Source organism: Hibiscus syriacus, unplaced genomic scaffold (assembly GCF_006381635.1).
Source record: "Hibiscus syriacus cultivar Baekdansim isolate YM2019G1 unplaced genomic scaffold, ASM638163v2 tig00001478_pilon, whole genome shotgun sequence".
Lineage (NCBI taxonomy): Eukaryota > Viridiplantae > Streptophyta > Magnoliopsida > Malvales > Malvaceae > Hibiscus > Hibiscus syriacus.
Window position 1 is genome coordinate 1,403,140 of NW_024061874.1, and position 144,179 is coordinate 1,547,318.

Genomic DNA, 144,179 nt, shown 5'->3' on the forward strand with positions numbered 1-144,179 from the left:
GGATGAGGAGTTTTCTTAGTTTTAGAGGTATTGAATGGTTAATAATTAGTTTAAGTAAGTGTATGAGAACTAAGAGTGTTAAAGGGATTGAAATAAGTATGTTTGAGCTGAAATTAGATGATTTCCGGGCTCAAAATAGGATTTCTGGGTTAGGGGAATCGGTACCCATTCAAGGGGAACCGATACCCCTTCAACGAATATGATTTCCAGAATGCTAGAGGGGAATCGGTACCCCAGGGGGGGAACCGATACCCCCTCATCGTATAGGAAATTCCAGATTGCTTGAGGGGAATCGATACCCCCAGGGGAGGAACCGATTCCCCCATGAGAAAAAGAAGAAGAAAGAAAAGAAAGCAAGACTAAGCTATAAATTCTTTAAATTAGTAAGCTATTAAAGCTTAATTGCAAGATATAGACGTCTGATGATCATCTTAAAAATTATGTTTATGTAGATACCGAGCCTACTCGAGTTCGGGAACAATCTACAAGTAGAATCGATCGAGGAAAAGGCAAAGAAGTATAGGTGAGTGCATATGCATAGCATGAATATAGTAGTATATTCAGTTCTAGACTTGTGATAAGTCTAGATTCCATATTTTGACATATGATTACATTCCATATTATGATACATGACATGAATTTGTATTAAATGTATTACATGACATGAATTCATATTATATGTATTACATGACATGAATATGCAGAAAAAGTTATATGCACTATGTGATAAAGGTATGTAAATGATATGCCTATGTGTGAAAGGTATGGAAATACTATGTCTACGCGATATGAACTACGGGAAATGTATAAGCCCATGTTATGTAGATGAGAACTATAGGTATAGTTGGCATGCCAAGGGTAGAGGGTATACTCGGTTCTTTAGGACATATGTATATCCTTTGGAACCTGTGTGAAGTCTTGAAAGACACATACTTGATCCATAGTATATGTATATGATTCTTAAGGAATTCTACGTGGTCCTTATGGACATAATTCTACGGGCACTTCGGTGCAATTCTACGGGCACTTCGGTGCAATTCTACGGGCACTTCGGTGCATTTATACGAGCTGTGGTGACAGCATAGTGCACAACCTCACATTACTCAAATACCTTAGGTTCTCAATATGCTATCATGGGCCAATAAACTTATTAATACAGAATAATGAATGTTACAGTCATCCGCTTACAGGTATGGATATTGATGAAGTATACTACATTGATTAGTTACATGTTTGCATCTCATCTCATATGATCCTGACATTTTCATTACATTACATTGCCTTATTATTGTTGCCTCACTAAGTCGATGACTTAGCGTGTGAGTGTTTCACACGTAGGATCCGAGGAAATAGAAGACAGGTGAAGCAGCTTGACAGTATTACTCCTGCAACCATCAGATCAGAAGCAACTTAATCAGTAGGTCATTTTGTTATGTAAATGACAGTTGGCATGTAATTAAAGGGTTAAGTTGTGTATGCTCTGAATATTTTTGTAAACTCATATTACAGTATGTATATTATTGTATTTTCTTAATATAAGTTCAAATATTTTACTATTATTTATTAAGAGTTGTGTTTTAAAGTCAATGTAGTCTCTGACTCATATCCGGGTCGGGTATGGGTTGGGGGTGTTACATTTAATGGTATCAGAGCTATGGTTTAGCCGATTCTAGGCATAAACCAGAGTCTATGGAGTCTGTAAATGGAATACATGCCAACAAATAGCGAGAACTTCTGATCTGGTATAGTATGAGTATGCTGTTTTGCTAATAGAACAATGTGTTTATTCTTATTAGATGTCCGGACATAATAGCTCCCGAAGTGAAGCGGGAGAAGATAGGCATGCTGAAAGCAGTAATTCACCTGCCCTGGCCAGGCACGGTGAAGAACAGGCATCTCAAGGAGTGCCTGTGCAAGATCAAGATACGTTCTTCAGAACGTTAGACGCTATTCTGACGCGTCTTCAACCTCCTGCTCCACTAACTCCAAGAATTAATGTAGCAAAGGAATTGAGAAGTTTAGGAGCTCCCGAATTTAAGGGAGAAGCTGAGGAAGGTCCGGTGTCAGCGGATCTTTGGTTGAATGATTTGAAAATCATGTTAGATGGTCTCCACTGTTCCGAAGTGGAGAAATTAGATGGAGCTGTGTCTTTATTAAGGGGTCAGGCAAGGATATGGTGGACGAATGTCACCATGAGATGTCAACCGACCAGTTGACTTGGTCTTTGTTTTTAGATGAATTTAAAAGCAAGTATATTGGAGATCAGTTTATCCGCCAAATGAAGCAGGAATTTATGAGTTTGAAGCAGATGAGCCGCTCTGTGTATGAGTACGAATGTGAGTTTAATAAGCTGAGCAGGTTTGCAGCTGAGCTTGTGCCTACTGAAAAAGATGCTTGCGAGTGGTTCGTGGAGGGCTTGCGCCCTAGACTTAAAGAAATGTTGATAGTATTAAACCTGTCCTCGTTCCAGGAGGTGATCAATCGTGCAAAAGCTCTTGAAAGGGCTCAGAATGAAAGATTTGGGGACTCGAGAGTTCAGACATCAAAGAGGACGACTACTTATTCTGGTTCAACACCAACAAAAAGGGGAAGAGACTCGGGATTTCGATCACAAGCTAGATCAGAATCAGTTGCATCGTCTGCTAGGGGAGCAAGTCAGACAAGACCTAGACAGACGCAGTCAGTGGAATCTGGTGTTGGGAGATCTACTCCGGGTCAAGGGAGACAGTGTCAGCAGTGTGGGAAAAACCATTACGGAACTTGTCGTATGGCAGCTGGGACTTGTTTTCGATGTGGAGAGGCCGGACATTTTGTCCGTGATTGTCCATTGATTATGGGTGAGCCGGCACCATCTGGAAGAGCTGGTTCTTTCTCACAAAGAGGACGAGGAAGAGGCAGAGGAAGGAACCCGTCTGAATTCTCTGCTCAACCTGAAGTTCGATCCACTGCTCGAGTATACAATCTAAAAACAAGTGAAGACCGTGATGACCCTGATATTATAGCAGGTACTTTTCAGTTGTATGATAAATTAGTATTGGTACTGATTGATCCGGGTTCTAATTATTCTTATATTACAAGTAAGTTAGTAAAGGAGTTGGGGATTCCCTTAGAAGCTACGAGTAATGAGATTATAGTAACGACTCCGTTAAGCCAGAGTGCCCGGGTGAATAAAGTTTGTAAGGGGTGTCCCATAAAGATTCAGGGAATTGAATTCCCTGCTAATCTGATGGAATTACCCTTTGACGAGTTTGAAGTGATTCTGGGAATGGATTGGTTGTTCCGGTATTATGGAGATGTTAGTTGCAGATTGAAAAAGGTAACTCTGAAAAGTCCAGACGGAATAGAGATAAGTGTGAACAGTGAAAAGTTTAATCCGTTAGCGAATGTAATATCAGTGATGTCTGCCAAGAAATTATTGCTACAAGGATGTCAGGGTTTTCTGGCAAATGTGATTGATTCAAGAGCTCAAGAGAAAAGGTTAGAGGAAATTTCAATAGTTCGAGAGTTCCCTGATGTTTTTCCTGCTGAATTGCCAGGATTACCTCTGGATAGAGAGGTAGAATTCCAAATAGAAATAATGCCGGGAACAGCTCCGATAGCAATGGCACCTTATCGAATGGCTCCTAAAGAATTGCAAGAGTTAAAGAATCAATTACAAGAATTGCTAGAGAAGGGATTTATCCGACCAAGTGTATCGCCTTGGGGAGCTCCTGTGTTATTTGTTAAAAGAAGGATGGATCAATGCGTCTTTGCATTGACTATCGACAGCTCAATAAGGTGACCATCAAGAACAAGTATCCCCTTCCGCGCATTGATGATTTGTTTGATCAACTAAAAGGAGCTTCGGTATTTTCGAAGATTGATCTACGTTCGGGTTATCACAATTAAAGATCCAGGAGAAAGATATTCCGAAGACAGCTTTAAGAACGAGATATGGTCATTATGAATTCATCGTAATGCCATTCGGAGTAACGAATGCACCTGCTGCTTTCATGGATCTTATGAACAGGATTTTTCAGCCCTACTTGGACCAGTTGTTGTTGTCTTTATTGATGACATACTGGTGTACTCGAAATCCCAGGAAGAGCATAGCACACATCTGAGGATCGTCTTGCAAATTTTGAGAGATAAAAAGTTGTATGCCAAATTGTCCAAATGTGAGTTCTGGTTAAAGGAAGTAATTTTCCTGGGGCATGTGATCTCGGCAGTTGGGATTAGAGTAGACCCCAGAAAGTTAAAGCTATAATGGATTGGGAAGTTCCTAAGAATGTGTCTGAAGTTCGGAGTTTTCTGGGACTTGCCGGTTACTATCGAAGATTCGTTAAGAATTTTTCGATGATTGTGCTGCCTCTAACAAAGCTAATGAGAAAGAACGTACCATTTGTTTGGACTTCTGAATGTCAAGAAAGCTTCGAAACTTTAAAGAGAATTCTGACGGAAACTCCGATATTGGTTCAACCGGAATCTGGCAAGAATTTTGTAGTATACAGTGACGCATCCCATAACGGGTTGGGGTGTGTACTAATGCAAGAAGGAAAAGTGGTAGCGTACGCATCGAGACAGTTGAAACCACATGAAAGGAATTACCCCACACATGATCTAGAAATGGCTGCTGTAGTATTCGCTCTCAGGATTTGGCGTCATTATCTTTATGGGGAGCGTTGTTACTTATATACGGATCATAAGAGCCTGAAGTACCTGATGACTCAAAAAGAATTGAATTTGAGGCAACGTAGATGGGTAGAGTTCTTAAAGGATTACGATGTGATAATTGACTATCATCCCGGAAAGGCTAATGTGGTAGCAGATGCTCTGAGTAGAAAGACGTTTGCAGCTTTACGAGCTATGGATGCAAGATTATCTTTAAAGGGAGATGGTGGTCTTTGTGCAGAATTAACCCTTAAACCAGCATGGTTGGAACGAATAGGAGAATTGCAAGGTAAAGATGAAATGTGTTTGAAAAGAATTGAACAAGTCAAGAACAAAGAGATTAAAGACTTTGAGATTAAGTCAGATGGAAATCTATATTGTAAAGGAAGAATTGTAATACCCGACAATGACGACTTGAAGAAAGAGATATTAACAGAGGCTCATTGCAGTCCGTTAACGATACACCCGGGAGGAACCAAGATGTATATGGATTTGAAGAATCGATTTTGGTGGTCAGGGATGAAGCGAAGCATCACCGAATTTGTGTCTAAGTGTTTGATATGTCAACAAGTCAAAGCCGAGCATCAAGTTCCATCAGGATTATTGCAACCACTTTTCATTCCTCAATGGAAGTGGGAAAATGTTACGATGGATTTTGTTTCGGGGTTACCCTTGACTCCGAACAAAAGAGAATCAATCTGGGTAATTGTTGACCGATTAACTAAGTCAGCGCATTTTCTCCCTGTTAGAACGGATTTCTCTATGGAAAAGTATGCGGAGCTGTATATTAGAGAAGTTATTAGATTGCATGGAGTACCTGTTTCCATAGTCTCTGATCGAGACCCTCGATTCACTTCTAGATTCTGGAAATCTTTGCATGGAGCGTTGGGGACTCGTTTAAAATTTAGTACGGCTTTTCATCCTCAGACTGATGGGCAATCAGAGAGAACTATTCAGATATTGGAAGATATGTTGAGAGCATGCGTAATGGAATTTAAAGGATCATGGGAAAAGTATTTACCGCTGGCAGAGTTCGCTTACAACAATAGTTATCAGTCTAGTATAAAGATGGCCCCATATGAAGCATTATATGGAAGAAAATGTCGTACTCCATTAAATTGGTATGAACTCAAAGACAGAAGTGTTCTTGGTCCGGATTTAATTCAAGATGTAGAACAGAGTTCGAGAAATTCAGCATAACCTCAAAGTGGCCTCTGATCGGCAAAAGTCCTATTCTGATCTTAAGAGGAAAGAAATTGAATTTCAAGTTGGAGATAAGGTGTTTTTAAAAGTGTCTCCATGGAAGAGGGTGTTGAGATTTGGTCGGAAAGGAAAATTGAGTCCTCGGTTTATTGGACCATATGAGATTGTAAAGAGAGTAGGACCTGTAGCATATCAGCTAACTTTACCACCTGGGATGGAAAAGATACACGATGTTTTTCACGTTTCAATGCTTCGAAGATATAGATCTGACCCTTCTCATATCGTGACACCAGAAGAGATTGAGGTTCGTCCTGACTTGACTTATGAGGAAGAACCGATTCAAATTTTAGCACATGAAGTTAAGCAATTGAGGAACAAGACCATTCCTTTGGTCAAAGTGTTGTGGAGAAATCACAGAGTAGAAGAAGCAACGTGGGAGCGTGAAGAGGATATGCGACATCAATACCCTCATTTGTTCGTGCAATGAAAATTCGAGGACGAATTTTCTTAAGGGGGAGAGATTTGTAACATCCTCCATGTCGGGTAAGTGATTAATTTGCAAAGTTTCAACATTTGGTGATTAAAGTAGAACAATTATATAGTTTAAAAATAAAGGTTGGTAAATATGAGATTAAGGTGAGGACCAAATGGTCATTGGTAAGGAATTTTAATTAAAATAAAATATTATGAGGTATATGAGAACCCACGTGTGACTTTGGTTCCAGAACTCTCCCATTTCTTCTTCCTTCTTCCTCATTTTCTTCTCTTCCTTCTCTCAACGTGTGGCTTGCAATTATAGTAAGAAACTGAACTTGGTAGTTTCTTTGATTGTTAAGATTGGAATTGAAATCTTGAATGTTATATAAGCTAAGGAAAGCTTAGATGACATTAAAACAACAAGATAAGTGATTTAGAGAATGATTTGGAAAATGAGTTTTTAGATGAAATTTTGATATGGATGAGTTTTGATGTTTGAATCAGATTTTTGACTTGTCAACAAGCTAATTAAGAAGTATGAAGTAATAGAATTGAAATTAGAACAAGTTGAAATTGGAGTAAGATTCTTCAATTCTATATGGATGAGGAGTTTTCTTAGTTTTAGAGGTATTGAATGGTTAATATTAGTTTAAGTAAGTGTATGAGAACTAAGAGTGTTAAAGGGATTGAAATAAGTATGTTGAGCTGAAATTAGATGATTTCCGGGCTCAAAATAGGATTTCTGGGTTAGGGAATCGGTACCCATTCAAGGGGAACCGATACCCCTTCAACGAATATGATTTCCAGAATGCTAGAGGGAATCGGTACCCCAGGGGGGAACCGATACCCCCTCATCGTATAGGAAATTCCAGATTGCTTGAGGGGAATCGATACCCCCAGGGGAGGAACCGATTCCCCCATGAGAAAAGAAGAAAAAAAAGAAAGCAAGACTAAGCTATAAATTCTTTAAATTAGTAAGCTATTAAAGCTTAATTGCAAGATATAGACGTCTGATGATCATCTTAAAAATTATGTTTATGTAGATACCGAGCCTACTCGAGTTCGGGAACAATCTACAAGTAGAATCGATCGAGGAAAAGGCAAAGAAGTATAGGTGAGTGCATATGCATAGCATGAATATAGTAGTATATTCAGTTCTAGACTTGTGATAAGTCTAGATTCCATATTTTGACATATGATTACATTCCATATTATGATACATGACATGAATTTGTATTAAATGTATTACATGACATGAATTCATATTATATGTTACATGACATGAATAATGCAGAAAAAGTTATATGCACTATGTGATAAGGTATGTAAATGATATGCCTATGTGTGAAAGGTATGGAATACTATGTCTACCGATATGAACTACGGGAAATGTATAAGCCCATGTTATGTAGATGAGAAACTATAGGTATAGTTGGCATGCCAAGGGTAGAGGGTATACTCGGTTCTTTAGGACATATGTATATCCTTTGGAACCTGTGTGAAGTCTTGAAAGACACATACTTGATCCATAGTATATGTATATGATTCTTAAGGAATTCTACGTGGTCCTTATGGACATAATTCTACGGGCACTTCGGTGCAATTCTACGGGCACTTCGGTGCAATTCTACGGGCACTTCGGTGCATTTATACGAGCTGTGGTGACAGCATAGTGCACAACCTCACATTACTCAAATACCTTAGGTTCTCAATATGCTATCATGGGCCAATAAACTTATTATACAGAATAATGAATGTTTACAGTCATCCGCTTACAGTATGGATATTGATGAAGTATACTTTGATTAGTTACATTTTGCATCTCATCTCATATGATCCTGACATTTCATTACATTACATTGCCTTATTGTTGCCTCACTAAGTCGATGACTTAGCGTGTGAGTGTTTCACACGTAGGATCCGAGGAAAATAGAAGAGACAGGTGAAGCAGCTTGACAGTATTACTCCTGCAACCATCAGATCAGAAGCAACTTAATCAGTAGGTCATTTTGTTATGTAAATGACAGTTGGCATGTAATTAAAGGGTTAAGTTGTGTATGCTCTGAATATTTTTGTAAACTCATATTACAGTATGTATATTATTGTATTTTCTTAATATAAGTTCAAATATTTTACTATTATTTATTAAGAGTTGTGTTTTAAAGTCAATGTAGTATCTCTGACTCATATCCGGGTCGGGTATGGGTTGGGGGTGTTACAGTTCAAGTGCGTGCTGTTCGGAGTCAGCCATTAAGCTCACACTATGGGCTGGCTGAACAAGTTGATCAAGTTGACAGCCCGACTACAGTAATGTGTAATGATTTTAATGCCATAATAAGAAATCCACATCATGGTGCCGATACATAAACTTCAATGGGGAGACATTCATCTGCAACTCCTTATGATATGTACCGAGGTAGGTCCACGAACAATCCGTATGGCAACATCACGTCCAGTTCGAGGTAAAGGCATTCATCTGCAAATTTCTTTGACCTTAATATAGAGATGCCATCGACGCAACAATCTATGTAGTTTCCATTTGACACGATGGCTTCAAGTTCTAGGGGGAGGCATTCGACTACGAGTTTTTTCGATCTCAATCCAGATATGCTTTCTAGTTCAAGGGGGAAGGCGTGTCAGTAGTAGGTTCTTCGACCTAAATGTGGAGAGCATGGAGGAACCATCATCTCCACCAGAAGAACTACTTCGTGAGCCTGGTGCGGATGGTGCTGAGACTGGACTATTCATTCACCCAGAATCACCACAATTCAACTCCGATGGTGATGATGATGTAGATGAAGTTCCAACAAATGTGGCACAAACTGACCCTCTAACACACATGTATGAAGCTGATTATGATGCAATTTATGGGCCATAAGTTGCGGAAATGCCTCATCTCGGTGACTATGGATATTACTCATCAATAAATAATGGTGAGTTATCTTTAGTCATGGGGTTTTCAAGCAAGGAAGAAGTGATGATGGCTATCAAAAATTACAATATCCGTAATTCTGTTCAGTCTAGAGTCGACCACTCCACAACCAAAAAATATGTATGCTACTGTGTCCGACGCGAAAACGGATGCAGTTGGATGGTTCGTGTATCGAAGAGGAAGAGGAAAAACAACAGATGGGAACTAACAATATGCAATGGTCCTCACACATGTTATGCTGGAGGGGTCAATCAAGATCATCCCAACTTGGACTCTGAAGTGATATGTTAAGCCATCATGCCCATGGTATAAGCAAGCTCTCATATAGCTGTTGCTGTGTTGATTTCAGCTATACAATAGCAGTATGGGTACACTGTCTCCTATAAAAAAGCTTGGTTGGCAAAACAAAATACCATTGTCAAACTTCATTGCGAATGAGATGCTTCTTACAACGAACTTCCAGGCTGGTTTAGGCTGGTACGGAGGTTGAATCCTGGGACAATTGTAGACTTCGAAACCTCATATGCATACCATAATGATCGAGTTCTCCGCGATCGATGCCAATTCTACCGGGTTTTTTGGACTTAGCCACAGTGCGTTAATACTGTCAAATACTACAAGCCTGTAGTCCAGATTTACGAGACTTTCTTGTATGGAAAATACTAGCAAGTTTTATTATTAGCAGTTGTCCAAGATGGCAATCGCAACATTCTTCCAGTTGCTTTTGCTCTTGTCGAAGGAGAAGATATAGATTCTTCAGCTTTTTCCTTCTAAATTTACGTGCATTTGTTATCACGAGGAAAAACATCTGTGTCATTTCAGATCGCGGAGCTAGGATCAAAGCAGCAATGGTGTCTTTGGGTCCAATGTGGCAACCACCCTTTGTCCAACATAGGTATTATCTCCGACACATTGCTACGAACTACCATGGAAGGTACAAGAAGAATGATGAGCGTCAATTAATTGTGCGCATGGGTAAGTGAAACTGACGTAGTTTGTTTTCTTTCAATCGTTTTAATTTTGAAAAGAAAGCAAGTTAGTAAGTTATACATTTTTTGATCAGGTTACGAACTACTTCCTTGAACGTTTGAATCAATGCTTCAAGATTTGTGGGCGAAGAACGAGGAAGGATACGATTACATCAGCCGCCTCATCGATAAAGAAATGTGGACGAACGCATATGATGGTGGATATCGATATGGGCACATGACGACCAACTTGGCAAAGGCAATCAATTCAACTTTAAAGGGTGCACGTCACTTACCAGTAGCTGCTTTGGTAAAGACTCCATATTTTCGTTTGGGGGCACTTTTTGCAAAGCTCGGGGTACAAGCTCAAATCTGGATGCAAGGCGGTCATGTCTATCACCCTAGATTAGTTGCATATCTACAGAAAAAAATTTCTTCATCAAATGGAATATCTGTAACAAGCTTCTCTAGAAGGCATGAAATGTTTCGTGTCACAGAGTTGCCGCGACCTCTTCAAGGGATTGAAGCTGTGTCGTTAAGAGTAAATCTAAGGGACAGAACGTGCGACTGCGGATTTTTTCAAGCTCTTAAGTATCCATGCTCTCATGTGATAGCAGCTTGCTCGTATACACGTCAAGACTATAATCATTTTGTGGATCCCGTATACCTACTATCTGAAGTTTTTAAGGTATACGAATTTGAGTTTCCCCCCATAGGTAATGACAAAGACCCTGATGAGGTTCAAGATTGGCTTCCAATTGTACAAAATCTGAGTTTATTGAGGGAGCGTGGTCGTCCAAAATCTAATCAAATTCATTACGATATGGATATTCTAGAAAGATCTAGACAAGACAGAAGATGTGGGCATTGTAGAAACCCAGGACACACTAGAAAAACATGTCCACTTCTGTTGCCATCAAGTAACAATTGATGAGGAAATGATGTATTTGTTTATCAAATGATAATTCTTGTACTTTGATTTGCATTTACTTCAAGTTAATGTCATTCGATAATAGCTGATGAAGATTAAAAAACAATACAATAATACGAGATTGGACGTTTGCGTTATATGTGATTATAATAAAAGAGATAATAAGTGACAAACTTAAGAAAATTATCAAACAATTTGGTATTTCAAAATAATTTTAAATACAACAAACTTACAATAAATATTAAATGGTAAATGATAACCAAATTAAAATAACTGATATTAAATGGTAATAAACAAAATTAACTGAAATACATTAAAAAAATAAAACAAATTTAACAAAATAAAGTAAGAATTAAATGAGAAATAATAAAAAAATTATAATTAAAAAGTCCAATAAACTAAATACAAATATAATAAAAAACAAAATCTATCGATGGTTGCGACGCGAATGTGTTCTGCAGGGCGGTGGCTGTCGGTCTCAAGGAGGATTTCTTCGTATCACTGGTTGTGACTTCTGTGAAGGTCCTGCTGGTGCAACTGAGGATGAACCGGATGCACCTGCTCTCCGTCCACGAGTCGGGGGACGATGGTGCTGTGTCGGTGAACGTCTCTGTCGACGTCGCGGAAAGTTCTACCCTCGTGCATCCTCGGGAAGCAGAAACGGATTGCCGTTACTGTTGAACCACTCGTAATAACCGTCAGCAAGAAGCCAATATCGATCCTCCCACAACACGACCCACGCATGATGCCTCACCAACCAATCTGTATCTATCTTGCCGCGTCTATCTGTGCTATGTAACTCGTCCATATTGCGAGGTGCTTCCGGAATTGGTTGAAAACAACCAAATTGTCGGAGCACGAGATCAGTGGAGTGCCACTCGACGGTCGTATAATAGATCAAGGGGACCTTCGCCATCCAAACATCTGATGGGCCCCTTAACTCAGGTGGGATCACCGCCCTCACATCATTAGTAGAATATGGCACCCATTCAAACTGAAACAAATATATATAATTTTTATCAAAATATTAATCTAATTATATAACTATAATCTAAAATCGATTTTTAAACAATAAAATTCATACCTGTGTGCCAGCCTTCTGATCGATTAACACCCTAATTTTTTCTAAATCATCAGATAGCTCCTGATGATTTTTCCTATCAGTAGACCACCTATTCAAGAAAAATAATTTCTTATTCACTGTATAAATATATTAATATAAAAAATCAGTTTTATAATTACCTCAGAAGTAGCGAAAATACGAATGGGTTCTTGACAACGGGACATAAAAAGGGCAATCGATACCATGCCCAAGACTGCAGTAGCAGGAGACATCCGTCGATAACATTACGCCTGTAGTCAATGGCTCGACACATCTCCCTGTACAAGCAAGCCAAAACTGCCGAGCCCTAACTGAGTGATCCGGCCAAATGAAAGTCGCCAAGATGTTGCAACCACATATAGTGAACTTGGTTGCACGATTTTTCCGGCATCAGCAACCCTCCTATCAACTGTAGTATGCATGCCCGTGCATACTGTTTAACTTCATCGTCAGACGCATCCTCGCTCAACTCCCAAAAATTATCATCTAACCAATTTAACGGTATCCGTCCACCGTTAAATTTTTTCGGGACACGTCCTAAACTAACCCGACACAAAGTATTCCAAGAACCAGAAGCTATCCCTGATATCACACCTCCATCCACCGGAAGCCCCAGGTGCATAGAAACATCCTCAAGCGTGATCGTGCACTCTCCGCACGGAAGATGGAATGTGTGGATCTCCGGCCTCCACCGCTCTACTAAGGCAGAAATAAGGTCTGGTTCTATCTTACAGTGACCATGATATCTACCTAGGTGACCGAATCCAGTCTCTACTAAATACGACATTACTCGAGTAGGTATAACTAACTTAAGGTTCCTAATAAAAGGATCTAATATACGGTCTCTCTCCTAAAAAATAAATAATTACACAAATTAATTTTTAAACTAATAATCATGCATTAAATAAATTAATTAATTAAATTAAAACGTTAAAATGTTACCGTATCAGCAAAGTGTCGAGATATATGATTTCCATCCAACCAAAGTAGATCGCCTTCCATTTTATATCTGTAAAAAAGTTAATTAAATAAAATATTAAGCAATTAAAATAATTAAATAAATTACTAAAAAATACTACATATAATAAAATATACCTTAATAATAGAATATAAGAGTATTTGAGAGAAGTTGAGAGGATTTGGTGTGATGAAAGTGATTGAGAATTGGGGTGTTTATAGGGAGGGATGGGTGTGAACGGGCGGGGGTAATTTTGTATTTAAGGGTATAGCATGGGGCAGGGCCTGCGCCTTTCTGACGCTTGTAAGAATCACAGGTAAGGCGCGGCTCCTGCGCCGCGCCATACCCTTAATTACCAACCTACCCTTGCCCGTTCACACGTGCATCCATGTCAGCATAAGGCGCGTCGTAGGGGGCACGCCTTACCCCACGTGGCGCCAAATCAGTGTGGTGTAGGGGGTGCGCCTGACTGCAAAGGGTGTTAGATCAGGAAATATAGTCTGATCGGTGCCTGATCAGGAATATTAAATTAAAAAGATGATTTTTTGGGAAAAATGCCATTTTTCCAATACTAATTTCTTTAACGAAAGCAATCTAGTTTAGTGAGATCATGTCAAGAAAAAAAGGTATCTAGCCTATCAACAAGGACCTTAGTAATGGCTCTATACACCATAGAACAACATAAAATTGGTCTAAAATCCTTTACTATACAAGGAATAGGACACTTAGGAACTAGGACCAGTATGGTAGCATTAAAATTAGGAAAAAGAGAAGAGGTATTAAAAAAGAACCTCACAGCGAAGGTGAAATTTGCACCCACAATGAACCATAGAGCTTTGAAAAATAGGGATGTGTATCCTTCTAGACCAAGTGCCTTTTCATTCCCTACTTAAAGATGAAAGCTCTAATCTCATCATTAGATATCTCTCAAACCAACTCTTCATTCTCAACATAGATTAAATACAACATGATATCCCTGAGTATCTCAATGTAACAACCCCTCACATTAGAGTTAGTAGAACCCATCAAATTTTTGAAGAACTAACTACTTTAGAAGACATGTCTTTAAAACTGTCTAACTTTTCCCCTTGCAATTTTGAAGATCTCTAATAGTATTCATCTTTCTTTTTACAACAATTGTAGAATGAAAGAATTTAGTACCCATATTCTTTTCCTTTAACCATTCTATTTTAGCCTTCTACTTATAAAATAGTTATAAAATTTTCTCCATATCAACAATCTTGCTACAAAGCTGAGCCTCACAATTAATACTTTTAAAATTCATATTAGCTGTAAGGTTAAGGACTTGCAGATCCTCCTCACACCTTCTCATAAAACTAACCTTATCTGAAATGACCTCATAATGTTGTTGATTAAGCTTTTTTCAAAATCAACTTTAACCTCTTTATTTTCTGAAAAAGCCTTTAAATAGGATTCCCCTAACATTCTCATGCCAAGACTCTTTCATGATACTAAGAAATTTAGGATGGAGATTCCAGAATTTAAAGAACTAAAATGGTTTCGGTTTTGTAGAAGAAGCATCATTCACTAACCAAACCATAACAAGAAAATGGTCAAATATTCTTAGGGCTGGGAATTCCACATGAGACTCAAGGAAGGTAGCAAACCAAGATGTATTAGCCAAGTACCTATCCAACTTCGTAGCAAGGTACCCTTCATCTTAATGATTTGATCAAGTAAAGAAAGGGTCATAGAATAGATGGTCCACCAGCGCCAAGTCCTTTAAACAATCCCTTAAATAATTTACATATGAGGAAGAGAAGCCCACACCAAAAAAATCTAAACTCTTCAAGGGATACAAGAATACACTGAAGTCCCCAAATAATCAAAGAAGAAAAAGTAGATAAACCAACATCCCTCAGTTGTTGCCATAAATTTCTTCCTATAATCCCATCACTAACCCCATACACAACAATGATAAAGATTCAATCTCTCCTAAAACAATCTTGAATTGAAATTGATTGGTCCTTAAACCCTTCACTCTAGTCTCCAAAAGATATAAAACATCAATATTTAACCCCTTCAACTTTCTCTTATCACTAATATATTTTTGGGGAGTATTAAACCCCCCCAATATTCCAAAAGCAAATATTCATGGGATAGATGATGATGAAGTAGACCCTCCTACACCCTTACCAAATCTTTTAGCTTTATTAACTTGATCAATCTTCTATGCTTTCATCTCATTCAACAAGTTAGTAACCCCAAGAGTAGTCACATTAAACTTTCTAACCTCATGGACATTATTTTCTTGATAAACATATACTAGCACTTCAAATTTACACCCAGAAAAAATAATTACCTCCCCCCTACCTTTAAATTTCTTCCTTTATGCTTTGCTTGTGACCTAGCCTAAGGGATTTGAAAAGGAGGACCAGTACTCTTATTCCCACTAGCATCATCCAAAGTCTCAACACTAGTAGGAAGGATCACATCCTTACATAAACTAGGATTAAGGAAATCAACTATATTCCCATCAAGAACCCCAATAAGACCAACCTTCCCTACTTCTCTAATGTTACCATCCTCATTACTTTTCCACCATAAATAGGACTTGCATCCTGTAGAGCAACACTCCTAGAATCTACCACTTGTACAAGCTTCCAAACTTTCCAATGATTCTCATTTTTATTAATATAAGTTTTCACAAACATAAGCAATTGACCCATTCCTAATCTTAACATAAATAGAGTGGGGAAATTAAAATTTATAGTGACTTTGATGCATACATTTGAATGTCTCGACGTAGTAGCAGTTTCTATGTAGAGCGTCTCACCAATAACACTAGCAATATAACTCCATCCCTTTTGTGCAATTAATGCAAGAGGTACTTCACATAGATGGACCTATATAGGGATACAATCCAAGCTAAACTCTATTTGTTTTCAATCCAAGATGCACTTGATTGACTGAAACAAACGAAAAGATTGTTACTAACTATAGTTTTTGTTATAGTTTTACTTGATTGTAGCAAAATTTGATTTTTTCTAATCTTATTAATCATTTGTTAAAGATTGTTCTTAAATATTAAACATTTTTAACTAGTGTTGTTATTTATATGTTTTCTCACTTGTTAGATATAGCTTTGATGCCTATATTTTTGAGGTTTTCATAAGCAATTATATGATATAACTCAGCCATTCCTTCTTAATATTTTATTTAATCGAATTGTTCTCTTAATTATGGTTAATATCATTTTCACTTTCTGATCTAAGGTTGAGGCACGCTTTAATAAACCCTAAAATAGGCTAAGGTAATGGCTATGAAAGAATGGATACATTTATGAATTGTATCTTGAATATACCAAGGAATAACCAATGCTATAAAGAGCATAGACTCAGTCTAACAAATTTATTCAAGGGGTGGTAGAAAAGGACTTGGACCCACTATCTATACAAGAGATTGGAACCAAAATCATCTAGGAAAAATAGAAAGGTTTGACGCCACAAGTGTTATCACTTGATAAGTCGATAAAGTCTTTAGAAAGAGTAAGTAAAACGAGATTAATTATCACAAGCATATTTGTTGAACAATAGTTAATTTTAAAATGAAATAGGCAAGCCTATTTATAATGAATGAAAGTAAAATATACCAAAATATACAAATGTATTCGACCATGTTTAGTTCATTTCCATAAAGTCATAAATAAATTACAGTATGCATGAATGAATGGAAGTGATGGTTTAGCCAATGATAAAGGGTGATGTATTGGCTGAATAGTGCTTATAACCTTTCATGTTGGGGCCAATCCTTGGGTGGTTACATTTCTTAGCCGAATTGGTAGAGATTCTTTCATTTTAGCGCCTAAATGGATGAACATGCAAAGCACATGTCTGGTTTGGCATATGGCGTGCATATAGGGTCTCTATAGAGCATAATATGTAGCCTCGACCATGTGATGATGTGTTGAAGTACTTGGGTAGCCTATAGGTGAGCTAGCTTCAAGGTAAGCTAGGTGAGTATCTTGTTAGCTAACTAGGTGAGCTATAGCTTGATGAACTCAAGCTAGCTAGTTATGGTCTTTTAAGCCCCTCATCTACCCTCCCAGTTACATCCAACTACCTTTAGTATACTTTTAGCAACTTTATTCCATATGGCTTCCTCAGTTGAGTTTAGCTCCATGGTAGCTTCCATTTGATCTCAATGAGCTACCATAGATGTTGTGAGCTTCCATTCTTTTCCAAATACTCTACCAAGATGCCATAGGATGTGTCTTCCCTTGATGTACCTATATAAATAAACAAACTAAGTTAAAATGAAGGAAATGAGCTAGAATGAATTAAAAAGCATGTTGACGTGAATGCATAGGCACTTGTGAGCTATGAATGCATGCCATGAGTTAAGTATATGTTGATGTAATATTAATGAGATAATATATAAGCCTTAGGAGCTGAATTAACATGTAATGAGCTAAGGAAATTAAGATTAATATGCTGCCATATTATAAATGCAATGGATTTCAACTAAATGAATGCAAAAGTAATGCAAAACAATAATAAACTAAGTAAACATGTGATATATCATTATGCAACATATAATATGACTAAGTAATATAATTTTCATATGAATGGATATGAACGATTAAGGAATAGATTAAGATAACATGCATAAATATATGACATATATATCAAGTATTCATGTAAATAAATAATGAAACAAAAGGAAAGAAGAATAAGAAGGAGTCCCTTTGATACAAGGCTTGGACGTTTGGAGTAGTTATCTTTTAGCCTAGCCATGTGTGTGTCGTCCCCCATTCTTGAAAGCGATTTGTCCTCAAATTAAAGGTAATCCAAAGGGTGTAAGATGTATAACTAACAAATTCATCATTCTTGCTTCGTTCTTCAAGATTGTTCAATGAACCGTTCTTCTCTTATTGTGTGCGAATACGTTTTGAAAGTATTCTTTCGGAAGAGATTTCTAGTAAAGGCCTCTCTTTGGAGCATTGTTTTACAAAATATACCTTTTTATAGAAATCTTCTTCTAGAATTTCCTTCCTCAAAGGCAATGCCTCATCTTTTGAATCCTTAAAAGTGAAAAGAGATGATGGTTGAATTGAAAAATGATATACCTCTTTTAACACTCCTTGATGTTGTTTTGAAACATCATCTTCTTTTGATAATGGTTGTGTCGTTTTCTCTAAAGGTTGTATAGTATCCTCCAAGTGTGATGTTTCTTTGAAACAATACATCTCTTTACTGGGAAATAATTTACGATTGGTGAATAGATTAATCTTGATCGATTCATCGCCAATAGCCATCGGTTTCTTCCTTAATAATTCATTACTTTTTTTCATGTGAAGCTAGTCGTTCTGGACTTGCTTTGGTGTCAACGGTTTTAATATGATCTTCCTACACTTATGTTTGAATGAATATTGATTGGTGTAGCAGTCATGGACAATCCTCCAATCATATTGCTAAGGTTTCCTAAGTAATATGTGACTTGCATGCATAGGAACAACATCTTAAAGTACTTCATCTTTATAATTTCCTATTAAGAAAGGAACAAGTACCTGCTTGGTGGCATTTAATTCCCCTTCTTCATTAAGCCATTGTAACTTGTAGGACTTAGATATTTTAATGCCTTCAGTTCCAATTTATCCACCATGATCGTACTTGCAACATTTGTACAGTTTCCACCATCAATAATCATAAAACAAAACTTATCATTTTCCTTACACTGAGTATGGAAGATTTTTCTCATTGTTTCTCTTCTATAGCTATTTGAATATTTAGTGTCCTCTTGATTATTAGAAGTTCTCCATGGCCAGCTTATATTTCTTCATCGTTGTCTTCACTGTCTTCTACAACTTCATCATAAACATTGTTATCTTCTTGATCTGAAGTTACCTCACCATTGTCCAAGAGTAGCATGGCCTTCGTGTTAGGGCATTGGTTGGCAACATGTCCCCTGCCTAAACATTTAAAGTATTTGATGTCTCTGGAATGTTCAGAACATGAAACTTGTTTTTTCTTATCATCCATGTTGGTTGGGTTGGTGTTGACCTTCATAGAATCAATTTACTTTGTTGGTAATGGTGTTGCTTCCTAGAAGGGTTGCATTTATTCCACCTTGATGTTGAAGGGTTTCCAAGTCTATTTGCTATTCTTCTCCTTAATTGCCTCTCGATTTTGTTTGTAACTTGTACCATTTCATTAATTTAAAAATAATATTACAATTCAACTAAGTTCGAAATGTCTGGATTCAAACCTGAAAGTAATCTTGCCATAATAGCCTCCCGTTCTTCATCAATATTAGCACGGATCATTGCAATCTCCATTTCCTTATAGTAATCTTCAACACTCCGATTGCCATGTTTAAGATTTTACAACTTGTGAAATAAATCATGATGGTAATGAATAGATACAAACCTTTTGCGAAGTATTGCTTTCATCTCAACCCAAGTGTTGATTGGGCATTCTCCGTTCCTTATTCTTGAATTCACCAATTGATCCCCCAAATTAGTGCATAATCAAAAAATTTCATGGAAACCATACTTACTTTTTTGTGCTCCATGTAGTTGTGGCATCCAAAAATATGTTCTATTTTGGTCTCCCAATCTAAATATGCTTCTAGATTCATTTTACCTTGAAATAGAGGGATAATAACATGGATTTTGTTGAGATTATCATCTTATAAGGGACGAACTCTTTGGTTCCTTTGAGAAATTTGTGACACTTGGTCTTCTTCATTATCTTGTTTTGGCTCTTCATCACGTCTAGCCTGATTGTGCCTCCTTGGAATAGTATTTCCTCATGACTCTTCAATTCTGTCTATTCTTTCATAAATAGGCTCAAGTTCAAGCCTTAAGAGTCTGAGAATTTCTCTCATTATCGCTTGAGCATGAAGATTTGGAACATCCCCTTGACGTTCATCATTAGAGTATCAAGACATGGTTAGTGAAAATAAATATTGAAATGAGATTATAGGACCTTACCAAATGATTCAGTCACAAAGCCTCACAAATCCACTCCAAAGAAACTAGAATGTCACACATTACTCGTGTTTGCACTCTAGGACTTGAAATGGCTTTTGCATATCCTCTATTGTTCTCACTGCTCTCTTTGCCTTTTTTCACTCAATCCTCTTTAAGAAAAGTCTTTAAATGACTTACTCAAGACTTTCAAGTAGATTAACTTAATGTACATCACTACAAAGTATGGTTAGGTATGGAAAGCAAAATATAATGTAAAGGATAGTTTAGAAATAGAAAGGGAAAAAAAGAAAGAGTTACCCACTGTTCAAGTGCTCATAACTCCACCAATTTACCACAATCAAGTCTTCAAAAAACCTTGACTCTAATGATAGAGATGAAGAAAAAAACTTTGTAATCTTTCAATTTAATGTACCTCTTTTTGATTTATTCTTCGAACTTCCTTTTTGTTTTTCTTTTGATTTTTAAGCCAACGCTTCTTTTTGATTATTTTTGTCTAAGACTTCACTTGTTGATGTTGTTGCTTCTTCAACCTTTTGCTATGATTACCATATGATGTAAGGTTGAGGCACGCTTTAATGGATTCTGAAATAGAGACAACTTAATTTTAGGATCTAGAAAGTAAAGAAGCACATGCATCAAGTGAATGGCTTCAAATAGAATGGTTAAGGTAAGTAATTTGTAAGGTTTTAAGGTAGGTTTGGGGAAGATGGTTAATTATTTGAGAGAATAACCTCAGTGGCTGAAAATGCCTTATAATATACGATTTTAACCAACTTTTTTTGGATTTGCCAAAATGACCAACAAATTCGCAATGCGAACTCCAATTTCGCAACCCAGTTTCCAATTTCGCAACACGAATCTGTAAATCGCAACATAGAAGTCAAATTCGCAACGCGATAGTCAAATTCACAATGCGGTAGTTAAATTCGCAACGCGAATTTGTAAATCGCAACACAAAAGTCAAATTCCCAACACGATAGTCAAATTTGCAACACAAAAGTCAATTTCGCAACGTGAAATTTCAAATTCGCAACTAGATTTTCGCTAAATCGTAACTTATTCTATCTCCATCTATCACTCTCTCCGGTGACATCCGTTCCTATATCCAACGCCATCCTTCCCCATCTCTAATTATTTTTACATAATTTTATTTCTATATAGTTTTTCAAAGATTTCTCTCCCAAATTATCAACTATCAACTTAATAAAGGTATGTTTTTCTCTAAGTTAGTGATGATATCTAGTTTATAGCTCGTTTGTTTAGTAAATTAATTTACAATTTGTAGAATGAAATCCTCTAATGTTGATCATGTTTTGGATAGATTTGTGTTTTGGGGTTTGGGGAATTCATGGTGTTTTACAATATGTGCCTTTACCATGAAAGGTAAGTTTATTTGTTAACCGACAATGAGATGTTGAACGATTCATTGCTTACATTAGTGTTTCGCAAGAAGATGATGTTACATTATATGTTGTTGAACCTAGAAGTAGTGAAGTTGGGTCAGTAGCGGGTAGAAATCAACTAAGTTCTTCAACCCCAGTTTATGGTGCTCACAATGTACAACGTTGTTATCAACCTCAAAATTTAATGGTTCCACCACAATTCATCACCAAGAAAATTTTGTTTCACCACATTTCCAATACCAAACACAATATCAAACACAATCTCAAAACCCACAACCTTTTCCTAATCCAAATCCCAATCAACTTTCAGCACCAAATTTCGGTTTTCGTATTTACCAGTTAGACGATTATGAGCCAACAGAAAAAATTGTGAGTACTAGTCAGTATTCAAAATTTGATCTTGGTCAATACCCGGACTTTGATCTTGGTAAATACTCGGATTTTGATGATGTGATGGAAGAAGAAACAGAACTTGCATGTAATGATTTTGATATTGGTCAATACCTGAATTTTAATGATGAAACAGCCACTGCCGAGGAAGATGTTGTTGATGATAATGAGGAGAAAGTTACAACCGTGAATGAACATGTTGAACATCTATTCTGTAATTCATATAACCCTGAAAAAGAAAAAGAAGAACAAGAAGTCCCCGAAGAAAAGAAAAAGAAGAAAATGCCACGAGAGTATAACTGGAATATGCCAGAAATACTTCATATACCGGAAGAAGAGTTGGTAAAGATAGTAGTTGATTGTTACACAAAAGTTATTCGTATCAAGAAAGATGATTGTTTTGATACAAAGGAAGACTTGAAGATAGCTTTGTATACGAAATGTGTGGAAGATGGCTATCAACTAAAAGTTAACAAATCAAGCAAAGATCGTTTCGAAACAAGGTGTATGATTGACAAAAACTATACGTGGCGTATGATTGTAAAGAGGATAAAAGATTGCGAAATGTTTCAAGTTAGGACTTTTATTGATAAACATACATGTTCAAGAACCCAAGTTTTTCCTCACCATAGACAGGCAAACAAAAAGGTGTTGGGTGGTTTTCTGGCTGAGTTAATGTTTTTGAATGGAAGGGTACATCGGGGAAATAAAATTATGACTGACATGAATGCTCGGTTCAAGATTAGTATCTCATATTCTCAATCTTGGAGAGCCAAATGTTATGCCTTGGAATTGTTGAGGGGGTCGCCAGAAGCATCGTTTGCCCAACTGCAGACTTATTGTCACAATTTAAAGCTGAAAAATCATGGGTCGATAACTCATATCAAAGCAGATAGAGATGGACACTTTGAGTTGCTGTTTATCGTCATTGGTGCTGCGGTTAGTAAATAATTATAATTTTGTTGACTCATTTTTGTTAGTTGCATGCATTTCACATTTAAATGATTATATTTCTTGTTTATATGATTTTGTAGATTCGTTCGTTTATTACTTGCATGCGCCCAGTTATTATAGTTGACGGAGCACATTTGAAAGGTCGATACCTTGGAGTAAACTTATTAGCAGTAGCCATGGATGCTAATAATGGGATTCTGCCAATAGCTTACGCGGTTGGCAAATCTGAAACCTCTGATTCATGGATATGGTTTATGGGGCATCTTAGGGATTGTATAGGTCCTATTAGCAATATGACAATCATATCCAATAGAGAAAACTCAATTGACAACGCTGTTAGAAGGTGTTTTCCAGATGCTTTTCATGGACTTTGTGGTGTTCATTTGTACAGAAATCTAAAATCAAGGTCTGCTGGTATAAAAAAATCATAAATGGACATACTGGAAGGCTGTAAAAGCTTATCGGGAAGTGGATTTTAATAAGCATATAAATTGTTTAAGACGTGTTTTGCCTCAATGTGTTCAAACACTAGAAGATGTCGGGTTTGAAAGATGGTCAAGAGTACATCAACTTGGAGCAAGATATGGTTTCATGACGTCTAAAAGTGCAAAATCAATCAACGCTCTAAGTTGTCATTCCCGAAAATTACCCATTACTATGTTAATGGAGTTTTTTCGAGCCTCTATTCAACAGTGGTACTACAAGAAAAGAATCCATGCAAGTATTATTTCTTTAAATTCTTAACTTCTCATATATTTTACTAAGTATTATTTATTTAAATTTACAGTAACATTGGAACGTCGTATTACACCATGGACTGAAAAAAAGATAACGAAACGTGTTGTGAAGTCAACGTCATGGAGAGTTGAACCATGTTCAAACACTTTGTTTGAAGTATTAGATAATAACTTAAATGGGCTTGTCGATCTAAATGCAAAGACGTGTAGTTATAAGAAATGGCAAACATCTGGTTATCCATGTGGCCATGTTATAAAAGTTGCTCTTCATCTAAACCAAGATGATTCAAGCGCATACGCTATGGATTGCTACACTACATAAGTATATCGACAGACTTATGCCGAGATTGTCTACCCATGTCCACATCCTTCAAAGTGGGACATACCAGATGACTTACAAACAGTTTTGCCACCAGTCATAGACAGCAGGCTACCTGGCCGACCAAAGAATCATGATCATATACCGTCTAAGGGTGAAGAGAAGAGGATATCGACATGTAGTCGGTGCAAGGAAAGTGGTCATACAAGATTGACCTGTGGATCACCAGTGCCATCACAATCATCTTTTCCTCTACCAAAAAATGGATCCTCATAAAAATCTAAAGCTCATATGGTGCCAAGCAAAAGGAAATCAAAATTGCAATCAAAATGAAAATCCCAATCACAACCGGCTTCACCTTTTGGGACTTATTACCTTAGGTGATTTATAAATGCAAACGTTGTATTATGTGTATTTTATGTGTGAATGCATACATTTTCAGTTAGACATTCATTAGTAACTAGTGTACCGGGTTACTTCATCGTGTCTGAAGCGTAGACCAGTGATTAAGCAAAACTCCTCCCGCCCAAAACAAGTATACGCCGTTGCCGGAGGAAAATGAAACCATATCTCTTCATCACCAGATTGTATCCTCTCGGGTAGATCGTTAGTCATGGTCTGAAGAAACAAATGTGTCAACATAGAATCTCTACACGTATGTTGTACTTTCAGCCATAGCCCGAAGCAAATATCCTCAAACAATTTTCTTTGTAGAGGTGTAAGCGTCGACACAATTTTAGTGGCTAGGCTTAATTTATTCCTTAAGGTCAATGCAGCTGAAAAAAATTTCTACAAAAACAATAAACATACCAAGTTAGATATACCAAAAACTACAAATTATACACTATAAACAGACATGATATTAAACAGTGAAAATAAAGCCAAATATGTTTCAAACTAGCACGGTATTCACATGCTGTCATTATTCCATCATAGTTCACAAAATGCATCAAATAACATTCTAGAAGTAAGAACTTATATAAACATTTAAAAGGACAACATATAGGTTTAGTGCAAGTTCAAGGATAGCATAAAGAGTAGTAGTTTATTCTTGAAACTTAAATTAGCAACACTGTGAAGTTAGTATTTGTCTTTGTTTTGTCTTTTTGTTGAAGTAATGCAATTCATTCAAGTTTCAATTTACAGAATAAGAGTAGTTTCTGAAACTTAAATTCGCAACGCGAAAATGAAAATCACAACGAGAAAATTGCAACGCAAAAATGAAAATTGCAACGCGAAAATGAAAATCGCAACGCGAAACTAAAATCGCGTTGCGATTTTGGTGTTGCGATTTTCATTTTCGTGTTGCGAATTTAAGTTTCAAAAACTATTCTTCTGCAAATTGAAACTTGAATGAATTTCATTTCTTCAACAAAAAGACAAAACAAAGACAAATACTAACTTTACAGGGTTAAAGACTAAACAGTTTAGCAGTATTAGCAGCAACCGAATGAACTTACTAAGCAATCTCACTGAAATGGTTAATCTTTATATATATTGAAATTACTAGTAAATTCATCATCAATATAAGAAAAATCTAATAATCATAAAAAAATTTAAAATAAAAATAAGAGATTAAAAAACTAACCTTCGGTGGTTGATTTTCCATTTCTGACCGTGAATGGTTGTGAGGGTTGCTCTGAGAGATGGAGATAGATGAATTTCGCTATAGATGGGGACAGATTTTGTCGGAGATGGGGACGGATGTCGCCATAGAGAGTGAGAGATGGAGATGTGACTGAGTTATGATTTAGGGTTTTAGGTTATGATTTGCGATAATACTGTTTACATTTGTGTTGCGAAATTAATATTGTGTTTCGTGTTGTGACTTTGACTTTCGTATTGTGAATTTAATTTTCGCGTTGCGAATTTGACTTTTGTATTGCAAATTTGACTTTTATGTTGCGAATTTGGCTATTGCGTTGTGAATTTGACTTCTGTGTTACGATTTACAAATTCATGTTGTGAATTTGACTTTTGTGTTGCGAATTTGACTATCGCGTTGCAAATTTGACTTGTGTGTTGCGATTTACAGATTCGCGTTGCGAATTTGGAAAATCGCAATGCGATTTACAGATTCGCGTTGCGAATTTGGAAAATCGCAATGCAATTTACATATTCGCGTTGCGAAATTGGAAATTGGGTTACGAAATTGGAGTTCGTGTTGAGAATTTGAGACCGCGTTGCGAATTTGTTGGTCGTTTTGGCAAATCCAATAAAAGTTGGTTCAAATCGTATATTATAAGGCATTTTCGGTCACTGAGGTTATTTTCTCTAATTATTTAGGCTAAGGTAATGGACATGAAAGTATGGATAAGTTTATGAATTGCATCTTGAATAGACCAAGGAAGAAGCAATACTACAAAGAGTAAAGACCCAACCTTCCAAATCTATTCCAGGGGTGGCAGAAAAGGACATGGACACACTATCAATAGAAAAGTTAGGAACCAAAAGTATCTAGGAAAAATAGAAGGGTTTGACGCCACAAGTGTTACCACTTGATAAGTCGATAAAGTCTTTAGAAAGACTAAGTAAAAAGAGAATAATTCTCACAAGTATATTTGATGAACAAGAGTTGTTTTTACAATGAAATAGGCAAGCCAATTTACAATGGATGAAAGGAAACTAGACCAAAAGATACAAATGTATTCGACCATGTTTAGTTCCTTTCCATAAAGTCAGAATTTAATTACAATAGGAATGAATGAATGGAAGTGATGGTTCGACCAAGGATAAAGGGAGATGTCTTGGCCGAATAGTGCTTGCAACCTTTCATCTTGGCGTTAATCCTTGGGTGGTTACATTTCTTGGCCAAATAGGTTGAGATCCTTTCACTTTAGTGCCTAAATGGATGCACATGCAAAGCACATGGCTAGTATGTCATATGGCATGTATATGGGGTCTCCATAGAGCATAAATTGTATATCGTCTATGTGATGATGCGTGGAAGTCCTTGGGCAGCCTAGAGGTGAGTATTTTGTTAGCTAACTAGGTGAGCTATAGCTTGATGAACTCAAGCTAGCTAGCTATGGTCTTTTAAGCTCCTCAGTTACTCTCCCAGCGACATCCAACTACCTTTAGTCCACTTTTATCAACTTTATTCCATATGGCTTCCTCAACTGAGTTTAGCTCCATGGTAGCTTCTCCAGCTAAAGTGAGCTTCCATTTGATCTCCACAAGCTGACATAGATGTTGTGAGCTTGTTGTGAGCTGCCATACTTTGCCAAATACTCCAACAAGTTTCCATAGAATGTGCCTTCCCATGATGTACCTATATAAATAAACAAACTACGTTAAAATGAAGGAAATGAGCTGGAATGAATCAAAAAGCATGCTGCCATGAATGCATAGGCACTTGTGAGCTATTAATGCACGCCTTGAGCTAAGTATATGATGATGTAATTTTATTGAGCTAATATATAAGCCTTTGGAGCTGAATTATCATGCGATGAGCTAAGGAAATTCAGATTAACATGCTTCCATATTATAAATGCAATGTATTTAAATTAAATGAGAGCAAAACAATAATAAACTTAGTAGACATGTGATATATCATTATGCATCATATAATATGACTAAGTAATATAGTTTTCATATGATTGGATATGAATGGTTAAGGAATATATTAAGTATAGCATGCATACATATATGACATATATATCAAAGTATTCATGTAAATAAATAATGAAACAAACGGAAAGAGGAATAAGAAGGACTCTCTTTGATGCAAGGCTTGGACGTGTGGAGTAGTGATCTTTGATCCTAGCCATGATTGTATCACTTTCAGCAAAACTGTAAAAACAACTCTTTGTATAGGAGGTTTCAACTTCTGACACATTTTTGCATTCTTGTAATTGAAGCTGTGTAATTTATTGGTTTCTCATGTGGCTTTACGATTTCTCAAGGAGAAATATTAGGTAACGATTGTTGTATGCGTTTAGTCTATGATACATGTAACAATATCTTTTATAATATGCTTCTCCAACTACTTAAAAATGTTTATAAAGTTGTAATTGAGTCTTAATTCAATTGGTATTTTATGGAGGTTTAGATTCGAATATGTTACTTTCGATATTTTAATAAAAAATACCATGGTGATGGAGAGAATTTTATCTACACTAAACCAAGTATCCATTTGTGGTCGGGATGATCGACTTGAGGAGTTTACATTTTTAGTCATTCATGGTTTCCAGGAATATTAGAAATAAATTTATGACATGTTGAACATGATAAAATTTTGTCTCAACTTCAATGATCAATAAAAGACCCTCCCTAACGAGCATAGTAGTTGTCTAAAACAAAAAGTAAAAAACTACAATTTCCAGGAATATTACATAGTTGTTTCGATTAACTTGTAAGCTCTTGAAATATACGACCTTAAACTAACAGGGAAAGTTAAACGGTCAGCCAATCAAATTCTTGTATATTACATAGTTATCTGAATTCACATTAGTGTTCGAGCAAAAATAAATGGATTGCAATTTATAATATAATTTTTGGTCGCTAATTAAAATTCCATAACCAATTTGTTGATAAAAAAATCAGGTTGTTTAGTGTTATTTTGCTAAAAAGAACTCATATTGCCACACCCCAAATCATGGCTATTTTTTTTAATTTTAACTTTTGGGACTAAATTGAATTTTAATTAAATTTAGGGACCAATGTGAATTTATATTAAATTCAGGACAATTTTATAAATTAGGAAGAACTTGATGACTTATGGCATAATTTTGCCATTTCCTAAACGTGTTGGATTTAGAACCCAAAACCAGAAAGCTTCCCCATTCGAAAACCTCACTTTCTCTCTCTCCAAACTTTCATTTTTATTAACTTTTAGCCAAGAAACTTCAAATATCGTTTTGCAGCCATTCGTTGCTCCATTTGCTACACCACTAGTATCATTGGATTCCTCGTATCGTACCGAGTTCATCAGTATTTTTCTTGTCATCATAGTTGTCGACGTATGACGGGTAAGGTGAAATAAATTCTTGAAGTTTCCGAATTGAGCTCTTTACCGTTCACCGTTGTAAGCCGAGCTAGGTAAGTGTCTCAAAACCTGATGCAAGCACATTTTCACCACATGCAAGGGAGTATTCTTAAACCTCTTAATGTTTTACTTACTTTATATTATTATCATCTATGCCATAATCATACATATCATGATAAGGTTATTAGTTATGTGAATTAATAGCTAAAGAGTAACTTAGTATATCCACTTCTTTATGATTGATGTACATTGTTATTTCAAGTATGTTAGATTAGCCTTGCATCCATTTAAGCATGATTCATTACATTCATGAAATGGCATCATGCTTAATCATTCATTTGTTAGCTCATGTGCATTCATTTTAGCTCCTAGGTCTTATACATTAGCTTACATATGTTATATCATTATATACTTATCTCATGACATGCATACATAACTCACCAGATCATATTCATGCACGACAACAAGATAATTGGATCCTACAAGCTCAATGCCTTTGATTTACTTTGTTTTCTTTGCACATGTAGGTACATGAAAGCATGACACACATTGGGGCAGCTTGTTAGAGTATTTGGAATCCATATGCAGCTCACAATTAGCTCACAAACATCATGGCAGCTTGTGGAACATAATGGGAAGCTCAACTCAGCTGGAGGAGCTCAAGGCTAGCTAATCTCAGCTAGTTGGACTATTTGAAGACAAGTTGATGAAGTGACATTAAATGTAGCTGAACATAGCTGAGTGTGATGCTAGGAAGCTTGGGAAATCATGGCTAAGAAGATCTTTCACCACCAGCCCATGCATTCCTAGCTAGATAGCTCAACTAATGCCCAAGGCTGTTGCACATGTTTAGTCTTCATCATATGCATAAGGTTACACCATAAGCCTCCTAGAGAACCATGTGAATGCTTTGTGACCAGCCAAGCCATGTGCTATGCGTGTGCCTCTTTTTGGCGCCAAGATGAATGGTTGCATAAACATTCGGCCAAGCAGCCCTTACCCTCCAAATTGGTGCCAACTTGAAAGACTCAAGCACTATTCGACCATGAGACATACCCCTCTATTCATCCGAACCAACACCTATGTATTCATGTTAATAATGCAATTAATTATGTCATTTTAGAGGGACACAAGGGCTGGCTGAACCACCATGTATCCATTTGGCCATGTCCCATCAAAAACTAGAAATAAGCTATTACATTTCATTTGTAAGCACGCCTTTCATTTAATATAATTGAGATTATTCTCTTTTCTCAAGTCCTTGAGACTTTATCGACTTATCAAGTAAGTTAATTACTTGTGGCGTCAACCTCTATTCATTGATACTTATGGTTCTTATCTCCTTATAGATAGTGGGTCCAAGTCCTTTGTTACCACCCCTTAGAGAGATTTGTAAGGTTGGGTATTTTCTCATTGTAGCACTGGTTCTTCCTTGGTCTTTCTAAGATACTATCCTCACCAACCATCCTTTGTTTCATTGCCCATACCTTATCCATATCAACATACTTCCGCTACCAACTTCATAACATAAATAGCCCTTCAATTCATCTTTACATCTACCACCAAGCCATCTCTTTGAGCCATTCACTTATGCAGGTTGTTTTGCTTCCTTCCTAGATTCACAATCAATTTAAGGTAGGAGTTCCTTACATCAAGCGATAATCAGAGCTTTTGTGGAAGAAGCAACGTGCAACAACAACAACAAAAATACAAAATGAAGTGCAAGTGAAGTGCAAATGAAAGAATAAAAAATCAACAAGAAATTGCAAGCACTCAAAAAAAAAAAACAAAGAAAAAAGAAAAGAAAATTGCAAAGAGAAGTTGAAAGCACAAACAACAAGTTCATCACCAAGTCTTTCAAGTAAGCATCTAAAATTGATTGTGGTGATAGAAGGGTTGTGAAGTGAATTTGTGTAAGTAACCCCTTTATTCTATTCTTTCTTATTTCTAAGCCACCATTTTCATTATATTTTGCTTTTCGTTCCTACTAACCCTTTTGCAACCGACGCATAACAAGTAAACTTTACTTTTGTATAGTTTTGAGTAAAGTTACTTAGAACTCGAGATAAAGAGATTGAGAGGAAAAATGCTTGAGAGTGGGAGACTAGAAGAGGATTAGTAAAAGCCTTGAAGTCCTAGAGTGCAAACACGAGCGGATTGAGTGACATTAAAGTTTCTTTGGAGTAAAGGCTTTGTGAGGGCATTATTTGGTAAGTTCTTTTTACACATTTTCTTTTCTTCATTTCAATAATCATGTCTCGGAGTCCATGATGAACCCCTGAAAGAGAAACCCTAACTTGTAAACTCAATCAATTATACATGAGATGGCAATATTGTTGAAACTAGAGTTGGAGTCCTTACATAAAAGGATGAATTAAGTTGAAGCATCTTTAGGCAACCGAAGGATAATTCACCCTAGATTAGAAGAAGAATTTGAGAAGGAGGCTGAGGTAGAGCAAATAACCCAAGGAACAAGAAAAGATGTCCATAGAAATCCAGGGGAAAGGTACCAAAATGATAATTTCAACAACATCAAGGTAACAATTCCTCCATTTCAAGGACGAACTGATCCTAAAGCTTATCTTGACTAGGTAATCAAAATTGAGCATATTTTTGAATGCCAAAACTACTCGGAGAAAAACAAAGTAAGGTTTTTCGCTATAGAGTTTGTGGACTACACCCTCATTTCGTAGGATCAATTAGTAAGTTCAAGAAGAAGAAATGGTGAACGCCCAATCAATACTTGGGAAGAAACTAAGGCCATTAAGAGAAAAGGTTCATGCCTACTCATTATCGCCGAGATCTTTATCATAAGCTTCGAAATCTTAAACAAGGGAACTTACGTTGAAGATTATTTCAAGGAAATGGAGATAGCCAATATTGATGAAGATCGAGAAGCAACAATGACAAGGTTTTTATCTGGCTTAAATCCTAAAATTGCTAACCTTGTTGAACTATAACATTATGTAGACATTGAGGAGATGGTACATGTGGCAATGAAAATCGAATAACAAATTAAAAGGATGGTCTTCAACCGAAATAGCTCAAGTTCGACCACCAAATGGAAACAAGAGCCTAATACTTTCCGAAAGTCAACCCAGCCCAAGTGAAGAAAAATGTTGAGGTATCCAAAACAATGCAAGTGGGTGAATCCAGCAAGGGAAAGAAAGATAAAAAAACACTTTCATGAGGTCCAGAGACATCAAGTGTTTTGGAAAAGGACATGTTGCAAGACAATGTCCCAACCGAAATACTATGATATTGCTAGACAATGTTGATGTTGTCTTAGATTCTGAAGAACATGCCCATGATGAGGAACCAAAAGAAATCCATGAAGACGAAACAAGAGAGAATATTGATTATGGAGAAATGCTTGTGTCAAAAAGGTGCTTCCAATCACAAACAATTAATGAGGATCTACAAAGGAACAATATTTTTCATACAAGGTTCCATATCAAGGACAAGGTTTGTACAATGATTATTGATGGAGGGAGTTGCACAAATGTAGCCAGCACTATTATGGTGGATAAACTCGACTTGGCAACCTTAAATCATCCAACTCCATATAAACTCCAATGGCTCAATGAAGGAGGTGAGTTAAACATTACTAAACAGGTCCTAATTCCTTTTCCAGTTGATAGGTACAAGGATGAGGTACTTTGTGACATTGTCCCTATACATGCTAGCCACATTCTACTTGAGAGGCCTTGGCAGTATGACAAAAGAGCCATTCATGATTGTTATCACAACCAATACTCCTTTAAACATGAAGGACATAAAGTAAATTTGGTGCCTATAACTCCTAAAGAAGTCCAACAAGATCAAATGCATATGAGGAGGAGTGTCCAAGCCTTGCAAAAAGATAAACTACCATTGAAGATTGAAGGTGGACAAAACATGAAACTGAACTTCTTCATGAAGAAGTCTGATGGTTCGATGCTGAAATTTGAAAGGATTCCAATGAATCATGGCGATGATTGGGATTCAAAGTCACAACTCTTCATCAAGGGTTGTGATCCATATCTTTAAAAGGTAAGTACCCGTTCATTTGAAAAATCATATCTTTTCACTTTACAGGACAAACCAAATGAAAGATCACTTCCAAAAAGGATATCCTTAGAAGAAGATCTTTCCAAAAGGGTACCTGTTGGAAATTCATATTCCAAAGAAAAGCCTAAAAGGAAATCTTGTGAAAGGGTACCTATTGGAAGAACACATTCATCCAAATGATACTTTCTTTTGCCAAAAGAACATAAATCTATGCAAGAACAAAATGATAAACACTTTAAAGGCTTCGATTTTAGGACAAATTTCCTTAAAGAAGGGGGATGATGCAAGCACTTTTTGACCACATGCAAATGGAGTATTCTTAAACCTCTTAATATTTTACTTACTTTATATTATTATCATCTATGCCATAATCATACATATCATGCTAAGGTTATCAGTTATATGAATTAATAACTAAATAGTAACTTAGCATATCCACATCTTTATGATTGATGCACATTGTTATTTCAAGTATGTTAAGTATGTTAGATTAGCCTTGCATCCATTTAAGCATGATTCATTACATTCATGAAATGGAAACTTGCTTAATTACTCATTTGTTAGCTCATGTGCATTCATTTTAGCTCCTAGGTCTTATTAATTAGCTTACATATGTTATATCCTTATGTACTTAGCTCATGACATGCATACATAGCTCACCAGATCATATTCATGCACGACAACAAGGTAATTGGATCGTACAAGCTCAATGCCTTTGATTTACTTTGTTTTCTTTGCACATGTAAGTATATGAAAGCATGGCACACATTAGAGCAGCTTGTAGGAGTATTTGGGATCCATATACAACTAACAATTAGCTCACAAACATCATGGCAGCTCAACTCAGTTGGAGGAGCTCAAGGCTAACTAATCTCAGCTAGTTGGACTATTTGAAGACAAGTTGCTGAAAGTGACATTAAATGTAGCTGAAAATATATCAGTGTGATGCTAGGAAGCTTAGGAAATCACGGCTAAGAAGATCCTTCACCACCAGCCCATGCATTTCTAGCTAGCTAGACACATACAAGCTTGAAGATAGCTTAACTCACGTCCAAGGCTGCTGCACATGTTTGGTCTTCATCCTATGCATAAGGCTACACCATAAGCCTTCTAGAGAACCATGTGCATGCCTTGTGACCAGCCAAGCCATGTGCTATGCATTTTCCTCTTTTAAGCGCCAAGATAAATGGTTGCATAACCATTCGGCCAAGTAGCCCTTACCCTCCAAATTGGCGCCAACTTGAAAGACTCAAACACTATTCAGCAATGATATATTCCCCCTCCTTTCAGCCATGAGACATGCCCCCTCCATTCAGCCGAACCAACACCTATGTATTCATGTTAATTATGCAATTAATTATGTCATTTTAGATGGACATAAGGGCTGGCTGAACCACTATGTATCCATTCGGCCATGTCCCTTCAAAAACTATAAATAGGATATTACATTTCATTTGCAAGCACACCTTTCATTTAATATAAGTGAGATTATTCTCTTTTCTAAAGTCCTTGTGACTTTTATCAACTTATCAAGTAAGTTAATTACTTGTAGCGTTAACCCCTATTCATTGATACTTGTGGTTCCTATCTCCTTATAGATAGTGGGTCAAAGTCCTTTGTTATCACCCCTTAGAGAGATTTGTAAGGCTGGGTCTTTGCTAATTATAGCACTGGTTCTTCTTTGGTCTTTCTAAGATACTATCCTCACCAACCATCCTTTGTTTCATCGCCCATACCTTAGTCATAACAACATACTTCCGCTACCAACTTCATAATTTAAATAGCCCTCCAATTCACCTTTACATCTACCACCAAGCCATCTCTTTGAGCCATTCACTTTTGCAGATTGTTTTGCTTCCTTCCTAGATCCACAATCAATTTAAGGTATGAGTACCTTATATAAAAACCCCTTAAAATGAATTATAGTATTTTTTGAATCAATCCAAAAAGCCTCACGTGCCCCCATGAGCCACTCTTGTGCGTGGGACTTACCCACATCCCTGATGGGCTTCTAGAAGCATATCAACCCTATCCATTGACTCGTCCCAACTCGATCACCCAATCTGATATATCTGAACCATTCGAACAAAATCCAAACTGACCCAACCAGACCGACCTATTTTTGAATCATGCTGAATCGGCCCAACCAAACCAGTCGAGTCAAATCGGACTGATCTGAGCCGAGTCGCGTCGCGTTGCGCTAGCTGAGCTATTGATCGCTGAGCGTTGATCATTGACTGGCATTGATTTTTTTTGAAAACATCTCTATTGATGTTTTTCAATGTATTGAGTCTCATTTTTTGGTCCATTTCACTAAATTCTGATTCAAAAGCCTCGAATTGAAGCTGTTAAATAGAAATGCTTAGTATTTTTAGCATTTCTGCATAGTTATTTGGGATTTGATTATCGAATTAAAATGAGATTATATTTTCATGAAAGTACGCGTGATTCAATCGATCGAGGGTCAACTTGTTAGAGTATGCCCAAAGACTAATCATATGATGATTGTCATAATACATTTATTTACCGATTTTATTGAATAAAGGCATTGCCGCTATTATTTTTAGTTATATATATGTATTTAACATAAACTGGAAGATAATAAAGTCCATATAATAACATTATTGTTATTATTAAAAGATCCATAATCAAGTATTATTATGGGCATGGACAATAATAATATGCTTAAGACTAACATGTTATTGATTGATGACAACGAGTTGTCATTGACATAAAGATGTCAGAATTGATATATGATTATATTGTTAGAGAACAATGTATTGGATTGACCCACCATGAGCATATGTCTTGGATTATTATGTGGTAGTCATAACATTGCTCATAGTGATGACTATATGTATGATCCTCAGACTTAAGGTTAATACTATCCAAATATATATTGTTGTATGTTTTGATGCAGTTAAACAAACTCTGTAACTGGTTGCTCTATAAATACTGTTATTGAATATATCTCAATATATGTAGTGGGTGTGTATGATTAAGATAGGATTTGTCCTTACTACATAATAGGAAATATATCATAAACCACTTGATTGAGTGCGACTAGAAACACATGGCCATGCTCGAATAAGTTGATATGAGATATCACAAACTATTCGTTAATTAAAGTCTACTATAGATATCAAGAAATAATAGATGGGATATACAAGTGTGACTATTCCAAGTCTTGTGCCTATTCTAGATATAAAGGACATAAGGATGTAATACATAAAAGAGTTAATCACAAAGATGATATGTTGAGTCATATTTTCTTATAACTTATGTGACAATGATATATTACTAGATATCACTCATTGTATGTAATATTAGAATTGTTCTAATAATTACTGGTAACATTACAAGAACCTACAGGGTCACACCCTGGGATTGAAATGAGCAAAGATGTACAATTTGTTGAACATTACTAAAATATATCTAGAGTTAATATATGTATGTTTGATATACATATGTTTTAATAATCCTGAATATTTAATTTAAATTAATTAAATAAAGATTTAATTAATTTGAAATAATAAAATCCCTAATATGATTAGGGTAACTTGAATATAAAAGGAGGTGTAAGGTCTAGTAGCCGTTTTTAACACACATTATCTTTAGCCGTTTTTCTAAAAACAGTTTTGGGAAAAACAAATATAGCTCTCAATCGGGTGAACTGAGTAGAGACCGAGACGTGATTTCGTGGAGGCTTATTTTTTTCAAGGACTGTACATATTCGCATCCCTTATTCATGATTTTGGTTTATCGTACTTGTATCGCTGGTGAAACCGTTAAATTTTTGTTTTCGCTGCACCACAGGGTGATCCGACGGTCCCAACACAACTAGATCTAGTGCTTCCGATCTAGCATATCCGTATGGTCCACGTTCTTTGAGAGCTACTCATAGGTTTCGATAAATAATTGAATTAAATCTTATTAATGATTATGTTAGGATTTTGATACAGTTTTTTGTTTCGTAGGATCTAGATCTATCGCTGATTGTGATAGGCAGAACGGAGAGAATGTTACCGTACCCGACTCCTCAAACCGATTCAGGTGTGTTCTTGCTAAAAAAGTAATTCGGGTGGTCACAGGTTCACATTCTGACTTTAATTAACATGATGGAGTCACCACCGATCATTTTCGAATTAGGTCGACCGGACACCTTGAACTTACATTTTACCAGATCTGCGTCTTACCAGAAATTTGTTGGATTCGGGAGTCGTTTACGATCGATGAAGGATAAGCACCCTTGAATCACTCTTTCGGTATCATTCGATTACATGATTGTCTTAATTGCAAAACTTGAATATTCGAATAAAAATTTAAAAACTATCCATAAGGGTTAATTACTCCATTCATACATGAACTATACCGATTCTCAGTTTCATACATAATGTTTAAAAATTCTCGATTTTATATATGATGTTTTTTTCCATTAACGGATTCACCAACTTCCGTCACGGAATATGACGTGGAACCCTACGACCACTATACCGATTCTCAGTTTCATACATAATGTTTAAAAATTCTCGATTTTATACATGACGTTTTTTGCCATTGACGGATTCACCCACTTCTGTCACGGAATATGACGTGGAACCCTACGACCACTATACCGATTCTCAGTTTCATACATAATGTTTAAAAATTCTCGATTTTATACATGATGTTTTTTTCCATTGACGGATTCACCCACTTCTGTCACGGAATATGACGTGGAACCCTATGACCACTAATAAAATGACATGTGGCACTTAAAAATGTTTTTATTTTTAGGTAAATTACATTATTCATCATTCAACTATCTTCTCACTCTTATTTTAGTCACTAAAGTTTAATTTTTTAATTTAATTATTAAAGTATAGAATTACTCTTATTTTAATAACTATACTTTATTTTATTAATATTTTTATAACATGGCATCAGTTAGTATTATTTTATTAATTTTTATGATGTGACATCTATTAGTATTATTTTATTAATATTTTTATTACATAAAATTAAAATAAAAAATAAATTAATTAAAATTCCCCAAATGGGTTTAGCAAGTTAAGCTTCTTCACATCATTTTCCTCCAGCCCTAAATCTAATAATCGTAAGGAATTGGTACATTTCAAAGTTAATATTCCTACAAAATTGAAGATCTATTTCACAATACACCAGCTTAGGTACAAATATTCTCAAATAAAATTTTCATACAAGATTTGTTTCATTCCTGATCTGCCTAATTTGCACTGGCCTTTCCCTCATTGCCAAGTAGATGGCAGCAAGCTCGACTTCAGAATCAGCAATTGTCCGTCGTAATTGAGCTCTGCAATGATTTGCCTGATCTACCTTTCTTCTATATACTTCCGGACACTCTCTTTCGAGCTCGAGCAACATTTTATCACGGTCAGCATCTCTCTCCCCGACTTCATCCCAGATAATCTAATTTTTTCAGGGAATCATGAAAGGGCAAATACTATATTACTGTCCACGCTTTCAGAATCAATACAGGGTTGTTTGTATACTCTTGCAAAGGAAAAAAGAGAATACTTGAAGGTTTCTATTTTGTGGAATTCATCAATACCTGAAGTTCATACAGAAGGTTCTACTTGAATAAATGGATCATTTTTTGGAGTAGACATGTTGAAGAATTCCTGCCAAAGTCAATATTTTCAGAAATCAGAAGATACCAAAGTTCAACCCACAATAACCATCATTTTTGATCGCTTCATTGTCTACTTCAAAATGCCTAAAAACAGAAACGGAAAGTGTTGGCTTCCCAGGCTTGACCTAGGCTAACGAACTGGAAAATGGATTACGAGAAAAACCCTAACCCTAAATTCGATTAACGAGAAAAGGGTTTGGGTTTCTCGGGAAAAAGGAAAGCAAGCATTGTAACGTGTCAATATAAAAGAATAATGCAATAAATTAACACTAAAAGGAACAAGGGAACAAATATACATGATCAAAACGACGCATATAATATGAGGTGAACATAAATATATGAATTAAAATTAAAAGTAAATAAATTAAAAACTAAAATGAAAACAAAAAAATGTATTAAAAGGAAACAAACATGTTGATTATGATAGGAACTAATTTAAAGTAGAAAGGAAAATGGACTAAACTAAACCAAGATTTTAAACCAAAAATAAAAATAAGCAAATTAGGAAAAACAAAACAAATAAATTCAAGGAACATGGCATAATTCACGCAACAATAAGAAAAATTGATAAAAAAATAGAAATGAAATGAAACTATGATTATAAATAAAAAATATGACATAAGTTACGAAAAATAAAACAAAATTTGAAAAAAAAACTAGAACTAATAAAAACGACAACCGGCCACAATTCAAGGTAAAATAAAATAAAATGAAAGATAAATAATTATTATATGAAAAATTAAATATATGTAAGTTTAATTTAAAATGAATCAAAACAAAATTAATAAAAAGATGATTAAAATAAATTTTTAAAAGAATGAGAGTGGCCATAGAAATAATTATCTCCTACCCGTATTAAACATGTGGATCTTATAATGATCTGAATCGAGTTACTGGATCATTTAATTGAATACAAAATCCACCCATAATTTTCCTTAGAGTCTCAGAGTGTGCTAAATCTGAATATCTTTTTGAAATAATACCCCTCCTTTTTATCGATTCTCCTCTTCCCATGGTTATTGAATAAACAAAATAATAAAAAAAAAGCCTAGTAAGCGTCAAAGTGCTAGCATACAAGTAAGAAAAAGATGATAATTTTTTAAAAAAAAAAACCTTTTATTGCTTGTCTTGGAATTATAATTCTTTGAGCGACTCCCTCTCACTCTTTTTCCTTCTTTTCTCTTTTCTCTCCCTTTTTCTTTTCTTTTTTTTGTCTCTTTTTCCAGTCCTCTAAAGTGATTGAAAATGCCTCTATTTATAGTATAGCTTCCTTACATCCAATGGTCCATATTATTTACATCAATGACTAAGTTGTTCCCAAATAATACAAGATTTTCTAATATAAGGAAATAACATCTAATATTATTTAATCACATCAATTAGCATATTCTTTTCCATTGATAGGAAATCACACTAAATATGGGAATATTCCTCAGGGATATTCTCTAATAAGATAGTGTTATTCTTTTCACCATTTACACCCTATAGGTTTGACCCCTTCAGGTGGTTCAACCAAAGTCCATACTTAGTTTATTGACATGGAATCCATCTCAAATCTCATGGTCTTAAGCCATTTCTCAGAGTCTGGGCTCGACACTGCCTCTTGATAAGTTTTAGGCTCATCTTGATTGTAACCCCCTCAGACCGATGCAAATAGCCCGATCCGATTACGGTGTCACATTTGAGCCACTGGAGCGACCCATCGTAAAAATAGTGGAAAATTTAAAACTTTTATTAAAACAAGTAAAATCATAAAATGATTTATGAATACAAAATAAAATTTATCAGTATTTGAAATTAAAACAGATTTTTAGACTCGTATATAAAACAAAATACAATTACATGTCCCCTAATCACATGTACATACTCTGCAAGCAACGCCAGAAGAACTCCCTTATTGATGTTGATAGTTGTAGTGGTACAATTCTTATAACCTGCAATGGTGATTAATAGAGTGAGTTTCGAAAAGATCAGTAACACATAACTACCAAATGATGCTACATGACATGCAGATAAATGGGAAGCCATATAATTTCCTTATTGATTCAGACGTATACCAGTTTCCGGAATAATCTGGGGTTCCATTAGTAGTTCATCGAATAGAAGCCATGAAGATTATAGTTCATATGAAGCATTCATAGTAACACGCTTTCAGGAGGTCAAATAAGATGTCTAGTGTGTTCCAATCAAAACCAGTGAAAAGATATAAATCTTTTAAAACTATAGTGAAACCCTCCAACTGAACTCCATTATGCAGTTCCCCAGAACTGCATCCGTAGGGCTTACCCTCTGTACACAGCAAAAAGGGGAGCCAACCTAAGGATATACCTTGGGGCCTATAGGCCTACCTAAGGATATCCTTAGATCCGTACGGTTACCTTCAGCACACAGCGAAGGGAACCAACCTAAGGATATGCCTTGGGTCCTATAGGCCTACCCAAGGGTATCCTTAGATCCGTAGGGTTACCTTAAGCACACAACGAAGGAAACCAACCTAAGGATATGCCTTGGGGACTATGGGCCTACCCAAGGGTATCCTTAGATCCGTAGGGTTACCTTAAGCACACAGCAAAAGGGAACCAACCTAAGGATATGCCTTGGGGCCAATATGCCTACCCAATGATATCTTTAAGTCCGTAAGGTTTTACCAGTTGGATCAGAGCTGTGTGACCCTTACTTCAGAATCCTATCCATATAAAAATCCAGTAGAAATCAGTTTAGCCGTAAATCATAATACCTGGATCGTGATCCAGTAATATGTCATATCCGTGATCATGAAATAAATTATATATCAAATTTCTACCTGTACACCATAAGTAGTCAAATTATTCACCCAAGGGAGTTCCTTAGGCCTGAAAGCCTACCCTAGGATCCCCTTAGGTATGTAAGAAATTTCCAGCTTGATCAGAGCTGTATCTCCAATCTACCCATATAATATCCCAGTAAAACAGTTCGTGTCTAATCAATGAAACATAAAACCATGGTTCAAAATCAATAGTTTTCGTGATTCCATAAATCAGAAACAATTCATATTTTTTGATAAAAATCATAATCATAGATCACATACCATGTTACGATGGTTCATAAACCAGTAAATCAATACTTGCATTAAAACTCATTTCAAAACATATAAAACTGTCATGTAGTACATATGGAACACACTAGCGGATCCAAGTATTTTTCAGAGGCGTTTTGTAGTTATCAGTATGGATAACATGAATTTTTGCAATTTGCTCAGATTATAGGAACGAGGTCCTATTAAAGAGAAACGATTACTAACCGATCTAGTTAGACATTTAACGTTGATACTTCAGAATCCCTCTATGATTCATATGCATCAGGAAAGTGTTCAGGTATGACCAGAGTGATTTGAGCTGATAAATGAGAAATCAAGATCCAGGGCACTTACCATCCATGTCAATCGATCGGATTATGATTAACCCCCCAGAACTGATGTATATCAATTGGTTTATTCATTGCCCTTCCAGGGTATTCACTCTTTAATACCAAAATTCTTGTCTATAGATCATCTTTATAATCATCACTGAATACATTTTAAGGAAGCGATAAGGGATCCAAATAATCTTTACTTCTTTCCACATAACAACAATATCAGGAATTGTCAACGTATTTAATTCTTGGTTCATAACCCATAATAATGGTACACTATAAAAACTCATCAGAGTTTCCATACTTATCCAAATCACTTACCTAATCCTCAGTCGTTGAGGTTACTTGGTTCATTTAGTAGTCAAATCTATCTCATTTGCTTTAGAGTCTTCCCGAGTAATTCAGACGCTTCTGAGTTTCAGATACATGTTGTACTTCCGTTCAGTTCACTTTGGTCATATACTAAAATCATTTTCGTATTTGTGGTTGAATTATCTCACGAATATTCACTTCTTAATATCGAATGCGCTCTAGCGTTGAGCTGAGCTGATTACTTTCATAATTATCATCAATCCAAACTTGAGGAGATGAACAAGCATTCAAGTGATACCTATGCCGTTCAAGTACTGATATAGCACTAGCATTGGTTGACCGGCTTAAGTTGCGTTCCTTAACTTTTAAGAACAATACAACAACCGTATTTATATGAATTCCTTAATTAACCCAAGACATTTATTTAGTCTAGACCATAAGGCATTTTGGTAATTTTGGTGCACAACGTTTTTCCATTCATTTCAAAGCTTGAGGATATCCATTAATTCCTGGGCTTGGTGATATTCTTGAGTCATTTCCATTATAGGGGTATTTTGGTCATTTTATAAATCTAGTGTATTTCAATCCTTTCCTTCCACATGATCATATTATTTACTTCAGTCATTTCAAACAATTCTGACAAAAGAGCACCATCTATAAAATATTCTTCATGTACTTACTCAACTCGGAGATTTCCAGGTTTAATGCCCTCTGAGATGTTACTAACAAATTATCAGGAATATTCCATACAAATATAGGATCTCAATAATTAAATTAGTAATTTATCGAGTTAGAAATGAATCCTGAAAGTACTTTTTTATTCAAGGTCAATTCAGACTATTTTTACCTCTCAAGGGCATTTTTTTAATTTATTAACTAGATAATTTCGGTATTAACTCTTAACAAAAATAACTATAATTTAGAGATCCTATGGTTAATCACTTTTCCGAACATTCTTTGATCTTGAAATGATTCCTTAACAGACTACTAGTATCTTCCACAAACCCTCTTGGGGTTATAACCGGTTATCCAAATTTTCTAAGTAACACTAGCATTTCTTATGCTCATCGGTAGTTTCATCAGATCGATATATCTTTTTAGAGTTATCAATCAACTTCTAGGGACAATTCTTGTCATTTTTCAACATAAGGGTATTTTCATAGTTTTACCAAACCAGAGTTTTCTCAATTTTCCATCCAAGTACCTTTAGCATTTAACCTTTGATGATATAAATTATAAGTTACAAAACCAGACCGATTCATTTATCACATAATCACAAAACTTAGTTTATTACCAACTATCCTCCAATTTATTATATTAGTCATCTGAACCATATTTCGTTACCGCATTTTTACCATATTTGGATCGAGCGTAGAAATTAATTAACTACATAAATAAAACCAAACCTTATCTTATTCATGCATTTACCAATATCAACATCTTCCATAAAGCATAAAGTGGTAGTAAAGTATTATCTCGATTTCTGTGCCATACTGATCGACCTTTAATTTATATTCGAAAGTCCTCGATCCTTAATTCAACTTCCAATAATTCCCCAAATACATAACAATGTAATTTTTTATAAAAACGATACTTAATTCTGAAAAACGGATCTAATCGGGTGATAAATCAATGAAAAACATCTTATCGGGTTCGAATTTGGTGAAATAGACCCCCAAAAACAAATTCAGGACGTAAAAAAATGTCAGGATAGGTCTACCCGATAAAAGTCAACGACCGTTCAATGGCCGGTCAAAGTTCTGGTCAACGTCGGTCAACGATCAACGGTTTTACACAAATATCACCCTAACGGAAATTAATTACATATTAACACCAGTTTAAAAATATTTACAAAGCTAGCACCCATTTTTTTTTACCTGCGGCCAGGACTTCCCCACATGCAGGGGGCGGCGCGTGCGACGTCTTGGAGGGTCCAAAATTCCTAAAAATTATTTTACGGCATTTTGAGACACTTACCAAGATCGGTTCAAAATTTTGAAAAGTAGAGAGCTTGATTCCAAAATGTTGGAAACTTTGACTTTCTCACCCCCTCCACGCGTCGGCTAGGACGGAGACACGAAGATCACTGGTGGACTTGGAACACTGCAAGGAACACGATGGTGTGGGAGGTGTCAAAAATGAATGGCGGGATTGACGTGAATCGACGGAAAACCAACCGAAATTGAGTTAAAATCGATGATACTTCCGACTTAAATTAACAACGAATGACGATGATTCACGTGAAAGGTTTGAGGGGTTTTGTTCTTCGGTCAATAACGAACACGATGGTGGTTTCAATTCGTCAAACGGAGGTCGGACGGTGAGTAGATCGGAGTGGGAAGGAGGGTCAATGGGGGAGGAAAACTGGAAAATACTCTGGAAACTAAAGGGGAGAGAACTTATAATTCTTTTCAAAATAAAAATGGGTAAACTAATAGTTTTGCCATTGAATTTTATGCACCTTATAAAATAGTATTCTAACTTTACGATTTTACAAAACAATCCTCAATTTTCATCCTAAAATACCAATTAAATCCAATACTTTATAATTCTAAAAATTTGCCCCTAAATTAGGGTATTCATTGATCCATAAGAAAAATGTCTCCATGTGTGGTAACGAGAAATCCATATCTCTCAGGTACATGGATTTTTCATGTGGATCTTTGCAGTGGTTGTGTTTCTAAATCTGTTGATTGATCATCAACTACTAGTGGAACTTGTTCATCCTCCAGTTCACTGATATTTTATTCTTGAACTTCTATAAGTTTAATATTTCTTCCCTTCCCTTTCTTTGAGAGAAATTATATCTCAAGAAAGACTCCCGTTCGAGCAACAAACACTTTGTTCTCATCAGGGTTGAAAAATAATATCCGTTAGTTTCTTTAGGATATCTAACAAATATACACTTATGAGATTTAGGTTCAAGCTTTATAGACATATGATGTTTGATATAAGCTTGACAACCCCAAATCTTTATAAGACATACTAGGATGCTTCCCAATCCATATCTCATATGGTGTCTTTCGAACCAATTTTGATGGAACACAATTTAGTGTGAAAGTGGTTGTTTCAAGTACGTGTCCCCCGAAAAAAGTAAGAAGATCACTATGACTCATCATTGATTAAACCATGTCTAACAATGTTTGATTCCTCTTTTCAGAAACCCTATTCCATTATGGTGTACCAGGTGGTGTAAGCTGCGAGACAATCCCACACTTTTTCAGGAGTTCATCAAATTTAATGCTAAAGTATTCTCCACCTCGATATGATTGAAATACCTTAATACTCTTGCGTAGTTGATTTTGTACTTCATTTTTGAATTCCTTAAAATTTTTAAGTGCTTCAGATTTATGGCGCATATGGTAAATATACCCCTACCAAATGAAGTGATCAATGAATGTAATAAATTACTAGAATCCACCTCTGGCTTGCGTATTTATTAGCCCACATATATAATTGTGTATTAATCCTAATAAATCGTTTGCTCATTCACCTCTACTATTAATGCGAGCCTTATTCATTTTTCCCAACAAGCATGATTTACATACATCATATTGTTCCAAATTAAATGAATATAAGAATCCATCTTTATAGAGCTTTAATATGCGTTTCTCGCTTATACGCCCTAAATGAAAGTGCCAAAGATAAGTTTGATTTGAGTCATTTGTCTTTGATCTTTTTGTATTTATTTTTATAAATAGTGTTACCTTGATCCAAAATATAGAGGCCATTAACTAATTGTGTCAAACCAAAGAAAACACTATCGAGATAAAATGAACAACAAATATTCTTTATAATTATCTCAAAATCAATCTTGTCCAAACAAGATATAGAAATAATGTTTTTAGTCAAACTAGGAACAAAATAAAAATCCTCTAAATTTAAATCAGGTCCACTAGGAAAAGATAAAACATATGTCCATATAGCTAATATAACAACTCTTGCTCCATTTCCCACTCGTAGGTCTATGCCTCCTTTAGTCAAATTTCTTCTCTTTTGCAGTCCCTATACAAAAGTAAAAATACGAGAACCACAACTGGTATCTAATACCTAAGAAGTTGATGTTGGCAAATTAACATCAACAACATAAATACCTGAAACAAACGTTCTGTTTGCTTTTTCCTTCTTGTCCTCTTTAAGGTAAACATGGCAATTTCTCTTGTAGTGTCTGGTGTTGTTGCAATGAAAACATTTTCCTTCCTTGTTAACTCCCTCTTTGGGTTTCAATGCATATTTTCCTTTGGACTTGGCCTTACTATTGCCCTTAGACTTTGCCACTATATTTTTCTTTCCTTTTTCTTTATCCTTGTTGACCATCAGAATTGGATTAGGTCCAACATTTTTCATGTTACTTTCAGCAGTTTGTAAAATGCCAAGTAAATGTGGCAAAGTATTGTTAATTTCATTTATGTTGAAATTAAGGACAAATTGGTTGAAACTATCTGACAATGATTGTAGGATAACATCGGTAGATAATTCATCATTGAGAGGAAATCCCATATTTTCCAACGTTTTGATGTAGCCCATCATCTTTATGACATAAGCTCCTACAGGAGATTTCTCTACCATTTTGCATTGAAATAGAGATTTTGAATCATCTCATATGCAACCATGTTCTCATGTTGCTTATGAAGCTCAAGAGTTATGGTGAAGAGCATTAGACATCCAACATCTAACAAATCATCCATATGTTTCTTAAACTTGTCTTTGTCAGCTCTAGAAGCATTAGCTATCGGTTCATCAGGAACATGTTCTTCAATGACATATTCTTTCATTTCCTGTTTGAGAATAATTCTCAAATTACGGAACCAGTCAATGAAGTTTATGCCATTAAGTTTCTCATTCTTAAGGAGCGATCGCAATGATAGTGTGTTATTTTCTATTTAATCTACAACAATGGAAATATTTAAAGTAAGTAAATTTACCAAATTTAAAATTTATAAATAGGTCTTTATTACAAATTGCTCCCACTATTTCATTCAAAATTAAAAAACCTATTTTTTTAATTTTGGAAAAATAGCTCGAACATTTTTCTAGTGAGTAAGGATCCATATTTCACCCTCTTCCTAAATCAGTTTTGGCTTTACTTTTAGGAGAATGGTTATTTAGGTAAGTAACACTTTATTGATTACATCCCATGTAACTCCTCCATTTGGTAAACAACTCTTGTTTAAATCATCTCATGATTCATCCAAATAATTAATCTCTAGGTTTCTAATCCTATTAGAATAACCTAGCTAAGTTATTACTAATATTTCAACAGGTGAATATCACTTGCTTATTCTTCGCGTTTAACTAAGATATACTTGTGCCAATGCTTTGGCAAAACCCACATAATATCGATCGAAGTCTTAATGAGGGTAAATATTGAACAATTAAAAATAACTTAGATTATTTAGAGGGATTTATAATTATCTCATCGATGTTCATTTTAATATTATGCCTTATCAATCTTATTAATATTCATTATAACATTATCATGCTAACATATCGTTCATCACAACACATACATGATAGATATAACAGTAAATAAGATGCAATTGTTATAGCCTGAAATATCAAAACTTAGGTAGCCTGTCCCAAGCCAATGGGAGAACCAAGAATCCTAAAACTAAGACTAGTTCTCAAGCATCTTCTATCCTTTAAGTTAATTCATTCTTCTGCTCCATTGAGTTCTCATAGGATTACAATTTTAGAAACTCATTTTACATACAAGGGAGTAAGATGAGAAGAGAAATACAATATAAGTGTAGAGAGGTATGACACACAAGACGTATTTTAAAATTTTTACAACCATTAATAAAAGGGGCTATAACCATGCATGTCAAATACCATGCAAGTCAAACATATCATACATATGCCATTACAAGTATATCATTAAAAATAGCCCCCACTATTACTGTGAAAACCACATGATTTGATAACTATTATCAACTAATCATGTTTTTGGGATTTTCAATCCCTAACATTTTTCAAACTGGAAAAACCATTATTTTTCTACCAAAATCGATCTTCCATCACAACCGTGAGTTCACAATATTAACAATTAATATATGAACACCAAATCGAACAACAAGTGATTAACATTTTAATCAACGATAATAATAATTTTTTACTAGATTAACAAATTAAACACGATGCTCATTGATTCAAACACAATTGAAGCACATACTCATCGAAAATAGTAAAACGAACATGCATCTCATACCTATCGCATCAATCAAGAATTTTAACCTAAATACAGATCGTAAAGTGGCTCTGATACTAGTATTGGGACCATCAGTGCACCCTATAGTGCAACGGAAATAAAACACGACAATCTCACCAGTGATCCAAGTATGTTAAATCCAAAATTAGGAGGAAGGGATACAATAACATACATTGGGTTCCTTGAAAATCATCAAAGACAACTGCGAGTAATGGTGTTCACGAATGGTTTAAATCCTAGCCTCCATGAAAAATCGTCTCGACCTCTGCTTAGTTCACCTGGTTTAAAAGCAGTTGAGAGCAAAACCTTTCTCTAAAACTGTCCTAGGAGTTATGGAATTTTTTAAAGCGATTAACGGCTGCTAGACCAAGATATCCCTTATATATATGTGTCGTCCTAGCTATTAGGGTTTTGAAATCTAAATTTAATTAAGATTGTAATTACATTATTTAATTAAATTCAGTATTCACGTGTAATTAAAATTACACACACACACATATATATTAATATTAAATACTGTACAAATCTATAATCAATATGAGCCTACAACATTTTTTGCCTACGCAGGGGATAAGGGGTGAAGCCCTTTACAGGGAAAAGGGTCAGAAATTTTTGAAAAATAGCCCCCACTATTACTGTGAAAAACCTCACGATTTGATAACTTTTATCAACTAATCGTGTTTTTGGGATTTTCAATCCCTAACATTTTTCACACTAGAACAACCATTATTCCTATGCCAAAATCGATCCTCCATCACAGCCGAGAGTTCACAATATTAACAACTAATATATGAACACCAAATCAAACAACAACAATTATGTGATTAATATTTTAATCAATGACAGTAATAATTTTTTTCTGGATTAACAAATTAATCACGAAGTTCATTGATTCGAACACAATTGAAACATATACTCACCGAAAATAGTAAAATGAATATGCATCTCATACCTATCGCATCAACCAAGAATTTTAACCTGAATATGGATCGTAAAGTGACTCTGATACCACTTTTAGGATAGTCAGTGCACCCTATGATGCAACGGAAACAAAACGTGAAGATCTCACCAATGCTCCAAGTATGTTAAATCCAAAATCAGGAGGAAGGGGTACGATTACATACATTGGGTTCCTTGAAAATCAACAAATACAACAGTGAGTAACGGTGATCACGAACGGTTTGAATCCTACCCTCCATGAAAAATCGTCTCGATCTCTACTTAGTTCACCCGGTTTAAAAGCAGTTGAGAGGAAAACCTTTCTCTAAAACTTTCCTAGGAGTTCCAAAATTTTCAAAAGGTATTAACGGCTGCTAGACCAAGATATCCCTTATATATATGTGTCGTTTTAGCTATTAGGGTTTTTAAATCTAAATTTAATTAAGAGTGTAATTACATTATTTTTATTAAATTTGGTATTCATGTGTAATTAAAATTACTCACACACACACATATATTAATATTAAATACACATTTTAGTCATGTACAATCAAATTGTACATATGTGACACATTTATAAGTTGTTCTTCTTCTTTTTTTTAACCATTGGGTGTGACCCTGTCGGTTCCTGTAACGTTTGTAGTAATAATTAGAATTATTATAATATTTCAAAAAATGAGGGACATCTAGAAACATGTCATTATTACTTAAGTTACGGGAAGTCATGATTTGACATAGCATGTCTGTGACATCTATAATAATAACACTTGTGTAGCCCGTCTATTATTTCTTGATATCTAGAGTAGACTATAGTAAACGAATAATTTGTGATATCTCATATCAACTTATTTGAGCATAGGGATGCATTTATAGTCTCACTCAATCAAGTGGTCTGTGATATATTTTCTATTATATAGGAAGGACAAGTCCTATCTCGATTATTAACACCCCACTACATATATCGTGATATGTTCAATGTCAACCTTTATAGTGCAACCAGTTACAGAGCATGTTTAATTGTATCAAAACATACAATAATATATATTGAGACTGTAATGATCTCAAGTCTAAGGATTATACATATGATTGTCACTATGAGTAATATTGTGACCATAACATAATAATCCAAGACATATGCTCATAGCATGTAAATCCAATATATTTTTCTCTAACAATATATTCATGTATAAGTTTTGGCATCTCTATTTCAATGACAACTCATTGTCATCAATCAATAACATGTTAATCTTAAGCGTATTATTACTATCCATGCCCATAATAATATTTGACTAAGGATCTTTTAATAATAATCACATTAATATACGAAAATTATTATCTTTTAGTTTATTTAATGCACATAAATAAAATAAAAGAAAACAACGGTAATGCCTTTACTTGATAAATATAGTAAATATAATATGTCAATACAATCATCATATGATTGGTGTTTGGGCATACTCTAACAACGAGCAGTATTTATATCAGCTCAATCATAATAGAATAACAAAATATTTCATTTTTCATAATAATCCAACTCAATAATGTACGTAAAAATTCCATAATATTCTAAATCTCCCTCAAAATGATGATTTTCTCTAGCAATAGTATAACTTGTAGTTGAAGAAGTGACAACTACTCCACAATTTTGTGTCCTCCTTAATCTTTCAAAAGATTTCATGTGAAACCTGAACCCATTAATGAGGAAGTCATATCTTTTAACAAATCTATTTAGACCATAAAGCCATTTAACATATTCACTAACTTCTCTCCTACTCCAACCTATTATGCGTGAAAGGTGAATTTGTTAGAATTTATATCAATATATTAAAACAAGAAGAGTTATACATTATTTACGTGTTCAGGATTTAGTTTCTTATTTTATGCCCTAACCATTCATGAAAAGTTTTTGTGAATAACATATAAATCTCTCACTGATAATCTTTGGGATTTTGAACGAGTTCGTAAGACATCTTTAAACTCACCATAAAGTAGATTATGTGGTTAAAGAATAAGAAATATAAAAGATTAAGTGAATACATTATGATTTTTATTATAAAACTTATGTGCATAAGGGATCTATTGAATCGTGATGGAAAATAACATATCGGTGTGCTTGTACCTAAGATTATCATCTAACTGTGCAATTTCAACTTTGTCGAGTGGTTCACCAGAACTTCTAAACAAATAAGTCTCAACTAAGTTATTGATATTGGATACTTCATTTCTATTTCGTATATTTAACCTTGTTTCAACATCTTTCAAATATCTAGGGAAAAAAATTATACAGTCCTCTGCCAAATACCATTTAGCAATTGATCCTTCTATATAACGCTTATTATGAAGTAAGACATAAACTTGCACAAAAATCTAGACACAAAACAAAACATTAAATAAATAGTTTTAATTAGAAGTTATATTTAATAGTGATTAAATGCATATAAGTGAATTAGTAACTCTCTATAGGATACATTTACTGATAGAAAATTGGTACACAAAATTTAGCTTCGAGAGGTCGATGAATCAACGAGTGAACCATAATTATGAAGAATGAAGGTGGAAATATCTTCTCCATATTACATAAAGTCAGGGAGGTTCGATCTTGTAGTTTCTCAAGTTCTTCAACCATCATAAATTCCCCACAAATAGCTTTCATTATATTGGAAATTTCAATTATACAAGACGTTACCTTATTCGACATACAACCATGTAAAGCAACTGGCAGTAAATCTTGCATCAATATATGATAATCATGAGACTTTAGAGAATAAAGTTTTTTATATTTAACACTAACACATTGAGATACATTTTATGCATACCCATACGAGACCTTCATATCATTCAATACTAAGCAAAACACTTCTTTTTCTTTCTTTGACATCTTAAAAATAAAAGGTAGAAATAAAGATTTTCCATTAGGAAGTAATTGGGGATAGAGAACACGACAAATTCCAAAGTCAACTAAGTTAAGTTGACTTTTTAGATTATCTTTAGATTTTCTATCAACATTTAGAGTAGTCTAGATAATATTCTCACAAACATTTTTCTCAATTTACGTGACATTAAGATTAAATCTCAAAATATGATATTTTCGATAAGGAAATTGAAGAAAATACATTTTTTTCTATAAATCCACCTCATTCAGATCATCATTTCATCACACTCAGTTGTTCAACATAACGATCATACATCTACTTTTCCTTTTTGTTTGATCGCTTGTTCGGTGGTTGATTCATCTTTTCAAAACTAAACTTGATATGGTTTAACATTGACAAGATATCATATTCGAATGTTTTCTCATGATCTTTTCTAGAATTTTTAGTACCATGAAACATATTTTTTTGATATCTAAATATGTGATTTTCTCCTAACCATCGATGATGTCCCACGTAAGAGAACTACTTTCAATTATAAAACTACTTTGAACATGCCTGCTCGGCACAACAAGGAGAAGCATGATGGCCTTTGGTACTCCAACCAGATAAATTTGCATAAGGAGTGAAATCATTAATAGTCCATAATAAAGTTGCATGTAAATTATATTTCTTATTCTTTAACACATCATATGTTTCGACACCCACCCATAATTGTTACAGCTCTTCAATAAGAGGCTGCATATAGATGGCAATATAATTCCCAAGACCTTTCTCACAAGGGATTATCATTGACATGATAAATGATGTTTGTTTTATGCATATCCACATAGGCAAATTATAGGGAACAAGTAGAACATGCTAAGTATTGTATGAAGTACTCATGATTTTAAAAGGATTAAACCCATCAAATGCAAGATTGAGCTTAACATTTTGGGGATCTCTTACGAAACTTGGAAATATTTTGTCAAATGATCCTTTGCCGAATAACACTTGTATCCCTTCAAATTGACGCCAAATGGGAGATGAGATGATGCTTGGCCGAATGGTTAAATGGCTCTTCATCTTGGTGCCTAAATGAGATCATATGCACGGCACATGGGGGCTGGTCATATGGAATGCACATGGGTGTTCTAGGGAGCCTTGTGGTGCAGACTTGTGCATGGAATGATGGCTGGTCATGTTCTCTCTCTTGGGCGTGTATGTGTCTCCTCCAAGCTAGCTTGAGTTGTGGAGCTAGCTAGCAAACAGGGGCTGTTTGTGAACAAGCTTCCTAGCTAAGTCCTTGTGAGCTCCTTAACATTATGTTCAGCTACATTCAGCTACCTTTGACATCACTTTAGGCAACTCAACTCCAAATAGTCCAACTAGCTAAGTTTAGCTAGCCTTAAGCTCCTCCAGCTGAATCGAGCTTCCCTTAGTGTTCCATGAGCTGCCTTTTACTTTGTATGTTGTTTGTGAGCTGCATATGACGTCCAAATCATTCACCAAGCTACCTCAACGTTTATTATGCTCCAATGTACCTACATGTGCAAGGAAACAAGGTAATTCCATGGTATTGAGCTAATATGAGCTAATTATATATCATTTCATAATATGTGTAAGGTAAGGTATAAAGCCTAAGAGCTAATATGAATGCAAAATGAACTAATGAAATGCATTATAAGTATGCTGCCTTGATGTATATATTATAATCATGCATAATATAATTATATAGCTATCCTAACATGCTTAACATATTAAAATAACAATGTGTAAGATGTATTCATACTAAGTTATTCTTTAACTTCATAACTAATATCCTTAGAATGATATATAATATAATAGTATATATTATAAGGTTATTATAAAGTAAATGCATTCAAAGGATGTTCAAGAGTACTCCCTTTATAGTTGAAAACGTGCTTGCATCATCCCCCCTTCTTTAGGGCGATTTGTCCTCAAATCAAGTCCATTATGTCCTTACATAGCTTCACGCCTCTTTGCTAAAAGAAAGTATCCTTTGAACGTTTGTGTTCTTCCATTATATACCCTTTTGTAAGATTTCCCTTTAGGCCTTTCTTTGGAATATGATTTACCAACATGTACCTTTTGGGAATGATCTTTATCTAGGGATATCCATTTTGGAAGTGACCTTTCACGTGAATTATCCTGAAAAGTGAAGAGAGAAAAGGTTTCATATGAAGGGGTACTTACATTTTGTAAATTAAAATCATTGGCGAAGAGTTGTGACTTTAAGTCCCAAACATCACCACTTTTCGTAGGTGACCCTTCATTTTCTAGCATTGAACCATCATGTATATCTATGAAGAAGTTTGGTTTCTTGTTTAGTTCCTCTTCATTTTTCGTCGGAGTTTTTTCTTTGCGCCATGCTTGTATACTCTTTCGCATATGCAATTGATCCTGTTGTACTTCTTTTGGCGTTAAAGGCATCAAGGTCACCTTGCGTACATCATGCTTAAAAGTGTATTGATTGTGAAAACAATTATGAATGGCCCTTTTGTCATACTGCCAAGATGTGGCTAGCATGCATAGGGATAATGTCATAAAGTACCTCGTCCTTGTACCTACCAACTGAGAAAGGAATTAGAACCTATTTGGTAACATTTAACTCACCTCCTTCATTGAGCCATTGGAGTTTATATGGAGTAGGATGTTTTGATGTTGCCAATCCAAGTTTTTCAACCATAAGAGTGCTGGCTACGTTTGTGCAACTTCCTCCATCGATGATCATTGTGCAAACCTTATCCTTGACATGGCATCTTGTATGAAAGATATTGTTTCTCTGAATATCATCTTGGGATGTTTGTGATTATAGGTACCTCTTTGAAACAAGCATCTTACCATGATCTGTATTTTCTTCCGTTTCTTCTTCTTGTATTGTTTCAGGTTCCTCGTCAAAAATAGGCTCATCAAAATCTGATACAATATCTCCATTGTCAAGCATCATCATGGTATTTTGGTTGGGACATTGACTAGCAATATGTCCTTTTCCAAAACACTTGAAACATTTGATGTCTCTTGATCTCTCAAAAGTGCTGGTTTGCTTTTCTTTACCCTTACTAGATTCGCCCACTTGTGTAGTTTTAGGTACCTCTGCACGATCCTTTGTTTGGACTGAAGTTTACTTTCGGAAAGTAATAGGTTCTTGCTTCCATTTGGTGGCCGAGTTTGGACTGCTCCTAGTGTAGGATTTCCTTTTGAGTTGTCTTTCAATTTTCATGGCCACATGCACCATTTCTTCAATCTCTACATAATGTTGAAGTTCAACAAGGTTAGCAATATCAAGATTTAGGCCAGAAAAGAATCTTACCATTGTTGCTTCTTTATCTTCATCCACATTGGCTCGGATCATGGCAATCTCCATTTCTTTGAAATAATCTTCAACGTTATTGCTTCTTTGTTTCAAATTTTGTAATTTATGATAAAGATCTCGGTGATAGTGAGTAGGAACAAACCTTTTCCTCATAATGGCCTTCATTTCATCCCATGTTGTGATGGGGCGTTCACCATTTCGTCTTCTTGAACTCACCAATTGGTCCCACCAAACTAAGGCATAGTCCACGAATTCCATAGCAGCAAGCCTAACCTTTTTTTGCTCCGTATAGTTTTGGCATTTAAAAAAGTGTTTAATTTTGATTACCCAATCAAGATAGGCTTCTGGATCAGTTCGTCCTTGAAATGGAGGAATAGTCACTTTGATGTTGCTGAAGTTGTCATTTTGATTTCGATGAACATCTCTCCTTGCTAGTGATGTTACTTCAGCCTCTTCCTCTTCTAAGTCTTCTTCCATTCTATGGCGGTTTACTCTCCGGTTGCCTAAAGATGCTTCTAATTAATCCATACGATCTTGCAAAGGCTCCAATTCTAATTTCAACAATCTTACCATTTCGTGCATAATAGCTTGTGTCTGCAAGTTAGGGTTTTCTCTTTCTGGGGATTGTCCTGAACTCCGAGACATGGTTAGTGAAATAAGAAAAGAATAAGATGTGTAAAAGACCTTACCAGAATATACTCTCACAAAGCCTCACGAGTCACTCCAAGGAAACTTGATGTCACTCAATCCGCTCGTGTTTACACTCTAGAACTTTAATGGCTTTTACTTGTCCTCTTCTAGTCTCACACACGCTCCAGCCTTTTTCCTCTCGATTCTCTTGTCTCAAGTTCTAGAAAACTTTTACTCAAGACTATATCAAGTAAATTTTACTTGTTTGACGTCGGCTGTAAAAAGGTTAGTAGGAAGGGAAAACAAATATAATGAAAGGGTGGCTTAGAAATAAAAAGAAGAGAAACAAAAGGGTTACTTACATAAGTCACTTCATAACCTTCTATCACCACAATCAAAGGCTTACTTGAATGGCTTGGTGATGAGAATTGTTGATGAGTGCTTCCAACTTTTCTTTCTTTCTTTTTCTTCTTTTCGAGTGCTTTCAATTTCTTCTTTTGAGTGCTTTGATTTTCTTTGCTGGATTTTTCTTGATTTCTTTCACTTTGCATTTCACTTGCACTTCTTTTTGTATTTTTTTTGTTGTTGTTGCACGTTGCTTTCTTCCACCAAAGCTCTGATACCACTTGATGTAAGGTAATTCTACCTTCTCGTTTGATTGTGGATCTAGGAAGGAAGCAAAACAACCTGCACAAGTGAATGGCTCAAAACAGAATGAATAAGGGTGGTAAACGTATGGTTTAATAGGTAGGCTATTTAATAAATGAGAGAATGAGAGATGGAAGCGGAAGATGATTGAAATGGTTATGGTTATGGCGATGAAACAAAAGGATGGTTGTGAGGATAGTATCTTGAAGAACGCTCAAAGAAGAACCAATGCTATAGAGAGCAAAGACCCAATCTTTATATTGTTTCTTCAAAGGGTGGTGTTAAGTACTTTGACCCACTAATTATATGAACTAGGAACTAGAAGTATCAAGATGAAAGAAGAGGGTTGACATCACAAGTATAAAATACTTGATAAGTCCATAAAAAGTCACCATGACTTAAGAAAGAGAAAACTCTCACTTCAATTAAAATAAAAGGTCTGATTAGAAATGATGAATGCTTTCCTATTTATAGGAAATGGAGGGGCATAGCCGAATATAGACATAATGGTTCGGCCAGCCCATGTATCTCACTATAAAGATATAATTTAAATGCTAAAAGAGATGATGGTTCGGCCCTTGATGGAGGGAAATGATCCTTGGCCGAATAAAACTTGTATCCCTTCAAATTGACGCCAAATGGGAGATGAGATGATGCTTGGCCGAATGGTTAAATGGCTCTTCATCTTGGCGCCTAAATGAGATCATATGCACGGCACATGGGGGCTGGTCATATGGCATGCACATGGGTGTTCTAGGGAGCCTTGTGGTGTAGCCTTGTGCATGGGATGATGGCTGGTCATGTTCTCTCTCTTGGGCGTGCATGTGTCTCCTCCAAGCTAGCTTGAGTTGTGGAGATAGCTAGCAAACATGGGCTGTTTGTGAACAAGCTTCCTAGCTAAGTCCTTGTGAGCTCCTTAACATTATGTTCAGCTACCTTTGACATCACTTTTGGCAAATCAGCTCCAAATAGTCCAACTAGCTAAGTTTAGCTAGCCTTAAGCTCCTCCAGCCGAATCGAGCTTCCCTTAGTGTTCCATGAGCTGCCTTTTACTTTGTAAGATGTTTGTGAGCTGCATATGACGTCCAAATCATTCACCAAGCTACCTCAACATTTATTATGCTCCAATGTACCTACATGTACAAGGAAACAAGGTAATTCCATGGTATTGAGCTAATATGAGCTAATTACCTTGCTGCCATGTTTGATTATGGTAATGTGAGCTAAGTTTGAATGTCATGAGCTAATTATATCATCTCCTAATTTGTGTAAGGTAAGGTATAAAGCCTAAGAGCTAATATGAATACAAAATGAACTAATGAAATGCATTATAAGTATGTTGCCTTGATGTATATGTTATAATCATGCATAATATAATTATATAGCTATCCTAACATGCTTAACATATTAAAATAACAATGTGTAAGATATATTCATACTAAGTTATTCTTTAACTTCATAACTAATATCCTTAGAATGATATGTAATATAATAGTATATATTATAAGGTTATTATAAAGTAAATGCATTAAAAGGATGTTCAAGAGTACTCCCTTTATAGTTGAAAACGTGCTTGCATCAAGTACTTATTATAATTCGACAGAGAAATCAAAGGTTGAAAAAACTAATCGAAATAAAAAAAGAACAAGATAAGAAAAGCAATATCCTTATCTATTTACATCAAGTACTTATTGAAAATTTGAGGATGAATTTTCTTATTGGGGATAATTGTAATACCCCAAAATTTTTGTTAGTGACCAAAATGTAAATTTTGAAAGTTTAGTGGTAAAAGTAGAAAATTAGGAAAATTTCCATAAATGGACAGTTTAATATTGAGAGTGGGGTTTTATTAAAATAAAATACTTTATATGGAAATTGTGTTAAAAACTAGAAAATGTTAAAGTCCAATAAAAATTCGGTAAATCAGATCGAATAGAAATTTTAAGAAATTTTGATGGATGATAAGTTAAGCTTAAAAATAATATTTCCACATTTAAAATGATGGAAAATAATATGGATTATTGAATTTGATGATTTATTTACTTGTTCAATTTGGATTATTGGATCAAAGTGGCAAGATTGTAATTTTTGGAAAGTTGCTTGGTAAAATTGGAAAATGGTAAACTATTTTGTTCATATTTGAATTTGGGAAGTTGATTAGGTTATGTGGATTGGTATTATTGTGAATATCAAGTGTCATTAATGGCAAAAGGGACATTTCTCATGAAATGAATATTTTATTCATTTAAGTTTAAGTAAAGGTTAAATTAAAATGAAATTCTCTAGAAATTTCATGAAAACTTAGCCATTTTCAGCCAACATTTCTTTCTCCCCATGAACAAGGTAATAGAATTTTTATTTTTCATTTTTTGAGCAATTTCCCTTGGATTTTGGACCATGTCATGAAATAGAAAGTTGTTCTATTCAGAAAAAAAATCATTTGGTAAAATTATTTTTTGCTAATTTGATTCGTGTTCAAAGATACCAAATCCTAGGGTTTATGGAATTGATGAAGGATTTTATGTTATTGAGGTTGTAGAATCATTTCCAAGCATGATTGATGATTAAAATCACTTATACATGATCATATGAACATTTAAAGCTTCGGCCAAACCCTAGCTTTAAGGGAAAGATATGTTTTGATGAAATTAAGTTAGGGATTTGATTTTAGTGATTTTATAGGGTTGAATTGAAGTTTTTTTCATGCTTGAATTGGATCAAAATGAGCAAAATCATGAAAACCCTAGTCTTAGAACTTTGAAGTATTCAACCTTGGCATAAATGAATGAGAAAAAATTTGGAAAAATTATGTAAGGACTGGAAATGATGTAGGAAGTATTCTGCACACCAAAGAAAAAATTGATGACTATTTTGTAATTTTTGAAAAAGTTAGGGGATCAAATAAGAAAATTTGAAAAAGTTGTCGATTATTGTGTAATTGTTCAATAATTGATTTACTATGCTGGAAATTAATTTTTGAGTGTTAAAAATGAAGTTAGGACGTGAAATTGGATTGTTTTGGAAAGCTTGTAAAAGTTGAGGTTTAAGTCACAAATATGGAAAGGCTGAGAGCTTAAGTGAAAATGTTATGTGCACTTGGATTAAATGGAATTTGAATGGTCAATTGGAAATGTTAAGGTCAATATTTATGTTGTGACATGAAAATAATATCGAATAAGCATCAGAAAAATTGTTAGGAATTTATTTTTCAAATTATGCCTATTTTAGTAAGATTCTAACATTTGGTTTGAATTTGTATATGTTTGGTAATGATGCTTATTTATAGTGTGCTTGAAATAGAGAACAAGCAATATAAAAGCTAAGTAAAATCTTAAGGATGGAATGTTAAATCATAAGGGAAGTTTGCAAGTTAAGGACACCAGGTGAGTGCAAATTTAATTTGCACTTATGTTATCGAACAAACATTAGCTTGCGATGAGCCAGTGAAGAAGTTACTATGGTAAGGAGTGACTTTTAAAATGTTATATGATTTGGGATGCACGCATACATGTGCATTTGGTGAGCTAATAGAATTAGTGAACAAGTTTAAAATGCAAATCGGTGAAACTTGCTTAGAATTTATGTTCTGGACACTAAGTTTAGCAAATCATCATAAATTCTAAAAAAATATTAGAGGATGATTTTTATTTCATTGTATTAGCATACTAGAAATTTTTTTTAGAACAAACGGAAACTGATTTCGAGGTGTTTAGAAAAATATATGAACTTTTAACCGAGATAGGTCAGAAAATGGGGCAGCAGATTCTGCTCAAAACAGATTATGTCGACCAACTTTGCAAATTCACCATAAATTGTACAAATTGAACTAGAATGAGTTCATTATATTGATATATTCATATTTGAGTCTAGTTTTTTTGGTATAAACGAAATATTTTTTTAGTGTTTATATTAATACAGAATAATATTTCTTTGAAGGTAGTGCAAACTACCAGAATATGAAAATTGTGATAAATTTTGGTTTTAACCAAATTAGAAGCAAAGGATCAATTTAAAGCTTAGTGAGGCTTACATTTTTATTTTTATAAAATTTCAAAGTGAGTGCAATGCATGCATAACATTGTACATGGATATTTTATACATCATTGGGTAGGATTTGCGATTAGTCTAACTTGTTTGTATTGGCATGATATTTATGTCATATACATATATTTGACATATTCTAAATATGTCAAAGGTAGAATAAAAAATTCTCATATACATATATTTTACATATTCTAAATATTTCAAAGTTTGAATGTAAAATGCATTAATCATTGATCGTTATATATGATGTTTATCATGAACATATATGATATTTATCATGAATGATATTTAGGGTATGAACTGTCCAATGTTAAGTTATGATAATATACTTTGCCAAAGATGAAAAAAAGGCTATTTGCCCAAGTAAGTCATTGAGGGACATGGTATAGTTGGCATGCCATAGAGTCTAGCAGCTGCTGCATATCGATTAATGCACTTTGGTGCCTATGGTGGACACGACCATATCTGTAATACACTTCGTTGCATATTTGCATATGGTGGGCATGACCTTATTTGTAATGCACTTAGGTGCATGTGGTGGGCACGACCTTATGTGTAATACACTTCAGTGCATATGGTGGACACTTCCTTATGGGTAATGTATGTCGGTGCATATGGTGGGCACAAACTTATGTGTAAGCACTACTGCGCATATATTTGACTTGAATACCCAATGTCCTAAAGGTTTAAATTGGTCCATGGTTTATTGGTTAATAAATGATAAACAAACAAATAAGCTTACGAGCTTATGGGATAAATGGTAAGTATATTGGTAAGAAACTTTATATCCGGTTATATAATGTTAAATTATGTTAACATGGTTGGAATGAAGGTAAAGTGGTCACAATGCATTGAATATTATTACTCATTTATATTTATATGTTGCATTGCTTTGAATATTTATATGATTGGCTCATTAAGTGTATATTTAGCGTGTGATGATTTTCACGCGTAGTTAAAGGAAGAAAGGGAGTAATGAGCTAAGTTTGACATCAATCACCAAGTTAGTATTACTTGGCATCCTAATGTGTTCTAAATGTCTTAGTTGGCATGTATACAAGAATGAAATGTCTTCAATTTCTGAATATATTTAGTATTAAGTATAATTAATAGTTTGAATAAATATTATGATATTAAACTATGCTTTAAAAATTAATTTTTGTTTTAAATCAAACGTGTTAGACAATCTTATTTATTTTATAAAACATAATATAACTATCTATCACTGATTGAAACTAGTTTTGAATTGGTAAAAAAATATGATATTACGATTTTTCTCTCAATAATTATTTTAAAATAATTTTTCAAGTTATGAAACTGGTGATGTTTGAATTAAAATTTTTTTACTCAATTCATTAAAGAAATGTTTTGAATTTCTGATGTGACATTTGTAACTCGTATTGGTTCGCGTATACATGTTATGGGTGTTACATTACATGTTTTTTCACCTAATTAGTATTAAAATATAAAAAATAAATTTAATAATATTAAAAATATTATAAAAATAATTAATTTTAAAATATAGAAAATGAAATTATAAAAAAATAAAAAAAATATTAGAATTTATAACTATTTATACTCTTTTATTTTATAATTTATCTAGGTTCTAATTCTAATTTCTTTTTACATCTATTTTCTTTTAACATTACCAAGCTTTAAAAGGTTAAATGCAACTTGTTGTGGGTATTAACCATTATGGACATTAGGTGGAGTGGTTAAGTCGCTTATCATGTCTCCATTTGGACACATGTTTAATTCCACCCAAGAGAATTTTATTGCCCCTTTATTTTATATCCAGGAGGGTGGTGACACTTGTCACCTCTTGAATGGATAGAAAAATTATTTAATTATATCAATTAAAATTAATTAAAAATATCTTTCCAGTCATGTATTTATAACACATGTCATGTTCTTATGCTAACACATGTCAGATGTTGATTGAATGATAATTTTTTATTAAATTAAATTTAAAATTAGAACCAAATTAAAAGAACACATCAATATTAAGGACTAAATGTATAATTATTCTATTTTTTAATTGAAACATCAATATTTCTGTAAAATGTTAACAATTAGTGGCTCAATTGACAAAATTAAATAGTTAGGTGGTCTAATTGACAAAATTCAATGATCGATGGAAAAAGTAAAAGGGCTAAATAATTATGTGGTCAATGGTATAGTTTACCCCCATATATTTGACACTTATGACACTTCCTGGCATAATTGATCCAATTGATATCTATAATTGACTAATAATACCCAAACCTCATTATTTGCTTAGCCATGCCATGCTCATTGGAGTGGGTATCGCAAACTTCCTTATGCACTTCTTCAATGATCATTTTAGCTTCATTGGCATCCACAAACCTCAATAGAACTTGACTTGGACTTTTCCTTTATGAGATCTTACCATTAAGCACATACCCTATAGCCATCCTTCTGATAGTTCTTTTGTTATTCTCAGTTACCTGCTCAAGATAAGATTGATATCTAATTTATTGCAGGATATCATAGTACTAGGGGTTTCTATCTTCATATTCTTCAATTCTATAAAGGTGAGATGGGTACTCATAATCTTGTATCTTAATGGGCCTCATACTTGAATGTTCATTTGCCTTAAATGCTTTTTCCAAAGTGGCTAGGGCATCTACCATTTGATTCTTTTCCCTATGAGGTAATTTAATATCACTTACTCAAATTCATCAATGAGTTCCATGACCAATTTACAATATTCCAATAGTTTATGATCTTTGTTTACCATTCACCTCTGATTTGATAAATCACTAAAGTTGAATCTCTATATACTTTAAGTGTCTTTACTTTGCCCTTAATAGTAGCTTTAAGACCTAAAACAAAAGCTTCATACTCGACAATGTTGTCCGTATAATCAAAGTTCAAGTGACTGATAAAAGAACAATCATCTCTTTTGGGTGAGACTAGAATTACTCGTATTCCATGCCCCAATGCATTTGAAGCACCATGAAAGTTCAACTTCTAGTACTCACTTGTAGAAGTTCTTACTTTTTTCTACAAATATATACATTAAATATTCATCAGGAAAGTTAAAATTCATTGGCTCATATTCTTCAGAGGACTTTCTTTCGATGAAGTCTACTATAATACTCCCTTTAACAACTTTCTGACTTATATGTTGAATATCAAATTCTGACAATAGAATCTACCAAGGAGCTATTATTCAAATACACCTATCAAATATTTCAAAGGGTCCAACTTAGAGATCAACCATATGGTGTGATACAACATATATTGTTTGAGCCTTCGAGTAGCCCATACCAATACATAACATAACTTCTCACTTGATGAATACCTTGACTCACAATCAGTAAACTTTTTTCTGAGGTAATAAATTTTTTTCTTTCTTTTCAATATGGTCATATTTCCCTAAAACACAGCCTATCGAGTTCTCAAATACTGAAAAAGTATTGAATTAACAGCTTGCTCGAGATTGGTGGTATTATGACCGGGGTACTAGATAAGTATAAATATATGCTTCAAAAGCATCTTGACAATCATCACCCTATACTCCTAGGTTATCCTTTCTAATAAGGCAAAATATAGGATCATACTTCTTAGTGAATTGTGAGATGAATTGAGCAATGTAGTTTAGTCTTCCTAAGAATAAGTTAACTTCTTTTTTATGTTTTTGAGTGGTAAATTCTGAATGGATTTAACCTTGTTAGGAGTTATCTCAATCCCCTTTTCATTAACTATAAACCCCAATAGTTTCCTAGATGTTACCTTGAAGGTATATTTATTTGGAATGAGTTTTAATTAGAATTTCTTCAACCTATGAAAAAGTTTTCTTAAATTATCAACATGTTTTTATTTTGTTTTGGCCCTGTCAATCATGTCATTGAAATAAAATCCTATATGTTTATTTATAATGTCATTATATAATACTATCATGGCTCCTTGGTATGTTGGCTCTGCATTCTTCAACCCAAACGACATCACCTTATAGCAAATCCTGCCCCACATGGTAAAAAACATGATTTGTTTCATATCTCCAGGGAGCATATTTTTTTGGTTATATTTGGAGAATCCATTCAAGAACAAAAAAAAGGGGAGTTTCTAGCACTATTGTATATCAGAGTTTCTATGCTTGGTAAAGGAAAAGTATCCTTTAGACTTGTTATATTGAGATCTCTGTAGTCAACACATATTCAAAATTTTCAATCATTTCTGGTACTGGGACAATATTTGATACCCATTCGGGGTACTTTGCCACTTTGAGGAAACCTACATCAAATTGTTTCTTCAATTCTTCTATTATTTTTAACAACATTTTGGGTCTCATCCTTCTAAGTTTTTGTTGCACTGGTTTGCAGTCTGTCTTAATTGTCAAATTATGCACTACCATTTTTGTATATGAACCTGACATGTCCTCATATGACTAGGAAAACACACCCTTGTATTCTTGAAGTAGCTCAATCAAATTTTAATGTCCTTTAGCTGTTAAAGTGGTGTCAATTTTTTCCTTTTTTTCTTTATTAGACCTTAACTGTGAGAATTCTATCGGCTCCTCATAAGGTAGAATATTTTATCCTCATTTTCCACTATTTTTAGTAATTCATAAGGCAAGTAACGTTCCTCTTCATTGTCACAATTCTTAATTTCCCCTTAACATATGGGTAGCTTGAAATTAATTACTAGGTTATAGTCATATCACTTATTGATATCCAAATACCTGAAAGAATATAGAACGAGATGATATATTAACATATACACATACAGGGGAATCTACCTCACATTAAAATAAATAAATAAAATATCATACACATATAACAAAGAATGAAACAATGTTTTCCAAGTGATATTTAAGAAAATGCATTTTTTATTGCAAATTAAATATATATAGGTTAACCCTTACAAAAGATTGCACATTGCCTCAGTTTTAGACAATAGAGAAAGTTGTCATGTATTACTCTGAACTAGACTTGTAAACTACATGTAATTCTTCTTCAGTCCAACTGTTTAACATAAATTAAGGTGGAGTAGGATAATTGTTGCACCTCTTCCTTATTTATATTCATCTTTTAGTATGACATTAATGATTACATCATTTAGAGCATCCTCAACAATAGGCTTTTTAACTGGATGACTTCACTGGAACATATAACCCCCAGATATTATGGTATCGAAAAGTGGTGGGAAAGTCATTGGCTACTAGTTGAGGTCTTCTCTGTCATCCTTTCCCTTCCTCTTTCTTGATCTCTAAAGAACTCCTTCAACTTTTCCTTTCGATCCGACTAATAAACCCAACCAAAGCGATCCATTTTAGTGGTCATATATATGAAATTCATGGATCCTTGAAGGTTTCTTCTCAAGCTTCTTCCAACTCTTGACTTTTTTCCTAAGGTTAGCTTGATTACCATTCTAATGCATTTCGATAACTCATCCACGAAGGTATCATTGACAAACATGAGAGAAAATAATAAGCATTATATGGCATATTTATTTATCTCAACATATGGGGCACTAGTAGAATATGCCATATATTTCCACTCATTATTCTTTCTCAGCTTCCTTGTAGAATTTCATCGTTTTTCATCCATCATGTTTAGTACTAAGGTTTAAAACTTAGAATATTGTTGTATGTGGTGTCCTTCGCAACTATGATATTGGCAGACATTCTCATTTTTAGATTTTTCAACTACTAAACTTGAGCCCAATAAGCCTAATTTGATTATCTAACCCCATGCCCCTTTCAATTTTGAATTTAGCTCATCCAAAATTGTTATGATCGTTTGTTCCTTTTCTTTAATTATGGCATTAACTCCTGCACCTCCATGGTTTGTAAAAAGCATTCTGGGTGACATTTTGTTGCTTGTTATCACCAAAGTTTATGGCATTCTTCTGCCTAAGCCTCTCGAAAATGTATGGTTTGGAAAAAAAGGCTTTTGGGAGAAATTTGGTTGCTTTTTATCTCCAATTATGGCAGTATAATTTTTAATCGAATGTCTTGGAAACCCTACGTGGTATTAATATTAAGAATTAGTATTGTACCATTCGGGGTACGTGGGCTAAAAAGGTGACACATAGTAAGGCAACACAACATGTCTATCATACAGTTCCTAGAATAGTTCTTTGTAGGTCATAGGGATAAGGTCAAATTGAATCTTCTCCCTTTCTTGTCTTGGTCCATTGATTCATGTCTTACATTATTTTTGTCAATAAACATGTTGCATGAGGTTGAGATACTATGACTTTGTTGGAACTATACTTCCCTACATTGTTCACCTTATTATCCTTTTGTGTAGTTGATTTTTTTATTGACTCTCTTTTATCAATCTTCCATTCGTAATTGCAATTTCAATCATCCCTCCGGACGTGAACAAATTTGAAAAGCTTTTGGATGAATTTCCTATTAAATACCCTACGAAGGGAGCCCTTAAAGTGTTCACAGAGAGCATGTTTGATTCCTCCACCTCAAGCTTGGGAATTTTCCTTCTCCTTTAGCTACTCTTATATTTTATTTATCTTTTTTGGGATGTAATCAAATGAATGAACATGGATGGTTTTTCCCCACCATGAACTAACTTTATTTGATGTGAGTTTATTTTGGATGATGATGTTTTTGTTTGAATGTATGTTTTAGTGTTTTCCAGCTTTAATACTTGCTTTGTTCATTATTTTAACGTATAGGTTTGTAAGAGCTTTGAGAGATAGCCTTTATTTATGTTTGATGCTTGATATCAAGAGAGTTAAGCTTATATAGACATGAACAATGAGGTGGAGCTGAGAAGCAAAATCCTAACTCACCTTAGAAATAAAGATAGGCTTTCAATGACTAAAAGGACTAGAGCTTCATATATAGTAATTTGATACTGTTCACGCTGAGTGTAACACCCCAAATTCTAGGCTAGTAGTTTTGAGTTTACTTGAGAGGTAAGTGGGCTTAATTGGGTTGGAATTGAGCCCAATTAACCATAAAAAAAGTGTTTTTAAATTGTATAAAGATGAGGAATGACCTATAGTGTGATTATCCAATTTTAAAAAGATGAAAGTTTTTATCTCTTTCATTTCCTTATTTTCTTCATTTATTCTTTTCTTCTCATTTTCATTCTCCTTCCACTCCAAGTTCCATAGCCTAAAGAGAAAGTGAGGGTTTTATCATCCAAGCCCTAGAGGAGAGCTTTTAGTGGTTAAAGAAACTTTATTTCGAGATTCTAACTTCAGGGTAGTGCACTTCTAATCATTTGGAGTGTTAAGGATTTCATAAATTAAAAGAACTGCAAATATTCATGTTTTTGAACATTTTAGAGTTTAAACTTGATTTCATGATTAAATGACATTTTAGATGTGAAAGTGTTTTTATGACACTTTAAGACCCTAAATGACTTCCAAAAGCTTTAGTACATGAATAGGAATTAAACTAAGACCATTAAGATGATTTTTTGGTGCTTCTCAAGCTTAAAATATATATTTTATGGTTCAAGTATTGATATTGGATGAATTAGGATAAAATTTTGGCATTTTAATATGTGAGTATTTATACTATTAGGGAAAGTATCGATACTACCCCATACAATATTGATACTCATGGTATATAGTATCGATACTAGGCCAAATTTTTAGGAATAGAAGCCATTTTTTTGTACTGATACTCATACGGGTATCGATATTTGACCATTTCGAGATTGTTAGTGAACAATAACATATAAGCCATTCCTCCAATTAAAGGGGTATTAAGGAGAAGTAAAATAAGAGTGATTAGAGTTTTCTACCCAGTAATGAACCTGAGTCAAGTATTGGGATAGCTAGTGTTGTAAACAACAAACTATAAACACATTAATCATTGTAAAATCATGAAATGTGTAGAGACTTCTTTTGAAACATAGAATGACTAAAACAACCTTATATAGTAAATGTCTAGAATAAAGATGCTTAATAAACTAACAAATAATAGACTAATAAACCATTGCATAACATTCTAGGTAAGAGAACAAGCGAGATAGAAGCTAGTGAGAGGGTGACCTCACTTTAGTGTTTCTAGCTATGCTAGAGTGTAATCAGATAACTTTAGTTCCACTACTGAAGCATTGTCAATGTTATGCAATCTTATGGCCCTCAGTTATACATGTATAGTTGCATCAGTCTAGTACAATAGATATCCTTAGAGCTTTGCTTGATGACTATGTGAGACCCAACCAATGATTCAATTGTGTAAGAATTGTACCGATGTTGTGTGACATAAGGTTCCCCCAGATCTACCTAGTGGATATGTGAGACCAGGAGATCATTCAGTAGCTTAAGGGGAATTTCAATGATGCTATGTCACATCATGTTCCCTTAATAAACTATTGTATGATAGCTATGTGAGACCAAATAATATTATAGTATTGTATTAAGATAATGCACAGCAGTGTCAGTGTCACACTTAGATAATGCATATTAATTATAGTTTTTAGGGTTAGAGACCTTTTAGAGGTGTACTCATGACGAAGCCCTTAGCAGAGGATTAAGGGAAACATGAGGCTTCTACTTCAATGATAGAACAATAGGTAGCACTTAATTTAGATCATGCATGTATGTATTGCTTAGTACAATGTATTTAGCATTCATATGTTTATGAAATTCATAATGATACTCTAGATTAGCAATTATATTGCTAGGCTTTGTAAGCTTAGCGTTCGGATATTTTCCGTTCTTAGATCAGTAGCTTGAGTCGATAGTGGATTACCGTCACAGGAGGACTTCCAGCATCTCCTTCAGAGCATTGTATTGTAGCTTTAGTAGGCATATGTATTCATATAACCTTACTCATGTATTTGGTTTATCAAATTCTAAGTTTGTATTTTTTTTTATTTTAAATAATGTTTCATGGAGCTACGCTTTATAAAATGCTTTTATAATTGTCATGTGTGTTTAGTTGATACCATGCAATACATTTAGGTCTAATATGGTTTAGGGTGTTACATTGAGAAGTATTGTTGCATCATTTTTCACTATTAGTTTCTTACTAGAGATAGCTTTGAAACACTTGAGAAATTTTTTTCGAATATGATATTAATGGAAAATGTTAATCATTCTAAAAGACAAGACATATGATTCCATAATAGACCCAACATTTTATCCTTATTGGGAGCTTTGTTTGTGTGAGGTTTGTCTAATTATCTTATCTCATAACCCAATTCTCAATCCAATTTTTCTATATCATACCTTTATTCATATTTTCGTTACAACACTCCACACTTGTTTTTTTTCCAAAACATCAAGTCACCTTGTTCATAACATTATATACAACAATTGTTTATAATTCAAGTGTACACACTTCACTTAATTTCCTTAAATCCCTGTAGGGATGATACTCACTCAACATTGTATTACTTGTTTGATGTGTATACTTGCATACTTTGTGTATCAATATATAGTACACTCGCACAAGCAACAAGTTTTTGGTGTTGTTGCCAAGGATTGACAATTGGTGATTTTAAGTTTAGTTTTTGCACTATTCTATTTCTTATTTTTGTATATATTTATTTTTTTGTTTACCTTTTTTCCAGGTGTTTTGCTATTGAATAAACCTTAGAGGATCTGAGAAACCATTGTTACCTTTAGTACCTGAGATCGAACAACTCTTTTGTCAAAGAATACGTGCTCAAAGAGAATGTACATAGTTCAGAATCTAGTTGAAGACCATCCAGATGGAAATGTTGTAGCGAATTGCAATGATGGAATCATAACTCAACCAATATCTATTCAAGATCATTTAACTCTCATATCGAATGATATTAACCTTGGAATTGTAACTCCATAGATTTAAGCAACTCATTTTAAGCTTAAATTGGTGATCTTCAACAGGTTGAATTCTACTGGAGAGTTCGGTGGTGTGCCGCATGAGAATGAAAGACATCATATGTGTGCATTTTTGGAGGTGTGTGACTCCTTTAGACAACAATATGTGCATGAGATATGTTTAAGCTTAAGTTGTTTCCATACTCTTTGAGAGATTGAGCTAGGGCATGGCTTAGTGAAGTTCCATCTAGTTTGACGTAATCGTGGTCAGACTTATGCAAAATAAATTTTTGTAATATAATCCACCTAACATTAACACTCAACTCAGAAATCACATTTCTTTCTTTTATCAAGCTGATGACGAGTATATGTTTGAGTGTTGGGATAGATACAAGGTATTGCTTTGCTAGTGCATGAATCATGGATTCCATGATTGGATGTCAATTGTGATGTTCTACAATGGTTTAAATGCTCTAATAAGGATGATTACTTTAACAAATGAAACTTTTATGGACAAGTCACTTGAAGAAAACATCTTATATCCTTGATAGGATAGCAAAAAATAACTATTAATTATGTTCTTTGAGGTTAGAAATAAGGAGGAAAGCTCAAGGAACATTTGAGTTGGATGCAAAAGATTTTGTTTCAGATCAATTTTCAATAATTACGAACATGTTGAAAGATATTCAACATCCTAATGAAGTCAAGGAAAGCAAGGTTGCAAGTTCTTATTGTGTTCGTTGCAATAGTAATCATCATGTGACTAACTACCCTAAAAACCATGACTCTACCAATTACGTGGGGAACTTCAGTAGGAACAAAAACAACCCTTACTCAAATACTTACAACCCATGATGACATCAACATCCAAAGATTCTTACGAAAATCAAGGAACCCACAATGCCAACAACTCAAATAAATAGCAAAATCTGACTAAACCCCCAGGTTTTCAACAAAATATATCGTGGAAAAATACCAACAAGGGGTCAACATCTTCATCAAATACCAACTCTTTAGAAGCTACTCTCCAAGACTTTATTGTGACCACGAAGGCTCTATTACAAGACCACACCGCATCCATTAAAAGACAATGATCATTATTGTAAAGTCATAGTTCGTCCTTGAGAGCTTTGGAGAGCCAAGTACGTGAAATTGCTCAAGAATTATGTATACGCCCACAAGATAGTTTACCTAGTGACACTGAAGTCACTAAGGCTCATGTCAAGGAGTGTAGTGAACTCACTTTAAGGAGTGGCACCCAACCTAACCAAGAAGATAAGTTATGGGAAAAGAAAATAGATGGCCCAAACCCCAAGATTATGTAAGAGGAACTTCAGTTACAAGAAGATGTACATTTGGATAAGGATAAGAATAAAGGATCGACAAGTGAACCTAATAATGGAAGATAAAAGATTGCTACAACAAAAGATAGAACCCTTCCATGTAAAAGAATAAGTCAGATCCCCACCACCCTTTCCTCAAATATTTAAGAAGAAAAATCAAGACCTTTAGTTCATGAAATTTGTTGACATCCTTGACCATCTGTATATCAATGTTCCATTTCTAGAGGCCATTGATCAAATGCTCATATATGTGAAGTTCCTGAAGGATATTGTTATAAAGAAAAGGAAGATTGAGAAGTATGAAACTATTGCTATAACAAAAGAGTGTTATTTTGTGCTGAGCAAACTTCCACCAAAGAGAAAAGATCCTGGAAGCTTTCTCATTACTCACTCTATAGGCGATAATTACATGGAGAGAGCCCTATGTGATCATAGGTTTAGTGTAAATTTAATGCCCAAATTAGTGTTTATGAATCTTGGTATGGGAAATGTGATACCTATCGTCGCTATTTTTTAAATGGTCGACTGATCTCATGTTTGACTTGATGGAAGAATTGAAGATGTAATGGTGAAGTTGGCCAAGTTTTTTTCCTAGGTAATTCCTCATCCTTGATTGTGAAGATAATGACAACGTGCCTATCATTTTGGGGCAACCATTTCTAGCCATAGGTCGAATTTAATAGACTTTGAAAATAGTGAATTCACCATGAGAGTTACTGATAAAAGTGTAATCATCAATGTCTCAACACCCTCAAACCTATAGATGATTATGAGGAGCGTCAATGTGTTCTAGAAATTGATTATATACTAGAAAATGAAGTTGTAAAATTTTGCTACAATAATGTTTTACATATTGAGGACTATTTGAAGCCTCAATGAAGATGGAAACAAAGAGCTACCAATGGAGGTGCAAGAGTCTAATCTACTCAAAGCTAGACCATGTACGTAATTTGAACCTTTAGATTTTTCTGAATTTATTCTTAAAAACCCTCAATTGAGCATGCACCCACTTTAAAGTTAATACTTTTGCAATCACATTTTAAATATGCTTATCTGGGTAGCAATAAAAATTTGCCCGTGATATTTGGGTAGGAATAAAAATTTGCCTGTGATATTTGGGTAGGAATGAAACTCTGCCTATGATAATGTCTTCTAGTATGAAGCCTAAACAATAACGTATCTTGATAAATGTGTTATCCCAACATAAAAAAGCTTTACGTTGGACTATAGCTGACTTAAAGGGTATAAATTATGTAGCTGGAATTATCTAAACAGTATCTAAAAGTTTATGGGTTAGCCCAACTCAAATTGTACCCAAGAAAAGAGGCATGATTGTGGTGAGCAATGAGGATAATGAACTTTTACCTGCAAGAATCATCACGGGGTGGAGGATTTGAATGGAGTATCGAAAGCTCAACAAAGCAACCAAGAATGACCATTTTCCCATCTCATTCATCGATCAAATGTTAGATCAATTGGTGGGAAAAAACTTTTATTTCTTTCTCTATGGATATTCTTGGTACAACTAGATCCCTAAAACACTATAGGACCAAGAGAAAACAACCTTCACGTGCCCCTATGGTACTTACGCCTTTAGGAGGATGCCCTTTGGACTTTACAATGGTGTATGTTGGCCATTTTCTCTAACACGGTAGAAAAATAGCTTCACGGATGACTTTTCATCACCAAGGATAACTTTTCATCACCAAAGATGACTTCAACTCATGCTTGAGTAATATAGAAAAGACGCTAAAAAGGTGTGAAAAAATTGACTTGGGAAAAGTGTCACTTCATGGTGACTGAAGGGATTGTTTTAGGTCATAAAATTTCAAAAAAAAAATGGATAGAGATGGCCAAAGAAAATATTGAAGTGATTGAGAAGTTACATTCCTACACCATAGTGAAAGGCATTCAAAATTTTTTGGGACATGCAGGTTTCTATAAGAGATTCATAAAGGATTTCTTTAAAATCTCCAATCCACTGTGCATTTTGCTACTGTAATACCCCTAATGTTTTTTTAGTGACTAAAATATAAATTTTGAAAGTTTGATAGCCAAAGTAAAAAATTAGGAAAAGTTTAGGGACTTAAGTGGTAATTTTACCAAAAAGAATTTTTATTCCATAAATGGATAGTTTACTCTTTAGAGTGGGGTTTTATTGAAATCAAATTCTTAATATAGAAATTATGTTAAAAATAGAAAGTGTTAAAGTATGGTAAAAATTAAGTAAATCAAATTGAATATAAATTTCAGGAAAATTTGAAGGATGATAAATTAAGATTAGAAATATTATTTCCACGTTTTATAATGATTGAAAATAATATAGATCATTGGATTTGAAGATTTATTTCCATGTTTAATTTGGATTGTTGGATCAAAGTGGCAAGATTGCAAATCTTGGAAAGTTGCTTGGTAAAATTGGAAAAGGGTAATATATTATGTTCCTCTTTGACTTTGGAAAGATGATAAGGTTATCTGGCTTGGTATTATTGTAAATAACAAGTTGCATTGTTGGTAAAATGTATATTTTTCATTGAATGAATAATTTATTCATTTAAGATTAAATAAAGGTTAAATTAACATGAAATTCATTATAAATTTCATGAAAACTTAGCCATTTTCAGCCAACATTTCGTACTCCCCATGAATAAGGTAAGATAATTTTTATTTTTCATTTTGAGCAATTTTCTTTGGATTTTGGATCATGCCGTAAAATAGAAAATTGTTCTATTCAAAAAATGTTATCATTTGGTACCACTATTGTTTGCTAATTTAGTTTGTATTCAAATATCCCAAATTATAGTGTTTATTTTCATATTAGGGTTTATGAAATTGATTAATGATTTTGAGTTTATTGAGGTTGCAGAATCATTTTTGAGCATGATTGATGATTAAAGTCACTTGTACATGATCATATGAGCATATGAAGTTTCGACCTAACCCTAATCTTGGGAGAAAGATGTATTTCGATGAAATTAAGTTAGTGATTTGATTGTATAGATTTTATAATGTTGAATCAAAGTTGATTTCATGCTTGAGTCAAATTAAAATAGAGTAAAATCATGAAAACCCTAATCTTGCACATACAAAACATTCGACCTTGACTGTAGAGGATGAGAAAATTTATGGAAAAATTAGGTAGGGGCGGGAAATGATGTAGCATGTATTCTACAAGCTTATAAAAATTTGAGGACCATTTTATAATTTTATAAAAGTTAGGGGACTTAATTGAAATTTAGGAAAAGTTATGGGTTATTTTTTAATTGTTCAATAGTTAATGTATTATGCTGGAAATTAATGTTTAAGTGTTGAAATTGAATTTAGGATGTGAAATTGGATTATTTTGGAAAACTTGTAATAGTTGAGGTTTAAATCACAAATATGGAAAGGTTGGGAGCTTAAGTGAAAATATTTTGTGAAGTTAGGATGAACTAGTGTGATTTATTACAAGTATTAAGATTAAAATATATGTTGTGACATGGAAATTATATCGAATAATCATCAGAAAAATTGTTAGGAATTTATTTTCCAAAGTATGCCTAAGTAAGATTCTAACATTTGGTTTAAATTTGTATATGTTTGGTAATGATGTCTATTTAGACTGTGTGCTTGAAATTAAAATCAAGCGATATCAAAGCTAAGGTAAGGAGTGACTTCCAAAATATGAAATCCTAAGGGAATTTTGCAAGCTAAGGAAACCAAGTGAGTGAAGATTTAAATTGTACTTATGTTATCGAACAAACTTTGGCTTATGATGAGCCAGTGAAGGAGTTACTATGGTAAGGAATGACTTCCAAAATGTTATGTGCGGCTTACATTTTGACTTGTATATAATGTCAAAATGAGTGCAATGCATACATAACATTATACATGGATGTTTTATATACATCATTGGGTAGGACTTGCAATAAGTATACCTTATTTATATTGGTATGATATTTATGTCATATATCATATATTTGACATATTCTAAATATGTAAAAATTTGATTATAAAATGCATTAATCATTGATCGTTACATATGATGTTTATCATGAACATATATGATATTTGTCATGAATGATATTTCGAGTTTTAACTACCCAATGTTAAATTATGATAATATACTTTGTCATTGATGGAAAAATAAATAGACTACATGCTCAAGTAAGTCATTGGGGGACAAGTTGTAATTGGCATGCCATAGAGTCTAGTACCTGCATAATCGGATTACCACTAATTTATATTTTAGTGTATCACTATAGTGTGTAAGGGTACTAAGTGCATATGGTTGGCACGACCTTATAAGTAATGCACTTCGGTGCATATGGTGGGCACGACCTTATGTGTAAGCACTACGTTGCATATATTTGACTCGATTCCCCAAGGTACTCAGGGTTTAAATTGGGATATGGTTTATTGGTTAATAAATGATAAACAAGCAAATAAGTTTACGATCTTATGGGATAAATGCCAAGTATATTGGTAAGAAACTTTATATCTGGTTATATCATATTAATTTATGGTAACATGGTTGGAATGCAGGTAAAGTGATCACATTGCATTGATTATTATTACTCATTTATAATTATATGTTCCATTGCTTTTAATATTTATATGATTGCCTTACTAAGTTTATAATTAACGTGTGATGATTTTCACACGTAGGAAAAAGGAAGAAAATGAGTAAGGAGTTGAGTTTAGTATCAACCACCAAGGAAATATTTACAGGTAACAATAATGACATCTTACTGTGTTGTAAAAGTCTTAGCTGACATGTATACGAGAATGAAATGTCTACAATTTCTTAATATAGCTAGTATTAAATATAATTAATAGTATGAATAAATATTATGATATTAAACTATGCTTAGCAAAAATTAATTTGGGTTTTAAATCAAATGTGTTAGACAGTCTTATTTATTTTATGAAAATAGAACAAAATTGTATATCACTGCTCGAAACTGGTTTTGAATTGGTAACCAACAATACTATATTTTGATTTTTCTCTGAATAATTATTTTATAATAATTGTTCAAGTTATGAAACTTGAGATGTTTGAATGAAACAAAATTTTGCTCAATTCAATTAAAGATATGTTTTGAATTACTTATGTGACATCTGTAACTTGTATTGGTTTATGTATACGGGTTATAGGTGTTACATTTAATGGTATCAGAGATACATGTTTAGCTAATTGTAAGACTAAACTGAGCTTGTTTTTTAGTTAAAAAGTGTATACATGACACTTGGATGTCGTTGTTACTGATTTGGTGATTATATGGTTTGATTGATGCCACTCCATACTTATAGAAGTGAATGAAAAATATGTGTATATTCAAGGGTTTAAAGTACATGATCGAACAGGAGGCTCAAATATATACTAATAGTGATAGTAATTATGTTAACAATCATTCTATTGTTTAGTCTAGTAAGATGATGTATTGGCACAATAGGAAGTGTCAATGTTGGAGGAAGGAAAACCTCATTTATGCATAAATAGAGTATTGATAGAAAAATGAAACATTCTTCTACAATCGATTCTAAGTGATATGTATGCGATTAACCTTTTTGGTTAGAGTGCGAGGGTAAATCGTATTTGTAGACAATAATTCCCTGGTAAGGATTCAATGTGTTAATTTATAATAGGCTTGATAGAATTATTTTTCGAAGGTAATTTTTGGAATGGATTAATTACCCCTACCATGTTACAATGAATTATCGCTTAGAGTGATTGAATTTTATAGAGCTCAAAAAGTTTTGAGATATTTGTGTTAGGGATGGAGAGTAAATTTGTTTTCTAATGTGCTTTTTGTATCAATTGCTATAAAGTTATTGCTAATAGGTTGTTAAACCTTCTTAGTAAAGTAGGTGGATACTCAAACTTTCTTAGTTAAGTTGGAAGATATTCCAACTAGTCGAGGGTATCCAAATGTGTATATGCAGAAGTTAACTAGATTGCCTCTAGATTGAGATGTAGAAATTGAAATAAGATGGTATCAGGTATTGCATTTATTTTTATAGTTGTATCGAATGGCTCCAACTGAGCTAATAAAATTAAAGGTATAGGTAGTAAAATTGTTAAGATCGAGGATTTACAAGACTAAGTGTATCATATGGGATGCACTAGTGTTATTGTAAAAAAAATGAGTTTATGAAATTATGTATGGATTATCTTCCGTTAAATATTATCTTCCAAGGATTGATAATCTTTTGGACCAATTAAAAGGTGCATTGGTGTCTCCCAAGTCGGATCTCCTATTGGGATATTATTAGTTAAAGATGAGGAAGAAAATCTTCCTAAGACAGTTTTTTAGAATTTGATATGAACACTACGAGTTTGCGATAATGTCGTTTGGTTTAACGAATGTTCATGCTACACTTATAGATTGGATAAACAGAGTATTTTTGTTATATTTAGATTAATTATTGGTAATGTACATTGATTTTATTGTGATTTATTGTAAGACCAGAGAAGAAAACGATGTTTGTTTTTGTACAACTCTTCAAACTCTTCAAAAGAAAAATTGCATGCTAAGTTGACCAAGTGTAAATATTGGTTGTCTAAGGTTGTATTCCTTGGCCACGTGGACTTAGCTAAGGGGATAAAAATATATATCAAGGAAGCACGAGATATAGTCAAATGATAAATTTGAAAGAATGTTTTAAATTTCAAAGTTTCTTGGGATTTTTTACTTACTATCAAAGGTTCATAAATAACTTTTCGATGATTATATTCCCTCTAAACAAACTATTGAGGAAAGACGTCTTATTCATATAGATTGTTAACTGCTAAGAAAACTTGGATATATTAAAAAGAATATTGACATAAGCCACAAGGTCAGTATAATTAGAATCTAGAAAAGATTATGTGAATAATAGTAAAGTGTATCATAATGGTTTGGGATGTGTGTTTGTACAAGAGTAAAAGTCTTGGTTTATGCTTCAAAGAGACTATATAATCATGAAAGAAATTATCTGATGCACTATCTCGAGTTGGAAATAGTTGTGTTTACTTTGTTGATATAACACCACTATCTATATGGTGAGTGATGCTATATCTATACGGATCCCAAAAGTTAAAAGTGTGTTCTGACTCAAAGGAGTGAAAAGAAAAGGAAATGGATTGAATTCCTTAAAGAATGATGACATGCTTATCAACTGCAAATAGGAAAGGCTAATGTGGTGGTTGATATGATAAAACTGAAATACATTTATATTCTATGAGTTTTGAATACATGATTGTCTTTAAAGAAAGATGATGTTTTAATTGTAAAATTAAATTTAAAGCCTATTTGCTAAATAAAATAAAGGGTCATCAGAGAAAAGATGAAAATTGTCTTGCTTGTCAAATATAGAACAAGAAGAAAAAGGTGAAACTAAATACTTTAAGGTTAAGTCTGAAGAATGTTTATATTATCGAGGAAGGGTTTATAAATATGAATGAATAAAGTTATCATCGAGCTTGTGTCTAAATGGATGACATGTCAGTGAGTTAAAGTAAAACATCAAGTACCTTCTAAATTATTTTAATATGATGTTTGTCCCTTAGTAGGAATATGAACTAGTTACAATGGACCTTGTAATGGGAAAATATCATTAAGGTAATCTTAAGATATTTACTAATTGACAAGTCTTGCGCAGACTTGAAAGGAAAAGAGATTGAATACCATGAAGGTCATAAAGAAGTATTTCTTAAATTACCACCTTGGAAAAAAGTACTACGGTTTGGAATTAAATAGAAGTGGAGTTTGAGATTTATTAGACCTTATAAGATTAAAAAAAAGTTGGATCAGTGATTTATCACCTAGAATTTGTATTTGACAAAGATATTGAACCCTTGTTGGTATTTATTCACGGCATATTCTACAAAAAACATGGGGGTTCATCCATATTATATTATCATGTGGAACTACTTGCATTGTTATTTCCTTGATTCCCCTATGAGAATTTTGGATGTCGACTCCATCCAGGGTTGTTGTTGGTATTCCTATTGAAGTTTCCCACGTAGTTGACAGACTCATGGTTGTCAAGTCATTCATTCACATGATGATTGCCACGACATAATACACATGCAGAACTTGCCACCTTTACTTCCTTCACCTTACTAGGACATTGGATATTCTTCAACTTGTTGGTGATTGTCGACAATTGAGATGAAACAGAATCCTTAGCATCCAGCTCAAATGTACCTTTAGCCTTTCTCTATGTTTTTATCCTTTAAGAAGGCAATTGATAGTCATTGTTTGCTATCCTATCAAGGATATCAAAGGCTTCTTCACGTGACTTGTCTAGTAGAGTGTCGTTTTATGAAGTATCTAACATCATCCTCATGGGAGCGTTTACACCATTATAGAACATCAACACTTGCGTCCAATCGTGGAATCCATGGTTTGTATACTTCCAAAGCAATCCCTTATATCAATCCCAACACTCAAACATTGACTCTTCATCAGCTTGACAAAAGGATGCTATGTCATTCCTTAGTTGGGTGTTCATGTTGGGCGGATTATACCGTAACAAAAAGCTTTTACACAAGTCAGACCAAGATTTCATTAAGTAAGATGGAACTCCACTAAGCCAATCCCTCGCTCGGTCATGCAATGAATAAGGAAATAGCTTAAGCTTCAACACATCTTCTTGCATATCTTGTTGGCTAAATGAATCACAAACCTCCAAGAATGTATGAATATGTTACCTTGCACCTTTGTGAGACGCAACACCAAATTGTCCAATTGATTTTAATATGTTGAAAATCAAAGGTTTAAGCTCAAAGTGGGTTGAATGAATCTTGGGAGCTACAATACTAGGGTTAAGATCATCCAAGATAGGAGTTAAATGATCTCTAAGGGCACTTGGACAATAAATAATTCCTTTATTGGTATTTGTTGCAGCATTAGGATTTTCAAGATCCTCAACATGCTGACCTCTACGGGTCATGCAACAACACAACCTAAAAAAAGTTAAACAAAAATTACAAGTTAGTCTATTCAAAAACAAAGAATAAAAAGTGTAACAACTAAACTTAAAATCATCAACTACCAATTCCCGACAACATCGCCAAAAATTTATTGTGTGTGTGAATGTACTATGTTATATCACACAAAATTGTATAAGTATACACAATGAAACAAGTAATATAGTAGTGAGTAAGTATCATCTCCACAGAGATTGGAAGGACTTAGAGTAAAGTTTATGAATTGAATTATAACTAGTAAAGTATAAAATGGTATGAAAAATTAAGTATGAATGTTGTGGCAAAGTAACATGTATAATGAGAGAGGAAATACTATGGAAAAATAAAGAAGTTTTGGGTGAAAAGGTGGGACAAACAGTAAAGAATGCTATGGTGAAATGAAGTTTAGCAATGGAGTATGAGTTAAGACAACTTGACAACCTCTCACAACAAGCTACAAGTAGAATAAGTGGCTAGGTTTACTAAGGAATCCTATGCCTTGTCTCTAAAATGGTTTCCATCTTCCATAAGTACGCTGCTTAATAGGGTTTACTAAAGTATTCCTAGGCTATCACTAGTAAGGAACATGGTAGTAAGAATTTTGCGGTAATACCTCTCAGCGTAAACTGCAAAATAGTATTATCGACTAAGTCCTACACCTTTTAGTCATTGAAACCTTCTCCTTATCTCTAAGATGGGTTAGAGTCTTTCTTCCTAGATCAACCCCATTATTCACATCAATATTGCCTAAATCTCTCAATATTAAGCATCTAGCATATAAAATAGCTAACTCTCAAAAGCTCTTACAATTCTAAGCATTTATATAATGAACAAATCAACATTTAAACATGGAAAACATAAATCATTCATTCAAAACAAATCATAATCATCCAAAGAAAACATGCGCCAAATAAGTTAGTTCATGGCAGGGTTAAGATCATCTATCATCATCATTCATTCCATTACAAGCCCACAAAGAGAATACAAATGAAAAAAACAATAAGAGAAGGAAACTTCCAAACACGTGAGTTATCGTGAGCTTGAATTGGTTCCTCAAACTGCTTAGAAAAAATAACTTCTCTCAAAGGCCTAGCTTTCTATCCCCTTGAGCTTGGCTATGAAGGAAACCACGAAGGATGAAGAAAATAAAGAAAAATAAAGGAAATGTATGCTGCCACCTCTTTTTTTTCTCTTAGATCATACCCTCTAAAAGGTTTTCCTTAATTTTAGGGTATCTTTTCTATTTATACTAAGCGTTATATAGGGTTTTGTTCCCTAAATTCCTTTTTTACCTTAAGTGATCATTCCCTTCACATGAACGGTAGGCATGGCTAACAGGTAGGGCTCACACAGATAGCTAGCAGTAAATTCATATGGGGTTGGATAGCTTGGCAGCAAAATAACTTCTTCCTTTTATCTTTTTATGCACCTAGAAATGGCACCCAAGATGTTGTAGCATTTCTCCAACTCCCATTCAGCTTTTGTAACACCCACAGACTGATGTGGGTGACCCGATCAAATCTGAGGTGTAACACCAACTCCTATATTACTCAAGCATTTCTCCAACTCCCATTCAGCTTTTGTAACACCCACAATTTATAATTTAAAATACAAGTTCAGAAAACCATTCATATATTACAGACAGAACTAAAATCCCAGATCGTACGATCGTACGATGTCACAATTCACCTAACCGTGCAGCTCGCAACTCCCTAAGGCCAAGGATAGGGTCGAACTGGTTATTCCTCACAATGGCTCCTCGTGATGCAAGATCACTATGTTACTCACTATGTCAGGTTAAAAAGATTGAACCAATACAACTATCGACATCAGTAAAAGAGTTTTACCGACTTTCTTTACGGAGTATGGTGCATGTGTTTAGGGGCATGTAGGTGGTATTCTGTTTTTATATCCGAATTTGAAACATGTATGATTTTAGTTCTGTCTGTAATATATGAATGGTTTTCTGAACTTGTATTTTAAATTATAAATTATTTTATGATTTTACACGTTTTAAAATAAATTTTAATTTTTCCAAGATTTTACTGTGGGTCGATCCGGTTGCCCTAATGTGACACCTCGGATCGGATCGAGTCACCCGCATCGGTATGTGGATGATACAACTTTAGCTTTTCTCCACTTCTCCTCAACTTCAAATGTGTGCACATCATCAGAAAAACCATGACCTTTCCCTTTGAGTAACACCAGTTTTATCATTAAAACGTTGTAACAAAACATCACCACCAAATGCAACTTCATGGGCGTAAATGCAATTATATGCAATGAAATGATCTTTTAAACAACCAATAGCATAAGTAAAAAGGCATGAAATATAGACTTTTTATGGGGTTATCATCAGGCCAATTGTTTTGTCTGATACTTAGTGACACCGTACCAAAAATGAAGCATCGATATAAAGAGTTCCAGTATTCTACCATAGCTTGAATGATCGAAGCACCAATTGGAACTTTCAACGCTGGAATAGTCATCTCTCATTTTGATCCCACTTTTCTCAAATCTACCACAAGTTAGGTCAATTATTTTGTCTAATGCTTGGTGACACCTTCTTTGGTAGATCGGATCCTTCACCCACAACGAGACTATCTCTAGAATAAAGTTGCTTTAACTCTGACCATGGGTAGATCTCTGAAATTCTATCAAACCCCTCAAAAGAAATTTCCATTTCAGGAACATTCTAATGTGATCAGCTATTTCAAGGATCAATACCACCTATGGTATATCATGTTTATGCAAAGAAAGTAAAACATAAAAAGCAAGCAACAAAGTAAAAAAGGAATCAAGTTAGAAAAATTAAAACAACAATTAAAGGAAAATGAATTAAAAAAAATTAAAAGTAATTAAATTCAACTGGTAAATAAACCATAAATATAGAGAATTCATGCATTCTAGTTCTCTTAGGGTATCCACATGGCTCTAGAGGGATGGGCTTATTAAATTCTCTATATGACGTTTGCTTCTAAAAAGGTTCTCAAACTGTCCCTATAACCTGCTAAGGTATATAGAGACTTTCACTTTGATCCATTACAGATTTGCGGATCAAATTCAATATAAGGGATCACATCACTAAATGTCTGTCAAGGAAAATAGTACCCTGATAGACATAAAGAATGCTTTCCAGTTCTTTACCAAGCCTTCACGAAGAAAAACAAAATTCTTCAGTGGTATGGTGTTCCCCTTAATTAGGTGAACTGGGATAAAGCTCGGGTATAGAGCTATGATACCCAAGAATTCTAAATATGTTCAAACAAGGAAAATTATAACCATATATAAAAATATTTAATATTTGAAAGAGCATTATGAATAATAAATTAAATAAATTCAAACTCAAAAATTTCCAAATTTCAAATATAGGGTAATCGACTCATGGATCAACTCTCTATTTTATTTCAGAAAAAAAATCCCCGTAGAGTCACCAAGCTATAATAATCGACCCTTCGTGGTGAAAAAAGTTGATTAGTTACGACAATGTGGTTTTTGAAAAGAATGTTTTTATGAAAAGATTGGAGTTATCACCAATCATTTTTAATGTGAGATAGGAACACCTAAAATCGGGTAATTTTTATAAAATATTTTTTATTAAAAATACCAAATTTTGATATGCGAAATCTGAAATTGGGTTTCAATAGTTAATTTTACGTGGAGAAAGATTAGGACCCCTACAATGCCAAAAATTAATACCTGGTAAATTATCGTATATTTTAAAATTGGAAATTTTGAGTTAGAGTTTTATTTAATTTAAAAATTCACTATGTATGCAAATTTCAAGAAGAAATTTTTTTATTGATCCTAATAAATGAACATTGCCTTGATAATTTTAGAAAAATATGATGCAAGCTTTTGAAAAGGATGTTCATTTACTTTGGGGAGTAATAGTTGTCACCCCTGACAAAAATGGAAGATACACTATCAATCCCCTAATAAATGAACATTGTCTTATTTTGAAATCGAGTCATGCAATCAAATGATAAGTTATTAAGCCTAATTATACTAAGCGGGTTAAGGCTTCCCTCTAACTAGAGTGCTAAATTATGAATTTTAAAGGACCTATAAGTTATAAACCTAAAATGTGGTCTCTAATTATTAATACTAACCAAGTTTAATATATTATGGATCAAATAATTGAAATGAAATCTTGGGCATAAATACGAGGACCAAATCAATAATTCACCTAAATTAAAGACTAAAGTGAAATTAAGCCTAAAATGGAGGTTCTAATATTAATCCTAACCTATTTTCACCAATTACGGATCGAATAATTAAGATGGAAAATCGGGCAAAAATGCAAGGAGAAAATTATAAAGTCTCCTAATTTTTAGGACTAAAGTGAAATTAAGCCTAAATTGGAGGATCTAAGATTAATCCTAACCAATTTTAACCAATTATGGATTGAATAATTGAGATGAAACCTCAGCATAAATGTGACGACCAAATAAAAAATTCTCCTAATTTTAAGGACTAAAGTGAAATTAAGTTTAAAATAGAGTCTCTAATATTAATCTTAACCAATTTTAATCAATTATGGATCAAATAATTAAAATAGAACATAGGGCATAAATGCGAGGATCAAATAACAAATTCAACAAAATTAAGGGACTAAATGAAATTAAGGAAAAAATAGAGTCTCTAATATTAATCCTAACAAATTTTAACCAATTTTTTAATTGAATAACTAAAATGGAACCTTAGACAAAAGCAAGGACTAAATTAGAAATACTCATAAATTAAAGGATTAAGTGAAATTAAACCTAGAAGGTTCTAATATTAATCTTAACCAATTTTAGGAATTTATTGGTTTGAGCAACCAAAATGGAACCTCATGAAAAAGTGAGGACCAAATCGAATATTCACCTATGTTAAAAAAGTTCAAGGACTAAATCTAAAGAGACCTAAATTTAGGGACTAAACTTAAAATCTAAGTATTCTATTAGTGACTAAATTTAAAATTTACAAAATAAAAAATAATTGAAATAAATACAGAAAAATAAATACAAAAATTTAAAAGTATAAAATACAAATATAGGAAATTAAAGAGCTTAAATGTAAAAAAACTTGAAGAATTTGAGGACTAAAAACATACTTAAAAAAATTAAGGATCGAATAAGAATAAAGGTTAGCGTCGATTTCTTTAATTTTTACCTATACCATAAAAAACACAAATCGTACCCCAGGATAGATGATCGTAAGGACGTAAATTAATTTGAATATTTGAGGAATTAGAAATTCAAATTACCCGAACCATAATAATGTGATAGTTCCCTAGGAAAAGTCATCGTAAGGTCGTAAATCAATCGAATATTTTTAAAGGGTTAGTGGTTAGTAAATTAGAAATAAATAATAAATTTTATTCGAGCCACAACAATGCTAGTCATAGCCCAAACGACTCACTGCAAGGTCGTATCGAGTTTTTAGTAATATTTTATAAAAGTAACTAAAAAGCATTAAAATAAAACAACAGTAAGTAATTTGAATAAATAATAATAATGATTGTGATTAAATGAAAATGAACATAAAACATGTCTAAATTTGAAGATTAAAAAGATGAGAAAATCATAGGACCAAAGCGTAAAAAAGGCTAGAGTTATTGTTTCCTAAGAGGAATTAACCCAAAAATATTTCCATATAAACTAATTTGTATCTTCTTTAGGCAAAAACTAACCATAAACCGAAATGACTACCCCTCCCATTTCGAGAAACTTCTCAATCCTCTTTTCCCATTCAACCATCAACTATATCTCCAACCGAAAAATAGACGTCGACCACCATGTTTTGGTGGTCGTTTTACTTTCGACTGCCATCCACGACGGCCGGAGAAACCAAACAGAATCCAAACTAGCCTAACTTACTCGGTTTAAGCCCCAAAACCTAGATCCAAGGTTAAAAACATCAAATAAGGCAACCAAATGCCCTTAAACCACCTTAGACCTTCCAACTTCACAATTTTTAGCGACCCTACGGCTACCTAAGATCAAACCCAGACCTTAAAGGAAATAAAAGTTTACCACATCGTCTTTAAATGAACCCCATATCCAACATGCAAAGGCCTTAACATCTCCTTCATCATAGCTTGCGATTAGAGATTAGGTGTCTCTCCTTGATGTGAAATTCCTGACCCTTGAGACATGGTTAGTACAATATGAAAAAAATAAGAAGATAATAGGACCGTACCAAAATACTCTCTCAAAACCTCACTTGTCTATCCAAAGAAACAATGATGTCACTCTTCACTCGTGTTTGCACTGTGGGAAAAAACTTGGCTTTTACCTTTCCCCTTCTGATCTTACATGCTTAAATTGGCCTTTTTCCACTCTTTTCTCTCTTGTATAGTCTTTAAAAGAACTTACTCAAGACTTAGGCAAGATGTACTTAGGCGTATGATGAAAATATGGTTAGAATAGAAAAAGAAACCAATAAATATAATGAAATGGTAGGTTTAGAAATAGAAAGAAACGAAGATATGGGCTTTTTACTGATCAAGTCACTTATAACATCTCTTTCACCACAATCAAAGGTCTTGGAATTGGCTTCACGTTTGATGTTGTTTTTTGTGCTTTCACCTTTGTTTTTGTGCTTTCTTTCTATTGAATTTTCCTTTTATATTGATTAGACTCCTTTTGATTATGATGGAGACTTCTTTTCACCTTTTCTTTTCTTTTCTTTTATTTGTTACTTGATATGGGCTTTGTATGTAGGGACTTGCTTTCTTCCACCAAAGCTTTGATAACCATATGATAGAAACTGGGATACCTTGCACACCTTGCATGATGGTTGGATACGAACAACCTTTGATTGTAGGATCTAAGAAGATAGAAAGCAAACCCGCAAGTAAGATATGCTAAAATAGAAAGGTTAAGGTGTGCGGATGTAAGGTGATTAGGTAGGCTAGAATATAAAGTAGATAGAAGAAAGAAATTAATATTTAGATTGGTTTTTTTATATGTTTGTAAATGTGTGGTGATGGTTAAGAAAGAATGGAAATTGGTGATGATAGTATGAACAAGAACAAGGTAGAAACAGTACTATAAGGAGCAAAATCCCTAGCCTTATAAGTTCAATGTTTGGGTGGTAGCAAATGACTTGGACCCACAAGTATTAATGGAAAGTAAAAGGGTGATGCCACAAGCACAAGTCTTGATACGTAGATAAAGTTCAAGTAAGAACTTGAAGAGAGAAAATATCACAAATTTTAATTTGATGTGAAAAATGGTGTGCCTTACAAAACCAAGGCATTGGCTATTCATAGAGCTTAAAGGACTAATGATGAAATACATTGTTCCATTTGACCTAGGTGTGAACCAAAGTAAATGAATGAATTTGCCCTTAATGAATGTACATGAAGATTCATCCTCTTGGTGGAATGTTCAAGATTTTATTGAAGATGCAACTTGTTGGTATGATTTGATTGTCCTTGAATGATACATTCTCCTTGCTTGTGATGGTTCAGTTACCTTTGAATAAAGATGCATGTTCCTTGCATATGATGGTTTATTTTCCCTTGAGTGAAGATTCATGGTCCTTATATATAATGGTTTGACTTCCTTGTCCCTTGAATGTACACACCATGTATGAAAGAAATTTAGCCAAATGCATTGTGCATGTTGTCTCAGTTGAATGAACCTTTGATGAAGGTCCATGCTTTGGTCGTATGTGTTGTGTTCATCCCCCCCTTAGGCACCTAAGTGAATGCATATGACTCTTGGAATGCTCATGCCCTTTGGAGTGACCAAAGGGTCTTGAGAAGGTTCAGCCAAGGAAGGTGACTTGCATTTGACATGGTTTTGGTGCCAAGGAAGGTCATTAGGTAGTTAAGTACCTAAAAGTAATGTAAACAACCTAATTAACAAGAAGCTAAAAGGAACTTAATGCACCCCTATGCTAAGTATGCAAATGCAATGCAACATAAGTGAATGATGTATAAACATGATTTATGTATGACATAACTAAGTCTGATATAAGGATGTGGTTTATAGAATGCATAACATATCAACATGTAACTTACGTAATATGCATAATATAAGGGTTAAGATATAAGAATATGAGTTTTATCATAAGATGCATATTATAGTATGCAAATGACATGAGAATGCATGATATGCAAAACATAATCAAGACATAATATGATATGAATGACAACATAAATATGTATAACAAATAATATGTGAAGAGATGCAGGATAAGTAAAAGTTTCCTCTTTTTTTCATCCTTATGAGAAAAGATGAAAGAATGAAAACAACAGTAGGTGCTTGAGTAGGATCAAATCACCCTCCATCTAATGACTACAAATTGGCGGCAGATTGCAACACTTAGGGCTAAGGTTTCTGATCGGTTGGGTCTCTGTTAAGTTTGGATGTTGGATTAATTGTTGATGGGGTTTTTTATATAGGTATATAAATTTTTTTGGGCTAAAAGTGTAACCGAGTCTATTTGTAAAATGGACTTTACTAGGGTTTGATTTTATTTTAATTTGTAAATGGAACGAACTTTATTTTTGGTTTTATATATATATATATATTATTTGTTTGGGTTTACACATAAAAATAGTGATGACATTAAGTAATTGGATAATCTTTTAAATTTTGGCTCTAACTTATAAATTTCATTATTAAGACAGATCGATTTGTCACTATCTTAAGGCGTTGTGAGGATGATCATCCTTCCTCATGTGTAATCGAGACATAATATGATATGAATGACAACATAAATATGTATAACAAAGAATATGTGAAGAGATGTAGGATAAGTAAAAGCTCCCTCTTTTTTTCATCCTTATGAGAAAAGATGAAAGAATGAAAACAACAGTAGGTGCTTGAGTAGGATCAAATCACCCTCCATCTAATGACTACAAATTGGCGGCAGCTTGCAACACTTAGGGCTAAGGTTTCTGACCGGTTGGGTCTCTGTTAAGTTTGGATGTTGGATTAATTGTTGATGGGGTTTTTTATATAGGTATATAATTTTTTTTGGGCTAAAAGTGTAACCGAGTCTATTTGTAAAATGGACTTTAATAGGGTTTGATTTTATTTTTATTTGTAAATGGAACGAACTTTATTTTTGGTTTTATATATTATTATTTGTTTGGGTTTACACATAAAAAATAGTGATGACATTAAGTAATTGGATAATCTTTTAAATTTTAGCTCTAACTTATAAATTTCATTATTATTAAGATATATCGATTTGTCACTATTTTAAGGCGTTGTGAGGATGATCATTCTTCCGCATGTGTAATCGATTTTCGAACTCTTCTAATTAAATCTTTAGTAAAACATATATTTTTTTATCTTTTAAAAGAATTTTCAAACATATCTTTAAACAGACGATTTTAAACATCTGATATAATTAACTCTAAAGAGCGACTTAAAATATATAAGTTCACACTTAAATCGAAATTCGATCCAAACTTAAAAGATCGTTTCAAGGACTTCTTCCCACATAAGTAAAGACACATCCTGTCAGCGCCTTTTGACAAACATGTCTAACAGAACACGCTACATGGTACAAATAGGTGTTATTTTTCATAAATATTTTTTGGGTTTCATTTTATTAAAATAATTAAAATATGGTACTATTTAAATGAAAAAGCCCTTGATTTCTGATAATGTTGTAGAAACTTATCTGATGTCATTGTTTCTGCTTCCCTAAAATTTGATTAATGAATCAACTGTGTTAGTGGCTAATTATTTGTGTGGTTTGAATACGGTTAATAGTTGTATTCATTGGGTGGATTGAGATAGGTTATATTGCCCAAGGAAATGGGAAGTCTTGGTTTTTGGGGGTATATCCAGTTTTAGTAGGTTTTACTTTGTAAGGTATTCTCACCGATACATCGCTGTAGTTGCCTCGCATCTAAAGTCCTTAATAAGGTCGGGAGTATTTTCTGCATATGTATTTTTCAGTGCTAATTTGGTTTCGAGCTCTTCCTATTTACGATGTAGTATTTGTGGTGTGAGGGATTGATACGCTTGTAGATTGAGATGGAAGGTAGGTAGGGATTTTAATGCCTTGTTTTGGGATCAGAATTGGTTCCTAGTGTACCTAGGACAACATGGACTGAAGTAAAATTTTATATTAAGAGAAATGAAATTATAAAATTTTTAGTAGTGACGAATTTATAAAATTTTTAAAAAAAATAAATATAAATTATTAATAAAAATATAAAAATATCTAAAATATATAATTCTGAAATCTTCACAAGATAGATGTCCCCATCCACCCTTCCTTCAACGGGGTTGTTTCAGGAAATACAGACTAATATACGGTTAATATACGACATTATCAAATACATTAAAAGATATTTAATAAATTTGGTTTAACACTATCTATTATGTTGACGGACTAATAATGTTTTAGGTAGAAAACAAGAAAAACTATTAAAAAATTGGTAACCGGTAAACTTTGGTTATCGGTAAGTATTGATACATATATATAAGTGTCTATATTTATTTCATTGTGGAAAACATTAATTTAAGGTTATATTTTGAATGAGTTTTCAGATATTAATTTAGTAATTATACGCGTCTAATGATTTATTTTTATGTTACTATATATATTATTATTAAATTAAAAATAATAAACATAGATATTACATATTTATTATTATATTTGATTAAAATTGTTAAATTTAAATTCTAGATAATATTTTATAAAATATCTAAACAATCAAATAATTTTTTGTGTAAATGAAATTATTAAATTAATATTATTGGTAGAAAACATAAAGCACTATTAAAAACTTTTGAAAAATAAATTACATAACTTTCAACAAAGTATCGATGCATGTACCAAAAGTATTTATACTTTCAACATATCAGGTAGCTCTTTACCGGTTTTGTCATAATGAAACTGGTTTTGTCATATTTTTACCCGTTATATTGTAAAGTATTGATATATTTTTATAAAAAGGATCAATACTTTCAACATATTAGGTAACTCTTTATCGGTTTTGTCATAATAAATTGTTTGTCATATTTTTACATGTTATATTGTAAAGTATCAATACATTTTTATAAAAATGATCGATACTTTCAACATATTAGGTAGCTCTTTACCGGTTTTGTCATAATGAAATTGGTTTTGTCATATTTTTATCTGTTATATTGTAAAGTATCGATATTTGTTTATAAAATATCGATACTTTCAACATATCAAGTAGCTATTTACCGGTTTTGTCATAATGAAACTGATTTTGTCATATTTTTATCTGTTATATTGTAAAGTATTAATACATTTTTATAAAGTATTAATAATTTATAGGCGCTATTACTAATTTTATTTTAAATTCCAAAAGTGTCGATACTTATTTAAATGGAATTGATACTTTCAACATATTCGGTAGGTAGTTTAATGTAATAGGCAACGCCTATTTTGTTTTTTACCGTTTACATTATTAGCAACCTTAAAAAAATCGGTAGGTATTTTAATGTAATATGTAGCACTATTTTTTATCGTTTATATTATTAGAAACCTTCAAAAAAATCGGTACGTATTTTAATGTAATAGATAGCGCCTATTTTTTTACCTTTTACATTATTAACAACCTTCAAAAAACCCGGTAGGTTTTTTAATGTAATAAGTAGTTTAAATTTTGTTAACATTTATTCCTTAGATAAGTTTATCATAACTGATAACAAATTAAGTAAGTAATTACCTATTTTGTTACATAAGCGCTACCTAATATGTTATTATGCTTAATAATGTTTCCAGTAATGAACTGGTTATGTTATCATTGGTAACATTCTAAGCGTTTACCTAATATGTTGTAATATCAAATTAAGTAATTAACCTATTTTATTATATAAGCGCTACATATTACGTTATATAAGCGCTACCTAATATATTATTGTACTTGATAATGTTTCCAGTAATTAACCGGTTATGTTATCCTTTGTAACATTTTAGGCGTTTACCTAATATGTTATAATAACAAATTAAATATTTAACGTATTTTATTATATAAGCTCTACCTATTACGTTATATAAGCGCTACCTAATATGTTATTGTGCTTCATAATGTTTCTAGTAATTAACCGGTTATGTTATCCTTGGTAACATTTTAGGTGTTTACCTAATATGTTGTAATAACAAATTAAGTAATTAACCTATTTTATTATATAAGCGCTACCTAATATGTTATTGTATTTTATAATATTTTTAGTTAAATGATATAACATAACCGGTATACATTTTAATCGGTTACTTATTTAACCAACCACGCTATTTTTTAACCACCTTACAACATAACTTCCCTCCTTCAACCCACCCTGACGGCTAGTATATTTTAACAGTTTACTCTTGAAAATACTTATTAATATTTAGTATGCATAAATATTATATATTAGCCCATTTTTATTCGGTATACCCCTTTTCAAGGCTTAAACATTTTATTTTGGATGAGAAGTTGAAGTTGATTTTTAAGTCTAAGACACTAATTAACTTGTAATAGTTTTTTAGATGAGATCCGAACATTTTTCAGGTAAGATTCTTCTTGAAATATGACCAGTTGTTAGTTAATTTTCTTACACATTTTGAAATGCTCCAATTTAACATTCAGAACTCAAGATATGACTATCTTAATAAAAACAACCAATATAGAAAATTGATTACGAGTTCAATGCATGAGTTTTAATTTATTACGAATTTTTAATTATTTTATTAATTATTTAAAATTAAATTCAACCATAGGCTTTCAATTATTTAGTTTAGGTAATTTAGGATCAATTTATTATTTTTAGATTTATTTTGTTAGTCAACGTATTTAACATTAATGTAAAAGATATTAGATTTGAGAGTTTTTGAAGCTTATAAATAGGTACTTTTCTTATGTACATAAAAAAAAAGACGAATCACCTAAAGTATTGTAATATGAAAATATGAGAAACAAAAAAGAAATTTTGTTTAAAGATGTTCCTTTTTTTACTTGTGTACTTATTGTTTCGGTTGTCTCGACCTTGTGTTCGTTCGAAACCTTATCAAATGAGAGAAAATTAATGGATAAAAAACTAATTTTAATTAGATCTTCTTAAATCTAACATTCCTTGAGGTTTTTAAGTGAAAATCGATAGTGGATCTTGAAGGTAGAAAAAATGTAGTTTATTTTTTCTTTTTATAGGTAACTTGAGGATTCCATCTAGATCCCTAAGGGATCCACCTGTTTTGATGGTTTTGGTCTAATTATTTCCCCAATCCTTCCAATTTTTCTTTGAAAGTTGAATTTAGTTTATTTGTATTTGTTTCCGTTGGTAAAATTGGTCCAATAGATCAAGCGGGTTAAAATATTAAACCTATTATGCCATTTTCAAAATTAATTTAGGATCTACGGCATTTATTATAGTGATTTGGAATTTGATATGTTGACATGATGAGTTTGAATAAAAAATGTTATTTGAGTGAACCCGTCATGTGGACGTGGCGAGTTTACCCTGTAATTTAACATTTATCGTAGATCACAAAATAAATCCGAATTGACCCAATTGACTTATTGGGTCAATTATGTCAATTTCGATTTTATTTCTTTCAAATTAGATTTACATTTTTTTGTTATTTTAATTTTACCCCTGTTCCTTCATACATTGTAATATATTTTAATTTCCCCATTCCTTTTTTAAGTTTTATCCTAATTTGATTATTTTTCGATTTTATATTATTGATTTATTTTTAAGATATTTTAATTTACTCTAATTTGATTTTCTTTCTTTTATAACTTAATATTCTAAAAATTCTCTTTTTATTATTTACAGGCTTTATAATGACATAATTAATAAAAAGTTACCATCTCCCAAATTATTATTTTTATCCCTTATTGATACTTGTAGATTTTATAATTTTTTAATATGTTATTATCACGAATCATCTAATTGCCTTATTCCAAATTAAGGAAAATCAGAGTAGTTTTTTGGATTAATTTGACTGTCAAAAATCCTCCTATTCTATGGAATAGTCTAAAGGAAAAATATGAAAATAGAAAATTGTCATACTTTCTAAAGATCGATGTGATTGAAATCATTTCAGATTATAAAATCTTAAATCATATGTGAATATAACTTAACTATATTTCGAATTATTTTGCAATTGAAATTATATGATCAGGTTGATGGGATTGTGCGAAAAACCATACTTCACTTTTTTTTTTAATTAATCACTACTATCCGGATCTATTAATAGACTAATCTAGATCGAGTATTGTAGAGGCGAGAGCGACCCTCTTAACCCAGTTTGCTCTATTCGTAAACGCTAAAATTCGAATCTTTGACTTTTCTTAAAAGACCTAGTATCTCATTTCACTGGACCAATGATTATTAGTAACCATACTTCACTTTTAACAGTGGATATTTATTAACAATCATGATAAACGGAAGAAAATATTTTTCTTTTTGCGGAAATGGACGATTTTAAGATCGTCTGTCTAACTAACTTTAATGTTATTGAATTCCTACAATCCCTTAAAGGAAGTCATTGATTCTTTAAGTTTTATTATTTTATGTTAATTTATTACTTTATTAACATTTTCATTTAAATTATTTAGAATATCAGTTTCCAACTCACGGACACGCGCAGAAGGCTTTTCCTCAAACTAATAATTCAACAATATTACAAGGATCAAAAGAGGTATTAGCTAATTAACTGAATACACGTGTCACACATGTGTATTTAGGGGTGAGCCTACTTAGGCCACGACATACCTCATGCTCCAATATAATATTTTATTAAATATATAAATTATGTTTAAAAAATTATATCGGTTTAGTTGATAAATTTTCAAATTCAGTTTAATTATATATTAATTATATTTTTAAATTAAAAAATAAATACAAATTATGTTAGATAAATTTTTAGGTATAATGTCAAAATTAGTCCTAACATTTATCAAAATGATAATTTTGGCCTTTATTCTATTTTTTTAGTATTTTGGCTCTTAATATTTTATTTTAGGACAAAAATGTCTCTAATGTTTAATCGAATAATCACTTTAATCCTTTTTTCTAAAATATTTAGGCTTCCGATGTTTCATTTTAGAGTAAAAAGGAACCTTATTTAATGATTTTTTATCATAAAATTTAAAAAATTTAGAGCTAATTTTAATATTATACAAAAAAATTCTTATATTTATATTGGTCCATCCAATAAAAGTTTTCTATATACGCCATTGCATGCTTTAATATATGGATATCGTGAGTTCCTGAACCTGTGTTAAAAGAGAACTTGTAGCAAATTTGCAAAATGTTGAACTTCGAAGTTGAAATTCTAGCAAGAGAAATCATCAAACCATCTTCAACACAAATCCATGGCATGAAACCTTTCAACCTCACCTTCTTTGATCAACTTACCTCCGAAATTTACACAACAAATATCTTATTCTACTCCATTAGTGAAACCGGATTCAGTCCCAACATTTTCTTGCCTCATCTAAAGACCTCACTTCAGAAACCCTAAACATCTTTTATCCATTTCTGGTCGGATCAAAGACAACATATTCGTCGACAGTTTCAATGGAGGCATTCCGTTTTTTTCGGCTCGAGCCGGTTGTCGGTTGTCCGAGTTCCTTAAGCACCATGAGCTTAGATCATTGAACAAATTGATTCCATGCCCTCCTTTCTCCAGGGAATTTAAAAGTGATCTTGCCCCCTTTGTGTGCCAAGCCACCATTTTCTCTTGTGGTGGGATAGCAATAGGGTTCGCTGCTTCTCATAAATTGGTTGATGCACAAACATGTTCTATTTTTAGCAGTGTTTTGAGCACAATCTCTCGAAGATCCCATTATCGTAATGTTGGGTTTCATGGTTTAGCTGAGTGCATCCAAGGTGTTTCCACCACGAAATGAAGTGCCAAAATATTACTTGTCAACGAAGGAAAACTTGTGGTTCCCTGAATCTAATAATTACATTACAAAGAGATTCACGTTCGATGCCGAATCCATAAACGATCTAAGGGCCATTGCTAAATGCGATCTCGGGGTTCAAACTTTATCAGGTTTTATCTGGAAATGTTTTATTGCGGCATCGTGGACGATATTGGCATCCTCGAAACCATCTATAGTTGTTAAAGCTGTGGACCTTAGGCCAAGAATGAACCCTCCTTTATTACATAATTCGATTGGAAACCTGTTCTGGTGGGCAAGTTGCATTGCAGATATTGCTGACGAGACCAGCACTGAGTTATTCGAGTTGGTCAGGTTGATGCGAGAATCCGTGGAAGCTTTGGATGATGAATTCTTGAATTCATTACATGGGGAGCAAGGGTTTGAAGCCATAGGGGACTTAATTAACCAGCTGGAAGCCATGTTTTCCTTTGAAAAACCAGACATTTTGGTCTTCACAAGCTGGTGTAATTTTAGGATTTACGAGATTGATTTGGGGTGGGGAAAGCCGGAATGGGTTACTACTCCATTTGGGGAAGTCGGGTATGATTTTAGGAACCTCATTCTTTTTGCCCGAAGAAAGTGCGGGAAAGGTATTGAAGCTTGGTTAACATTGGATGAGAAAAGGATTTTTTTTGTTGGGGAAAGATACTGAGTTCATCAAGTTTGCATCTCCTACTCTCAAAATTTCAAGTCTTTGATGCAATTGTCTTCTGTTGTTACATTCCACTATCGATATGCCATTTTTGTAGTTATTTTTGAAGTTATTGGTTGGGAAGAAATGGGTGAGGGTTTAGAAATGGTGGAGGTGTCGAGAGGTTGTTGATGAAGTTGAATGTGTTAGAAAATAATACTGCTGAAAAACAAAATAGATAGTATTGACTAACAAATAAAAAAAATTAAAATAAATAAAACAATTTATTATGCCATGGTAAAAAGTCACTATTTTGGAAGTAATTTCATCCATATTGATATAATCTTTAAATGGACGTTGCCCCCAAAATTAAGACAATCTTTCAAATCTCGTACACCCGAAGTGAGAAAAGTGGAATCCACTTGTGCTGCTCTCTTCGACCAGAAATTTTACATAAACCATTAATTATACATATCATTTTAAAGAGGGACTATCCATTTTATAGGAGTAGTAGAGGGGTGAAATTGTCAAAATGACAATTACACACTATCGTAATTGTAACACTCATTTCTCGTATCAGACCCTAAATACGATTCAAAGATATCACATTAAACATTTAAAACAACCCTTATTTGAAAATCAATAAATTTTGATTCTTTAAAAATCATCAAACTTAACACTAAAACCAAAATTAATTAATCGTGTAAAATCAAAATATAATATTTTTATATTCGAATCAAGTTTGATTTTAAGCAACAACATGGTAATTCGATACTGTTTTATATAAATAGTGAAACTACCTAAAATCTGCTTAAATAAAAATTCATCTCAATAGCAATTAAAATATAGTTTACTAAAATACTAACCATGCAAACTATTATTTATGTCAAATATTATTAAGTACTATCCATTATAAGCTAATATTTTAAGTACTACCCATTAAATAAAAATTTATCTCGATAGTAATTAAAATATAGTTTACTATAATACTAACCATGCAAACTATTATTTATATCTAATATTATTAAGTACTATCCACTATAAACTAGTGTGTATATATAAAATACTACAAACCAATTCAAACAGTCTTATATCATAGTATCATAACACACAAATATTCACATGCCAATTAGAAATATCAAAAACATAAAAAAGAAGTCATACTAATACTACAAAGTTGATCCTCAATGAGTGATGCCTAGCTAAGCTCATGTACTCCACTCGCTTTTCTTTACCTATGCGTGAAACCATCATATGCTAAATATACACTTAGTGAGCATTTTCATATATAAAATGAAACATATTAATGTATAAAGTACCATTTAAATCACAATACGATAAATATCATATAACAATATATAAACATATACAAAAGGCTTATTAAAGTCACTTTCATATAAATAACCTATAAATCAGTAGTTTAGACATAAATCATTTTATACCAAATTAGAGTATTCGATTAAAGATTTACTTTCAATCGAATCAATCAAACCTGCACTTTTCACATTCAGCCCATAGCCCAATGTATACTAAATGAAAATACATGGTATGCCAGTCACATACGAGTATACACAATTTGCACTTTTAGTGCCACATAGAATGTATAAAGATACCATCAACACATATGTATCATTTACCCGAATAGGAATACTAGTACCATCAACACATATATGCCATATAATGTATCCTGAGAGTACGAAAGCACCATCAACACATATGTGTTGCGTAGTAATACTCTACCTTATGGCATGCCAATTATACCAAGACTTACAATATGCATATAGTGGATATTATATCAAAATCATATATCATTCATTTATCAAAAGTATCCATAGAAACACATATATCAAAATATCGTATAATAATGCATTGAGTAGTTCGTACTCGAAATGATTCAAATACCATTTAGCATGAAAATATATATCATAATGCGATTCAAATCTTTTTTGTTTCCAAACCAATCGAGGTTGAATCATCGCAAGTCTTCCTCATATCATAGCACCTGGTATACTTTACTATCAAACCTTTATCAGTGATTCAAGATTCACTCCTTCACTTTTTCTTTAGTTTTAAGTTCGCTTCATTCTTGGATTTGGTCACGATCTACACGAACATTATTAACAAAACACAAATTTCAAAATATATGTTAGTATATTACTAACATAGTAAATTCCTAAAAAAAATTCGGTACTTATTCAATAATAATTCCATTTCCTAAGATCAATGTCTACCTTAACATTTCAAAATACAACATCAATTCTCACAATATTCAACTCAATGAATAATTCACATAATTATTTCCAATTTCACCACTTAATCATCAAAATGAAATCTTTTAGAATTTATCTTAATATTTCAAAAATATTCAAAAAGGTCCCTGACCATTTAACTTCAAATTCAAACATCTAATAACAATTTCAAGCATTCTAAATCAACTCCAATCAATTTCCATATCAACTCCTTAATTTCTACACTTTACAATTTGTTCCTTTAACCTTTACATACTTCCAAATTAGTCAAAACAACATTCTAAACCTTGTAGAATCATCTATTCATCATTTCTATCCTTAGTGTAAATTTTTCCCAATTTTTTCCTAATATTCTTGTCATGGTTGAATCTTATATGGTACATTAGACATGATTTCCAACTTGATTCAAGAATGAATTCAACCTCCAAACATCATTTACAAGCATTTACAATCAATCCCATATAAAATTCAATTCAAACTTAAATTTCCTACATGAACCCTAGCTTGGCTAAATATGAATTTAACCATTTCCAATGATTTCCAATCATCTTTAAAGCATGGAAATGATTCAACTACATCATAATAAAGTCTTAAAACACATCAAAACTTAATATCCCCTTCATCCACCGAATTCATTAATTTAGAGTTTCAAACATGGAAAGCATGAACAAATGGTATCAAATGATAGATAATTTCATGCTTTCATCCAAATTCATAATGAATTGGCTTGAAAATCAAAAATAAAATGTTTTCTTACCTTGTATGTAGCTCGCGAAAATGGATTATTTTGGGCAAAGAAGTCTTGAAAATTCTAATTAAAATATCTAAGCCATCTGCCCTTTTAATAATCAAAATGAATTAAAAATAATTTTAATATCAAATGATCATTTTGCCCTTAAAGAATATAATCCATAACTTGCCACATGTCACTTTATTCATCCAAAGGTCAAAAGTAAACCAACACATTGATTGTTTCCAACTTTGGCCTTAAACTTTTTCAAAATTACTATATTGCCATTTTCATCCAATTGTCCCGATTTAACATGGAAAATCAACTTAAATTCAATGATCCATATTAAATCTTACCATTTTAAGGCGATGAAATGGCATTATTAAACTTTCCTTATCATCCTTCAAAATATCTCAATTATTTGATTCAATCCGATTACTCGAATTTTTCATGAACTTTGATGCTTTATAGCCTTTAATACAAACTCTGTACAAAAAATCTAAACGACATAAAACTGTCATACATAAAAATGTCATTCTCAAGAAAAACTATTCACTTACGAGACTAAAATTCATAACATTTAAAAATTATAATCTAATCCCTAAATTTTTCTTGAGTTTATAATTTATCCCCTAAACTTTCAATTCACTAATTTTGGTCACTAGCCAAAATTTTGGGGTATTACAGTAACATCCCAAAAAAATTAAAAAATCTTAGGGGTTTTTTTTTTTTACTAAAATTGGGTTTCCTTTTAAAAATTAAAATATATGGTTCGCAGAAGTTGCCACTAATCTTTGTTTAGGTCAAAAAAAATATTTTGTTATTTTAATAAAAATATAATTTCAAAAATTATTAAAACAAATTTTAGGTCTACTTTCTAAAAAATGAGTTGAAGATTTGATTACATGTGGGGAAGTGTTAGCACCCCCAGAACTCCCGAAAATCGATACCTAGTCGATTAATTAATGTATTTGCAATGGAATTTATGAATTCCAACTTAATTTAATTAATGATCCTTTTTTAGTTAAATAAATACAATTTTATTTAACCAATTAAAGTTTTAGAGATAAAAGTTAACAATTTGTTGCATTTAACTAGAGAGAATTAACCACCTAATATAAGGTAGAATGACATAATATGAAGTAGGATGACATACATCTCTTTTCCAACTAAAGCAGTGAATTGTCCATAATTTTTCTCAAAACTTTGAAGTTAAATTAACAACACTATACCATTTCAAACCAGAGGGAAACACTGCCTAATATAAGGTAGAACGACAATTTCCCTTTTTGGAAAGAAATAAGAATTGTCATAATCGAACGTTGTATTTATTTACCTAAGGTTATGCAACAAACAAATACTATTTAATATTATTGAGCCTTTAAGATTGACAGGGAATGTTCAAATATTTATAAATACTGAGTCTAAATCATCGAATAGGATTGAGTGACTCATCCTCGTTAGATCTAAATACAAGAGCATTTCCCTTTCTACCCTCTTAATTAATTCTAAGATATCATTATTTTTTAATGGTTCTAATGGTGGGTACTTTTTCATTTTAAATTATCGAATTGAACTACATAGGTGGATTAGGATAACTCTCTTCGTTAATTTAAAATAAACAAGCATTGTCTTTTAATTTATTATGGAAAGAGGTTGAGTGATATGGATGAGGATATCATGCTTATCAGTACAAAATGTCATACAATCAATATATTTCATGAAATTAGGCAATTTAATTATGAAATTAAAAAAATAATCATGCTCGAATTAAGACACAAATTAATTAATCATGATGGTTTATAAATATCACCAAAATTAAGTAATCATGGATTATTTAAAAAAAAAGTAACAAATTGATCAAAGTAATCAATAACTAGTCATGCATGAAATTAAAACATTACACAAACATAAAAAACATGGAAAATATCAAATTAATAACTAATAATAAAAAAATAATTAAAATTAGAAAAGGGATTTACTTGCATTAAAATGAAAGATTATATGGACTAAATTGCAAATTAAAAGGCATAATTTTAGGATTTAAGTACTAAATTGCAAGTTCCTAAGCTTCATAAGAACACATCACGAAATATCCCATATCCCCTAAAAAACATGTGGTTCAACTGACTCCCAAATCGAAACGGTTCACTAGAACTGACCCTATAAAAGACCCCCAAGACTAGTTTTTTACCATTTGTGTCATTCTCTCAAAAATTAGAGCCCTAAATGCTCTCAACTCCTTCAAGCCCTCAACTATGATAGTTACACTGACCACCATCCACGATGGGTTAAATTCTAAAAGTTAGCCTATTTGAACCCTCTCTCATTCCTAAACATGAATATGCTCTTCAATCAACCAAAAACAACCACGTAGACACAGATCTAATAAAAAATCTTCAGGTTTTACCTCATTGATACATGCATCACAAGCCTCATATCAAAAGAAGATGGGCAAATGCTTCCAATTGATCCACACGACCAAGCCTTGAAAAACAAGATCAGAATAATAGCATACTTGCGATGACTTTTTGAAAGGTATTCTGGTGTTATTTGAATCTAATATGTGTCTACTATAACTACGACCAATTGTCTCTTAGTTTTCCAACGGTTCTTGAATCGCATCAATCTGATATCAAAAACTCAAGATACGCTCATTTTAGTGAAGACACAACATGCAAAAATTCTTATACGGTATTAATACGAGATTTTGTAAATATTACGAATTTTCAATATTTTTACTGATTATTTGTAATATAATTTGTAATATAATATTTGATTTAAAACATTATTCTTAATTTATTATTAATATGAATTAGAAATAAAACATGTTTAGTTTATTGTTCATTAGTTGCTTAAGATTGTTAGAAGTCCTCTCTTATATAAAGGAGGCTCCATTCATCATTGTAAATCAGATTTGTTTAAATTAATACTACAACAAGAGTTTTTGTACAAGTGTCGATTTCATTGTGCCTTTGAAGCTTCTTTTCAAGTTCTTCATGAGAGAGATCTTTAGACTCCGATTTGCCTCTTCATTACGATTAGGAGGGTTGTTAGAGCCATTTATCGAGTTTCCCTTTTTATTGTGACTAGGAGGGTTCGATAGGACAATTATCCACCTATCTCAATCTTTCACAACTCCATCTTCTTCTTCTTCCATTCAAATTCTTCCACTTCCACAACGAGAAACATTTATTTATCTATTGATGCATCTCTATAAATTGGTATCAGATTTGGGATGATTCTTGGAGAGAATCAATTGGTTTTTCTTCATCCTGCACACTTACACATCTGAAAATGGTAAAAGACAAAAAAGTTGACTAGAAAATACGAAGCCTCTAGGATGCTATTGACCAACAAATGACAATACTTACTACTCTACAACAGCAAACAATGGCAATACAAAGACAAATGATCGGTCTTACCATTAAAAAACAACAAGTAAATATGAATTAGGAATTAAAATTAAAACATGTTTAGTTTATTACTATTTTATTCATTAGTTGCTTAGGACTGTTAGAATTCCTCTCATATATATAAAGGAGGCTTCATTCATCATTGTAAAAATGATTTCTTTGAATTAATACTACACCAAGATTTTTTTTCAATTGTCAATTGCCTTGTGCCTTCGAAGCTTCTTTTTCAATAAGTTCTTTTCAAGTTCTTCATGAGAGAGATCTTCACACTCTGGTTTGCCTCTTCATTGTGATTAGGATGGCGGGTTAGAGCTATCTATCGAGTTTGCCTTTTTATTATGACTAGGAGAGTTCGATAGGATAATTATCCATCTATCTCCATCTTTCACAACTCTATAATCTTCTTTTTCTATTCAAATCCTTTCACTTCCACAACGAGTAACATTCATTTATCCACTGTCGCATCTCTATCACTCTTTCCCCGACAACCTTTGACCTCCCATGACGACAAACTCAACCAATATAAGTACTCATTGTCCTCGTTTTCTTTTATATTTTTATGAGAGCTTCTTGGTTCAAAAATCTTTTGACCCTTTTCCTACCTTTTATTTTTTTTTTTACAAGTTTTATAGGGCTCGAGTGGTTTCCTTTCTCAATCGGAGAAGTGTGACCCCCTAAGATCGTGGTGACTTGAGGCTTTGTCTCCTCTTTGTTTTGTTTAATTTTTTCTATTATTGTGATTCGATTTATTCTTGGTTACCTTTTGGTTTTGAGATTCAATCACTATTGGGATTAGGGTTTTGATTGTTGTCTTGGTTCGATTTGATTTTTTTTCCTTATTACACGATGTGGTTGATTTCGCATGTTTGGAAAGATTCTCCAAATTTCCTTACTATAATTGCGGCCAAAAATTGGTGATGACACTCCGATTAGTGCGTAATTTGTGTTTGAGGTTGTTTCCACTCGTGTGCGGCCTTCACACACAGGTCACTGACCGATTAGTGACCTTTGGGATATCAAAATTTGTTTCTACTTATTAGATCGAAATGCCTGATGCAACGACTCTCATACAGTTGTGCTAAAATGAAAGCCCTTTAGGGCTTGAAAACCCTTTTTTCTCTATGATCTAAACTGTTAATCATGCCTTGATCCAAGGGTTTCCATCTATGTAATGATCGAAATGCATGATCTAAACCCTAATTGGTTTGGGCTTATACATGTAGGCTTTATTTGATGGAATCCCATCGGGCTTGCTTGTTGGGTCAGACTTGCATGCTTGGTTGGGCCTCTTAAACCTTTGTTGGACCTTGGACAATCGGGCTTGGTAACTTGCTCCATAACTCAGTGAGCTTGTTCGTTGGACTTCTAAATTTGGACCCTAGTTGGGCCTTTGGACTGGACTTCTTCTTAACCTATTTAATTAGACTACTCTTGGATCTAAAAAATAAAAACAAGAATAATATTAACACGAATAATAAATATATAATAGTATATAATATATATTTTTAAAATTATAACATATTTTAAAAAATTTATATATATACTATATATATAAATATAATATATATAATATACATCTTTTTTAAAATAATATATACTACATATATATAATATACTATATAATATTATATATATATATCTTTTTAAAAGATATATATATATATATATATATATTGTAATATATAATATATAAATATTATAATATATATTATACTATAATAAATATATAATATAACAATATTAAAAATTTAAATCAATCTCTGGATGAAAATAGGTGTCTACAGATGTCCTTTTTTGTCTATTATCGTGTAACAAAAATACAACAAGGATAAAAAGACCACGATTTTCGTCTGATTTTCAAAATAGACGGATTTCGAAAGGAAGCTTGCTCTTCTGATGTCGAAGCATTTAGCCCTTCCTAAAGAATTAGATAGACTTCGAGTGACCCCTCCTCGAGTTAAGTCATGTGAAGACTTGTTCATTGTGTTGGGTAGATTTAAAGATCCTTCATCATGAAGTTCAAATCTGACTCAAAGTTATAGATGATTATTCTTTAAGTCTAATATCTCTCGTTGTGGAGTTAAAACTTGACTTAAAAACTTGTGAATCCAATAGCTCCTCGTTGTTGAGTTAAGCTATGGTGTGAATTAGATCAAAATTTGGCTTGAAAGTCTTGACTAGAATCTAGCTCCTCATCACTGATTTTAGTTAGATTGCGATCGATTTTGAGTATGCTCTCAAGTTAAGTATCCTTCATTGTGAAGTTGAAACTTTGCTTGAAAATTTTAACTGGAAACTAGCTAATCGTTGCTGAGTTTAGCTAGATTGCAGTCTATTTGGAAATGCTTTTGCACCTAGTATCCTTCACCATGAAGTTGAAATTTGTTTCGAAAAACTTAACTAGAAGATAGCTCTTCGCTATTGAGATTAGCTAAATTGTAGTCAAATTTGAATGTGTTCTTAGATCAAGTATCCTCCATCATGAATTTAAAACGTGGCTTGAAAGTTTTATCTAAAAACTATCTCCTTAATTTTGAGTTTCGCTAGAGTGCAGACGACTCCTCTATTACGAGCTGATTTGATTTTGGAATTGCTTTTGAGCTCAAATATCATTCATCGTGAAGTTGGAATTTGGCCTGAAATTTTTGACTGAAAGCTAGCTCCTCGTCGTGAGTTTATTTATATTTCAGATGAATCTAATTTTTCTTTTGAATCCAATATCCTCCACTATGAAGTTGAAATTATCTCCGAGAATCATAACTAGAATATAGATCCTCGCTACTAAGTTTAGCTAAATTGTATTTGAATTTGAATATGTTTTTTACTTAAGTATCCTTCGTCGTGAATTTAAAACTTAACTCGAAAGATTTAAATTGAAACTAGCTCATCAATGTTGAGTTAAACTAGAATGCATTCCATTTGGTTATGCTTCTGAATCCAATATTCTTCGTTGTGAAGTTAAAATTGGCTTCAAAGAAACTTGATTAGAAGATAGCTCCTCTATGCTAAGTTTAGCAAGATTACAGTCAATTCTAGATATGTCTTTAGGTCAAGTATCGTTTTTCGTGAAGTTGAAACTTGAATCTAAAACTACAAGAAAATATGTACACATGTGTAAAATGATGAATGAATTCTCTTAGGTATGCCTAAGATGTATACAAAATTTTATCATTTTTTGATCTTCTATAAGAAGCCTCATTCTTCTACTATTGGCCATGATCTCATCATTCTCTACAAACACTCTTGAGTAACGCAACCATGAATTTATTGTAGGTCACAATGTTAAATAAGGAGTATTAATGCTCAATCTTGTGTTGAGGATTTAATCAAAATGGAAAACAAGATTACATCATAACCCTTCGAGCTTATATAGATTTTGCACTTAGCTAATGTCAACTTCGGAATAGAACCTTTTATACAATAATACACAATGATCTCTTTTCAAGGTGAATAGATTATTCATACTTAATTTCAGTACAAGATGCGATGAAAAATTGGACTTTTAAAAAAAGAGATTATTTCTTATTTATATGAGTGGAAAGAGTTCATTGGCAAGTACAAGGCAAACATTTTGGAAAAAGAAAGAAATAAGGAGCAAATCGATGCCCCAGATATCAATGGTATGGAATCTTTTGAACTGACATACCCTCAAATGGCTCGTGCATAGCTTCTGTTAGCAGGACCTCGAAGGTTGTGATAATGTGCGAAGTGTGTGAAATTCTTCCAAATTATCAAGTCTCCTCAGATGTCATATCCAGTTTCAATCTGATGATGTCGTCTTGACTCATGATATTCCTGTGTGTGAATCCTAAATTGTTATTCAAGTCATCATTTACGAGTTTTAAACTTGAGACCTTATTTGGTTTCAAGATACCCTTTATGGGTTTTCATCTTGAACCATCCTTTATTATTTTCTTTCATTTTTCCAAACCATGCATTAAAGTTTTAGAAAACTTTGAAAATAAAAGAAACTTTTTAGGAACGTAATATATGTCATTGTTCGCGGTTATGAAAGAAAGGGATATATAGACTCAAACAAGTGTTTAAGGGTGATTGAACCAAGGATCAATGCATTCATTCTTCTTTTGCTTAAATCTACTTCATCGTGATTTTTCGATCCTTCTAGACTACCTACTTATGGGTTTTCACCCTAGAGGTCATCTTCTTTGACAATCTGGATCTTTGAACCAACTTCAGTCGATCAACATTATGGTTTGAGATCACTTCATTCATGGGAATCTTTGCATATGACCCTTTTTGTCTTCTTTGGTTATCGAATGCGAGACCTCAATATCTCTTATCCTTATTGATTTGATTTGAATCTTCATACTATATTTGATCAACCTTGCAATGCTTTATTATTGATTATCTTCATTCGTGTGAGAAGATTTTCCTTGGCCTTGCCCCCAGTGTAAAGAGTGATCCTTGGTTAGGGTAAAATCCAAAGCAAAAGTATTTCAGGATCAAACGTGGACATCAATGGATTTTTTCTTCTCGTGAAGGGATAATGAAACAATTTCGTTAATCATTTCATACAAAAAAAAAAGTCTTTTTGAAAGAGGTATCCCAAATGGATAAATATTCAGAATTAATCTTATATTAAAAAAAATTAATTAATGCATCATGATTTTATTTTTTTACCATAATTACTCGAGCTTTTCCTCATAAGTTTAATGTGAGATGCCCCATCTTTTCTTTTTGTTTGCTATCGTAGAATAATAGATTTATCGTAGGTCACTTGAAACCAATCTCCAGATCAGATTCATTATCATCCATACCATCAATATCTAAAGACTTAAAGAAAAAACAAGGGAAAAATATATATACATGCGAGAGAAACTATCTCACATAAAAAATAGAAACAAATAATTCATGTATATACACAAATAATTAAGACAATGAATGGAAAAGATGTTTGCCAAATAAAAATGTGGAATTCATTTTTTATTGAAAGTAAATATAAATATTTTATTTCACCTAACAAAAGATCACCTATGTCTCCTGGTATGAGCAAATAGGGAGAGTTTGAGTATTATCGTGAAAAAGATTTGGAAATAGTATGTAGCTCTTCAGCAGCATGAACCCAATGGTTATGCAAGATTACCATATTTGTCAACCTTTTCAGCGCAATATTCTGTTATTGAGTTAACATTTGCTTCTCGTGATTGGGTAACTCTGAATCGTTGAAATGAATGTGGTTTTATCTTGTAAGCCTTTGGACAATCCTTTTGAAAGAGAGACAATTTTTGATGGAATATACCAGGATGCCATCATGATATTCACATAGAGCAACTTTATCGTATCACTTAGGATATGGTAGCTTTAAAGGATCCACGAGATATGGGGATACTATGTGTGTATCATAGAGTTGTTTAAAAAGCTCATGATACATCATTGGGGTTAGATCAAATTTTTCTTGTTCTCTTTATCTTTTTGGCTCCCTTGAGTCTTGCCTAGGGATTGATGATGAGACTGTGGTTGACTTTGATTGAGAGACATTGACACCCTTTCTAGAACCATATCCGTTCACATTATTGACCTCTTCTTCATTATTCTTTGTGGGTGGCCTCCTGTGGGATTCACTTCCCTCGATTTTCCTTTCCTTTATAGCTATTTCTATCATCTCCTCAGCCATGACTACAACGACAAAACTACTAGAAGTTATTGCAAATAAATACCTGAAGTATGGAGTTTTATAGGTATGTACAAAGAGTTTCCTTGTTTCTTTGTCATCCAACAAGGGATGAACTTGTACGATTATGTTTCCAGCATTGTTTGTACTGCTTAAAACTTTCATTAGGCTTCTTCATAGTTTGCAATAAGAAATAGTCGGGTCTCATGTCATTCACGTGTTTACACTGTTCCAGAAAAGATTTGTCTAGATTCTTCCATGACTTAATATATGCTCTACTCATATGATTATACCAAAGGATAGTTGATCCTGTCAGGCTTTCCTGAAAATAATGGATCAGAAGTTAGTCATTTTCCACATGTCGAGTCATCTTTCGACAGAACATATTGATGTGAATCGAAGGGAAATTGTTCTCGTCAAATTTCTCGAAGTCTAGGACCTTGAACTTAGAGGAAAAAATTAAATCTAGAATCAAACTTAACTCCAAAACGTCAACCCATACAGATGGTCTTCTCCATGTACCACCTTCATCTATTCCTCTAGTTGTTTTATTTTGTTTTCTATTTTCTATGATTTATCCTCCTCATCCATGTCTGTGACATGGTAGTCTTTGGGGCTATTATGAGGTTTCGTCGTTTCAGTTTGCCCCTTTGTAGAAGAAGAATTTCCCTAATATCAATGGAAATTTCCAAGTGTCATCATCAACTTTGGCAGTGGTGACGCCACTACTTCTTCTGAACCTTCCAACCCTGGGATGTTTGCGAGGTTCAACCCTGTCAGTCTTGCCACGATTTGGTCAACCAGAGTAGTCTGGTTTTTCGAGATGGAATCTATGGTGGTTTTGTGATTCTCTTTCATCTCTTTCTGCAACTCGGCAAAGTTATCTTTGATTTCCTTTAGCATGGCTTCCATTTTCTTTGCTTTAAAGCAAGTGTTGTAAGGATGTGTAATGGTATCAGGTAGTATCTTTTTCTTTTACACAACCTTATGTTTTTTTTAATTTATCTTTTTAATATGCATGCATTTTATAATGCAAAAACATATAAATAAAGTTAATTTAATGCATTACGAGATGAATGCAATATGTAATGCAATAAAAGCCATTGATCCAAATAATATCGCAATCATAGAACAATTTTCATTTAAAAGAAGAGTCTCAAATATAAAAAATAGTTCAATTACAAATATGATCTGGTCCTTTCATTCATCAGCCAAATGATTCTTCTTCCATAGTCCAAGGTAATATCAATATGAGTTTAGATAACTTCAGTGAATAACCCTTAAGTATGTCGATCAATATTGAGCTTGCCTTTGTAGAAAGAACTCCTCATGTTCTAAATAAATATGGTTGCTACTGAAATGAGTCTTATTTGACACATCTAACACAAAATCTAGTGGTAGACTATCTTTATGCTCATGTTGTATTGCTTCTGACCAAGAACACCCCTCTGAATACGAAACTAGATGCGTTTGAGATCTTGATTCATTTGTGAAAACTTTATAATTTGATGGAATACTCGTGGATCAACACCTCTTATAGTATGATAATATAATGCAATGAACAAAATATCAAAGAAAGCAAAAAAGAAATTATGTCAATAAAATAAGTAATATAAAATAAAACCAGTAAATCCTACCTCGTATGTTATTTACCATTTCATGATAAAGATAAAATCCTACCCCTGCTTTGTTTGGAAAAATAAACCTTTACATGATTTCTAGTTTGCATGTTTTTTATTGTAAAAAATAAAACGAAAAAGTAAGGGTTAAAGTTAATTTCTCCTTTGTGTATACATATTCGAAAATTTCCTATGGTTTTGGCGTGGTTTTGATCTGGGTAGATTTTTATGGTTTATTAAATGCATGGTTTTGGCTCTAAGGTTAAAAGGCACTCAAATTATCTATCTTAAAGATCAGATAATTGTTATTACTAAGATATTTGTTTGTTGCACAACCTCTAGGGAATTAAATACAATGTTTGATTATTGAATTACAATATTTCTTATTTCTTTCGAAGAATGAGAAAATCATTGTTATACTTTATATTATATGATTTTTTCCTCGGTTTTAAATGTTGAGGTGTTGTCAGTTTAACCTAAACAAATTTAGAATAAATATTGGTAATTCACCTCTTTAGTTGGAAAAGGGAATGATCTCATCCTACTTTATATTATGTGACTAACTTTCTCAAATTAAATGCAACGAATTGTTAACTTTTTCTCTCTAGAATTTTAATCAGTTAACTAATGTTGTATTTATTCAACTTAAAAGGGGATCATTAATTAAATTAAAATTGAATTTTTAATTTTCCTTTGTAAAGAAAACAATTATTCGATTGGGTACTAATTCTTTTTAGCATTGTTAGTGTTAATCCTTCCCCACACGTAATCGACTCTCGGTCTCATTTTTCTGGAAAGTATACCAAAAGCTGTTTTAATAATTTTTTAGTTAAAATTTTATTTAAATAACAAAATATTTTTGGGTGTTCCAATCATACCATAAACAAAGATTGGTGGCAACTCTTCGAACCATATTTTTTTCAATTTTTAAAGGAAAACCCAATTTAAGTCAAAACGAAACCTAAAATTGTTTTTTTTTTTCAATTTTTTGGGACGTTATGATAAAGCGCATACTTGAAAATAGTCTTTAGAAAAGAGATTTTCAAAAATTTCTTTTAAAAGACAATTTTATAAGTGTTCAATTATACTTAACCCCAAATGATCAATGATGACTTAATATTCTTATTCCAAATCAAGGTTTTCAAAGAAATCTAAATTTATTAAGTTTTTAAAACAAAGTAAAATCGTGAAACTTAAAATCCATTTCCACCGATGATTTAGCATAGTTGGCAGCTAGGGGTGTAAATGAATCGAGCTTTAACGAATAAAGTTATATTCAAGTTCATTTATTTATTTTTGAAAGTGTTCATATTCAGTTCATTTCCTTTAAAATTTTAATATTGTGTTCGTGTTCGTTTGTTTATTGTTCGTGAACATGTTCATTTAATATTCATAAATGTATATGTTTATGTTCAAAAGCGTGTTCATTTAATATTCACGAACATGTTCGTTTATGGTTCATTTAGTGTTTGTTTAGTGTTCATCTATCGTTCGTTTATATGTTCAATTTTTAATTTTTCCCTTCCATTTGTAATCTAAAGGAAAATGGTAAAATTTTGCCACTAGTACTTAAATTCATTGAAATTTACAGTTTCAATTTCAAATTTTATCATGTGTTAAATTTAGTCCTTTCCTTCACCAATATTTAAAATATAAAAGAGAATAAAAGGAAAAATATAAAATGGTAAATAAGCTTGTCCATGAACATAAATGAATGAGTTAGTAAACGAGCTCAAAAATGAGCTTATAAATGAGGTCATAAACGAGCTCAAAACGAGCTTATAAATGAGGTCATAAATGAAAATAAATAATTTTGTTCATAGTCGTTTATTTAACTTAACAAATGAACATAAACAACCATTCTACAAACAGTTAGTGAACAATTCACCGAACGTTTACGTTGATTTACTTGGCACACCATGTGATTTAGGCATGCACAATTTATTGATTCTGCCACACCCTTGGAGATTCCAACTCTAGAGTGTGCGGCCTTATTCTCCTCGGAACACTTCTTAGATGGTTTGGAGGCTAAGTAAGCCTAAAAACACTAAGTAATAAAACTTAGTAAGAACACGGAAGCACAAAGAACTAGAAAGAAGATGGCTCTCAAAGAACTAGAAGAGAGAATTGAGTGAATGTTGTGTATTACTCAAAGTGAAGTAATAATGAAGTGTGTACATATGAGGTGGGGAGGCCTCTATTTATAGTTAAATCCCCTTACAATGGATGGCTGAGATTAGCCCTATTAATTATAAATCTTTATGCTTAAGGAAACTCCATCAATCACCATCTAATCAAATCCTCTTTTTAAAGGAATATACCCAAGTTACCACTCTTATGACATCAATTAGTTTGATTCTTTCCTTGGATGGGCGTTTACACTTGGTATGGTAAGTTTCCTCCACAATATCCTTTGATTTGTTATCTCTTTCCATATTTGTGATGCCTATGTGGACATAATATGATAATATGCCATTTTCCTTGTTTGTGCGATCACTGAGAAAGGATTCAGGGTCTTTAGCACTCTTCATGTTTTGGGCCAAGCCTGAATGAGTGGCCACACCCAATATGTCATTAAGAACCTCTATCACATACTTTAGCACACATGTTTCAGGTTTGGTCTTGCATGGTGTGATAATCTCCCCCATCGAATCTAGCGATGCCCTTATCGCTACATCAGACTATACTCGGACTTGACCACTTGAATCTCACTCAACTCTTTGGCTTGTTGCGGTTCCCCCATGTGAACTACTCACATTTTCTTTTTTCACCATGTAACACTATAATCTATTGTCCCCATGTGTGTACCTCGATTATAGGAACCTTTTCCTACTCGTCTAGATTTTCCTCAATACGGACCCCCTTTATCCTTAAACAAAGGCTTGGATGACCCCTTAGGTTGAACTCTCATACTTTTCGGCATCCTCGACGTTCTCTCTTGAACTCTGAAAGGTCTCATATGTCCCTCCGAACATTTTCCCCTTTAACCTGATGGTTAGGTCTCTCCCAGCCTACAATCATCAAAGATGGAAAATTATACTTAACAACAAAAGAGTTGTGTTCTAGATGTACCTCTTTTCTATCAGGCAGATTCACCAAAAAATGCATAAGCACTCCCTTTCCCACAGATTTTGGTGCCCCATGCATTAGTGCCTCCTCCATGAAGCTCAGTGATCCTTGCATCGACACTTCCTCCTTGAAGTTTGATTCCCTTATTACATCAGTTCTTCTCCCTTAAACTTTGGTTCCTTTACCACCTCACTCATTGGTTGTTATATTATGTCCCTCGAAAATCAAGTCTATTTTCCCTTCCTCAGTTGTGCCCCCGCCAATTGCCTCCAAAATGGTGATTTCCTCTCTCAGAACATCTTTATCAAATTGGATGCCCGACAATACTTTGTCCGCTTTTTACCTTTGTCTTGAGACATTGGCACAGTGCATGGCCAATATGGATCAATGATGTGCATGGTGTCTTGGTGAAGAATGATAAGAGCTTGAATTGTTTCAAGGAAACTTAACTCGAAAACAAAATCAAAGTCATCTAATGAAAATACCTTGAAATTTTCCTTGCCCTTCCACTCGCCAATTCAAAGCTCTACCATCCTCGTTACCACATTAATGGGCTATTCCTTAGAGTTGACAGTCTTTATGTAACCATTCACCTTATCCACTTTGAGACCAAGATTCTACGTAGCTCCCTTGGACATAAATAGATCGGTTACCCCAGGGTCCACTAGAACACTCTTCGCTTGTCCCGTAATATTGATTTCCATGTACATCAACCCTTTCTATCTTTGGACTCCAATTCACCTTAACAAAACCATGATCATCGTGCCAAGACTCATGGCCTCCTTGCCTTTGGACTCATCCTCTCCCTTAGAAATCTTGGCTCGATCATCACAATCTTGCAACCTTTGTGACTCATCCTCTCCTTGATGGCACTTTGGTTGCTCCACTTCTACCTTCGACTTGCTAGCGTAGAGGCTTGCAATTGTGCCAAGTGTAGCTACTTCCTTTTTTTGCTCATTTTTTGACTCAAAATGGAGGCCACCCTACCATTCTTCAGGCAATCTCTTTCCATTTACTTGTCCCCATAAACGTAATATTTAATATGACATTTTGGTCTTAGTTCATGGAATATGTTGGCTCTTCCCTTTAGTGATTTCCCCTCACCACTTTGATGCTCTTCAGATTCATCCTTGGATGATTTCTTTCTATCTCTCCCACTATTTCCCTTGTCTTTCGGCTTTAAAATTTCAAATTTTGATATGGCTTCGACCGTATCTATTGCCTTCGAAAGATCTTTTACTTTCGTCCACAACACCTCTACGCTAGCTCATCGTAGTAGTCCACCTAAGAAGGTGTTAAATCCATTCTCTTCGCTCATGGTCGCGATTTACAACTTGATTTCCATTATTCGTCTCACATATTTTCATATTGGATCATCATGCTTAAGTTCTTCTGTCTTCTTTTGTGACTCTGATTCAGCATTCTCGAGGAAGATTGAATTCGGCCTTAAACGCACTCCACTTCCTAATGGAAATTCCCTCCGAGCATCTATGTCACCACCATGAAAGAGCATTTTAGTAAAATAATTTGAAGTAGCATTTACCTTAGTGAAGATATCCTTGACTCCCACGCCTCAAAAATATTACTCTATGCACCAAATAAAGTTCTCAACTTCATGTGTCAATTGTATCCCCTTGAACATGTTTAGCACTAGAACATCAATCATGGGTCTATCTGTGGGTCCTATTCCAAGCGCCCCATTCACCAGGGCCTCCCAATAACCAATCATCTCACTTTTCAACTCCTTCATCTGCTTCATTACCTCCACCCTCGTGGCCATGTACAAACTCTCAAGGCCCCTAGTTCACTCATCGAACGATGCACTCACCCTATCGATGAGTCCTTGGGTATCCCTCTTAAGTCATTTCTCCACATATTCCAACTTGCCCAAGCGAGATTTAGCTACCTTCAGTAATCTCTGAACTTTACTCAGCACTTTCCTTAGACATGACACTTCGGCTCTCACAGCATCACATTCTTCTATCTTCTTCTCCCCATAATCATCAATGAGCTCCTGAACATCCTCCATGACTTTGGGCTCGAAGCCTTCCAACTTGTCAAGTCTTTTCTATATGGATGCGACAACATCTCTTAATTTCCCTCGCTTCTTCTCTACAGTTGCAGGAGTCTCGACTCCCTCCAACACAATTGGGTCCTGTTCTTGGTTTTTTTGGTGCCATCCTTCCTAAAACTAGCTTGAAACGCTCGTTGTTGTCGTAATAAACTAGCTCTGATACCATTGGTCACGCCTTTGAAGATTCCAACTTTGGAGCACGCGGCCTTAGTCGCCTTGGAACACTTCTTAGACAGTTTGGCAGCTAAGTAAGCCTGAAAACACAAAGAACTAGAAAGGAGATGGCTCTCAAAGAACAATAAGAGAGAATTGAGTGAATGCTTTGTATTACTAAAAGTGAAGTTTGTAAAAATGAGGTGGTAAGACCTCTATTTATAGTTGAATCCCCTTACCATTTAATCAAATCCCCTTTTTAAGGAATATACCTAAGCTACCACTTTTTTTTCATAAAATACTCTAATTCTTTTCTTGGATGGGATTTCACACTTGATATGGTAAGATTCCTCCATAATCTCCTCTGATTTGTTGTCTCTTTCCATATTTATGTTGCCTATGTGGACACAATCTGATAAGATGCCACTTTCCTTGTTTGTGTGGTCAGTGTGAACAGATTCGGACTCTTTAGCGCTCTTCGTATTTTGGGCCAAGATTGATGGACTGGTAACGCCCAATATGCCCTTTAGAACATCTATCGCATACTCTAACGCACATGTTTCGAGCTTGATCTCACAGGGCATGACAATTCCTATTGCTGTAATTGAGTGATTCTGTACAGAGTAGTTCTACGTAATTCTTGATGTTTATCATTTAGAGAAAAAAAAACCTTTTAAAGTTTGTTTAAAGAGGAATTATAAATTTTGGAGAGTTGGTTATTTTAAAATGCTAGCATTTAAAACTATTTTATACGAATAAATAATAGTTTCGAAAAAATAGATTATTATAATTTTGTAAATTTAAAAAATAATCATAAACATTATATTAATAATGTAAAATATAAAAATTAAAATTAAAATTACATAATTGAATTTTTACACATACAATATAAAACTTACACTTCATAATCTTGTTTATTTTAATGTTATTTACCCTATTTAAGTTTTAGAATTTAAAAATTAAAATAGATAAGATTATGATGTCTAAATTTTATATATTATATGTAATTGTAGACACTCATTTTCGTCCCATTATATATATATATAGTTTAAAAACATTTTTAAAAACATATATATAATATATAGTTTTGAAAACATGTTTGAAAACATTTATATATTAAATAGTTTTTAAAACATTTTGAAAATAAATATAATATATAGTTTTTAAAACATTTTTAAAACTATATATATTATAATTTTTAAAACATTTTGAAAATAAATATAATATATAGTTTTTAAAACATTTTTGAAAATATATATATTATATAGTTTTTAAAACATTTTTGAAAATATATATATTATATAGTTTTTTAAACATTTTGAAAATATATATAGTTTTAAAAACATTTTTGAAATTTATATTATTTTGAAAATATTTTTTAGTTTTCGAAAACATTTTTTAAAAATATATATATTATATATAATTTTAAAATATTTTTGAGAATATATATTATATAGGTTTTTAGAAAATATTTTTATTTTATTATTATTATTACTATTTATTTCCTTTTTATTTTTTTAACTTTATTTATTTTTTTTTTTTCTTTCCAGGTCCAATGTTAAGGCTCGGGTCAAGGCCCAACTGAGCCTGCAAGCCTGGCCCAGCAAATACGCCTGGTGGGAGGTCTAAATGGGAATTAGGGTTTCACAAACCAGTAAGCACAACGCCGCATGGAGAGAACTCACGGGAACACAGTGTCAATCACACACATCAAACGTCGAAACGATCGGTCGGTTTTCCCGGGATGGTCGGTCAACCACAGAACGCAAGCCACAAACAGAACGACCCCAGAATATCCAGGATCGACCCCCAAAATAGTCAGAACCAACCCTTATCAGGGCTAAATAAATATATGAACGGCGAACAATCAACGGGGAAACGATCGAACGAACCCAGAATAAACAAACAAGAACAACCATTAATACACAGGCAACGGCCAACCGACCATCATCGAACAAAAAACAATTAGCCAAACAAACAAAACCAAACAACAACACAGTGAACCAGACCACCACGGTCGAACAAATCAAAGCCAAACCACAAATATCAACAGTAAACGAAACCCAAACAAAAACCAATCAAAGCTATAAAAACCCGACAATAATACCAACCAAAAATCGAAGCACCAACCACAAAGCAAAATGCCTCAGGAAGACGAAGGGACACCGGCGAGAGGGTGAATTTTTAACATTAATATTCACTCCCTCAATTTTAATTTATTGCAATTTAAACCTCTAAGCTTTTATTTTATTTTTGTATTTTTTTTTCTCTCCGTTTTTCTACTTTTAAAATTTAGCACTTTTTTCCTTTAGTTTATTTAACATTTTTTAATTTGTTTTATTTATTTTGTTTTTTTATTTTTCTATTTTTTTAGTTTCAGTTTTTCGACTTATTTAATATTCATTTATCATTATTATTATTATTTGTTTTCTTTTTTTTTCTCTAACATTTTTTCTTACTCTTTTTAGAAGAATTCCAATCAAAGATAAGTATTCGAATCGAATGTTTTAAATTTTAATTTTAATTTAAATTTTTAACTTTTCGCAACTAAGACAACCGACAAATTAATTGGTACCAAAAGGGAGGTTCAAGGGTGTTAATCCTTCTTTGATCGTAATCGACTCCCGAAATTGACATGTTTCTGGTAAAACGTAGATCAAGTAAGATGGTGTCCGACCCACCCAAATTCACTTTAAAAATGGTCGGTGGCGACTCTAACCCAAATTCATTCAAGTCGAAGCCCAATTCTGGGGCCTACCCAAAAGACGGCCGCGACAGCTTGGCAAATCTGCTTGGGACAGGTAAGTGAGTCAGGCCAGAGTTAATTTTCGGTTGTCTTTTTATGCGAAAATAGTAAATTTTAATTTTAATTTATTTATCCGATTCGAATTATTTACCTTTGATTATTTTTCAAGTAAATAGTTGTACTAATGTTTTTTTTCAATGATTTCAGATTTTTGAAAAGTTTCTATATAAGGCTCTAAACCCGAGCTCCAAACCCGTTTTTAAGTGGGGCTGAAAGCGACGCCTTCATGTGAATTTATTCACTGTGCGGGCATAAGGGAATGTTTCCTCTTGAGTTTAACTTTGTCCACACAAGATTGTAATGGGCCTAGGACTAAGGGTCTGGCAAGCCCAAGGGGGCACCAGCAAGAAGAACCCGATACCTTTTTTAGAACCTAAACCGAGAGATTATGGAGAATTAGAGCCTACCCCGAAACCTCATTTCAAACCCTAGGATGTCTGAATTATTTCCTTCTTTACTTTCTGTTTAAAGCATGCAAACTAGACAAATATGCGGTTAGGATTTGTTTGAAATTAGCATACGGGATAGGGATTATATCTGGGTAGGAATAAAAAGCATGTGGGGTAGATATCATGTGGGGTAGGACTTTTATTTTCATGATCGTTTTTTATTATTTTTCACCTCACTAACTCTTTTCATATTTGTTTTCTTTTATTTTATTTTTATCACTTGCATCATTAAAAAGAGGTGTTGATCCACTAAAAACGTGTTTGTTAAACATGAATAATCTACATTAATGTATAAAGGGGTTGTAATATAAGAGATGGAAAACTCAGAAGTCCAACTATGGTCAGAGAATACTCAAGATGGACCAGAATTTATATTATGCACATCAAACGTTAACTTTTAGAGCAGACAAAGGTTGCAGGGGCAAGACAAGGAAAAAATTATTGACCTGAACGGTCCTTTCGAAAACTACGAGAACAATATGGTGAAACCCTAGCTAAGCTGGATACCATTATTCACAAATCCAAGAAACAAGCCGATAAGCTTCGGATGAAGGGCTCAAATGGCACTTTCGTTAGAAACAAGCTCGGCAGAGAGTGAAAGCCGGAGATGCAGTCCTTCGAGACCTTTTTTGGGGCAAGCAACTTGTCACCTGCACAAGTTTAGCCAAAGGAACCAGAATGGTTCGGCAGGATATTCAACTGGTGAAAAAAATACAGAAGACGAATCAACTTGTCAGAGGCTGTACGGGATCTATACCATCAAAAAGTTTTTTGTCTCTTCAGACGTAACACTTTTGTCCCCAATAAGGATTATTCAGTATAACAGGCACATTTTTTGGATCAATGCCTCAAACATTTCATGCATCATGTATTCTTGCATATTTCGCATAATTTTCTCTTTTTCATTGCATTCACATGAACTAACAAGAGATTTTCATAACAGAAGGGTACAAACACTGGACATACCTCCACAAGCTTTGGGCACATGTCATCCTCATTCAAACCGAAAAGAAGATGGAAGCTAGAATTAGTCAGATCGAAGAGAACATGTTGAAGCACTAGAGAGAGTTAGAAGAAAAGAAAAATCAGAATAGCCAGAGTACCCTAGATGCAATCACGAAAGGCCAAGAGTCCTTGGTCGATCAGATCGTTGCCAGGTTAGCTGGCCTACGTCAGACAAGTTCTCCAATGGCAGGCTCATCGGAAGGGGTAACCTTGCCACCTACCCCGCAACTGGTTGTCTCACCCAGAATCTTACCAGGACTTCAAGATAATTCGGATAGTTACCGCATTCTGAAATTTGATGAAGAGGTCAAGACAACGAGGGTAGAAATTACCATTAAACTAGGAGGTAGTACAAGTGGAAAGCCTCATCTGAAGAAGAAAGAAAGAGAGATCATCAACATTTCAAAATTGTTTGCAGCTGTACCCTCTTCTAGGCAAGAACCAATGAGAGAAAAAGAGCATTTCAATCCCATTCCCATGACATACAATGAGCTCTACCAACAACTGTTTGATGCACATGTGGTGTCACCCTATCCCGAGATACCTCTAAAGCCCCCATACCCCAAGTGGTATGACAAAAATGCGCACTGTGAATATCATGGCGGTGTTCTGGGACATGCTATTGAAAATTGCCTCCCTTTAAGAGGGTTATCCAAAGGATGCGCAACATGGGTTGGATTCATTTTAACAATTCAGAATCACCCCACGTTGCACAGAATCCTCTACATAATCATCAAGAGAATAAGGAAAGTGCAATCACCGAGGTAAAGGGTAAAAAGGCCAAAACCAGAGTTTTCGAAGTGAAGACACCTCTTGCTTTGGTATGGAGGCAAATGATAAATACGGGGTTTCTTGCACCGCATCCTAGCATATCATATTCCAAAGGTGGTAGTCATTGATATTATCACAATGAAGATGGACATGATGTACAAGAATTTGCCGAATTTAGAGCCTTGATTCAGTAATGATGGACAGAAAAGAGCTGGAATTTTATGATGAAAGCAATGATACACCCAAAGCAGAAAGAGTCATGGCAAATGGGGCATCCTGATGAGGCCTTATTCAATTTTGAGGCATTCTATTTGAGTTTGTTTTTTTCATCTTTTCTCAAGTTTTTTGTAAGAACATTTTAATAAATTTATGTTACTTTAATGATGACAAGAAATGAATCACATTTACAAACTTGCAATTCTTTGAATATCAACTGATTTAAGAAACTCTGTAAATGGTTCAAAGTTATAGATCTTTGACAAAGTAACGTGATTTAAAACAAGGACTTGACCTTACCCAGAATATACCCTCAAACACCGTACCCTACTCTTGCAATTAGCCAATATAACCTTTTCCTTTCATAAGGTGCGGACAACATGGGCATCCTTTTGCATATGACATTATTATGCTTTTTATTTAAGATGTTCAGTGATGATCATGATCTTCATAGATGGAATAGTCGAGTAGGTAAATCAAGTTTAGGTCAGTTTCTTGGAAATTGGATCCGTATACCCAGATTATATATATACAATAAAGCTTGAGTTGTTCCTCTAGAGCTGTAACAACCCGAATATTTACAAAATAGTATTTAATTGAAATTGGAGGTAAATTGTGAAAATTGGCAAAATTTTAGGGACTAAATTGAAAGATTTTAAAACTTGGAGCTTGTTTTAGAGTTAAAGAAAATTCAGGGACTAAGCCCTGAATTTACCCAAACAAGTTAGGTAAGTTATATGTTATATATGTATGGTTTCTGTTTCAAAAACAGAAAACCACAGTCCCAAATTCCCTTCCCCCTACACCGGTTTCCGACTTAGATCCCGACGCCGTCCAAATTCTGATCGTCGTTTTGAAACCACTGTTGTGTTCATCATCGAGCGAGAAACAAACCCTTCAAATAAATTGAAGCGAAACGCTGCCAAACATCGGAAATTTCCAGTCAAAGTCTCGACGTTTTATTTAGCTCGATCGCCGGGAAAATCTCAAATTCATCACCGATCGTTGCTCCGTTTACGATACCTCCTGCACCATCGTGTTCCTTGTGTCGTTGCGAGTCTGCCAATGTCAACCTTGTTCGCCGTCGACGGCGGCACGTGAGGAGGTGGAGCAGTCAAAAATTAGGTCAAGTTGAAATTCGAGCTCTCCGCCGTTCAAAAAGTTGAACCGATCGTTGTAAGTATCTCGAAATCGTTCAATATAATTTTTGGAAATTTTCCGTAATATTTAGACCCCCGGAGGCGGTCTCACGCGCCGCCGCAGGGAGAGTGAGCAGCTGGAAAATCTGTTTGACCTGTTTTGAACCGGTTTCGACCGGTTCGAACCGGTCTGACCCTACCCGACCGACCCGACCCGACTGTTGACCCGACCCGACCGTTGATCGTTGACCGTTGACCTCCTTTGACCAAAACTTAAAATGGCTTTGACCGACCATTAAACGACCGTTAATCTTTTCTGAGTATACCTATTCTGATAGTTTTCGATGTCCCGAATCCGTTTTCGAAGTCTGTTTTGTCAAATTCAAACCCAAAGACCTCCAAATCGATGGTCAAAGTGGTTGACTTTGACTTTGACCAAGAATTTAAATTTTCGAAAAGTCATACTTTATATTTTTCGACGTCCTGATTCCGATTTCGCAATCCGCTTGATCAAATTCAGACTCGAAATCCTCCAAATTGATAGTCAAACCCTGAAAATACTTATATACTTAAGAATTTTAGCTTTGAACAATAAAGTAAGATTTAGGGCTGATAAATTATTATTGTTTGAAGGTACAAGAGATTCTCTGGATCGTTCGACAACTCGGCACAGCTCTTCTAGATCAGTTAAACCACGAGTACTAGTATTCACCCGTAAGACCCGTAAATTTTATGATTTTAGAGATTTATTTATATTACCCATAAGTAATATAGGGTTATTATAAAATAGGTTCTAAAACTGTAGCAGAGCGTGGTGAAACCAGCAATCAGTAGATCTACTATTTGAACCTATTATAGAGGTGTGTTCCCTAATTATTATTGAACTGTTTTATTGGTTTTAATATGAGGTACACTGAGTTCTTTGGTTATTGTTTTATTGATGCACCAATTTAATGTGATGATTTATGGAATTTGTGACACGGTGCAATTGAATTTTTTGATTGAATTACAATAGTATAGCTCTGATCAAGCTAATAAACAGAATGGGCCTAATGTGACTCTTGGGGCCCCAAGATACATTAGGTTGGCTTCCCTTGCTGTGTGCTTAGGGTAAGCTATATGGACTTGGACTTACGGGCCTAAGGATACAAGCTCTAAAGCTTATCCTTAGGTTGGCTTTCTTTTTGTTGTGTGCTTAAAGTAAGCTATATGGAAAATAGTTTTGGGAACTACTGATGGTGTACAAGAAAAGGGTTTAAACTATGATTTTCAAAAGTTAAACTCTTTTATGAATTTATGAGATTTACTGGACAATGATTTGTTTGATGTACCTATTGTGATTTTAAGGTAATATTGGGACACACTGAGCCTAGCTCACCTTTCGAAAATGTTTTTCCCCTTTCAGATACTGTTGGTTAGATATCTCGGTTCGAGCACTTGGAGGATCAACATATCTCTTGAAGTATATATGATTGTAATATTTTATCTTGCTAGTTGACTTTATTTTGGTGACACGAACCTTATTTTAAAGTATTGTATTTTAGGATGATGACACTTTTACTATTACTGTTCGGTTTATTGTGATTTTGATTTTGAAGACCTGTTTTAAATTAATTTATTACTTATTGGTATTATATTTACAAGTTGGGTTTTGATAGTATTATATCATGTCATTTATAATGTGATTTTACAATGATTGAATAACAGTTTCAGAAAATGTCTTTAAGAATCATGTATGTGATCCACTAGACTTAGTCAAAACGTATAGGCCGAGTCTAGGGGGTTACATTTATTGGTATCAGAGCTTTTGGTTTTTAACCCTCGGACCGTGTATGAGAGTCCATATTGAAAATACGGTTTTGAAATATTTTACAAAACAAGTTACAAAGGCCATGTCACAAAATTATTAAGATTTTTAAATTGTGTTCGAGACTCCAAGTGCTTATCTAACCCTAAGTTTTATCTTCTGTAGTAAACTTGAGATCCATCAAAATGAGTGCTAGACGTGGTCGTCGAACTAGCCGTGGACGAGGTCGAGTGGCTAGATTTGCAGATCCGATTGATGAGATACGAGTAGATCCCCTACCTCCGATAGGTGATCCTGCTCCTACGACCCCAACGAATCTGCCTCCTGCCGCTGGTATTGGCATGACTACACCGATCATAGGAGCGACCGATATTGAGTCAGAGTCTACCGGAGTTGCTTTGGATGATAATTTTGGTAGACAATTTCTGCAGTTGATACAGGGAGCAGTCAGAGCTACTGGTGTTGTATCAGAGGTTCCTATTTCGCAGACTTTGATTGCCAATGGAGTTAGAACTTTTGGGGGACAGATTGGTGGAGCTCCTACTGAAGCTGAGGATTGGCTCCAGGATACAGAGAGACGCATGGATCAGTTGGGTTTAGACTCAACTAAGAGATATCAGGGTGCTGTGGCGATGTTAGATGGCAATGCCTACACTTGGTGGGAGTCAGTGACCAGTAGTGTTCCTACCGATCGTTTAACCTGGAATTTCTTTAAGGATCGCTTTCGGAGTCGTTTTCTGGGAGAGCGCTACTTAGCTCAGAGACGTCAGCAGTTTCAAGACCTGGTTCAGGGAGACATGACTGTTTCTGAGTATGAGATCGAGTTCTTGAAGTTGCTGAAGTATGGATTCAGTATGGTACCTACTGAGAGAGATCGATGTCGTAAATTTGCCCTTGGACTCAGATACGAGCTGCGTAGGCAAGTTGTAACCCATCAGGATGAGATATTTGATGTGCTGGTGGGCAGAGCCAAAGATGCTGAAGAGGTGGAGGTTTTAGCTTCTGGTAGAGAACGTGTTGAACAGGAACGATCTAAGAAATTTTCAGGCCCGATGAAGTCACCAGCACAGTCCGGGAAAAGGACTCGTACTTCAGTCCCTCAGAGAAGCAATATACGTTTCTGGCCTGCAACATCCTCACCGTTAGTTGGCAGTCGAGGCGGTTCCTCGTCGTATTATCATGGGTTCCTCTGTGAGTTTTGTGGTAAACAACACACAGGAGAGTGTCGTAAGAAGATGGGTCTTTGCTATCAGTGTGGATCTAGTGGTCATTTTCGGAGGGATTGTCCTCAGCTAGCTTCGTTTGAGCAGACCACTACTCAGACTCCTATGCGTTCTCAGACTACAGTACAGACTCCAATTAGAGATCGTAGCCAAGTAAAGGCTCTTGGTTCAGCGTCCAGGACTGACAGTAGAGCCCAACCTCAGCAAAATAGAGGGCCAACAGTTTCTGAGGCTAGACAGCCAGCTTTGGTTTATGCCACTAGACGTCGGGATGACAGAGATGAGCCTGAGGTTATTGCAGGTACATTTACTATTTATTCTATCCCATACTTTGCATTACTGGACAATGGCTCCACTCACTCCTATGTATCGAGCTCGGTATCTCGAAACCTTCAGATTCCGATCGAGAACACTGAAAATACTGTTACAGTTATGAGTCTAGTAGGACAAGCGGTATTAGTGAATAAAGTATTTCGGCGTTGTCCTCTCGAGGTTCAGGGAGAAATTTTTCTCGTTGATCTTATGGAACTTCTTTTAGAGGAGTTTGATCTAATTCTTGGGATGGATTGGTTGAATAAACACAAGGTAAATCTGGATTGTGAATACAAGCGGGCTACTCTAAAGACTTCAGATGGTTGGACTGTTATGTTAATAGGTGAACGGCGTGGCTATCTCTCCAATATAGTTTTAGCGATGTAAATTGATCGTATGATCCGGAAGGGGTATGAGACTTTCATTGCTTGTATTTTGAACACTAAAGGTTCATTGTCCACGATCGAAGAGATCCGTACAGTTAGCAAGTTTCCTGATGTCTTTCCAGAGGAGTTGCCTGGTTTACATCCTGATAGAGAGGTAGAGTTCGAGATAGAGACTTATCCGGGATCTGCACCTATTTCTATGGCACCTTATCGCATGGCTCCAAAAGAACTTAAGGAGTTAAAGGACCAATTGCAAGAATTATTCGATCGAGGATTTATTCGGCATAGTACTTCACCATGGGGAGCTCCAGTTCTGTTCGTGAAAAAGAAGGATGGGTCGCTAAGATTATGTATTGACTATCGGAAGTTGAATCAGATGACGGTCAAGAATAAATATCCACTACCCAGGATTGATGACTTATTTGATCAGTTGCGAGGAGCTACTGTATTCTCTAAGATTGATCTTCGTTCGGGGTATTATCAATTGAAAGTTAAAGGATCTGATGTTGCAAAGACGGCCATTCGCACTATATATGGTCATTATGAATTCTTAGTGATGCCTTTTGGTTTGATGAATGCTCCTGCAGCTTTCATGGATTTGATGAATCGGGTGTTCCGACCATATTTGGATCAATTTGTGGTGGTCTTTATTGATGATATTCTAATCTATTCTCGTACTGAGGCAGAGCATGACCAGCATTTGAAGATCGTTCTGCGGACTTTGAGAGAGCATCATCTATATGCCAAACTAAGCAAGTGTGAATTTTGGCTTCAAGAAGTTTCGTTTCTGGGGCATATTATTTCTGCGCGAGGTATTCAGGTCGATCCAAGCAAGATCGAGGCTATTGTGAATTGGAAACGACCCAAGAATATCTCTGAAATTCGCAGTTTCTTGGGCTTGGCTGGTTATTATTGACGTTTTGTTGAGGGCTTCTCGATCATTGCTTCTCCTTTGACAAAGTTGTTAAGGAAGAATGTGTCGTTTGACTGGGGTGAGGCACAACAGGAGAGCTTTGAGAAATTAAAGGCGGTATTGACTCAAGCACCAGTGTTGATTCAATCGGAGTCCGGGAAGGATTTTACAGTGTATAGTGATGCATCACACTCAGGACTCGGCTTTGTTCTAATGCAGGAAGGTAATGTAGTGGCTTATGCATCCCATCAGCTGCGACCGCATGAGTGTAATTATCCTACTCATGATTTGGAGTTAGCAGCAGTGATTTTTTCCATGAAGAGTTGGCGACACTATCTTTATGGAGAGAAGTATTACATTTTCACGGATCATAAGAGTTTAAAGTATCTTCTGACCCAGAATGATCTTAATTTGAGACAGCGACGCTGGCTATAGCTTCTAAAGGATTATGATTGTATGATTGATTATCACCCTGGTAAAGCTAATATTGTAGCAGATGCTTTGAGTCGAAAGACGGTAACAGAGTTGAGATCTTTAATGGCCAGGATGAATTTATATGACGATGGCACACTGTTAGCAGAATTACAAGTTAAGCCGACCTTGGTTGATGAGATCAAAGCTAAGTAGCCCCTTGATAGCTCCTTGCTTTCCATCTTTGAGAAAGTAGAGCAAGGGACAAGCTCAGATTATGCCCTTGATCAGGATGAAGTTTTATGCTTCAAAGGTCAGTATTGTGTGCCTGATGATGCTGAGTTGAGGCAGACTATCCTTACGGAGGATCATAGTAGTCCATATGCTATGCACCCCGGTGGAGATAAGATTTGTCGGAATTTGAGAGAGAGGTATCATTGGGTCGGCATGAAGAAGGACATCTCGAATTTTATGGCGAGGTGTTTGACTTGTCAGCAAGTTAACGCGGAACATCAACATCCATCAGGTTTGTTACAACCTATCAAGATTCCTGAATGGAAATGGGAGCGTATTACTATGGATTTTGTTACTGGTTTACCTATGACTCCTTCAAAAAAGGACTCAATTTGGGTGATTGTTGACAGACTTACAAAGTCAGCTCACTTCATTCATGTACGGGTAAATTATACGTTGGACAAGTTGGCAAGGTTGTATATTTCAGAGATTGTTAGATTGCATGGTATTCCGTTATCTATCATATCAGATCGAGATCCGAGATTTACTTCGAGATTTTGGAAGGCACTTCATACGGCTTTGGGTACGAGATTGGGTTATAGTACCTCCTTCCACCCACAAACTGATGGTCAATCTGAGAGAGTAATTCAGATTCTGGAGGATATGTTACGGGGTTGTGTAATTGATTTTCATGGTAGCTAGGAGAACTTTTTGCCTTTGGCTGAATTGCTTATAATAACAGTTACCAGACCAGCATTCGTATGGCACCCTATGAAGCACTCTATGGGCGTAGGTGTCGCACCCCGATTTGTTGGACTGAGTTGCGTGATAGGAAGACTTTGGGACCTGAGTTAGTGCGGGAGATGGAAGACACAGTCAGATTGATCCGTGACCGTCTAAAAGAGGCATTTGATAGGCAGAAATCTTTTGCAGATCAAAGGAGGAAAGATATATAGTTTGACGTAAGGGTAAACTGAGTCCGCGATTTATTGGGTCGTATCGTATTCTGAAGAAAGTTGGACCTGTTGCTTATCAGCTTGAGTTGCCTTCCCATCTTAGTCGTATTCATGATGTTTTTCATGTGTCTATGTTAAGGCGATACCGTCCAGATCCAGATCACATCATTCCAGTTGATGAGGTAGAGCTGACACCTGATCTGTCATATGAGGAGGAGCTCATCCAGATCTTAGAAAGAGATGAGCTAGTTCTTCGAAATAGGTGTATTCCAATGGTCAAAGTTCAATGGAGTAACCGAGGCCCCTCAAAAGCTACTTGGGAGACATTGGAGTCAATGGAGGCTCAGTTTCCTCAACTATTCTTATAAGGTAAATTTCAAGGACGAAATTTCTTGTAGAGGGGGAGAATTGTAACAACCCGAATATTTACAAAATAGTATTTAATTGAAATTGGAGGTTAATTGTGAAAATTGGTGAAAATTTGGGGACTAAATTGACAGATTTTAAAACTTGGAGCTTGTTTTAGAGTTAAAGAAAATTCAAGGACTAAGCCCTGAATTTACCCAAAAAAGTTAGGTAAGTTTGGGTTTATATGTTATATACGTGTGGTTTCTATTTTAAAAACAGAAAACCACACTCCCAAATTCCCTTCCCCCTACGCCGGTTTTCGACTTAGATCCCGACGCTGTCTGAATTCTGATCGTCATTTTGAAACCACCGTTGTGTTCATCATCGAGCGAGAAACAAACCCTTCAAATTAATTGAAGCGAAACGCTGCCAAACGTCGGGAATTTCCAGTCAAAGTCTCGACGTTTTATTTAGCTCGATCGCCGGAAAAATCTCAAATTCATCACCGATCGTTGCTCCGTTTACGACACCTCCTGCACCATCATGTTCCTTGTATCGTTGCGAGTCCGCCGGTGTCAACCTTGTTCGCCGTCGACGGCGGCGCGTGAGGAGGTGGAGCAGTCAAAGATTTGGCCGAGTTGAAATTCGAGCTCTCCGCCGTTTAAAAATTTGAACCGATCGTTGTAAGTATCTCGAAATCGCTCAAAATAATTTTTGGAAATTTTTCTGTAATTTTTTAGACCCCCGGAGGCGGTCTCACGCGCCACACGCGCCACCGCAGGGAGAGTGAACAGCTGGAAAACCGGTTTGACCTGTTTCGACCAGTCCGAACCGGTCTGACCCGACCATACCGACCCGACCCGACCCGACCATTGACCCGACTCGACCGTTGACCGTGACCGTTGACCTCCTTTGACCAAAACTTAAAATGGCTTTGACCGACCATTAAACGACCGTTAATCTTTTCTGAGTATACCTATTCTAATAGTTTTTGACGTCCCGAATCCGTTTCCGAAGTCCGTTTTGTCAAATTCGAACCAAAAGCCTCCAAATCGACGGTCAAAGTGGTTGACTTTGACTTTGACCAAGAATTTAAATTTTCGAAAAGTCATAATTTATGTTTTTCGACGTCCTGATTCCGATTCCGCAATCCGTTTGACGAAATTCAGACTCGAAATCCTCCAAATTGATAGTCAAACCCTGAAAATATAGCTATTCTAGATCAGTTAAACCATGTGTGCCAGTATTCACCCATAAGACCCGTAAATTTTATGATTTTAGAGATTTATTTATGTTACCCCATAAGTAATATAGGGTTATTATAAATTAGGTTCGAAAACTATAGCAGAGCGTGGTGAAACCAGCAATCAGTAGATCTACTATTTGAACCTATTATCGAGGTGTGTTCCCTAATTATTACTGAACTATTTTATTGGTTTTAATATGAGGTACACTGAGTTCTTTGGTTACTGTTTTATTGTTGCGCCAATTTAATGTGATGATTTATGGAATTTGTGACACGGTGCAATTGAATTTTTGGATTGAATTACAATAGTATAGCTCTGATCAAGCTAATAAACAGAATGGGCCTAATGTGACTCTTGGGGCCCCAAGATACATTAGGTTGGCTTCCCTTGCTGTGTGCTTAGGGTAAGCTATATGAACTTGGACTTACGGGCCTAAGGATACAAGCTCTAAGGCTTATCCTTAGGTTGGCTTTCTTTTTGCTGTGTGCTTAAAGTAAGCTATATGGAAAATAGTTTTGGGAACTACTGATGGTGTACAAGAAAAGGGTTTAAACTATGATTTTCAAAAGTTAAACTCTTTTATGAATTTATGAGATTTACTGGACTATGATTTGTTTGATGTACCTATTGTGATTTTAAGGTAATATTGGGACACACTGAGCCTAGCTCACCTTTCGAAAATGTTTTTCCCCTTTCAGATACTGTTGGTTAGATATCTCGGTTCGAGCACTTGGAGGATCAACATATCTCTTGAAGTATATCTCATTGTAATGTTTTATCTTGCTAGTTGACTTTATTTTGGTGACATGGACCTTATTTTAAAGTATCGTATTTTAGGATGATGACACTTTTACTATTACTGTTCAATTTATTGTGATTTTGATTTTGAAGACCTGTTTTAAATTAATTTATTACTTATTGGTATTATATTTACAAGTTGGGTTTTGATAGTATAATATCATGTCATTTATAATGTGATTTTACAATGATTGAATAACGGTTTCAGAAAATGTCTTTAAGAATCATGTATGTGATCCACTAGACTTAGTCGAAACGTATAGGCCGAGTCTAGGGGGTTACAAGAGCAATTAGTTAAATGCCCCGGCTTTATGGATAATATTCAGCTAGCCTAATAAAGGTAATTATACTATACAATAAAGCTTGAGTTGTCCCTCTAAGGAAATTGGTTAAACGCCCCGGCTTTATGGATAAGATTCAGCTAACCTGATAAAGGTGTTTATATATTAAGATGTCCCTCTAGAGCAATTGGTTAAACGGCCCGGCTTTATAGATCCAGCTAGCCATTTAATGGCAAATTTAAATAAGGAGTTTCGGTAAAATAGACTAAGGGAGATAAGGAACACCTGTTATAGTCAACTTCACACGAGCACTCAGGAATTTCATTTTTAGACCGATATTTTCGCACTACCTTTGTTAGGGGAGCCTACAAAGCTTGAACAAATGGAAGATTTCAGAGGATCGAAATAGAAAGTCTAGCAATTGATAATGCTAGTTGCGTCATTTTTTCCGCATCCAATAAAAATGCCAAGCCAAAGAAAAAGCATGTTGCAATAACAGAAAAAATGACATTTTTTTGTTGGCTGAAACCTTAGGTCAACCTAAAGCCAACTCATCCACTTGAATATTTGTCAAAGAGCTATTGATTCCTTTGATATACTTTGAACCCATGTTTATAATTTGATTCAATTGCGAGCATGAATTAAAGAGCAATATTTTACATCATTTTTTATCCTTTTCCCTCCTAAAACAAGAAAAAGGAGAAAAGCATTTTCAAACAGAACAGTCTCAGATTTGAAAGGTCTGTAAAGCCAAAGATCGAAAAGAGAATGGGGCATGGTCGGTTCCAAGGACAAGACCAACAAATAAAAATGAGGCTCCATCCCACAGATGAAACAGAATTAATTCATATTGCATGCATTTTAGGCATACATAAGAGCATTGCATCCATAACATCACATATATACATAACTTTGCAGATTTTAGCTAGAGCCAATTTCAACTTCCCAACGAAGGATATTGGACTCGAAATGACACAATTTGCTCGATAGTAGATTTCAACTTCACAACGAAGGATATCTAACTCGAAGCCAAACTTCACAAAAAATGGGTCATCCACGGTTTCAACTTCACGACGAAGGAAATCGTGTCCACTCACAACATACAATACTTGGATTTCAACTTCACGACGAAGGATATTCAAGTCAAGGCTCAACTTCATGACGAAGGGGCCAACCACGATTTCAAGTCCACGACAGAGGATATCGTACCCACAAAGCCACGATTTTAATTCCACGACAGAGGATATCGTGCCCAAATCCACGATTTCAACTTCACGACGAAGGATATCGTGCCATCTATACAAGATTGAATTTCAACTTCATGAAGAAGGATATCGTGCCCGATGAAGTGATTTAGCGACACAGCAAACATGTCATCCACAGATCTGACTTTCTTAAGTCAACAATTAGAGCTTCTAAAAGGATTCCTATAACATGCAGGAACAAGCAGATTATCAATCACCTTTAAGATTGTTTCTCTTAAAACAAGGGGTCGTCTCGCTTGAGACTAATTTACTCAAAACAAAGTTTTGTCTCTCTTGAGACAGTTTCTCTTGAAACAAATTTTGTCTCTCTTGAGACAGTTTCCCTTGAAACAAATTTTTGTCTCTCTTGAGATAGTTTCCCTTGAAACAAAATCTTTGAATATGTTTTACATTAAACAAATTTCGTCTCCCTTGAGACAGTTTCTTTTGGAACTAAGTTTTGTCTTTTTTGAGACAGTTTCTCTTGAAACAAATTTTTTCTCTCTTGAGACAGTTTCCCTTGAAACAAAGTTTTGTCTCTCTTGGGACAATTTCTCTTGGAACACCAACCTTTGAATACGTTTCTCTTGAAACAAAAAGACCTTCGAGTTCGACTACGCTCAGCTCCAAGGCACATCATTTGCAGCATAGCTTAAGTCAAGAAAGTCTATCTGCCAAAGACCCTCGAGTTCAATTACACTCAGCTTCGAGGGCACATCATTTATAGCATAACTCAAGGCTAGAAGGGTTATCTGTCACCAAAAGACCTTAAAGTTTGACTACGCTAAGCTCCAAGGCATAGTATTTGCAGAATAGCTTAAGTCGAGAAGGGCTATCTGCCATCAAAAGACTTTCGAGATCGACTACGCTCAGCTCCAAGGTATATCATTTGAAGCATAACTTAAGTCGAGAAGGGTTATCTGTCAACCAAAGACGTTCGAGTTCAACTACTTTTAGCTCCAAGACACATCATTTGCAGCATAACTTAAGTCAAGAAGGGCTATCTGCCAAAGACCCTCGAGTTTGATTACACTCAGCTTCGAGGTCACATTATTAACAACATAAGTAAAGGCTAGAAGGGTTATCTGTAACCAAAAGACCTTCCAGTTCGACTACACTAAGCTCCAAGGCACATCATTCATAGCATAACTCAAGGCTATAAGGGTTATCTGTCACCAAAGACCTTCGAGTTCGACTACGCTCAGCTCCAAGGCACATCATTTGCAGTATAGCTTAAGTCGAAAAGGGTTATCTGCCAACCGAAGACCCTCGAGTTTGATTACACTCAGCTCAGTGGCAAACCAAATTTACAGCATAGCTCAAGGCAAGAAGGGCTATCTGTCAATAAAATTGTCGAGTTCAATTCCATTCAGCTCGGTGAAAACCTCAATCACACTACTGTCCGATTGCAATCGAGGTTTTCAAGTCGAAAAGAAGACTTGGTTAGCCGTACATTAGTGACAAGAAACTGTTTTCCGGCAGCATATCTTAAGTCGAGAAAATCTATCTGTCAAAGAAGACCTTTCAGGTTCGATTTCATTCAGCTCGAAGGCCTATCAACTACATGGTGGAGTCAAGGGACTACTTTCCAGTCGAATTTTTAGCCAAGGTCTTTAAACCGAGAAGAAGACCAAATCGGACTACAACGAGAAGCCACATTCTAATTCAAATCATTTCAAGTTGGGCTCGACTTCGCGGCGGAGGAGCCATCTGCAACTCAATTCGACAGGGAGTTATTCTTCAACTCCACCGAAAGAAAATTTGTGTCTTTTTATCTTTGTCCTATTTTTCGTTCCACGAAAAAAACAAAGAGGGGCAGTTGTAAACACTCATTTTCGTCCCATTTTTTATATATATACATATATATTATATAGTTTAAAAACATTTTTAAAAACATATATATAATATATAGTTTTGAAAACATGTTTGAAAAACTTTATATATTATATAGTTTTTAAGACATTTTGAAAATAAATATAATATATAGTTTTTAAAATATTTTTGAAAATATATATAGTTTTTAAAAACATTTTGAAAAACATATATATATTATATAGTTTTGAAATCATTTTGAAAACTTATAATATATAGTTTTAAAAACATTTTTGAAAACTATATAATTTTGAAAATATTTTTTTTAGTTTTCGAAAACATTTTTAATATATATATATATATATATATATATATATTTTAAAATATTTTTGAGAATATATATTATATAGGTTTTTAGAAAATATTTTTATTTTATTATTATTATTATTACTATTTATTTCCTTTTTTATTTTATTAACTTTATTTTATTTTTCTTTCCAGGTCCAATGTCAATGCTCGGGTCAAGGCCCAACCGAGCCTGCAAGCCTGGCCCAGCAAACAGACCCGGTGGGAGGTCCAAATGGGAATTAGGGTTTCACAAGCCAGTAAGTACGGCGCCGCATGGAGAGAACTCATGGAAACACAGTGCCAACCACACGCATCAAACGTCGAAACGAACGGCCGGTTATCCCGGGACTAACTCATCCCGGGATGGTCGGTCAACCACATAACGTAAGCCACGAAAAGAACGACCCGGGAATATCTGGGATCGACCCCAAAATAGCCAGAACCAACCCCTAACGGGGCTATATAAATATATGAACGACGAACAATCAACGGAGAAACAATCGAATGAACCCACAACAAACAAACGAGAACAACCATCAACACACAAGCCATGGCCAACCGACCATCATCGAACAAAAAATAATCTGCCAAACAAACAAAACCAAACAACAACACAGTGAACCAGACCACCATGGTCGAACAAATCAAAGCCAAACCACAAATATCAACAGTAAACGAAACCCAAACAAAAACACCCATCAAAGCCACAAAAACCCGACAATAATACCAACCAAAAATCAAAGCACCAACCACAAAGCCGAAGGCCTCGGGAAGACGAAGGGACACCGGCGAGAGGGTGCATTTTTAACATTAATATTCACTCCCTCAATTTTAATTTATTGCAATTTAAACCTCTAAGCTTTTATTTTATTTTAGTTTTTTTTAGTTATTTTTTTCATTTTGTTACTTTTAAAATTTAGCACTTTTTTCCTTTAGTTTATTTAACATTTTTTTAATTTGTTTTATTTATTTTGTTTTTTTATTTTTCTATTTTTTAGTTTCATTTTTTTGACTTATTTAATATTCATTTATCATTATTATTATTATTTGTTTTCTCTTTTTTTCTTTAACATTTTTTCTTATTCTTTTTAGAAGAATTCCAATCAAAGGTAAGTATTTGAATCAAATGTTTTAAATTTAAATTTAAATTTTTTACTTTTCGCAACTAAGACAACCGGTAAATTAATTGGTACCGAAAGGGCGGTTCAAGGGTTCTAATCCTTCATTGACCGTAACCGACTTCGGAACTCGAAACGTTTCTGGTAAAACGCAGATCAGGTAAGATGGTGTCCAACCCACCTAAATTCACTTTAAAAATGGTCGGTGGCGACTCTAACCCAAATTCATTCAAGTCGAAGCCCAATTCTGAGGCCCACCCGAAAAACGGTCGTGACAGTAATAAATATTTTTTCTTCAATAAAATAATACTTTAAAATTTTAGTTTTAATTTGGAAATGAGCCTACACGTATTTCTTCTGATTAAATGAAATAAAATTAGGAAGAACTAAAACTAAAACATTTATTTAAGATCTATTAATTTACAAAGTATTTAAGGATGTTTATGTTATTTTTTTATGTAGGTTCAAATCTCAATATTTATTATGAAAATATAATATTTGTCTTCTTAATAATAAAAAATATATTTGGAAGAAAATTTAAATAAAAATGTATACTATCAAAATCTCTCTTTTAATTGTTTATAAATTTTAAGATTATCTATTATTTTACTCAAGAGTTTTGTTTTCTACATTTTAAAAATATAATAAAAATAAAATCTCCTCCTTAAATTAACCATCCAAACTCTTATAATGATTTATCATTTTACATTATAGTAAATATATTTAATATATTAATCACTGTTATTATATTGGATACACAAGACAAAGCTAGTTTGACAATTTTTATTAAAGTTTTGACATTTTTATCCCATTAATATTTATTTATTTTCATTTATATAATAATATAAAAAATATTTGTAAATCCCTAAATATTTTGAGAAAATAATAATTCTTTTCTAAAATAGCACCCATATTTAATATAGAAGGATAAAATTAATTTTCAGCTTAATCCATACTCTTGTAAATACATATCTTTGATGTGTATCATATATGGCTTTTTTCAAATAAAATTCATATATTTTTTTATCTATTATTTCTTTTTCATTTCTTTCATTTTGATCTTTATTGGAATAAATATAAAAATTCTAACTGAATTTATTTTTAGATAAATCGTTCGTATTAAATCTAAAACGGCAACAGGTTGCTACACAAATTTACAAGAGCATCAACAAAAACACTGTTGAACTATGTTTTGATATAACAATTTATGGCAAAATGTTTTGGGACTTGAATTGAATTTATTCAAAGTTTTCAAAGTCCATTTAATTTGGAATTGAGCACAAAAATGTTTTTATGAATAGTACTATATTGTATGAATAGTACTGATATTGTTTAAATAGTATTGATACTGTGTGAACAGTAATGAACAGTACCGATGCTAAAAAATTCCATAATGCTACAGGGGTATCGATACTGCTACAGGGGTACCGATACTGCTACAGTAATTTCAAGCCCAATGGGTCATAAAATTAAATATTACAAAGGGGTACCAATACCCATTGAAGGGGTACCAATACTACTTGTTCTAGGTCAGAAAATGAATCCCCAACGGCTATATACGACTTCAAACTCATTTCAAGCTATAAATATAAGCTGAGGACACTTGAAGAAGAAATAGAACAACTACCCAACCAATCAAACACAAGAGAATAGTTTTTCAATCTTATTTCATCTATGTCTTGTAAATATTTTGTTCTTGTGAGATTAATTCTTGTAAACACCTACCTTAGAGAGGTTTATTTGTTTACTTCTTTAACCCTTTTGTAAAGGGGAAAGGTTCTAGTTGATCCCATGAAAAGCTAGGGAAAGGTTCTAGTTTAGCCCGTGAAAAACTAGGGAGTTGTAAATATTATCTCTTTGTCCTCAAAAGAAATAACAAATTAGTGAATTTGTTGAAAAATCCTTTGTGAGGAGCTAAGGTAGTGGATGTAGACTTGGTTGAGAAGTTGAACCACTATAAATCGCTATGCAAATTTTCTATCTTTCAATCTCCTTACTCCCTAAACACAAAAACCGTTCCGACCCCTCTTTGCAAACCGTTCTGGTTGTCGATTCGAGCTTCCGAAAATCCCAACAATTGGTATCAGAGCTTGACTTGTTAGAAGGCTTAACATCCTTGAGACGATCCTCAAAGAAGCTCTATCGATTCCTGACACAATCGACAAAAAGATGGCTTCAACCACCGGTGCTTACTATATTGAAGATTCACCTATTATGGATTCACAACCGGTAAAGAAGACACCCTTCTTCAATGGAGTAAATTATGTTCATTGGAAGAATAAGATGATGTTCTTTATTCGAGCCTATGATTTAGGAGCTTGGAAATCAATCATGAATGGTTACTTCACTCCACCCAGTGAATATGACGATTGGAGTAATGAAGATAAGAAAAAGATCCAACTTAATTCTAATGCTATACATATTCTCTTTTTCTGCTTTAGGCCCAGAGGAATATGGAAGAATATTCTCTTATTCTACTGCCAAGGAGATTTGGGATAAGCTCCAAGTCACTCATAAAGGAACTGATGAAGTGAGGGAAATAAAGAAAAGTCTTCTTAACCATAGCTACGAGAACTTCAAGATGAAACCTGATGAAGACATCAAAGCTATGATGGATAGATTTTTCGTTATTGTCAACGGTCTTAGGGGATTTGGAGAAGTAATCCCTAATGAGAAGCTTGTAAGGAAGATGATCTACACTCTTCCAAGTTCATGGCAATCGAAGAAGATGGTTATTATCAAAGCTAGATACCTAAAGTCTCTCACTCTCGATGAATTGATTGGTTCTCTTCTCACTCATGAGATGATGTTGAAAGAAGATAAAAAAGGTGAAGAGAAGAAAAACAAGAAAAAGAATGAGGTAGGCATTACCTTCAAATCCACTAATGAAAGCTATCAAGATTCAAGTGATGAAGTGGATGAAGACAATGATGAACAATAAGATGAGATGGCCAAGCTCTTGAAGGAACTCAAGAGATTCATGATTTCCAAGGAAGTGAAACATGAATCAACCAAGAATAAGTGTCCCCCAGTGTGCTTCAATTGTCAAAGAAAGGAACATGTCAAATATGAATGTCCTCTTCTAAAGAAAAAGGGGTCAAGTAAGAAGAAGACATTTGCATCTTGGAGTGATGAAGATGATTTCAATGATGAAGATGAAGTAGTCAACCTATGCCTCATGGCCACCAAAGAAGAATTCGAGGTATCTTTTAACTCAAATGAATTTAATTCATTTACTTTTGATGAGTTACAAGATGCTTATAATATGTTGTATTTGGGATTTGAGACCATGAATTACAAATATACGAAATTAATTTCAAAACTCAAAATTGAAAATAAATCGATTTTGAAAGCTAGAGTTGATTTTGAAAATCAAAATGAAATTCTGAAAAAAGATTTAGAGCTTTCAAAAATCAAAATAAATGATTTAGAAAAAGTAAATTTTGATTTAAAAGTTAAGCTTGAAAGCTTAACAAAAGAAAAAGAATTAATTTCTAAAACAACCTATTATGTTTAGCATGACAAAATGCTCACATTATCATTTTCATTGTCACAAGGAACATAATTGTCCTTTGAAGAAAGGAAAACGTTTTAAAATTAGACAAGTATGGGTTCCGAAAGGAACAAGGGGCATTGAAACTAACGTTCAAGGATCCAAACCAATTTGGATACCAAAATCTACTTAAATGTTTCTTGTAGGTGTGTGGGAGCAATGGTGATGAAAGTGATAATATTCAAGATGCTCTAGCCACACATGAAAAAGGAAAGAGTAACCTCTAAGCTTAATGCTTTTAATTTTGGTTATTTGGTTGCTCATTTGATTTTAATCATGCATGAGTTTTTTTTTTTGTTTTAAATGATTATGCATTATTGTTTTAATCTCATGTATGTTAAAAAGGTTTTATGATGAACATTTTAAAGTTTTAATGATTTTTCATAATTTTAGTTCATCATAATAAAATTTTGGTCAAAATTGGTTTTAATGAAAATGATATCTCTCTAACAATTGATATCAACTTTTCAAATACTTTGATTTTAAATTCAAATGATATCTCTCTAACAATTGATATCAAAATTTTAAATTTTTTGACCTAAATTTAAATGTTTATGCATGTACTTAAAATTGTATAAGATATCTCTCTAACAATTGATATCAATTACTTTTCAAATGCATAACATTTTTGAAAAGCTTTATGCATATGCACTTAATTTCAACAATTAATATTGCATAAAATATTTTAGACTTTGATATATTGAATTTCATATGCTACTAACATGTTTGTTATTCTTTGTTGAAATTTAATTTTTTTGTTTAAGTGTCAAGTTCTTAAAGCTAATTTTTTGTTTGAAATGTATTTATTGAGGGGAGTTTTTTATTTTTCAAATAAATTTTAAATGTCAAATTTATCACTCACTCTCCAATATTATTTTAGAACTTCAAAGTTTAAATTATTTTTGATATAACAAAAAGGGAGAGAATTATGGTTTGAAAAATACAATTTCTTAATGAAAAGGGTGAGCTTAACATTTTCATATATTTTCTAACAATTGGTAACAATTAATATATTTTTAACAATTGGTATCTTTTTCATTAAATATTTTATTAAGGGGGTTTTGCCTAAAACGATTTTTCAAATGTTTTGTTATATCAAAAAGGGGAGATTGTTAAACTATGTTTTGATATAACAATTTATGGTAAAATGTTTTTGGACTTGAATTGAATTTATTCAAAGTTTTCAAAGTTCACAAAAATAATTCAAAATCCACAAAAATAATTCAAAGTCCATTTAATTTGGAATTGAGCACAAAAATGTTTTTATGAATAGTATTGCACTGTATGAATAGTACCGATAATGTATGAATAGTATCGATACTGTGTGAACAATAATGAACAGTATCGATTCTCAAAAATTCCAAAATGCTACCGGGGTACCGATACTGTTACAGTAATTTCAAGCCCAACGATCATAAAATTCAAATATTGCAAAGGGTACCGATACCCATTGAAGGGGTGCCGATACTACTTGTTCTGGGCAATTTTATTTTGCAGAAAATGAATCACCAATGGCTCCAAAACATCCCCAACGGCTATATACGACTTCAAACTCATTTCAAGCTATAAACATAATCTGAGGACACTTGAAGAAGAAATAGAACAACTATCCGAGCAATCAAACACAAGAGAAGAGTTTTTCAATCTTATTTCATCTTTCTCTTGTAAATATTTTGTTCTTGTGAGCTTAATTCTTGTAAACACCTACTTAGAGAGGTTTATTTGTTTACTTCTTTAATCATTTTGTAAAGGGGAAAGGTTCTAGTTGATCCCGTGAAAAGTTAGGGAAATGTTCTAGTTTAGCCCTTGAAAAACCAAGGAGTTGTAAATTATCTCTTTGTCCTAAAAAAAAAGAACAAATTAGTGAATTTGTTGGAAAATCCTTGGTAAGGAGCTAAGGTAGTAGATGTAGACTTGGTTGAGAAGTCGAACGACTATAAATCGCTGTTCAAATTTTCTATCTTTCAATCTCCTTATTCCCTAAACACAAAAATCGTTCTGACCCCTCTTTACAAACCGTTTCGGTTGTCGATTCGAGCTTCCGAAAATCCCAACAAACACGACACTCAATCAAACTCCACCCTATACAAAGTTTCCTATCAATAACTCTCATCCTCTTTGTCTTATTCTAGAAAGTTTAAATCGAACTAATTCCTTTAACAAATCTAGAGTAACTTACCCCCCCCCCCTCACAAAACTACAAAAAATCCTCCTATTACGTTCTTCTTAAATCAAGTAAAGAAACGCACTCCAAGCCAACTTGATGATAGTAACAGCCACGGACTTACCCTTTAGCGTAGAAACCGCCCACTCCAATTCGCTATCTCACGACCGAACCAATCTATCCCAACAACACAGACGAAGGACTTTGCTCTAGATGTCAACTGAGAAAGAACACTAAAAAACAGATGATCACGAGATTCAGCAGCCGCATCATATAACACACACCTAGCGCACACGGACAGCCCTATCTTCAGCAACCGGTCTCTAGTTGCTAACCTATTGAGAATGGCTAACCAAGTGATCACCGCATGCTTGGAAACATGCATCGGAAACCAAACGAGTCTTTGTCAAACCATCTTATCCCCCTATTACGCACTTCTTCCCAAATATCCCTCAAAGTTACATCTCTTTGAAGAAGAACGTCACGTATAGGATAAGTTTTTTCTCGGAGAGAAAAAATCTTTTAAGGACTCCAGCTAGTCGAATGCTTAATCTCTGCAATCCAAAAGTGAATAATGTAGTACCCCTTTAACAATTATGTGTCATATTTTTAAATAAACACTTTTGAATACTATTTATCTAATTAAAACTTAAATGAATATTGTACTTTAATTATTTTCAAGCTTCTATTATTTTTTTACGATCTTTGAAATGAAGTCTTACCTCTCCCTAACTTTCTCAACTTAATTATTTTTCAAGCTCCTATTAGTTCAAAATCTTTAAAATCAAATATTTTCTCAAATATTTAATTTAATTATTCTTTTATTCCTTATCAATTTTAAAATTAACTAAAATAAAATCATAGTCTTTATTTTTTTTTAATTAAAACACTTCTTAAATCCCTCCAAATTTCAAAGTCAAGCAATTTGATCCATGGAATCATGGTAGTTCGGTCGATGTATATACACTCACTTCTTATATGTTAAAAATAATAATTAAAAATTATGATAAAATGTAGGCTACATAGGGCATCAAATACAAAGACATAAAAACAATGGCTGCATAGCATAGTAGAATAACGATACGTTGTATTCCCACGTACATTATTATTCAAGTTATTCGTCTTCTTCTTGCCTCCCTCCCTCGCTAATATTCTTCGTCTCGTCTTCTTCCTCCTTACGATTGCCATTAAAATTCCGAACCCATCTTGTTTCTTGCTTCTTCATTGATTCCCTCGTACTCTTGCCTGAACTCCACCAATTCCTTTCAGGATTGTTCTTCAGGTTTCGTCGAGTTGCGTCTAAAGAACATTGTTTTTCTTAATCGAAGTACGTTTGATTCTAATTCCGTCCCTGTATGTTATAAGTTCATTTCCTTTCTTGCATATGCAGTATAATTAAGTTCTTAAACCTACAGAAGAATTGAAATATGAGGGAGGAGAAAGATGGAAGCACTAGGCTGGTACCATATTATAGGCTGTTTTCCTTCGCTGACTCCATGGATTATGTATTGATGCTCGTGGGATCGGTATCCGCAGTTGGAAATGGGGTTTGCATGCCGGTTATGACGATATTCTTCGGCCAATTAGTCGATTCCGTTGGAAAAAGCATGACCATCGCAACTGAAGTACATGAAGTTACAGAGGTATACATATGTAACGATATCATATCAGCAGGTTGTGTTAGTTTTCGGTATTTATTTTTCGATTCGATTTGCTTCGGGTTAAAGTTGATTCGAGGTGATCTTCAGGTGTCACTAAAGTTTGTGTACTTAGCTGTAGCATCAGCCGCGGCATCATTTTTCCGTAAGTACATTATTGCATCGTCCCCCTTCCATATACTTACATTTGATATCCATCAGTTGAGGGGAAAATAAAAATGAGAAAGAAGCATGATTTGTTTCCTGCAGAGGTGGCTTCTTGGATGGTCACAGGAGAGCGGCAGGCGGCACGAATACGAAGCTTATACCTAAAAGCGATACTAAGCCAGGATATCGCCTTTTTTGACGATGAAATCAATGGCGGAGAAGTGATGGGGAGGATGTCGGGCGACACCGTTCTCATTCGAGATGCCATTGGAGAGAAGGTAAAGTTAGTATGTAGACAAAGTCATTTGCCTATACAAGGAGTTGAC

General features: G+C 34.0%; 1 protein-coding gene and 2 pseudogenes across 1 annotated transcript; all 3 read left to right on the forward strand.

The window, feature by feature from the left end:
* The first annotated feature begins 3,499 nt into the window (after nt 1-3,499).
* On the forward strand, nt 3,500-6,325 carry LOC120127875 (annotated as a pseudogene).
* Nucleotides 6,326-72,297: 65,972 nt separating this feature from the next.
* LOC120127881 (vinorine synthase-like) lies at nt 72,298-97,586 on the forward strand. The gene is made up of 2 exons (XM_039145696.1): nt 72,298-72,567; nt 96,861-97,586. Exons 1-2 carry the CDS (start codon nt 72,298-72,300, stop codon nt 97,584-97,586), a joined length of 996 nt encoding a protein of 331 aa, XP_039001627.1.
* Nucleotides 97,587-143,462: 45,876 nt separating this feature from the next.
* LOC120127891 overlaps nt 143,463-144,179 on the forward strand; it is a 5,017-nt pseudogene continuing 4,300 nt past the window's right edge.

Coding starts and splice junctions, on each gene's coding strand:
- LOC120127881 (XM_039145696.1), top strand. CDS start 72,298: ATGAAATTTGTTGACATCCTTGACCATCTGTATATCAATGTTCCATTT. Junction 72,568..96,860: donor TATGTGATCATAGGTTTAGT/GTAAATTTAATG, acceptor TTCATGGTTTAG/CTGAGTGCATCCAAGGTGTT.